This window comes from Cricetulus griseus, chromosome 5, assembly GCF_003668045.3.
Source record: "Cricetulus griseus strain 17A/GY chromosome 5, alternate assembly CriGri-PICRH-1.0, whole genome shotgun sequence".
Classification (NCBI taxonomy): Eukaryota; Metazoa; Chordata; class Mammalia; order Rodentia; family Cricetidae; genus Cricetulus; species Cricetulus griseus.
Window position 1 is genome coordinate 54,700,356 of NC_048598.1, and position 130,213 is coordinate 54,830,568.

General features: G+C 44.0%; 5 protein-coding genes and 1 non-coding gene across 11 annotated transcripts in view; 1 reads left to right on the forward strand and 5 right to left on the reverse strand.

Moving 5' to 3' along the window:
* LOC100761144 (alpha-1,3-mannosyl-glycoprotein 4-beta-N-acetylglucosaminyltransferase-like protein MGAT4E) overlaps positions 1-1,133 on the forward strand; it is a 5,413-nt gene extending 4,280 nt beyond the window's left edge. Inside the window, exon 2 of the mRNA XM_035445831.1 lies at positions 1-1,133. This exon is cut by the window's left edge and continues 87 nt beyond it. Coding sequence (XP_035301722.1) covers positions 1-987 — 987 coding nt within the window. The 3' untranslated portion in view covers positions 988-1,133.
* A 27,322-nt stretch (positions 1,134-28,455) lies between these two features.
* Rabif (RAB interacting factor) lies at positions 28,456-44,948 on the reverse strand. Its single transcript, XM_027417546.2, has 2 exons — positions 44,770-44,948; positions 28,456-31,395 (listed from the first exon to the last, which is right to left on the reverse strand). Exons 1-2 carry the CDS (start codon positions 44,917-44,919, stop codon positions 31,150-31,152), a joined length of 396 nt encoding a protein of 131 aa, XP_027273347.1. The 5' UTR covers positions 44,920-44,948; the 3' UTR covers positions 28,456-31,149.
* LOC113835963 lies at positions 42,517-42,593 on the reverse strand. Its single transcript, XR_003485863.1, has one exon. It is a non-coding gene; the product is annotated as a small nucleolar RNA SNORD19 (small nucleolar RNA).
* Positions 44,949-48,486: 3,538 nt separating the features above from the next.
* Klhl12 (kelch like family member 12) lies at positions 48,487-87,397 on the reverse strand. 5 transcript variants are annotated; one of them, XM_035445125.1, is made up of 13 exons: positions 87,261-87,378; positions 86,925-87,110; positions 83,579-83,779; positions 79,043-79,196; positions 75,563-75,780; positions 68,102-68,251; positions 63,764-63,878; positions 55,506-55,612; positions 54,191-54,386; positions 52,174-52,332; positions 51,779-51,877; positions 50,349-50,535; positions 48,487-50,072 (listed from the first exon to the last, which is right to left on the reverse strand). In XM_035445125.1, the coding sequence occupies exons 3-13, from the start codon at positions 83,771-83,773 to the stop codon at positions 49,946-49,948; spliced, it is 1,707 nt and encodes a 568-aa protein (XP_035301016.1). In that variant the 5' UTR covers positions 83,774-83,779; positions 86,925-87,110; positions 87,261-87,378; the 3' UTR covers positions 48,487-49,945. The 5 variants fall into 5 exon arrangements, with proteins under 5 accessions (XP_035301016.1, XP_027273351.1, XP_027273350.1 ...); XM_027417550.2 differs by lacking the exon at positions 86,925-87,110 and having other exon boundaries at positions 87,261-87,397; XM_027417549.2 differs by lacking the exon at positions 86,925-87,110 and having other exon boundaries at positions 83,579-83,817; positions 87,261-87,397.
* Positions 87,398-100,843: 13,446 nt separating this feature from the next.
* Adipor1 (adiponectin receptor 1) lies at positions 100,844-120,696 on the reverse strand. Of its 2 annotated transcripts, none has more exons than XM_027417552.2 (8): positions 120,557-120,696; positions 113,118-113,352; positions 110,709-110,825; positions 109,744-109,915; positions 107,908-108,094; positions 105,866-106,053; positions 101,980-102,173; positions 100,844-101,687 (listed from the first exon to the last, which is right to left on the reverse strand). In XM_027417552.2, the coding sequence occupies exons 2-8, from the start codon at positions 113,256-113,258 to the stop codon at positions 101,559-101,561; spliced, it is 1,128 nt and encodes a 375-aa protein (XP_027273353.1). In that variant the 5' UTR covers positions 113,259-113,352; positions 120,557-120,696; the 3' UTR covers positions 100,844-101,558. The 2 variants fall into 2 exon arrangements, with proteins under 2 accessions (XP_027273353.1, XP_027273354.1); XM_027417553.2 differs by lacking the exon at positions 120,557-120,696 and adding an exon at positions 120,166-120,305.
* Positions 120,697-123,216: 2,520 nt separating this feature from the next.
* Positions 123,217-129,213, reverse strand: LOC100752211 (NADH-cytochrome b5 reductase 1). The gene is made up of 9 exons (XM_027417554.2): positions 129,087-129,213; positions 128,673-128,822; positions 128,456-128,528; positions 127,848-127,954; positions 127,300-127,429; positions 126,569-126,652; positions 125,069-125,154; positions 124,318-124,417; positions 123,217-124,003 (listed from the first exon to the last, which is right to left on the reverse strand). Exons 1-9 carry the CDS (start codon positions 129,099-129,101, stop codon positions 123,831-123,833), a joined length of 918 nt encoding a protein of 305 aa, XP_027273355.1. The 5' UTR covers positions 129,102-129,213; the 3' UTR covers positions 123,217-123,830.
* Positions 129,214-130,213: the final 1,000 nt, after the last annotated feature.

Below are 130,213 nucleotides of genomic sequence, written 5' to 3' on the forward strand. Positions count from 1 at the left end.
CTGGCAGAGTCTGACTCCACCTGGCTCAGGAAAACTGTTCACCATATTGCAAGCCTCTACAGCTCCCAGATCTTGACAGGGCAATTGCTAGTGATCCATGCCCCATCTCATACCTACCCTACTGTGACAGACAACCAGAAGGAGCTCTCTCAGGGGCAGATCTACTCCAAGCAGAACATAGACCACGCCTTCCTCATGAGCTTTGCCACAAATCTCTCTAATTATTTCCTGTTGATAGAGGACAATGTCTTTTGTGCCCCCAATTTTGTCACCCACATTCGCTCAAAGGTAATCAACAGGATCCCCCACACATGGGTACTCCTCGAGTTCTCTAATATGGGCTTCCTTGGCAAACTTTTCCACAGCAGGGACCTTCCTCTTCTGGCCCATTTCCTCCTCCTCTTCCACAAGGAGCGACCCCTGGAATGGCTGATCCTTCATTTCCGTACCCTCCTGGACCAGCAAAATGTAATCTTCTGTAGACCTTTTCTCTTCTACCACAGGCTATCTCACCTCAGTTTTGAGAACAAGACCTTAACGGCCCAGGAAAATGGTCCTTGTGGTCCTGATGTCCTGCCTGGAGTTGTTTTCACGGACATGAGGTTCTCTGGTGTCCATTCCCCCCAGGAGGCCTACACTCTGGACGAGTCCTTCTTTTGGACTTACAACGTCAGTACAGGCAACTATGTGACAATGATTCTGAACCACCCAGCGAACCTGAACAGAGTGCAAGTACAAACAGGCTCCATCACGGATGGAAAATACATCCTAGAAAAAGGACAGGTGGAGCTAGGCTACCAGCCTGAAGGAATACCCCCAAATTGTACCAGCTTTACCTTGCTGGGACGTCTTGTACATGGGCAGATGGATCAGATCATTCTGGAAAGCTCGGGGTACCAAGTGAGCTGCGTGAAGCTGGCAGTGAATGCTAATCAGGCCGGTGGTCTCATGATCAGGCATGTCTACCTCTGGGGGGAAAATGCCTAGAACAGAAAGGCTGATCAGAGCTGATGGTATATCAGAGCAAACAATTAAAGGCTTGAAGCCATTTGACTCTAGCCACTATGAATGACATCAGAGAAATCCAAGGGAATAGCAGGCAGGAAAAGAAGGCCCTGCCATTTTTATTTATTTATTTTCAGTGCCACTGAAACGTTAGGAAACATTCTTTCCTTTTTCTACCCAAACAAGCCACTCAAGTAGGATTCTGTTGTTGTTCTTTTACTCTGACAAATGTAGCTTTGCCAAATTTGGGGAAAGGCCTTGGTCCCTTTGAGAGTCTTTACATTCCTGGGAGGCCTGGATCTCCCTGGGCAGGGTATGTGTGTGTGAGCATGCTTTCATGTTCTCAGAGGTGGGGTGACTGTAAGAGGGTCAGTGTAGAAAGCATACCAAATTTTGTTCTAATGCTGGAGATTGAACTCTGGGCCTGGAACATGATAAGCAAACACTCTGTCATTGAGCCGTCCCTAGCCCCTGAGGAGTCATTAGGACCTAACATAAGAAACAGCAAGATGGCTCAATGAAGAAAAGCTCTTGTACAAGTCTGGCGACCTGAGTTCTATCCTGGAAACAATGGACTCCAGAAAGTTGTTCTCTGACTCTGCACACTCTATCAAGTACATTAATAATAATAGTAATAATAACAAATAATAAATCAAGAAAAAAATTTTTTTGGTTTTTCGAGACGGTTTCTCTGTGTAGCTTTGGAGCCTATCCTGGCACTCACTCTGGAGACCAGGCTGGCCTTGAACTCACAAAGATCCGCCTGTCTCTGCCTCCCGAGTGCTGGGATTAAAGGCGTGCGCCACCAACGCCTGACTTGAAAAATTCTTCAAAAAGTTTTCTCTTTCTCTCTCTCTCTGTTTTGTTTTGTTTTGTTTTGTTGAGACAAGATTTCTCTGTGTAGCCTTGGCTGTCTTGAAACTCCATTTGTAGTCCAGGTTGGCCTCAAACTGAGAGATCCACCTGCCTCTGCCTCCCGAGTGCCGGCATTAAAGGAGTGTGCCACAGCCCAGCTTGCTTTCTTCCTTTTTTTTTTTTTTTTTTTTTTTTTTTTTTTTTTGACAAGGTCTCACTATGTAGCTCAGGAAGACCTCAAACTTGAAATCCTCTTGCTTCCACCTCCTGGATGCTGGGATTGCAGAAGTGTGCCACCATATCAACCCTGATATATACTGCCATATATTGATAGATGACAGACAGACAGACAGTTACATATGAGAGAAGTTACCTAAAATGTCAGTTGGCAACAGGATTGCTGTGACCTAGGTCCTCCTGAGGCTAGCAGCTCCTTGGTTTACTTACCTCTTGCAACCAAAGGCGGAGGAGAGTTCCAAGGAGACTCCTTCAGCTGATAGAGGTGGCTTTGGAGAAACCTTATCACTGTCGCCATCAAGCTACCTATAGTGCCTACGCCACCCTGTGATATGACGCCTAACCCTCTAGCTCTACCTCCAAGTAGCCTCAGTCCGGTGGACCTTGAGACACTCAAACACCCTGACTCTCTCACCCAACCAGTCCTCAGACATGTTCCGAAGCAGACATGATCCAACTTTTCCTCACTCAGGCTGAGATGCTATGTGGCTGATATGGGGGGGGGGGGTCAGGTATCTTTGGGGACCAGCAACTTGACCCTGGTCAATCTGAAAAAGTAGGGCATCCAGACTGCAAAATGGAAGTACAAGTCCCTCCTGCATTGTGTCTGGGGATCCCTTCAGGTCAGCTCAGCTCTTTCTCCTCCTGCTGCCTGCATCTTTATCAAAAGCAGGGGCCTCACATTTTCTGGAATTGCATTATAGAGGAATGGCATTCATGTTTCATAGTCACTTTCTGCTAAGAAAACCCATGGCCAGAAGTGACACAGGCTCTGGCTGCCATGTTGACAACTGATGGGTGCCACAACTAAAACGACTCTAGGAACATCCCACTGTGACCCAGCAGGAACTACCCCTTGTCCTCTTGCAGAGACAAGGTCTCACTCTGTACCACAGACAGACCTGGAAATATGTAGTCCAAGACAGCCTCATATTTACAGCAATCCTGCTTCAGCCTCCCAAGTGTGGGGATTGCAGGCATGCCTGTCCCCCTCTTTCGGATAGCATTATTTTAATTTTTTAAAAAAGATTTTGTTGTTGTTGTTTTTTTGAGACAGGGCTTCTCTGTGTAATAGCCCTGGATGTCCTGGAACCCGCTATGTAGTTCAGGCTGACTTCAAACTCAGAGGTCTGCCTCCTTCTGCCTCCCCAGCGCTAGGATAAGAGGTGTGCACCACCACTGCCTCACTAAAAAGATTTATTTTAAAGCGTTGACGTGTGTGTGTGTGTGTGTGTGTGTGTGTGTGTGTGTGTGTGTTGTGTAGGTACATATGAAAATGTAAACTGCATTTCTACCAAGTAAACCCAGGAGGGGGAATCTCGATATTACTGAGGTGGAGGTGCTGCTGGGTGGAACAAGTCGGCTCTTCTCTGGTTACTAGAGTTCAACAGACAGTACAAAAGCTTTAGCATCTCCCAAACCTGGGCTTTAATTCCAGCTAACTTACTAGCTGAAAGATCTCACTGGAGTTTGTTTCTCCATCTGTAAAACAGGAGTTCCATCTACCAAGCAAGCTTGGCATGTGAATGAAAGGAATTCCTGCACATAAGTGCTGGGGTTAAAGGTGGTGGTGCCACACACCTTTAACCCCAGCACTCAGGAGGCAGAGACAGGTGGATCTCTGTGAGTTGAGGCCGACCTGGTCTACAGAGTGAGTTCCAGGGCAGCCAAGGCTACACAGAGAAAAAAAAATACAAATAAAAATAAAAAAGGCAGGCAGTTTACCCTCAGGGCATGGGCTTCTTTACTTAGCCTTTAACATCAGTCAAGCTCTGTCCCACCTCCTGTATGCTTTTGTTCCCTGATGAAACATCCTCGGCCTAAGCCTTCGACCTGCTGCACGAACCCTGTTCACTGGGTTTGAAGAGGGAGTCTTAGACAGGCCCAGGCATGTAGGACATTTCTTTCATTGCTAGTGCTGCCCCAGGTGAAAAGGGAGGGGCAGGTTTTTCCAACTAAAAGGAGTCTCTCCCTTCTGGTTGGACTACTTCTAGAAACCTGAGATTCAAGAAGCAATATTGTCACCAAGAGGGCTAAGAGATAGGGCAGAGAAATCAGGTTCCTTGGATTTCCCACAAGTAACATCACCTTCCTTCCATCAGTGTGGGTGTAGATAGGCATCTGCCAGTTGGAGAAGGAAGGGTAGAGTGATATAGTCTAGTTGTTCAAGACCACTGGGTCTGGGTGTAAGACAGAGATATCATCTCTATACGGTTGCTATGGCAATCAAATGTGATTAATGTGTGAGAGCTTAGAATCCTAAAGCAAAAAATACTTCACATGGGATCATGACATTACCCAATTTAAAGTTCACCAGGGGGCTGGAGAGATGGCTCAGCCAGCAGTTAAGAGCACTGGTTGCTCTTCCAGGGGACCTGGTTATTTCCCAGAATTCACATGGTGGGTGGTTCAGAACTGTCTATTACTCCAGTTCCAGAGGATCCAGTGCCCTCTTTTGGCTTCTGCAGGTTATTACACACACACACACACACACACACACACACACACACACACACACACACACACACGGTGCACATAGGTAAATACAGGCAAAACAACTAAACACATAAAAATAAAGGTGAAAAATAAAGTTTTAAAGTTCTTCAGTGGCTTTCCCATAGCTTCCGAGTTACAGATTTTTTTTTTAACAACTTGCTAAGCTCATGGCTAACCACTGTCTGTCTCAAGGCTCTTGTAGTTCCTTCTGTGGGTCCGAGCTCCTTTGCATATGCTGTTTTCCAGCCTGAACCACCTCCACCTTGTTTACCACTTGTCCTCAACTTTTATATGCTACCACAAAGGCCACCAAGGTCAGGCCCTCTGTTATTTGTTCCCTTTGAACCTTCATCCTCTATTTTGCACAAGTCTACAGAGGTGTGGCTGTTTAGGGTTCATAATGCCCTCTTTAGAGCCCAAACACATGCTTCCTGAGCTTAGAAATTGCACGTCTGCTCTCATCATCATTATGTACCTGAGGCCTCGCAGAGGACTTGACACATAGCTGGTATTTCATCTGCTGGAAAAACAAAAAACAAAACAAAACAGCAATCAAATCAGTGGGAACACCACCTCCTCCAGTTTTCCAGTCCCCTTAGCCCCAAGTGTGAGGTAGCCACAGTCACTGGCTACCCCAAGCACTCAGCCAGCCAAGCGCCTGCCTTGTCTACCAGAAGAATTCAGAAAGGTGTCTTTTCCCATGCCCATCAAAACTCAAAATATTAACTGAAGAACCAGCCTGACTCCATCTTAGGCTTAAAAGATATCTTACAGTGAAGACAAACTAGGTTCAATCCTGTTTATAATTAAACCTGTTTCTCAAGGATTGGGCTATGCCCCACCTGTCACCTTAACTACACATGGTTCTGTACCACCTGTTCCAGGAATGGCAATCACATCATTTCAAAAGTTGTTTAAAACCATCTTGCAACCCTACCTTTATTTCAAAAGCTTATACGACCACCCATGAGTACCTTGTTATGACTCCCTAATTAAGTCCACCATGCAACCAGGTCTTTGTTTCAGGAGGAACTAATTGTTATGCTTATGTCCTTCCTGCAACCTGGCCTATTTTGCCAGCCAAGTCCCCCATTTGGAAACCCCCTACCCTGGAGCTATAAAAGCCTTGTCTACCTCACATCCAATGCTGATCTCCCGAACTTCACATTAGGGGGAAGCAGCCTGTGTACACAAATAACACATCTTGCTTTAATTTGGCCATGATGATTTGGGTCTGTGGTCTCTCTCCTCCCATTCTTGGGATTAGCATTAATCACTCGCGTCTTTCCTCTAGACTCCTCTCAGAGACCCTGGAACTTAGCCTATTTACACACCATCTTCAGGTTTGGGCTGTTCTGTGGACTGACTATTCACCAGTCAGCAAATGTGCAGATGCCACCTTCTCTCCATGTTAATCATACGGCAACTCCTGGCATTCCAGGTCTAGTTGTGTGCTGTCCTAGACATCAGACCACGGACACTTTACAAAACAGCTGGCATCGTGAGGTATCCAAATTACCATCTGTGTCAGACGCTGTGCTAAGCGCTTCCAGTGCCTCCCTCGGCAGGGCTCAGCTTAGCAGGCTCTGTTTACCTTATTTTACCTTTGAGGTTTGTAATTGAGGTATGAAGTGGATGAGACACACAACCTTCTCACACCACTATTAAGCTGTGTGGACTTGGATGGGCTTCTGTAAGAGCCCAGCCTCCTTCCTGCTCAGGAGCTACACTCAGAGGCAAGACAGGTACTAAGTAGGCTGAAGTTATCTAGACCCAAGTTCAGTCAGCAGCTGGGAAGGGTTGTCTCCCAGAGCTAATTTCGAGCTTTCACCTCTGGGATCATGTCTGAGATGCACAGACTCCCTTGTAAGAATGAACTCTCACCTCCTTGGTAACTATCACAGGATCTACAGGGATGATGATGAAACAAGAAACAAATACAGGTCTGGGGATCTACGTCCATGGCAGAATGCTTATCCAACATGTACAAGACCCTAGGTTCAATTCCCAGCCAGGGGGTTGGAGCAGAGAACAGGCAATCAAAATGTACTCAAAAGAAGTGTCAGGAATTCTAGTCAGTGAACTTGGCCTCAAGTTTGCTAACTTCAAGATGTTAGGGAACATTTTTTTTCTAAGCTATATTTTGTTTGGGCCTAGATGGAGTGTCAGGATGAGGAACAATTTTTAAAATATGCACCATCTGATCGTCCTGTTTCCTCAAATGTCTGGGGCCCTAGGGCTGTGGTTTTCAATTCTGGCTGTACATTTGCTTCATTCAGGAAGGTTATAAAAAACAAACTTCGGCCGACTCTGGGATCAACTCCACAGTGGTTCTAGGGTAAAGCCGGGGACATCAGCACTTTTTTTTAAATTAATTTTTATGTGCATTGGTGTTTTGCCTGCATGTATGCCTGCATGTGAGGCTGTCAGATCTTGGAGTTACAGACAGTTACAGACAGTTGTGAGCTGCCATGCGTGTGCTGGGAATTGAACCCAGGTCCTCTAGAAGAGCAGCCAGCACACTTTAATCACTGAGCCATCTCTCCAGACCCCCCATCTGTAGTTCTTAAAAGATATCCCTCTTGGGAGCTGGAGATCTGGCTCAGTGGTTAAAAGCACACACAGTTGTTTAAGAGGACCTGAGTTCATTCCAGCACCCATATTTATAACTCCAGCTTTGGGGGCTCTAATGTCTTTGGCCCCTGCAGGCAGCCCACACATGTGCCCATACACACCATTAAAAACAATAAAAATAAATCTTATTTTAAAAAAAAAAAGGCTGAGTGGTGGTGGTACACACCTTTAATCCCTTGGGAGGCAGAGGCAAGTTCGAGACGAGCCTGGTCTACAAAAGTTAGTTCCAGGACAGCCTCCAAAAGCCATAGAGAAACCCTGTCTTGAAAAACAAAAAAACAAAAGAAAACAAAAAAGCATTTGTTGCTTTTGAGGACCTGAATCCAATGCCTCCTTCTCATCTCTGAGGGTACCAGATACCAGACATGCATGTGGTTCATGGGTACAAACCCTCCCAGGGATTTTGATGTAAGCTGCAAAAGTCTTTTTGCTTGTTTGTTTTTTGTTTTGTTTTGTTTTTTGAGACAGGGTTTCTCTGTGTAGCCCTGGCTGTCTTGGAACTCACTCTGTAGACCAGGCTGGCCTCGAACTCAAAGGTCTGCCTGCCTCTGCCTCCTGAGTGCTGGATAAACCATGTGTGCCACCACTGCCCCGCCGGCTGCAAAACTTTTATGAAGCACAGAATTTCGAAGCTCAAGACAATCAAATCTTATCCTATCACTCTGTTCTTTGTACCCTGAAGAGGAGGGAGTTGAGTTCTTGGCAGGGCTTATCTGTCCATATCTAGTCCTCACATCCTGTTGTCCTGTTGGCTCTTTTTTGTTTTGTTTTGTTTTTGTTTTTTTTGTTCTTCGAGACAGGATTTCTCTGTGGCTTTGGAGGTCTGGAACTAGCTCTTGTAGACCAGGCTGGTCTCGAACTCACAGAGATCCACCTGCCTCTGCCTCCCGAGTGCTGGGATTAAAGGCGTGCACCACCAACGCCCGGCTGTCCTGTTGGCTCTTGATGGCCACAATGATATTGCTGTGTGTGCATGCCGTCAAGAGGAGGACTTGAGCCAGCTGTGCCTACAATCTCAGCACTTGAGAGGCATCTCAGACATGATCCCAGAGATGAAAGCTCGAAATTAGCTTTGGGAGACAACCCTTCCCAGCTGCTGTCATGTGCTGTACCTCAGCCATTTGTGCTTGCCTGGCTGATGAGGATCTGGCTAGGGAGCACTCCGGTGCTAGCATGGCACTAGTCTCAGTTGTCTCACTAGCCAGGAAGCAGGGGATTCCATGGAGGGAGAGCTGCTGCTGTTATTTCTGGTGCCTATTTCAAAGGCAGCTTGCATTTTGATGTTTCTGGGGTCCAAGAGCTACCGAAAGGCTTTATGGAAGACTCCTGTGCTTGATCTACAGCTCCTGGCTGTGTCGACTTGTAATGGTGGGACTATACCCAAAACAAAGGCATTTATACCGTAGCTTCCTCACAATAGCAACGCTGTGCCTTATGTGTTTCTGACTTATTTCACAATCTGTATTTTAAGCCTGCAAGCAGCAGATCTTTTGGTCTGCTCTAAGGTTAGGCCTAGGTTCTAAATACTACCAACCACCCAGGATTGTGGCCTGCTTTACCCTTGACACAATTCCCAATTACTGGTGTGTAATTGCTTTTTTTCGGGGGTGGGGGGTGGGGTGGTGTTCTTTGTTTGCTTGTTTGGTTTTGGTTTTTTGAGACAGGGTTTCTCTGTGTAACAGCCCTGGATGGCCTCAGAGATCCACCTGCCTCTGCCTTCTGGGTGCTAGGATTAAAGGCGTGCGACCCCATTGCTCGGCTTGGGACCGGGGTGTGTATTCTTGTTCCCAACCAGTCCATTAAGTGTTGGGATTCAGTTACTTTTGAGTTTCTTCCATACCTCACCCCTTCCCAGTTTCTAAGAACCAATGTGGTGTTAAGTGTGCTGCTTCATTCAGAGGACTAGCTAGCTCTTGCGTGAAAAAGATCTTAGGGGCAGACAGTAGGCTGTGATGTCTGATGTCTTTCCACCTAAAGCAGCTGGTGCTCTGAAATCATGGAAGCAGAGCAGAAGAAGAATCCTGTCTTTTCTATGCCCCTGCCTTTGACATATCCTATACTTGAACTCAGTAGTCCAGTAATGCTTAACAGACTGTTGTACTTAATGGAATTATCTTTCTACACTTAACATTAGAAAATGTAAAAATAAAAAGGCTTTGAAGAAGCTACACACTTACCTTCAAGGGCAACAGTTCTCAACCTGCTACCTACCACATGAAGTATTTACTACTTCTATTTATGTTAATTTCCTATGTCTAATGGAACAAATCACCATGTCTGTGCCTCAGAGCAGTAGAAATTGGTTCTTTCAGAGTTCCGAAAGCCAGAAACAGGAAATCATTGTTCTCAGGGTCAAAAATCCAAGTGTTGATGTTAAGTGAAAAAAGAAACCAGAGACAGACAAAAATGAGAGAGAGAGAGAAAGAGAGAGAGAGAGAATGGTTCTATGTAGGCCTTTAATCCCAACACTCAGAAAGCAGAAGCAGAGGCCAGCCAGGGCTAAATAGGAAGATCCTGTCTCTAAACAGATGACTTTGCCCTTGTCATTTTGCCAGGGCTGCTGTAACAAAGTACCAAATGCCAGGTGACTTAAGACAGACCTCCTGGCTGAAGACTGGGAGACCTAGGTGGGTGTCAGCAGGGCAGGCTCATGGGGCGGGGTGGGGGCTTATGGGATGGGGACTGATGCGGGGGCTCCTGGGTTTAAAGTGGGAGCTTATGGGGGTGGAATGAGGACTGGTGGGGGGTGGAGTGGGCTCATGGGGGTATGGTTCTGAGCCTCTCTCCCTGGCATTCTCCCTGTGTGCACATCAGATCTGGGTTCTTCTCCTCTTTAAAAGATGATCCTTTTTTTTTTCAATCTTTACAATTCTTTTATTACAGCTGGGCATAGTGGCTCATGCCTTCAAACCCAGCACTTGTTTCAGGACAGCCAGGGCAGTTACAGAGAAACCCTGTTTCAGAAAACAAAAGCAAAAACAAATAATTCTTTTATTACATTTATCAGTTTAGTTGAGGGGCCACACATGTCACGGCATATTGGTGGAAGTCAAATGACAACTTGCAGGAGTTGGTTCTCTCCTTCCAGTGTGCAGGTCTCTGGGATTGAATCAGCTTTGACAGCCAAGTGCTGTTACCTACTGAGCCTTCTTGCCAGCCTTTTTTTTTTTTTTTTTTTTTTTTTTTTTTTTGAGACAGCATCTCATTATGTAGTTTTGACTGTCCTGGAACTCACAAAAATTAGCCCGACTCTGCCTCCTGAATATGGGATTAAAGATGTGCACCATCACACACACCTGGCTGTAATGTAATGAAAAACCATTTTTCATTACATTTGTGTGTGTGTGTGTTCTCTCCCTCCTCCACATGAACCCCAGGAACCCAACCCAGGTCATCAGCCTTAGCAGCAAACACCTAACCCGAGGAGCCATCTTGTTGGACCCTCCTTTTTTTTTTTTTTTTTTTTTAAAGATAGGGTCTCGTGTAGCTAAGGCTGGCCTCAAATTCACTGTGTAGCCCAAGATAGCCTTGCTCCTGCCTCTGCCTCAAGAGTGCTGAGATTACAGGTGTGTGCCACCCTACCAACTGAGACACATCCCCAGCCCAGTTTCTCTCTCTGTAAGGACACTGATATTTTAGACTGGGGCCACCCTAATCCAATAGTTTCTCCTCTTTTTGCTCCTTTGTTTTTTGAGACAGGGTTTCTCTCTGTGGCTTTGGAGGCTGTGCTGGAACTAGCTCTTGTAGACCAGGCTGGTCTCGAACTCACAGTGATCCACCTGTCTCTGCCTCCTGAGTGCTGGGACTAAAGGCGTGCGCCATCACTGACCGGCTAGTTCCTCGTCTTTACTTTAGAAAACATCAAGATTTATGTTTAGTTGTGTGTGTGTGTGTGTGTGTGTGTGTGTGTGTGTGTGTGTGTGTTGCACATGCATGTATATCTGAGTGCCCATGGGGGCCAAAGGAGGTTGAGAGTCCCAGTGTGGATGCTGGCAACTAAACTCAGGTCCTCGAGAAGAGCAACAAGTGATTTTTGGCCTCTGAGCTATCTCTCCAGGTCCACCATCTTTAAAAGTAGCTGTAAGGACCTTATTTCCAATAAACACACATTCTGAGAGACTAGGGATTAAGACTTCAACAGGTGGTTTGGAAAGACTCAATTTAATCCATGATACTTCTCTCTTTCTCTCTCTTTTAAAGATTTCTTTTATGTACATTGGTGTCTTGCCTCCATGTATGACTGTGTGAAGGTGCCAGATCCTCCAGAACTGGAGTTACAGACAGTTGTGAACTGAGATATGGGAGCTGGGAATTGAACCCTGGTCCTCTGGAAGAATGGCCAGTGCTCTTAACTGCTGAGCCATCTCTCCAGCCCCAAGATACTTCTCAATGAGTCTGAGGTCTTTGTGTATGTGTGTGTTGATTTTATTTTTAAAACCTGAACTGTCAAGAGGCCTCACAATTTGTTTTTTCTCTGGAAGTGGCCATATAAAGTCTGATTATGCTAAGTGTAAGAGGGTGAATGTAGACAGAGTTTCTGTTCTGCCTGATCCTGCAGCCTTTTAGACCCAAAATAAATACACAGAGGCTTATATTAATTATAAACTGTTCGGTTGATGGATGACTCCGGTTTCTTATTGGTTAGTTCTCTCTAAATTATGAACCCACTTCTATTAGTCTATGTATTTCCTTGCGGTCTTAGCTTACTAAAGAATGCTCAGTGTCCTATCTTCTAGGTAGGTAGCTACATAGCATCTCTCTGCAGCTCCCTCTCTGTGTTTCTCTTCCCAGAATTCTCCCAGTCTGATATTTTCTGCCTGGCTACTGGCCAATCACCATTTATCCATCAACCAATAAGAGAAACATATATTCACAGCATACAGATGGACCTCTCCCTTCAGGTGAGAGACTGGAAAGGAAGGGCGTTCTCCCCAGCCTTCCCAACTAAGGCCTCAGACATAGGTGCAGCCACCTTGGTTTGCCCTAGCCAGTCCCACAAGGTAAACCACCACCACCTAGTCCTGCCCAAGTTACAGGATCACGAATGGAGAAAAGATGATGATGGTTATAAACTAGGGTAGTTCTAGGGTAGTTCTTTTTTGTTTTGTTTATGAGACAGGGTTTCCCTGTGTATCTCTGACTATCATGGAACTCAGTCTGGAGACCAGGCTGGCCTCAAATTCACAGAAATCCACCTGCCACTGCCTCCCAAGTGCAGGGATTAAAGGAAAGTTTATAACATAGCAAGAGATAAGTACAAGAAGGGCCTTCCATTTGCCGCTTGATCCCTTCTGCAACTGTCAGTGCCAAGTGTCTGCCTATCGCCCAGGGAAGTTCTTGGGTCTTACTGCTGGCTGAGTGTCTGGGAATGGGGACAAAGTTGAGACTGTATAAAATGGACAGCCCCCCTCTGACCTACCTAAGAACTTCTTCATGCCTGGGTGAAAAGCTGGGGCTCTGGGAGAGCAGGGGAGGGACAGAGGGGACTGAGGGGTGCTTTGTCCAGGTGGGCTTCCAGCCAGAGCTTGGACGCACAGAGCAGACTGTGTGAGCTCCAGAACACTCAAACCTCAGGGGGTAAGAGGAGAAACACAGTATTGAGAGGCCTTGGCCCTTAGGGAAATTGGAATAATTAACCATTAAGAATGAATGTCTTCAATTAAGAAAGTCTTCAAAAGAACATAATTGGGGAGAATGAAGAGTTGTAGAGACGCACAAAGAAGTGATTTTGTCGACTGGGAAAGGAGGGTTATTATACGGAAAATGGTGATGGCAGGGCAGGTGCTTGAGTGCGTAAGGCCCCTTTCCTCCATTGTGGAAGGTTACAATCACAGGGACTGACGATCGCCAAACTAGGCAGGGCTTACTGAGTTTCAGCACCGTGTGGCTGCCCCTCCCAGTCACTTCAAGGTAAGCATTATTGTCCTACTCTTGTTTTATAGAGCAGGAAACTGAGGTCCAGCAACATGGCCAAGAACATAGAGTTATAGGAATCAAATGTAGACATTCTGGCTTCAGAGTCTGCACTCTTATTCATGATGCAGCTGAAGTATAGCAGAATGGATATCCACACAGGTTCTTGTGCCTCCACAGAGCCTGAAACAAAGCAATTAGGCGTGGCTTGGGCTTGGGCTAGAAAGTGCATCCAAGGCGCACAGGCATGGCAGTGGGATTATTCCTTAGTGGGATACTCCTGGCTTTAAGGGCCAAACGGGCCAGGATTTTCTGCCTGCCCCTCCTTTAATTGTCACTGCATGAAATCCTTTAAGGGACTTGCCCACTGTCTTCCCAGCAACTTGGAAGTAGTCACTTTCAGGAGAGACAGTCTCACACCTCCTAGGGGCTTGTCTGAGACAGGCAGGGAGCCTGCTCAGACTTGATGGGGGACAAGGCAGACTCCAGATCAGCAAGGCGGGTGGGGTACATGGGTGGGAGAGCTATAGCTCACACACCCTCAGTGTTCAGGTTCTTTCTGTTTGTTTTGTTTGTTTGTTTTGGTTTTTTGAGACAGGGTTTCTCTGTATTGCTTTGGAGGTTGTCCTGGAACTAGCTCTGTAGACCAGGCTGGCCTCAAACTCACAGAGATCCACCTACCTCTGCCTCCCGAGTGCTAGGACTAAAGGCATGTGCCACCACCGCCTGCCCTGTCTGGACTCTGTAGATATCCCATAAGAACAGAAATGTGAGATCCTCAAATGAGGACCAAACCCAAGTTCAGACTCTCAATGGACAAAGAAGACATTACTTGCCCAGGTCCTAACCATTCTGTGTGAGGAGTGGGTCATTGTCCTTCCCACAGCTGCTGCAATGCACTATCTTTTCTAAGACCAAGGACCAGGAAAAGTTGAAGAGGGGAAAAGGAACAGCATGCTTCCTGCTGGCTCCCTAGAATCAAGGGAACCTCACACTATGACTTCCTTCAGTCAAGTCCGGCCAATCGAGAGGATGTGTTCAAATCGATCATTGAGCAAGCATCCCCAGACTTCCTCAGGGCAGTCAGAGTGCTCCAGGAAGTTGCATAGGGACATCTCAGCTTGAGGGTGAGGTCCGGAATTTTGTCAGTTATTTGGTTTCAAACATGCCCTCCCATCCCTGAACAATGAAGCTGAGTCATTGTGAAGCAAGGTGCCAAGAACATAGGGAATCACATACATTAGTTGCCATCAGGTTTCAGCGGTTCCCCCATCATTCTCTGTCCATAACTCAGCACTCCAGCACCTATCTTCCCGTACCAGGGCCCAGTCTGGGCATCTAACTAAAGCACCCATTCTTGAGCCCAGCAAGGTGGCTTGGCTGGGCAAGGGTACTTGCTGCCAAGAGTGATAACCTACCTGACTCTACAAGGTGGAAAGAGAAAAGTGACTGCATATTGTTCCGTGACACCCCTCCCCTCCCCCCGCTGCTCCTCCACACACATTTAAAAAAAAAGAAAAAGAAAAACAAAAATCAAACCCCATCACACTCTTCCCTCAAAGGCCCACATGCTTTGGGAACACTGTCTTTTCACCTCTCAGTCTGAGCCTTTGAGCAATGAGACAGAAATGTCTGCCTCTTACTGGGACACTCTGTCTATTTTTTTTTAAGATTTTATTTATTATGTATACAACGTTCTGCTTCCATGTATATCTGCACACCAGAAGAGGACAACAGATCTCATAACGGATGGTTGTGAGTCACCATGTGGTTGCTGGGAATTGAATTCAGGACCTCTGGAAGAGCAGTTGGTGCTCTTAACCTCTGAGCCATCTCTCCAGCCCCCACTCTGTCTATTTTTCACCAGCTTCCCTTGCACATTCAGCATGGGTGCTAGGGAGCTACTTTGTTGTAAGACGGTAAACTGCCCCCTCTGTCTTGATCCTTCCTGGCCTGCCAGCCAAGTATTCAACCCTCAAGATCCTGCCACGAGCCCACCGTCTACTCTGCTTCTGGAGGTCGTTCACCTGTCTACTCAGAGTGGTCACATTGCACCGAGATTTGCTTACACAGCTTCCTCTTCCAAGCTGTGTTCCCTATGTAGCCCAGACTCATGGCAAGTAGGTGTCATGTCCTTTGTGCTAGAGACCCCTTAGAAACGGCCATGTCAGAGGATTCTAGCTTCTTATCAAGTCTCAGGAGTGTATACGTGTGTGACAGAGGCTGCTTTTTTGAGACAAGAGTCTTTTTTATGTAGCTCAGGCTGAATAGGAACCTGAAATTCTTCTGCCTCTCCTTCCCAAGTTTGTATATGTTCTTGGAAGGGTGGGGTGAGTAAATGGAATGGTGGGAGGCAGTTTCACTGTGCTTCTTAGGCTGGCCTTGAACTCACTATGTATGCTAACACTCTTATCCGCTCTCCCTCCAATTCTTTGCTTTTTCTGTCTCCCTCCTCGTATTTCCCACCTCGCCTCTTCCCCCCTCCCTCAGTGCTCAGCTACATTCTCAGGCCAGAAGCCTGCTTGTTAATTTCTGACATAGGTCAGGAGCTTTGGACGGACCAAAGTTTAGGTCAATCCTCTGTTTTTTTTGTCCTCAGATTATCATTCCAAGTTTTCCACGGAGCCAGCTGGGGAATGTTAGAAATAGGTGATTCTGCCTGTAGAAAGTCATCCAAGGCCAGGTTCATCTGCTGCAGGTTTTGGTGAGTGAGAAGAATCATGATCATGATCACTTAGAGCCCCTTAGTAAGATTCACTAAGGGTCAATAGTGTCAAACTCAATTCTTTTTTTTTTTTTTTTAAGATTTATTTATTAAGTATACAGTGTTCTGTCTGCATGTATGCCTGCATGCCAGAAGAGGGCACATGATCTCATTACAGATGGTTGTGAGCCACCATGTGGTTGCTGGCAATTGAACTCAGGACCTCTGGAAGAGCAGTCAGTGTTCTTAACCGCTGAGCCATCTCTCCAGCCCTCAATTTTTTTTTTAGATTTATTTTTATTACTTTATGTGTATGAGTATTTCACCTGTATGTATGTCTGTTCACCATGTTCATGCCTGGTGCCCAAGGAGGTAGTGAATCTCCATGTGGGTTCTGGGAATTGAACCTGGGTCCTTTGCAAGAACAACAGTTGCTCTTAACCACTGAGCCAGTTCTCTAGCCCCTCATACTCAACTCTTCAGGCAAGAATTTCTCTTCTCCATCCTCACCCCCTCAAGGCTCCTAATATCAAAAGAGACTTGGCAAGACTGTCTCCCAGGGACTCTACCCTATCAAGAGTTTATAGAAGTAGGGTGTGGGGGTCAAGGCAAGGTGTAGATTTAACAGACTGTTTCTGATTTTTATTTTAATTTTCAAATTTCATTTCATTTGTTTGTTTACTTACTTTTTTTTTTGCTTTTGGTTTTTCAAGACAGGGCTTTTCTGTGTAGCTCTGGCTGTCCTGGAGCTTATTCTGTAGACCCAGGCTGGCCTTGAACTCTCTCCAGCGCTGGGATTAAAGGTGTGCACCACCACATCCAGTTTTGTTCCTGCTTATTTTAAACTGTGAGAAAAGAGAGCTGAGCCAGAGGCAGGAGGATCAGGAGTCAAGGTCATCTTCAGCTATACAAAGAGTTCAATTACAGTTTGGGGTACGTAAGGCCCTATCTCAGAACAGCCCATTCCCACTCTTCTCAAAAAGAAAATAAGGGTGTTAGGAGGTTGTGGGGAGTGTAGAAAGCCCCAATTCTGTGAGGTCCTAAGTGAATGTATATCGTTTGGCATGGGCATGGCCATGTCAAGGACCCTAGTAACTTCTAACCTAGAGAGAAACTGCAAAGCATTCCCTGTATTCCATGTGAGGATGCTGATAGTGTGTGCAGAAAATGTCCACCATGGCTTTCTCCACCCTGGATGTGATGTCTAAGGCCTGAAGACCACTCCCCTGCAGAGGCTGCTCCCATGGAGGTTAGTTAAACTGGTCTCCTAGGTCCAGCTGTATACCATAAATCCTCCCTTCTTGTCTATCTACATGTAATAACCCTGCCTCCTTGTTCAGCTGTGTGCCATGACCCCGAATCTCTGTTCAGCCAGGTGGCAGCTAGTTTATCAAGCATGGCCTAGCTTGTTCTCTGCACTTATCTAGCTTACACTATGGAAAATTCATCACAAAGCGTGCTGAGGTTAGGTGTCCAGCCTTCTGGATCCTTTCCTTCCTGTTGCCCAGGGGACCATGTAGGAGGCATGGTCTCTCTCAAGATATAAACTTATAGGCTATGGATGAATTCATGTACCCAGAGAGAGGGAATGTTGACAGAGATGTCTAATCCCAGGGTTTGGTGAGATGTCTCAGAGGTAAAGGCATTTGCTGCCACCAGGTCCAATGACCAGAGTTCAGTCCCCCGGATCCCTGTGGTAGAAGAAGAAACCAACTCCACAAATTGTACTTTGACCTCCACACATATGTTGTATTATGAGAACTGTAGCAAGCACACCCATGCACATATACACTCACAAACACACACTAAACAAACAAACAAATATAAGAAAGAAACCTCTAATTCCAGCACTCAGGAGGCTAGGGCAAGAGGATCCTACATTCCAGGACACCATGGCCTACAGAGAAAGATTTGTCCTCAAACAAATAAACAACATTTAAGGACAACTTGGTAAGTTTGAATATTTACTTGGTATTCTTTTTCAAAAAGTGTGTGTGTCTGTGTGTATATGTGTGTGTTCTCTGTGTGTGTGTGTGTCTGTCTGTGTATATATGTGTGTGTGTTCTGTGTGTGTGTCTGTCTCTGTGTGTATATGTGTGTGTGTTCTGTGTATGTGTGTGTCTTTGTGTATGTGTGTCTGTGTGTGTCTGTCTCTGTGTGTATATATGTGTGTGTTCTGTATATGTGTGTGTCTGTGTGTATGTGTGTCTGTCTCTGTGTGTATGTGTGTGTATATGTGTGTGTGTGTGTGTGTGTGTTCTCTGTGTGTGTGTGTGTGTGTGTGTGTGTGTGTGAGCACGTGTATATGCCACAGCATGCATGTGGCAGTCAGAGGACAACTTGCCAGAGTCAATTCTCATTTTCTACTCTGTGGGTTCAAGGGATGGAGCTCAGGTCATGAGACGTGGCAGTTGTTTCCTTTACCTGTTGAGCCACCTCATCTGTCCTTATTTGGGGGAAGCACCATTAATTTTTATTAGGAATAGAAATAGATGTGGAACTAGAGAGAGGGGGACTCAAGGGTAGAGAGCTTACTGCTCTTACAGAAGACCTAAGCAACTCCCAGCACCAACGTGACTCATAACATAACAGCCTGTAACTCCAGCTCCAGGGGATCTAAATCCTCTGGCCTCCTAAGGCACCTGTAGTCACATTCACATACAGCCCCCCACAGACACAGACACCAAGTTAAAAATAATAAAATCCTTTCAAAATTAAATAAAAATAAAATAATCCCTAAACATAAATTTATTTCATAATTAAGGTTGTTTTCCCTCCTTAAAAAAAAATGGTTGCTTCTAGCCAGTCCCACTGAGGGCATAAAGTTCACTGGTTCCCAAAAGCAGTGAGTCTTCCTCAGAGCAGCTAAATTGTTTTCTAATGTGGGAACAGCCACAGTGAGTCCCAAGACACACTCGCCAGCCTTTGCAATCTGAGCTACAGAACAACCCCTCATAACAAATGGCGATTATCTGTAAACCCAGGGGTCCTTGCCTCCTATCCAGCTGTGGTCACATCCATAGCAGTGTCACAGCCCAGGAAGACAGAGTATGCTTTCTAAGGCCACTGCTGCCTTGTTTACTCTTTCTACAGTCTGCCAGATAGCAGTGGCTCTCAATCTGTGGGTCACGACCCATCAGGGGTCCCATGCCAGATATCCTATTCATCAGATGTTTACATTATGATTCACCACAGTGGCAAAATTACAGTTATGAAGTAGCAACCAAATAATTTATGGTTGGGGGGTCACCACAACATGAGGAGTTGTATTAAAGGGTCACAGCATTAGGAAAGTTGAGAACCACGCTGCTCTAGAGCAAAGGCCATAAAACTTCAACTTAGTTCTATGCCAGCACCTTAGGAATGGGCTGGGTAACGAGGTGGGGATTAAATGAGTTTATTACTACAAGAGGAAATGACAGTATTCACAGGTGCAGAACACAAGAAGCCTTTTGACTCCTACATCCCCTAATCTGATGAGGGCCATTCTGTATTTCCCAAAATGTTCTCTCAGCCAGGTGCGTGTGATGCATACCTAGGAGGATCTCAAGTTCCTGGTTAGACCTATCTACAAAGCAAGATACCAAGGAGGTGGAAGAAATTCCCTTCAGATGGCGAGCCCAACCTGTGTGGCTATGCCCTTGGCATGTGTGAATGAGGAAGCCACTCCCTTGGCTTCTGGCCCAAAGGCCTCACTTCTCTGACAGTTCAAGGGTTACCTGCCCTATTCTTCTCATTCCTAGTGCATTTGTGTCTCCTGGGATTTCTCTTAGAGACCTCTCTGGTCACATTCTAATCCTTCTCTACACTCTCAGCTTGCTTTGAGTCCCGAGGGACACCAGATTACAAACTGGATGCTGGACTTGAACTTAAGGGCAGCAATAGCAGCATTCACACCTAAAGGCACTAAGTTTTCACAATGGAGCAGATGGCAGGCAATGTACTTGCCATTTTTGGCCATCTGATTAGGAAGCCTAATGCTCACTAACCTCTGACACAGAGCTGCTCACGGTTGGCCTTTTCAGCTGAGACAAAGGTCATCGGGAAATTGGCTGCAGGGTAGGGTACCAGAATGCTCTGGAACTCCATGAAGTCCACATTGAGGGCACCACCAAACACAGGGAGTTGGAAGACATGATCTGGCTGATGAACCTGTCGTAGGTTAAGTGCTCAGTATCCAAGCTGAAAGACAGATGTCATAGATGGTCTTGTTTTTTACCATGAAGGCTCAGCCTGAGAACTTCAGGGTGGTGTGAGAGTTAAGGATGGAACTGTAGGGCTCTACAAGTGCTTTGGCCATGTGGGACTGGGTAGACAACAAACTCCAACTTGAGCTTCTTTTTTTTTTTTTTTAATTTCAAGACAAGGTTTCTTTTTTTAACAGTCTTGGCTGTCCTGACACTCACTCTGTAGACCAGGCTGGCCTCAAACTCACAGAAATCCACCTGTCTCTGCTTCCCAAGTGCTGGGATCAAAGGTGTGAGCCACCATTGCTTGGCCAACTTGGACTTCTTACTCAAAAGAAAAGTGCTGTGTTAGCAGGGAGTTAAAGCCAAGGGCAGAACTGCCTCACAGCTCCAGAAGGACAGCAAATTCTTGGCACAGAAGGGACAACACTGTTAAGGATACAGGTGATATGTCCCTTGTCCCCCACCCCCCCACCCTCCCATCTTAGAGAACTCTTGAGTGTTCAAATAGTGATTATTACCTAAAAGTATAATTGTATTCCTTTCCACATAGTAAAGATTTTGAAGTATAGTTTATACTCTTATATCTTATATATAGAATGAATGGTTTGGCAAGCCTATATAGATACAGAAATTGTGAAATCAAACCAATCAAGATATAGAAGTTCCCATCACCACCCAAATGGCTCATGTCATTTGTTTTACCTCTGTAGAGGTAAGAAAAGAATATTTACAAGAGGCTTGGGGTTCTTGACAGACAGGTGACCTAGACAGGCACAGTGAGATGGCTGAATCTATACAAAGTCCCAGGCCCTACCCCTCCCTGGAACCTCAGAACCTACAGGTTTACCAGGTACCCTAGTAATTCTGATGTTGTTCTTTGGATCAGAAAAGCATCCATCTCCCAAATACATGACTAATGACAGCATAGGAAAGGTGTTTTGTTTCCCTTCTTTCTAAGGAGGGGCACACAGAATCCAGAGGCCCCCATTTTTACTGAAACAGCCAAGCATATCTACACCATCCTTGTAGAAGAGCAGACAGAGCCAAAGCATTGGCTCCCAGCGGGCCTCACTCTCAGACTGTTTTTGAGTAGTAAACTGGAAAAGTACTTAAGAGCTAAGGGAGGCTCTCGCAGCTGGACGGATCTACAGAGTCCAAGAACAACAAGCGGCTGTTAGAAATGGATCAAAGTTCAAAGATGGTTTGGACCAGATAGGCTAGCAGCAGAAGTGGGAGCCCAGGAATTCAGGGCAGAGCAGGTTATTCAAGCTTCCACACCTAAATCCAAGCAGGACACGTAGCGCCCCCTAGGGGAAGCAGGGTAGACAGAAAAAGACAGATGTCTGCGGTATCAGCCACAAACTGTGTGGTTTCCCTTTTTCCTGTACAAGGTAATCTTCTAAACCAGGGAGGGAGGGTAAGGATGTAGTGACCTCCTGCAGGTGACAGGGACACCTGGTTCCATGTACCAGTTTTCAGATTCATTCCATGACCAGATTGATTATCTCCTCCTCCATGGTACATGGCCATGGGCACAGTTGTTGGCAGCATCTTCCTTGCTGCTCAGGATGGAAGAGCTGCCAAAAGTTGCCTGCTCCTACTCCATCTTGAGAGCAAGGATAAAAAAGGGCTGTGTTTTAGCTACTTGTACATATTTAGATGCATGTAATACTGGACACGATGTTACATGGTTTGAAAGAATCTATTTTTAAAAGCTAGGATCGGGCTGGAGAGATGGCTCAGGGGTTAAGAGCATTAGCTGCTCTTCCAGAGAACCTGAGTTCAATTCCCAGCAACTCACAACCATCTGCAATGAGGTATGGTGCCTTCTTCCGGTGTGCAAGCATGCATGCAGATAACTGTATACATAATAAATAAAAAAATAAATAGAAGCTGGGATTATTTGTAACACTGTGTGTATCAATTTAATGTAATGTTGGTGCTTTTGAAAAGACTTTAAGTGGCAAATTGGACTGTTGCCAAGTTCCACAAAGATACCTTAAAGTTATCTGTTTGGTTCAAGTGAAAGGAGGAAACTCACTAACCAGCTATTTGGCTCAGTCTATTTGACAGGGCTGAGGACCTGGTTCAAGTGAAAGGAGGAAACTCACTAACCAGCTATTTGGCTCAGTCTATTTGACAGGGCTGAGGACCTCCCCACACACCGAAGAGATCTTCTACAATAGCAGGAGCAACAGTCTTGAGGTCTTAGGAACTTCCCTCTGGGACAGCCCTCAGAGCCTTTAAGAGGGTGGCTGGAACATACTTGGGGATCGGGAAATTCCTATGGACGACGGGTACCTGCTGTAGAGTTTTGGCAGAAAGACCCAAATCCTTCAGGACCAAAGAGTGGAGAGCAAAGAACACTATTCTCCAGGCCCCTGAGCTTTTCGGAAGCTCTGGGCAGTTCCGGGATCCAAGGGCGTGAACCTGCCAAGAAGGCGCTGGCTAGCCAAAGGCTCCACGTCGCAGCGGGTTCCGAACTGGGGAAACCTGTACCATCGCCCTTAGTGTGTGCGTCCAAGTTCCTGGGCGAGGAGAGAGGAGCAAAGGTGGTTTCAAGGCCCCCTGCAAACCTCCCAGGCCGAGCAGTGCCGGGTCCTGGGTTCGCGCCCCGAAGCCCTCCTTTCCACGCAGCTCACTCTTGGCAGACAGCACAATCACCGCGCCTGCTGGGCGAGGCCCGCGGGGGGACCGCGCCAGCCCACGGACGCGCCGCACCACCTTTGGGTCTGCAGCCAGGCGGGTCCTTCCCCAGGCTACTGGGTGGCCGCTTACTGTGTCACCGTAGCCCGTCATTGGGCAGTTTGTAAAGGCCAGCGACTGCCTTCCTCTCCAATCACATCTTCCGTGGGAGTGTGCACAGAGATCCAAACTTTGGGGGCAAACCCTCGTTCTGTCCTTACTTTGGGGCTTTACCCCACTAACACCGCGGAGGTCATTCGAAATGCGGGCAAACCTGAAAAGATGGCTGAGACTCTTTAGCAAACACTAGAGAATAAGATACTGGAAACGTGGTCCTGGGGAGCTAGGTGGGGCCAGATGGAGAGGGACAGGTTGTGGGGGTGGGGTGGACAGGTGTGGGAAGTAACACTGCAGGTGTTGGTGGTGGGAGTTTAACCTTCCTTTTGACTGAGGCAGCTGCTCCGGTTTGGTGACTCAGAGGAGCGTTTTAGGTAGTAATAGCTGTTATTTGTATGTTCTCCCCTCCCCCCCCAGGGGTGAGTCCATAATTGTTCCAGCTCAGGGGCCTCTCTCCAGGCTACTTATTAGCTGAGATGGGCTTTAACTTCAGAACACCTACGCTTTATAAAGTAGACCCTTTACTACCTTGGGAGGGTTAATTGGTATTTGTTTTATCAAATGATTATACATCTCACTGAGACAGTACTCTGGATGGCACCTGCCATCTCTTCCAACGTCAATTCTCATTGAAGTTATACAGTCAGGCTTGGACACTTGGGTTGCTAGAGGACAGTCTGCAGCTGTAATGACTTTTTCTTCTGCTGAGAGCACAGGAAGATCCAACATCACTGTGACATCAGACCAGCTGCTGCTTAGAGTCCTGCAACTGTCTTCCCACAAGACAAAGGAAGCTGTTCAAAATTGCCCACAAGTATTTCAACATCCGTGCTTGTTCATGCGACTCAGGGAGGTTAAAATCCAGGATGTATAGGTTAATTTCAAATTCTGGGAAAAAAAAAAATTCTTCGGGGCTGGAGAGGATGTATAGGTTAATTTCAAATTCTGGGAAAAAAAAAAATTCTTCGGGGCTCAGAGGTTAAGAGCTCTGACTGCTCTTCCAGAGGTCCTGAGTTCAATTCCCAGCAACCACATGGTGGCTCACAACCATCTATCATGAGATCTGGTGCCCTCTTCTGGCGTATAGGCAAAACATGCAGACAGAACACTGTATATGTAATAGAAATAAATAAATGTTTAAAAAAAAATTCTTCGACTTCAAAGAATTGGGCTGCATGAACTGCCAGTTCTAAAGTGGAGGCATATGGCTAGGGACTAAGGCAAGAACTCATGGATGAACAATCAGCTAAGAAGTGCTTCTGCTCCTGTCCTTGCCCCTAACAACAACAACAACAAAATCACATGCTGTATTCTGTGGAAGACAGGAATGCTAATGACAAAAGAAAGCACTGAGTGTGTGTGTTTGAGTGTCATCACAGCACTGAGACTGAAGCAGGAGGAGGAGCTACAAGGTGAGGCCTTATCTCAAAATGGTAACAGCCGGATGATGGTGGCGTATGCCTTTAATCCTAGCACTCGGGAGGCAGAGGCAGGTGGATCTCTGAGTTTGAGGCCAGCCTGGTCTACAGAGCAAGTCCCAGGACAGCCAGGAGCTACACAGAGAACCCTGCCTCGAAAAACAAAAATAAATAGGTAAATATATGAAAAAGGAGCCTCTGGCTGAGGAATGCAGCTCAGTACCAGCATTTAGGAGATGAAGGCAGAAGGATTGGAAATCCAAGGTCATACTTAGCCACAAAGTGAGTTTGAGGCCACCCTGGGGTGAGATCCTGTCTCAGGGGGAAAAAAAAAGGTTAAAGTCATAAATTTTTATTAAAAAAATAAATAAACTGGCTGGGTGTTGGTGGCACATGCCTTTAATCCCAGCACTCAGGAGGCAGAGGCAGGCGGATCTCTGTGAGTTCGAGGCCAGCCTGGTCTCCAGAGCCAGTGCCAGGATAGGCTCCAAAACTACACAGAGAAACCCTGTCTCGAAAAACCAATAATAAATAAATAAATAAATAAATAAATAAAATAAACTGAAGTCATCCACTCAATACTGTCATCTCTTCCTCAAACTCTGTACCTGCTAGTAGAGTTCAGCCAATTGAAGACGTCCTTCCCTTCCAGCTGAACAGTCAGCTGTAGCCCAAACTACAGAGTCAACTGTAGCCCACAGACTATTGGAAATGGGCATTCACCAGTGTCTTGTGGAAACTACACAACCTTTTCTCTTGTGATACACTTTACATCCAACTAGTGTAAACTAAGCCTTTTAGGGGCATATGATTTAGTAATGTTGTCGGAATTGCCTCCAAGCTTAAGTTTTATATCTCTCACCCCTTTCTATTTTGTATTATCAAGACAAGGCCTTGCTATGTTGTTGTAAGGTACCAGGCAGACAAGGCTGGCTCTAATTCAGAGATCCGCCTGCTTCTACCTCCAGAGCACTGTGATTAAAGTTATATGCCACTACACCCAGCTTCTCACCTCTTAAATAAATCTAATTTTATGATTATTATTGGTGTGTGTGTGTGTGTGTGTGTGTGTGTGTGTGTGTGTGTGTGTTTGGGGGAATGCATGCAAAGTCAGAGGACAACTGTCAGGAATTGGTTCCCTTCTAGATTCTCAGGATTGAGCTCAAGTTCTCAGGCTTTCCAGGCAAGGCCTTTACCCTCTGAGCCATGTTGTCTGTAGCATGAATAATGAAAACCCAGAGACAGGACTGGAGAGACAGCTCAGTGGTTAAGAGCACTGGCTGCTCTCCCAGAAGCCCTGAGTTCAAATCCCAGCACCCACATGGCAGCTCACACCTGTCTGTTAACTCCAGTTCCAGAGGATATGACACCTTCATAACAATGCACATAAAATAAAGTTAAATAAATAATTAAAAAAAAAGAAAACCCAGAGACAGCTATTGGGGTTAAAGCTGAAGGTCAAAGAAGCAAGGTGGCCAGCCACTAAAATTCTCACCTCTACCAATGCTCAGACCGAAGGGGTGATCATGTCCTCTGATTGCCTCTCCAAACAGCACTGCTCCTCAGACTGAGACTGCAATGCCAAAGACTGAACACTGAATACCAAAATGAGACCCTGAGCTTGTCTTATATAACTCTCTAGTGCCGGGATTAAAGGCAAACGCCACCACCACCCAGCTTCTGTGGATAACTAGTGTGGCTGCTGGGATTAAAGGTGTGTACCACCACTGCCTGGCCTCTATGCATTCTGATCTTCATAAGCAAAATATCACCACAGTTGTCAGCAGTCACCTGTATCTCAGCTCCTGTGCCATTGCAAACACACTGCTTCCACAAAATTCCCTAAGAATTTAAGATATTCCAAAATGTTTCCAACTCGCTGTAATTCGAAGGTCAGCTTGAATTTAAGACATTTAGGGTATCCTGATAAGCCTATTTGTACCCTACCACACAGTCATTAAAAAAAAAAAAACTATAAATTAAAATGATAGCCACTGTCAGTTTGATCTAGGGAAGGGCAAAAGAAGATGGACAGACTTTGTAGGAACAAGAATATCTTGTCCAGTGAGTAGTGAAGTGTCAACATACGGCCATCAAGATGGCTCAGGACAAAGGCATTTGCCAACAAGCCTGGTGACTCGAGTTTGATCCCTAAGACTTACTCAGTGGAAAGTGATAACTCCTACAAGTTATCCTATAGAAGATGAGTCTTGGGGTGGGGGGAGGCGGGAAGGGGAATTGGAGGTCAAAGTAAATAGTAAGCACTGTGCTTTACTGCTCGTTCTGAATCGGGGTCAAGACTGCACAGCTTTCCCAAGAGTGAATTACAAATGTAATTAAAGATGGTGCCTACATGAGCCCACTTCCTTTCCCTACCTCTTATCAAGACTGGATGAGAAAGACCTGATTTTCCAGTCTTTGAGAAGCACCTTTTTTTTTTTTTTTCTTTTTCCCCTCAGGATAAGCTTCCTAGGATAACACTTTTTTTTTTTTTTTTTTTTTTTTTTTCCTTTAAGACAGGGATTTACAGGAACTGGAGAGATGCCTCAGTGGTTAAGAGCACTGGCTGCTTTTCCAGAGGTCTCCAGTTCAATTCCCAGCAACCACATGGTGGCTCACAACCATTCGTAGTGAGATCTGGTACCCTCTTCTGGCCTTCGGTCATACATGCAGACAGAATACTGTACACATAATAAATCTTAAAAAAGAAAAAAAAGAAAAGGTGTGTTGGCCTAGCACCTGCTATGTGGACCAGGCGGGCCTCTGCTTCCCAGGTGCTGGGATTAAAGGCCATGTGCCACCATGCCCAGCTGATTCTGTGAGGTTGTTGTTTTTAATTTATAGCTATGAGTTTTTTGTCTGCATGTATGTCTGTGTAACACATTCATGCCTGGTCCTGGAAGAGGCCAGAAGAGGGTGTCAGTTCCTCTGCAACTGGAGTTACACAGTTGTGGGCTCCCACCGTATGGTTGCTGTGATTTGAACATGGGTCCTCTGTAACAGCAGCAAGCAACTCTTAATTGCTAAACCATCTTTCTAAACCAATTCTGTTTGCAAATAATAATTCTGTAGGACTTGGCAATGTCAGTTGCACTCGTAGCAACCGCTGGGATTTTCCTGTTGATTTGCTGGGTGTTATAGCCAGACTGGCACACGCTACACAGATGCCCCCTACCAAGGACCTGTATATCCAACCTGGAATGGCAGGATGTTTTAATAGGGCACCAGGCCTTACTTAGCAGGACCCCAGACCTTAGCACAACTGACTCCATGGTGGAAGTACCATTCAGACTGTAAAATCAACATGTAGACAGCACCACCTGCCAAAACTAAAGGAAAGACCTAATCCATCCAAGTCTATATATAGTTCTGGGAAAGTCTCTAATGTACTAACCTTGCTTTTTGACTTCTGTAGTTCCACTTCTGGCTGTTTTTATTTTGTATAATTTATTTCTTTTTGCCTGCATATATGTATAAGGATGCTGGATTACCTGGAACTGGAGTTATAGACAGTTGTGAGCAGTCAATTGGGCGCTGGGAATTGAACCTGGGTACTCTGGAAAAGCAGCCAGTGCTCCTAACCGCTGAGCCATCTTTCCAGCCCCCTGGCTGTTCTTTACTGAAGTGTGTCAACCCAGGATATGGTTTCTGTGTTTAAAAGCTCACCCTGGGGGGCTGGAGAGATGGCTCAGAGGTTAAGAGCACTGATTGCTCTTCCAGAGGTCCTGAGTTCAATTCCCAGCAACCACATGGTGGCTCACAACCATACGTTATGAGGTCTGGTGCCCTTTTCTGGTGGGCAGATATACATGGAAGCAGAATATTGTATACATAATAAATAAAATCTTAAAAAAAAAAAGCTCACCCTGAAGAAGGCTCAGTGCTGCACTGGGATGCTGAACAACTGCCAGCCAGCTAATAAAGACTTTCTATTGGCTTAAACCCATGTCTGAGCAGTCTTCACCATACCCCACAAGAGCAACCACTCGTTACCTCTATTCTCCTAAAGCAGGGTGCAGTTGAATTGCAAGTATTACCTGAGGACCTATAACAGGAGAGAACGAGGTGACACTGTTTTATAGAGCACCTTAAGGATGAGCCAGCCGGTGACAGACCGCAAGCTGACCACCGCTGCTCAGGGCGCAGCTCCCAGCTGCTCTTCACAAATTGTGTATTCTGCCATAGACAGACAGGACTTGGCTTCACTGCTTAAATGACTTTATTTTGGTCACTGGGTCAACATTTGGCAGTTCTAGAAAGAGGAAACAAGTTATGTTTGGGGCCAGCTTGGTCTATACAGTTCAAAACAAACAAAAATAAGAATATGGCCAAGTTTCTTTCGTTCATTCATTAATTTTTTTTTTAAATCAGAAATAAGTTCAAATAAGATGCTTTAAAAAATGCAAGTGGCAAGTGTTTCTTAATGATTAAAAAAAAAAAAATACCCAGTGTTAGTAAGGGAGCAGAAACCCGAGTTCCAGAAGGGAGAGTAGACTGACAGGCTGCTTCCAAGATTGTGTTCATTTGGCAAAGATCTGATGACAAGCCCACCCTACAACTGCACTTCTTCTAGTACAAGCCGAGGAAATGAGATGGGAAATACAGTTAATACCCTTTTGTGCTGTGTCAGTGTTACGAGCAACTGTAGGCAACACAACTGGATTACTAAAGTTACAGCCTAGCAATAAAAGGGAGCATTGGTATTGTTCATGGCTGTGTGTCTACTGACAAGGAAAATGTTCCTGTTTTGTTAAATGAAAAGCAACAAGATAAAAATGAGTGCAGTATGACCTCATATTTGTTTAGAAAACTACGTTTGCACATAGAAAGACATTGAGGACATACACATTACTACTGGCAAGCTCTGCCCAATGGAAGTATGAGTTAATTAGAACTTTATACTGATTTTTACATTGATATACAATAAACCTATTGTTTCTGTGGTTTAAAAAGGGGGCATGAGTTAAAAGCCTAGTTCAGTTTAGATCTCTGACTTGTGAAGTGAGGGGCCATGTGTCCCTAGACCCATCTGCTTGTTTTGTTCCTTCTGACCCGAGCTGGTCAGTCTCAACTGTTACCATATTCAGGTAGGTGTGCTTATTTGTTTGGAAAACATGGTCTCTCGTTTGCCATTAGAGCCTCTTCAGATTGTGAGCCAGTGCTGGCAAAACTGTGCCCAGGGCCTGTACTTTAAGAGGGAGCCCTTATAATACTTCAGTGAGGAAAGAATAGCCAGGAAACAGATGCAGAGGGAGTTTCTCTGTGTAACAACCCAAGCTGTCCTGGAACTTGCTCTGTAGACCAGGCTGGCCTTGAACTCACAGAGATCTGCCAGCTTCTGCCTCCCCAGTGCTGGGATTAAAGGCTCACACTACCACTACCCAGCCAGAACTTTTGTTTTTTAAGTTATAAAATTTTTATTTACTTATTTTTACTGTGTGCCTGCTTATCTACATGTACATCATACATGTGCAAGCAACTTTAGATCCCCTTTGACCTGGCCTTACAGGCATTGAACTCGGGTCCTTTGAAAGAGCAGCAAACACTCTTAACTGCTGAGCCATCTTTCCAACTTCTATTTGTTGTTTTTTGTTTGTTTGAGACAAGCTGGTGTAGTACAGGGTGGCCTTGAATTCGGTATGTAACTGAGGCTGACCTTGACCTGCCTTGACCTCCCAAGTTGCTGGTATTGTAAGGAATAACAAGGTCCCTACTTAGTCCATATTTCAATTTTAGGCATCCAGAGAAAAGGATGATGTATTTGCACTGTTTTATACAGAGTCCTTTTAAACTACTGAGTCACCTCAGAAGAGAAATGACAAAGTAACTGGAAATCACGTTGAAGGTTTAAGTTGGCTAATAAGAAAAGGTGATCCCAACCCCATAACAATGGAGGTCTTGGTAGAAAGCGTTTGCATCCTGTGTTGGTATACCTATATTTAATGAATGATGACAGCACCCATTAAGAAAATCTTTCCTAGTAAACCCAGGTGTGATTAGGCTAAGCTACCCTATGTAAATCCTATACCCTCCACTCTGACTCCAAGACAGCCTGGCAAACAGTTAGGGCTGAGTTTCCCTAGGGGTTAACAATGCAGACCGCAGCAGGGAGGCACTAATAAAAAGAGAAACCGAATCAAGATCTTCAGGAAGAAGGGCCACATTCATCTTCACTATAAAAAGTCACTATCAACCCGGAACCAAGGGTCTCAAAAGTAATGTGTTTCTAATTAGTGGTTTAAATACTGACATTAGTAAATGTTTTACTTTTAAAAAGAATACACTGCTGTAGACAAGTAGGTCACATACCATGAAGTCACTCCAAATACTTGTATGCTTTATGTTTTCTGAGACGTCTCACATAGCCCAGGCTGGCTTACAATTCATTATATAGCTGAGGCTGGCCTTGAATTCCTGATCTTCCTGCTTCCACCTCCCAAGAGGTAGGATTGCAGGTGTGTCCCTATTACACCTGGCTTCTTGAATGAGAAAAAGGTGGAGTTTCAACTATTAGCAAGTGAGCATGTTTTTACTGTTATCATGGCTAAAAAGTTGACTGCTGCTCTTGTCGAGCAGGGAGCAGGCCCTGGAAGGTGCCCAGGAAGAGTGCCAAGGACCAGACTACACTTTGTAGAGTACCCCCATGTTCTTCCATGTTCCAAAACGGGGAGGTGGGGGTTAGGACAGTTGTGATGCATAGAGGACTAAGTGGGAGGCATGCACTGAGGCTTGAAGGAAGCAGGACGGCCCTCTGCAAGTTCAAGGGCAAACATCGGTGCTTATCATTTGTATTAGTACCGAGAAGACTGCCAGCACAGCAGTCACCACAGGTTCACTGTCAGTTCTGGGGGGGAGGGGGGGAGAGCTGTATAGTTTTACAGCTGAGTCCCCTCAGTTACTCATGGGAAACTCTTTCCAAGGCCACATAGAAACTGTTCTTGTCGTCTAGGCAATGCCAGCCAATGGGTCCAATCTCACAGTCTGCACAGACCAGAAACTTGATGTTGCCCACATCCTTGGTGAAGCCCACATTCTCAAAGATGAACATGTCATTAACCAGCCAGTGTTCCTGGAGGAGATCACCGTCAGGATTGCCGCCATCAGCCAGAGCTGGCTTCTTCCTCATGGAGGGAAGGAAAAGCTGCAGTGAGAGAGAACATAAGGGATGTAAAAGCTGACCTGGAGTCACATCTTCACTCCCATTCTACTTACACTCAACCTGGATGCCTAGCAGCCATCACATTAGGCCACACACTAGGATGCTGGTCACACTTCTGCTTGGTGCCTGACTGCCTCTGCCTCCTGGGATTAAAGGTGTGCTGCCACCACACCTGGCTTGCCCTGGTTCTTTGTTTAAATTTCTACTTTCCAGTCTTTATTGTTTCAGTTACATGGGTATAAATCACACAGCACTAGTCAACAGCTTCTTCTTTCAGAGCTGTCCCTTTGCCTGCCCCTTCCTCCCCTTCCCGTGATGCTTTTCCAATTGTAGCCAAAGCATAACGAGGGCCTCTTCACTGGTTAATACTCTAACACCCTCCCTCCCTCCCCCCACCTCCATGCACAGAGGAAACAGAATTCCCACAATGGCCCAGAACTTCACATTCTCCTCTTTAACTCTCAGAGTGTTTGGGCTTGTATGAATCTGGCCCTATGATGATATCACGGTGAGGTCAGTCAGTGTACTCCTCTTCTTTTATGATCACCAAGCTCAGGATCAAGTTCTGAGGGGAAAGGGAACCAGGGGGTTTGCTCTGAGTCTTAAGAGATATGGGAGGAAAGGGGGTGGGGAGGAAGGGAGGGAGGGGCACTTGGGCAGCTGGCTTCTCTGATTCACTGTCCATGGAGTATAAGGCAATGCCTGAGCTAGCTTCCCACTATCTTCAATGTGTATCAGCCACACTGGCTGCCTTGTTTCCTCAACAAGCAACAAGATGGTTCTGCCTGAAGACTTGGCATGGATGGCCCCTTGTTGGTATTCAGTGCAAACATAATCCTAGAAAGTCTCTGACCACATTTTGAATGAATTCCATACTGCCTAGTATGTTTTAAAATATTGTTTTGGTTTTTTTCAAGAAAAGGTTTCTTTAATGTAGCCCTGGCTGTCTTGGAACTCACTTTGTACACCAGGCTGGCCTTGAACTCATTGAGATCCTCCGGACACTGCCTCCCAAGTGCTGGGATTAAAGGCAGGCGCCACCACTGCCTGGCTTATTTTATTTTTAAAAGAGAGCTTAGCCGGGCATTGGTGGCGCACACTTTTAATCCCAGCACTCCGGAGGCAGAGGCAGGTGGATCTCTGTAAGTTTGAGGCCAGCCTCGTCGTCCAGAGTGAGTGCCAGGATAGGCTCCAAAGCTACACAGAGAAACCCTGTCTCGAAAAAACCAAAAAAAAATAAAAAATAAAAAAATAAATAAAAAAATAAAAGAGAGCTTAACCGAAGAATCACTGATGCATAACCTTCACATATTCAAAGTACACAGTCTGCCACATAAGGGCACAAGTATATGCTGATGAAAATACCATAATTAAAATATGAACCTATTAAAAAAAACAAGATATGAACTTATCACAGTTTCCTTATACCATGATATTTTCTGAAAAATGTCATTAGATTTTGTGTATGAATGTTTCATCCACATGCCTGTATGTATGTGCTTCACATGTGTGCCTGTTGGATCCCCTAAAACTGGATTGATGGTTGAGAGCCACCATGTGGGTTCTGGGAATCGAACCAGGGTCCTTTCTAAGAGCAGCTAGTGCCCTTACCTGCTGACCCATCTCTCCAGTCCCTAAAAGTATCTTATTAATTTGTTGTTTGTCTTTCTCCATTAGAATATCTGTTCCTCACTGCTCCATTGTACAGTCGCTGTGGAAATCAGTATGGCAATTTCTCAGGAAATTAGCAATCAATCTACCTCAAGACCCTGCAATACCACTCTTGAGCATATACCCGAAGGAGGCACAAGGACATTTGCTCAACTATGTTCATAGCAACATTATTCATAATAGCCAGAACTTGGCAACAACCTAGATGCCCCTCAACGGAAGAATGGATAAAGAAAATGAGGTATATTTACACAATGGAGTACTACTCAGCAGTAGGAAGCGACAACATTAAAATTCACAGGCAAATGGGCAGAACTAGAAAAAAACATCCTGAGTGAGGTAACCCAGATGCAGAAAGACAAATATAGTATGTACTCATTCATAAGTGGATACCAGACATAAAGAAGCGAGAACCCTCTTCCAGAAACAGATGGAAGCAGATGCAGAAATCCACAACTAACCAATGGGCCAAGCTCCTGGAGTACAATCGAAGTGAGGGAGGAAAGATAATATGAACAAAGGAGTCAAGACCATGATGGGGAAACCCACAGAATCAGCTGACCCAACCTAGTGAGAGATCACTGACTCAGGTCTGACAAATGGGGAACCTGCATAAGACCAAACTAGACTCAATGGTGTGTCAGGGGCAATATAGGAGGCAACTGGCAGTGGGTCCAAGATCTAACTCTAAAGCACAAACTGACTTGGTGGAGCCCATTCTATATGGAGAGATACCTTGCTCAGCCTAGACATAGGGGTATGGGGGGTGGAGAGGTGCCTTGGTCCTGCCTCAATGAGATGATGGGACAGACTTAGTAGACTTCCTAGGGGAGGCCTTAGCCTCTCGGAGGAGCAGATGGAAGGTAGGGGGAAAAAGTGGGGGGAGCAGGAAGAGAGGAGGGAAGAGGAACTGGGATTAGAATGTAAAAAATAAATTAATAATAAAAAGGAGTATCTGTTCCTGGATTGGATTTATCGTATTAAAGTACACATGTGTGCATGTGTTAAGTGTATGCTGTGTTATGTTTGGGGAGCCTGTGGAGGCCATAAGAGGGCATACAATCACTGGAACTAGTTACAGGTGATTGTGAGCCACTGGGCATGGGTGCTGAGTACTTAACTTGGGCTTTCTAGAATAGCAGCAAGTGCTCTTAACAACTGAGCCGTCTTTCCAGCTCCTATCCCCAAGATCTTGCAAGCTGCATATCTTCTCAGTAGCTAGAAGAAGAAAGCCTTTGGTGCCTAGGCACATGACCCAAACGACTGTGTTCGTTTCCTGTGTGGGGAGTGTGCATGCTTTTTACTGCAAAATGCGGTGCCAGCAAAGCTTACTAATCCGTGCTGCTCCTCTGCACGGCTGCTGCCCCATCACGTGTTTCCCACCCACGATACTTTTATTTTGAGACGGCATCTTGCTATAGCCCCACCTGGTCAAGTCATGATCCTCCTGCCTCACCACTCCCTGAGTACTATGATTAAAAGGCAAAAACATACATACACTTTCTTTTTTTTCTTTCTTTGAGATGGCATCTCACTATGTAGCTCTGACTGACCTCACCATGTACATTAGGCTAACCTCAAACTCAGAGGTCTGCCTGCTTATGCCTCATGAATGCTGGAATTATTATGGCTTGACCACACTCAGTTTCTTCTCCTTTATCCTTCCTCCTCCTCCTATTTATTTACGTGTTGAGTGTTTTGACTGCACGTATGTATACGCACCATGTGTATGCCTCGTGCCTGCTGAGGTCAGAAAAGGGCAATGGATCACTTGAATTGCAGGTGACTGTGAGTGAACGCATGGGTGCTGGGAACCAGTCCTGAGTCCTCTGCGATACCAATAGGTCAAGGGATGTTTATAGTTTCAGTTCATCACCATGTGGACAGAGTGGCAGAGGAACTCACAGAGAAGGGCAGAGGAGGACAGTAACAAGAAGGGGTAGGGCAAGACAGAACCACATACCCCTCGAAGTGGCCATTCCAACACCTCCTAACAGTCTACACAAATTCCAAGGTCATCACTGGGTGAAACCATCATCAGAGCCTTCATTATCTTCACAGAACAGAGACTGAATATTTTTGACTAATTTCCTAGGTGCTTCTCTCTCTCTCCTGGTTTTCCGAGATAGGATTTCTCTGTGTGGTCCTGGCTGTCCTGGAACTCACTCTGTAGATTCACTCTGGGATTAAAGGCCCAGCTCCTAGCTCTCCCTCCCTCCCTCCCTCCCTCCCCCTCCTCTCTCTCTCTCTCTCTCTCTCTCTCTCTCGATATTTATTTATTTGTTATATATAGTGTTTGCCTGCACCAGATTGGGCAGCTCACCCAAGAGGGCACCAGATCTTATTTTAGATGGTTGTGAGCCACCATGTGGTTGCTGGGAACTGAACTCATGACCTCTGGAAGAGCAGCCAGTACTCTCAATCTCTGAGCCATCTTCTCCAGCCCCTTAGGTGTCTCTTAATTCAGTCAAGTTGACAAGATTAATCATCACAGCCAGATGTTGTGGGGCTTGCCTTTAATTCCAGCACTTTCAATGAAGAGGTGGGTGAATGTCTGTAAGTTTGAGGCCAACCTGGTCTAAAGAACTAGTTCCAGGACAGCCACTATGAATTACATAGTGAGACCCTGTTCAACAAACAAACAAAAAATTAAAATAAAGGTTTCCAAGAAGCTAAAATTAAAAAAGGGAAAAAAACATAAACTGCATCACATAAAATAAAACTGGCAGCAAATAAATAGTGCACAGCTCATAAAACAAGCATCTCCCTGTAAAATTCACATTCAGTTAGAAAAGCAAATTTTTCCTTAATCTCAAAGAGCACAAGAAGCCAGCCAACCCAATCTCTGGGAAACCTTGTCTTGGGGGGAGGGTGAAGAAGATTAACCATCACACTGATAATATTAAACAACACTATTTTACATAGCTGAGACTCATGTACCATTTGGTGTGTGTGTGTGCACTCGCGCATGTGTGAGTAGTAAAATTACAATTTACCACTTAACCACTTTAAAAAAGTTTATATTTTTGTGTACATGTGTGTATGTATGTCAATGAATACCACTTGTGTGCATGCCTGTGGAGGTCAGAAGCCCCTGGATCCCTGGGAGCTTCGCTTAGAGGGGTGTGAGCTGCCCAAAGTGGGTGCCGAAACCAGACTCAGGTCTTCTGCAAGAGCAGTAACTGCTCTTCCACGAAGCCATCGACAGTCCCCGCTTTACCCCGCTTAACCGCTTTTCTGTGTGCAGTCCAGTATATGAGAATGCTCATACGATTGTGCTGCCGCTGCCTACATAGCATCAGAGCCTGCTCACCTTCCTAAGCCTAGACTCTGGTCCCCCTGAAGTAGTGTCTCCTCCTTATTCTCCCTTCTCTGGCCTTGAGAACAGCCACCTACCATGCACAGACTTCTTCTAAAGAAGCCACTCTCGGTATTTTGTGTAGTGGATCATATTGCATATGTCCTTTTATGACTGGCTTGTTACTGTCCTGACAAGTTCACATCTGGTTCTAAGAAATAACATACAGGAGTTGGGCATGGTGGCATATGCTTTTAGTCTTAGCAGAGGCAGGTGGATAACCAAGTTCAAGATCAGCTAGGGCTACACACTGAGGCCTTGTTTCAAAAGCCAACAGCAGCAGCAACAACAAAACCCACACATACACAGAACAGACTCCACAAAAGGGTTGGAGAGAGAGCTTGGCAACAGCTAAGAATACCTGCCGTTCTTCTAACCACCCAAGTTTGGTTCCCAGGATCCACTTCAGGTGAGTCAAAACTCCCTGGAACTCCAGCTCCAAGTGATCTGATGCTTGCTTCTGGAATCTGCTGGAACTTGCACACATGTGCATACCACATGCAAGGATGCACAGACAGACAGACAGACAGACAGACAGACAGACAGACAGACAGACACACACACACACACACACACACACACACACACACACAGCAAAATCTTTTAAGAAATAATGCAGAGCCCTGTAATTTCAGCACTCTGGAGGCAGAAACAGGCAGTTCTCTGTGAGATGAGGCAGCCTGATCTATGCAGACAGTTCCAGGTCAGCCATGGCAACCTGGAGACCCTCTATCAAAAGACAAAACAACAAATGAAGTAACACAAATCCCTTGAGCCTTCACTCAAGTCTCCCCAAAGGCAACATCTTGCACAGCTGTGGTAGCTCTCACAGCCAGAGTACAAGAAATGATGCAATCTGAAGATCTTATCCAGATCTCCCCGGCTTCTGGAGTTTGTTTGTTGCTTTTTATTTAAGGTCCTGTTGCCCAGGGTGGCTTTGAACTCTGATCCTCTTGCCTCTGCCTCCTGGGTTCCCCATTTACTTGTGCTCATTTGCCTGTGCATTTAGTTCTATGCCATTTTCCACCATTACAGTCAGGAGACTTTACAGCTCCCTCACAAGAATCCTGCTGGCCTCTCATGACCATATTCATCAACACCTTGCCCCTCAATCCGATCTGCTGGCGACCACTAATTCCTTCTTCATTTCTTAAATTTTCTCATTTCAAAATGTTATACAGAGTCAACTATAGTGTTGTACACCTTTAATCCCAGCACTCAGGAGGTAGGGGCAGGTAGATCTCTGTGAGTTTGAGGGCAGCTTGGTCTACATAGAGTTACAGGATAATGAGGGCTACACAGAGAAACCCTATCTCAAAAGTAAAATAAGATGCCATACAGACTTGGGCACAGTGGTGCTTACTTATATTTCCAGCTACTGGGATGCTGAGGTGGGAGTATTATGAGTTCCAGGGTGGCCTGGGCAAACCATCAGCTTACAGAGTTGTTTGTTTAGCGTGCACAAACCCTGGGTTTGGTTCCTAGCACCATGAACTGGGCTTAGAGGTCCTTGCCTGTAATCCCACCACTTAGGTGATGACAAGAGGATTAAGAATTCAAGGTCATCCTCTCAACTACACAATAAGTTAAAGCCAATGTAGTTTACATGAGACCTGTCTCACATAAGAAAGGGGGGAGGGGAGCCTGGTGGTGGTGGTGGCCCTTGACTTTAATCACAGCACTTGGGAGGCTTAGGCAGGTGGATCTCTATGAGTTTGAGGTCAGCCTGGTCTACAAAGTGAGTTCTAGGACTACATGGAGAAACCCTGTATCAAAAAAAAAAAAAAAAAAGAGAAAGGGCCTGGTGCATTCAGCCCTGGAAAGGTCAAGGCAGGGAGGTCTTTCAAGAGCAGTCTGGGTAACAAACTGCTGACCAGCCTTCCAAACATTGTGAGACTCTGTGTCAAATAAGCAGAGATTGGGGGACTGAGAGAGTGTTATACAAGTAAATTCATAAAGCTTGATAATCTTTATAGGCTTTCTCACGAGCACAATTCTCTGTCGATTCATTCAAGTTGCCTGTATCAAGCTGGCTGTGGAGGTGTAATCCCAACACTTGGGAGGTTAAGGCGGGAGGATCACGAGTTGAAGATCATCCTCCACTACAAACAAGTTTGAGGCCAGCCTGGGTTACATGAGATGCTATCTCAAAACAAAAACAAACAGAACGAACTGTAGTTCACCTGTGTTGACTCCTGAATAGTACTCCATTCACCTATGTAAAGACATCTGTTCTGTCTCCACTTTGGTGCTGTACAATGTAGCTGCCACGCGTATTCATTACAGGTTTGACGTGAATGATAAGTTTTTATTTCTTTGGGAAAAATACCTCAGAGTACTGCTCATTTGTTAAGTACATGTTTAGTTTTATAAGAAACTGTTATTAGTTACTGTCCTCAGGCTCTCTGCTCCAATATGCTTAACCCAATACTATTTTCTTTCAAATATATTTTTTAGATTTATTCATTTTCTTTTCTTTCTTCTTTTCTTTTTCTTTCTTCTTCTTCTTTTTTTTTTTTTCGAGACAGGGTTTCTCTGTGGCTTTGGAGCCTATCCTGGAACTAGCTCTTGTAGACCAGGCTGGTCTCGAACTCACATAGATCCACCTGCCTCTGCCTCCAGAGTGCTGGGATTAAAGGCGTGCACCACCAACGCCCAGCTCATTTTATTTTCTGTGTGTTGGTGTCTTGCTTACATGTATGTGTATGCCTGGTGCCAGTGGATGCCAGAAGGCAGCACTGGAGACCCCATGTGAGTGCTGGGAACTGAACCTGTGTCCTCTGCAAGAGCAACAGATGTCATAAGTGCCCCGTCTTCTTTTCACTCCACACCTGACGGTTTATACTTTGCTTCTTACAAGACAATCTTCTGCTCTTGCCACAAAAGACCAAATGTCTCTCTTCCACAGCATTGTCTTTTTTCTAATTTCCAAACTCCATGGATGTTCCCTTTTTCTTTGCACAGGGGTGAGGCTCTCGACAAGGAGACCACCAGCCACACCCCAGCAGACCTGGGAGATGCTCCTCTTGCTCCCAGCTGGCCCCTCATCACCTCGGCAAGGTTTCTACCATTTGGTAATCCATCACGGTCACCTAAGGAAGCTCTGGCCACTCTGCTATTGCCACTGAAGACACAGGGGCACCTGGCTCAGTCTTCCTTTGGATCCCATGTCCTTACCTGACCATGAACTTCCACTCACATGGACAGGATTTATCTCCATGACTCCAGAACCTGTTTTAGTTAAAGGAAACTTTTAACAGTTCCTAAAACACACTACATTTTAAAATAGGAAATGTCACCTTGTCTCTACTTAGCTTAACCAACAACTCCAGATAAGATTATCAGAGATCTGGGTTGGAGACATAGATCATTGGCTAGAGCACACACTGCTCTTCCCGAGGATTCAAGTTTGGCTCCCAGCATCCTCATAGTGGTTCACAGCCTCCCCTAACTCCAGTTCCAGGGGATCTAAAACCATCTTCTGGCATCCAAGGACTCCTGCATACATATGGTGCATACACACAAAATAAATTAAGAACATTTAAAGGGTTATGAGAAATCTGAGTTTCTTAATCCTCAAATCCAACCTGAAATGCTCCAGTGTCTGAAACTGATAGAGCACTGTCGTGACACCAGTGGAAAATTCCACACCTGACATCATATGATGGGTCATAGGCAAAATGCAGGCTCACCAAAAATACATCAAAGTATCTTCAGCTTATGTGGAATGGTGGAAACAACAAAAAAAATTTCCATGTTTAGACTTGTCTCTCAAGCCCAAAATAAGTCATTGTGTAATTGAAAAACTTTCCTCCATCCCACCCCCAAAAATCACACCTCTGAAATCTGAAACAGTTCTGATCCAAAGTGTGCTGGATAGTTTTATGTGAACTTGCCATAAGCTAAAGGCATCTGGAAAGAGGGAACTTTAACTGAGATTGTCTCCACCACACTGGCCTGCAGTCAAGTCTGTGGGGGCATTTTCTTGATTGACGATTTACGTAGGAGGGCCTAGCCCATTGTAGGTAGTGTCAGTCTTAGGTCCTAGTTTCTGTAAGAAAAGCAGGCTGAGCAAAGCATGGAGAGCAAGTTAGAAGCAGCACTCCTCCATGGCCTCTGCATTCGTTCCTGCCATGACTTCCCTCCATGATGAACTGTAAACTATAAGATGAAATGAACTTTTTGATCCCACATTGCTTTTGGTTGTGTTTATCAAAGCCACAGAAATCAAATCAGGACAGAAGTCAGTACCAGGAAGTGGGCTATGGCTGTGATAAACAGGCTGCTTTGGGGAGGACTGTGGAAGTGTTTGAAACTTTGCCTTGCAAAAGCCATTGAGTGCTCGGAGCTTAAATGGGCTGCTCTGTGGGAGCAGAAAAAATGCTAAAGTCAGCTAGTAAGCCCTATTCCTTCACGATCTCGGCTTCAGTTCCCTGCTCAGCTTGAGGTTTTGCCTTGACATCTCTCAATAATGGACTGTGATCAGGACATATAACCCAAATAAACCCTTTCCTTTCCAAGAGCTTTGGGTCTGGCTTTCAGCAAATTGAAGGCAATAAAGTAGGGCAGCAATTGGTGAGTGAGGACTAGTCATCCCATATAAACTTCAAGGGTATGAATATTTATATGTGAAACCAATTCTATGGCACTTTAGTCATTCTTTTTTTTTTTTTTTTTGGTTTTTTGAGACAGGGTTTCTCTGTGACTTTGGAGGCTGCTCTGGAACTAGCTCTTGTAGATCAGGCTGGTCTCGAACTCATAGAGATCTGCCTGCCTCTGCCTCCCGAGTGCTGGGATTAAAGGCGTGCGCCACCACCGCCTGGCTGATTGTGTTCTTTTTTTTTTTAAGAACACAAATCACATGCTGAAAACCTGCCAATCAAAATACTGAACAGGATGTGGCTCAACTGGTAAGAGTTCTTGCCAAGCAGGCATGGAGTCTATCATATGTCCTATCCCCAGGAAAACAGAAACTGGGGTGGTGGTTCACGCCTGTAATCCAGAAGGACTGTAAATTCAAGGTCATCCCCAGTCACACATGGAGTTCAAGGCTATCATGGGCTACATAAGTCTGTCTTTAAAAAAAAAAAAAAAGACTAATTAAAACATAAAATATTGACCCAATGCGTCAATAATAACCCATTATTTATACTAGATTAATAGCTTTTATTCATTAAGTCCAAATATTTCCTAAGTTCTTAGTTATGTATACAGTCTAGGTATGAGATACACACATGGACAGGACACAGAACCTGAGTCTAGTGGAGTAAGTGGCAAAAAGTACTAAGAGGTGCTAGAGGTGCCAGAACTTTGCAATGTAAGGCCCAGAGTTTCTGGACCTTAGAACTTCTAAGCAGCAATCCTGCTGTTTGTCAGTAGAACCCCTTCCCAATTTTTACCATGAAAAATATATGTCTCTAGACTTTTCTCTTTGGGGACAAACTCACTCCCAGTTGATAAACATACTGCCTTAGACTATTAAACGGAAGGCAGAATCATCACTGGGCTCTACATCACACCAAAAGTGGGTACATGGTTTGGTTTTCATAGCTTTCCCCTCTAGAGACTGTACTAGGGCCCACTACAGGCTGGAATGAGAATGCTGTGGGTCACCTCCAAGCAGACCTTATGTCCTGCCTCCTCTCTCCAGGTTCACTTAAGAGATGAAAGGACTTGTTTTTTTTTTTTTTTTTTTAAATCGAGACAGGGTTTCTTAGTGTAGCCTTGGCTGCCCTGGAACTTGCTCTGAAGACTAGGCTAGCCTCAAACTCACAGAGATCCCCCTGATTCTGCCTCCCAAGTGCTGGGAGTAAAGGTGTAAGCTACCACCGTACAGCCAAAAGGATCTGATTTTTAATTTTAAAGATTTATTTTTACTTTATGAGTGTTTTGCCTGCATTTATGTGTATCACATGCTTGTCTGGTACCCAGAGAGGCAGAAAAAGGTGTTGGATCCCCTGGAACTAACTGGAGCTACAAAGAGTTGTGAGCTACTTGACGTGTACTTCAAGAGCAGCCAGTGCTCTTAACCTCTGAGCCATCTGGCCAGCTCTGGAAGGGTATCTTTTATTTGTTTCTATGTTGGGGTCAGACTTGGAACTTATCAGTCTGCAGTGAGAATCGGACTGCTGGGATGTTTTCCTCAGGCCTCCTGGAAGCACCTTCTTAAGAGAAATGACGTCACCCTTGCTAGACTGGCCTGAGAGTGGTTTCTCAACAATTCAGGGTAATGACCAAAGGGCTACGATGAAGCTTTGGGGCTTTCGGTTGAAGAGTGTGTTACAAACGTTATGTTCTTTGTAAAGGAACTCTGTTGAGAAACCAGATATGATAGGTAACATATAATTTAATTTGCTCCTAGTTTCCCTCCCATAAGACATCAATTTAAAACATATGAGGGGCTGGAGAGATGGCTCAGTGGTTAAGAGCACTGACTGCGCTTCCAGAGGTCCTGAGTTCAGGACCCCCCCCCCAACCACATGGTGGCTCACAACCATCTGTAGTGAGATCTGGTGCCCTCTGCTGGTATGCAGGCAGAAGACTGTATACATAATAAATAAATAAATAAATCTAAAAAAAAAAACAATATGAAACAAAAAATTTCAATATAAACTATAAAATTCCTTTAAGGACCTTCTTGATTTTTTTAAAGCAAGTTTTATTTAATAAATACACAGGCTCTCATTATGTATTCCTGTTGGCTTTGAACTCACTGTGTAGCCCTGGGTGATAGTATTATAAGCATGGACCACCACACACTGCTCAGGAACCTTTACATTTCTGTCAGTTCACAAAGGTAGCAAGCTGCCATAAAAGGGTACAAGAAGTGACCTGAAAACTAACCTCGGTTGTGTGGCATACTGGAGGCACAGTGCTCAGTTTTCACACAAACCCTTCCCTATTCGTCATCCTCACTTTTCCTGTGTTAATAAGTGGTCAGGTTGGATTCAATTCCACAGTTCAGTTCCGTCTCTCCACAAGGCCACTGACTTTACAAAACAAATGGAGAGATCTAACTCCTGGCCTCAGAATTCTTCTTATTAAAACAGGTACTACAGAAAATCATCAGAACACACAGAACAAGGAAGACAGTAACACTTCTTTGCTTCTTTAGGAGAAGGACTCTGCTTTTGTAGCACACACTACATAGAGTACATAACTCTTCACTACCAATCAGTCAACCTCAAAATAACAATGGCTCACCATCTTCTCACAGACCATTTATAGGAAGGGTCTGAGTAAGATTATAGTTTGTACTATCCTGTAAGTAGGTATCCTACACACACACACACACACACACACACACACACACACACACACAAGCTTAGAAAAAAAATTCTTTTCAGTTTTCTCATTGGGGTGATGGTGGTAAGATGGTTATTTAAAAGTAAGGCTAGGCATAAATGGTGCATGTCTTAATTCCAGCGCTGAGGCAGAACCAGGCAGTGGATCTGAATTGAAGCCAGCCTGGTCTACACAAGTTCCAGGCCAGTCAAGGTTATATAGTGAAACCCTAACCCCCCCCCCCCACAAAAACCCTACTTTAGGAATCCAATTCCGTATTACCTCTTCCCGTGAAGTGTCTGCTCTCTCTCTTTCGCTTTAAATAATATTTGGCTTTATAAACCTACACACACACAACTTGATTTTGGAGCTACACACACACACACACACACACACACACACACACACTCCTACTTGATTTTGGACACACACACACACACACTCCTACTTGATTTTGGACACACACACACACACACACACACACACACACACACACACACACACACACACTCACTCACTCCTACTTGATTTTGGACACACACACACACACACTACACTCCTACTTGATTTTGGAGCTCCTCTGCGGAGCAGCAAATGAGACAGGAAGTAGGGACTGAAAGATGGGTGAGGGCTGTGGTGGGACACGAATCTAGTCATTCTCAGGTGCCCTGGGGCGACACCGAGTGGCTGCTGGAAATACACTTGAGGGGCGCAGCAGGTTGGCCAGAGCTCCAGGGAGCTGGGGGCTGGGCTTCTTCCTTCCCTCAGCTCGCGCAGGGGGTACTTGAAGCTTGGGAGAGGCAGAGGCACCTGCTGAGGCAGGGCTTTGCAGGACAGAAAGGTGCGGGGCGGCCAGGCAACGGTGGCGGGCCACTCGGGTCCGACTGGCCAGCTGCACCCGCGGGGCGGGGCCTCGCGGAGGTGGGCGGGGTTAAGACGCGCGAAGAAGGGCGCGGTCTCCGGAAACCTGGGAGCCGGGACTAGCCTCGAGCCACCCGGTCACTCGGGACGGCCAATCTAATCCGCTCTACGAATTTCCATACCTGTCGGCGAGAGAAAAGAGCTGTCCCTGGCTGCAGCACCCGAGAGCCGCAACGCTGGCACAACACCGCCTTCCGGTTCCGGCCCTCGGCTGACACTAGCTGGTTCTGCAGCTCAGCCGGTTCCATCGCCGCGCCGCGCCGCCACAACATGGGCCACAACGGCGCACGCGCGATCTGGGTTCGCTCACCCGGAACTACGCTGGCGCGGCTCCGCAGGGGCGGGGCGCCCGGTGCCCCCTCGCCGTGCGTCTGCGCAGGCGTCTGGACTCTATTGCGCAGGCGCCTTTGTTTATTGACGGGCCGAAGTGTTACCATGACATTGTGACAGTCTTTTCTCTGTGTACTTACCTGATGCCGGAGCCTCCCTTAATATTGGCCTAGGCAAATCACTATGGCTGCCTTACCCCTTAGTTCTCGGACATTCCCACTGCCTCGGCAACCCGGCCAGACCACACCTCAGCAAGATATTCAATAGTACATTCGCTTCCTATGTAGGAAGCAGTGTAAAACGTTGAGTACATTTCGGGTTGGCAAAGTTGCGTGAAAAATCTTAAGCCTAGTGTCTAATAGTGCCCATTTATTAGGCACCAAAGCGTTTTTACAGTGCTTCTGAAAACGAAGTCATCTCCTTAAGAGGGTTTGCCCTCTGGCGCAGTGCACGAAGAAGGCAAAGATAAGGTTAAATTGCAATGCCTACAAACCAATAGGGAGTTCCAAAGTCACGGCTGTTTTCTTTTTTGGTTTTTCGAGACAGGGTTTCCTTGTGTAGGTTTGGAGCCTGTCCTGGCACTCGCTCTGGAGACCAGGCTGGCCTCGAACTCACAGAACTCACACTCTGCCTCCCGAGTGCTGGGATTAAAGGCGTGCGCCACCAATGCCCGCTGTCATGGCTCTTTTCTAACTGGTCTTTATATCCTAATAATTCTAGTTGTAGGTTTCCCAAGACCGGAAGGACATCAGAATGGGAAGCAATTAAATTATCTTGTTTAACATGGGCGGTCTTTGCCCTCTTCATTAGTTCCACATTGCACATGGGAATTGTGTACGTGAAAATATAGCCTTAGAGGGTCACAGACTCTAATCTCATGAACAACCTCGGGGACAAAGTACTGTCAATAAGAATGGATTAGGAAATAGCTTTGTCAATGGAGTTAGGTCTATTTCTGTGTGTGTTCTGTCTGAATGTAAGTGCACTCTGTGTGTTGGTGCCCCTGAATGCCAGAAGAGGCACCAGATGTCTGGAACTGAAGTTGACTCTTGTAAGCTCCCATATGGGTGCTGGGAACCCAGAGAACAGCCAGGACTCTTAACCACTGACCCATTTCTCCACTCCCTCCCCAGGTGGCATTCTGATTAGGAATTAGGATTGTCAGGAAAGCAAGACTTCAGAATGGGATCAAATTTAGGAATGATTGGCAAACCTGTGACTGAAGAAAAAGGTTGTAGTAGTTAAGAGCAGAATGGTAGAATATGCCTCTCAGCACCATGAATCCGATGTATGTTAAGGAATTTGAATTTTAAAGTACAGGAAATGTCAATCTACAAAACTTGAGGACAGAAACAACTTCAATATTGACCAATAATTGGCTGTATATTAAGTACTGCAATGGTCAGATCTGAATTTCAGATAGAACCTATAACAAAATAGGGGTGAAAAGTGTAGTGGTTAAGGAATCAGACTATTTACATCATAAAGGAATGGATTTGAACAAAGACAAAATTGTGTAGAACTCAGGATGAATTGGATGTCCGTATTGTAATGGTACAGATCAAAGCCTCCCCAGGCTATGAAACTGACTGATCCTAAGTTATGTGAACAGAAAAACAGGGCTAGGAACACACAGCAAAGAGCTTAATTTGTAACAAAAGTCTGAGTTTGAGCCACAGCCATGTGAACAAAGCCAAGCATAGTAGCTCATGCTCATGAGCCTAGTGCTGGGCAGTCAGAGTCGGGTGGATTTTGGAGAATCAGTGGCATACACAAGACTGACAACCGCAGCTGGATCCCTGGAATCCACATAAATCAGAAAATTGTCCCTATAGAACTGCCCTGATTACACACACACACACACACACACACACACACACACACACACACACACACCCTCATAACAAACTAAAACAAGAGCCAGGTGGTTGTTGTGCATGCTTTTAATCCCAGCACTCGGGAGTCTGAGGCAGCCTGGTCTATAGAGCTAGTTCCAGGACAGGCTCCAAAACTACACAGAGAAACAAAACAAAAACTAAAACAAGAACAAAAACCCAAGATGCATAGTAACTGAGGAACAATACCTAAGATTATCCTCTGCCTTGGACACAGAGAAAGAGGGGGTACCGGAAAGACAGTTAAGGGCACACACTACTCTTCCAAAAACACCTATGTTGTGCAGTTCACAAACTGTAAGCCTAGCCTCAGAGGATCTGGAGGCCTACTGGCCTGCAGAGGCCCAGCAATTGGGTGTACAACTCAAATAGACATACACATAGCACATAATTTTTTGTTTTGTTTTGTTTTGTTTGAGACGGTTTCTCTGTGCAACAGTTCTGGCTGTCCTGGAACTTGCTTTGTAAACCAAGATGGTCTGGAACTCACTGAGATCTGCCTGCCTATGCTTCCCGAGTGCTGGGGTTAAAGGTGTGTGCCACCACCACGCAGCACACCTTTTTTTTTTTTTTTTTTTTTTAGGAGAAAGCAACAAATCAATGGGATTATGAGTATGAGCATATGAAAGTATGTAAAACTGAGAAAATTTAGAAAGTATGATGAGCTTTATAAGCTGGCTTTCTGCAGACTGTTCAGTGGCGGCTTCAGAGCATGACTGTAAATGTGGCACAAAACTCAGAAATCAGCACCAATACCCGAAAACTACATATCAGTCCTTTCTCTTCACATTTCTTTCTACCCAGCACCTTCCCTAGCCCTCTTTCAAAGATAAATGAACATTTCACAGGCTGTGGTTTGATTAGCAGGCACAATCCTACTAAGACAGGCCGAAGGGCTTTATCCTCGTTTGCTTTCCTTTGGCTCTGGGACCAACATAGTCTTGTGGTTTTCCCTGGGTTTGGTGGAGTACAACTTTAATCCCAGCACTGGGGAGGCAGAGGCAGGTGGATCTCAGTAAGCACCAGGCCAGCCTGGTCTATATATCGAGTTCCCAGCTAAAGCTATATTGAGTCTCAAGAAGGAAAAAAAAAGTCTTGCAGTTGTGTGGCAGGTCTCTTACATATATTTTTGTATGATCATTTTTGTATGAAGCAAACAAAGATGACTACTAGGGTAACTGAAACCCTACAATTCAAGTGGGTGCAAAAATGTGCTCAGGGCTGTTTGCTTCTTCTTTTTTTTTTTTTTTTTTTTTTTTTGAGACAGGGTTTCTCTGTCTATCTCTGGCTGTTCTGGAACTCTGTAGATCAGGCTGGCCTCAAACTCAGAGATCTGCCTGCCTCTGCCTCCTGAGTGCTGCGACTACCACTACCAAGTGTGCCACCACCACCAGGTTCTTTAATTTATTTTTTTATCTTTTGTTTTCATGTAGATTCCAAGTGTGAAAGGGGCCAATAAATTGGGCAAATTCAGGCAAACATTTCAAACTGACCAAAGAAGCAGCAGAGTTCATTGGCAAGCACAAGGTAAACAGGTTGGAACCAGCAGCTAGCTCTTTATCTTGTCCTCCAACATGTGTGCTGAAGGCGGCACCAGCCACAGATTCTCTTAAAGCCATTTGAGATAGTCCATTTTTAATATTTTCTTAAAAAAATACAAAGGGAATTAACTCTGTAGGCCAACACAATTAGGGGAATGAGGGAAAAGTGGAATTCCAGAGCAAAGGGAAAATAAAATGTAGCCCAATTTAGGCTATCATATTCCCATACTTGCTATACTAATAATGCAAGAATTTCACCCTATGACACAGAGGAGCCTTGAATGGCAGGTCAGAAATGTTGGCAGAGGTATGGGAACCAACAAAAGATTTTCAGTTGTCCTTGATTATTTTGTTCCAGGATGAATAGAATACACGCTAAAGACAGGCACAGAAAATGTAGCAGGAAGAGAGCTGAATGTACCATACACAGCAGTATTAAGCACTTCTTAGCAAAGTGTGCCCTTAAAACAACAGGGCAGTAATCAGGTACCTGAACTACTAGGCTGCAGCCACCCCCACCCCATCCCCAAATAAATAGTGTGGAAGTGTAGTAATGTAGTAGAACTTGATTCACCAGAAAGTTGGTCTTCACCCACTCAAAGATGAACACTGCCATGGCTACATGAGCCCGGCAGGGACCAAGACGATTGTAAAGTCACAGGTACTTCTGTTTACCACAGGTAGGTTGAACTCTGCACATTTACACCATCTCTTATTCTAATTTTTCCCCCACTGTTAATCTCCCAGTCTCCAGTGCCAAGATGGTACAACATTCCGCATTAGAAAGACCTGGGGTCAAATAATATGTTTTCTCCAGCCTTCCAGTTTACACTTCAGGGATTCCATCCAGTTTACACCACTTACTCAAATCTCTACACCAACCATGTCTCCCTAAGTAAGAATAGCATGAGTCTCTCTCCTCTTGGCCTCTCAAATTTTAACAGTGATCTCTTGGTTTCCTCCAGAAAGGAACTGTGGTGGCTGGAGATACCTTTGTATTAAAAGAAGGTATTTTTTGCTTCTGAGGGTGGAAAATGACTCATTTTACCAAGCTTATGTAAGTTAATATTCTTCTAATAACCTAGGATGGACACTGCCCACACCTAGTAGGCCATATTCACCTTAATTCTCTGCAATATATGAAGCACCACACACACACACATACACACACACACACAGAGAGAGAGAGAGAGAGAGAGAGAGAGAGAGAGAGAGAGAGAGACATACGTTCTCTCCCAAGAACATGGTAAGTTAGAAATAGTAAGAAAGTGCTCCTCAGACCACAGAGAGATGATCTGGTTTCTCACATCCAAATGTGCATCCTCTTCTCATGAGTACCTGTTGCCACCCTCTGAGCAACATTACCAGTATGAAGGAGCGTGTGTATCAAATAAGTACAATCATCACAGCACTGGTGCCTGTAATCACCCTGTGCACACAGTGAGAAATAGACATTCTGGAAAGGATCCTTGATTCTCCCACAAACTCTGCCTTAGAGTAGTCATTAGCTCCAGCTGGTGCTCAAATAACAGTTACTTTTCTCGGAGAACACATACACCAGCATCACAACGCTGGGTTCCCATGGAGGCCACTACTTCCCAGCTGTCGATGATAGGGTCATAGCATTCAATGCTACTCAGCAGAGAATTCCCATCATATCTAAGTGGGGAAAAACAAAAGAAAGAGGTGAGGTTGTCACTCCTTACAAATCCCACATTTAAAGTAGTCCCTGGTGCTGGTAGTACAGCTCAACAAGGGGGTACTTGCCTACCATATGCATGCAAGGGTCAATTCCCTGTACCTGGGGTGGGAGTGAAATCAGTCACAGCAGTTGTTCCCCCATAAGACACATTATGCCTCTTTCCAAAATGGTGATTGGATCAAATGGATTCTTGCCTTCGATACATGACTCTACCCCACTTTCAAACTCCTCACCCTGCAATTGCATAGAGTCTCCCCCGAAGCACTGTGGCCCCTACGTAGCATCGTGGAGTGGTCATACTCGTGACAGTTGTCCAGGAATCAGTGCGAATGTTGTAAGCTTCAACAGAAGAAAGGTGGGCTGTGCCATCAAATCCCCCCACCACATAAATATGGTCATTCAGTAGGGCTACTCCAGCACCTGGGGAAAAAGAGAAGAGGAGCAAATGAATGGTACTAAGGCTAACATATGAACCCAGGAACAAAACATGGTCACTAGTGCTTGAATTGTAGAGAAGATGAGGGATGCAGATATAAGTAAAACAGGCCTAGAAGGCTGTAGTACAGCAAACATTACTCCACGCACTAGTTAACCCTTTGGCTAGGACTTGACATTATAACAGAAGGACTGACATGGCTGCTTTTATTAACTCACAATTGGCTAAACAAAAAAGTGGTGAGAAAGGTGCTAGCAATGGTGAAAGAAGCAGAGGACCATGGCTGTGGCTCCACTGTGACTTCTGTCCAGAGGCAGTTAACTGGAACAACACAGGTTTGCTATTACATCACAGCCTTTTCCACATCAGGAATTCTCAGTTGCTGTTGGGATGTACGTCTATGGTAGCATACTTGTAGGTTATACAAGTACAAATACATGCAAGGTTCTGTGTGCAATACTCAGAATTAAAAAGAAAAGATTTTTATTCTTAGGTATTAGGGATTTTATGTAATTTATTGTCATTTATCAAGTGTATGGCACAAATCAGCAATCCCAGTACTTGGGAGGCAGAAGTGTGAGCTATATACTACATACAGTGAGATCTTAGCTAAAGAAAGAAAGAAAAAAAATCACCAATGTGGTCGTGTAACTACAAGCCAGAGCAGTTGCACACCAACCAGGACTACATAGTAAGACCTTCAAAACAAAGTTCAGGAAGGCATGATGGTGCATGCTTTTAATGCCAGTACTCAAGAGGCAGAGGTAGGCAGATCTCTGAATTCAAGGCCAGCTGGTCTATAAAGTGAGTTCCAGGACAGCCAAGGTTACACAGAGAAATCCTATCTGGGGGAGGGGGTTGGTGGGTGGGGACCAGCAAAACAAAACCAACAAACAAGTCCAAAGAGTTAAAAAAGCCAAGACACAAAACAACACAACAAAAACATTTTTAAATATGTACTATACATAAAATTATGCTAGACAAGAAAAAAGTGCTAAAGAATACGTAAAAAATTTGTCTTCAAATTTATAATCTAGTTCAAAGTTTAAACTATCTTCATCCTAACATTTAGAAAAAGCAGAGGTGAAGGAGACGGGAATGTGCCTATTATCTAAGGTGAAGTGAGGACTACAGTTCTACCCTACCGACACCACAGCCTGTAACCACACCAACACTGTACATGCCAGGACTGTCAGCACTTTCATCCTGTCGGAGGTCTGGTCTTACCAGAACGTTTGGTGGCCATGGGTGTAACGTTAGTCCAGTGTCCTGTATGGGGATCATATTTCTCAACTGAATTTAATATATTCAAGCCATCATATCCTCCTGAAAGACAAAGCAGAGAATATTCCAGGAAGAAAGGCAGATACTCCGGCTTGCTTTAGTTGTACTTCTGTGAGTAATTCAACTGAGTCAGTTTTAGTTCTTCCAGAGTTCCAGCTCAAATAGGCAATGTCCTACATTTTGCTTACAAGAGAACTATAATCCTATTCATGAACGACATACTGGGATAGACCAGAGTTCTTGTTGGTGCAAGTACAAGCACTTAATTCTGGTAAAAGTGATACCCTCCAGATTCTGCTAAGCACGGCCTCTCTCCAGCCCACATCACAGACTCGTACCTAGACAGTAGATTATTCCGCTGGCCACTACTAGTCCTGCACCCTCTCGAGCTGTCTGCATATCTCCCAGCATGCTCCACTGATCAATGTTTGGGTCATACCGCTCCATACTTGTATGACGCCTGCTGCCATCAAAGCCTCCAGAGACGTAAATCATATCTGCTCAGAATGAACAAATTAGACTATTAAGAATGAGAAACTTCTAAGAACCACTTTCTCTACAAATTACCCATTGTTAAGATGGCGGAGGGGACACATACACACATGAATGTAATTACAGCACGTGGGAGGTTCTTGAAGGAGGATAAGGAGTGCAAAGCCATTCTCACCCCCAACATAATATTTTTTATTGATTATTTGGGAATATCACACAGTGCACCCTGATCATGCTCAATTCTCATTCCTCTCAGGTCTATCATCCCACCCTTGTCCATGCCACCTCCCCCCCTGCAAAAAAACATTTTAAGAAAAAAAAATATACCAGGTACGATTTGTGTTGCCCATAAACTCAGTGGTAAATGGTCAAACTCCCAGTCCCTTATGGAAAACTAAGTCCTTTCCCATCCCCTTGATAGAAACCATCAACTGTGAAGAGCCACACTTCAGCATCTTTATTAAAAGTTTTTCAAAAATCTATTTATTCATTTCATTCTATTTCTATTTCAAGACAGGGTTACTCTGTGTAGCCCTGGCTGTCTTAGTAGAACTTACTCTGTAGACCAGGCTGGTCTCAAACTGACAGAGATTCACCTGCCTCTGTCTCCTAAGTGCTGGGATTAAAGGTGTGCTCCTAGACCACCCAGCCAAATTTATTTTTATTTAATGTGCATTTGTGTTTTGCCTGCATGTATGTTTGTATGAGGTGTTGGATCCTGGAGTTACAGAAGACAGTTGTGATCTGCCATGTGGGTTCTGGGAATTAAACCAAGTCCTCTAGAAGATCAGCCAGTGCTCTTAGCTGCTGAGCCATCTTTCCAGCCCCTTTATCACAATTTTAAAGGACTCTCTTCAATATCTTCCTGTCTAGACTGTTCCAGATTTTTTTTTTTTTTTGGTGAGAGGGTAGGGGGAGCAAGGCCATTTTTGACTACAGACTAAGTTCAAGGCCAGCCTGAGGTACACGAGATCTTATCCTAAGCAAACAAGTTTCTTCAAGTTGATTTTTATTATTTCTTAAATTTCCCATTATGTATATGAATTGTATATGGTACTGTATGACATTACATAAGTACATTGTTGTAAAAGTATATTTTGCACTCTGAGCATTTTCCCCTCACGTGGTAGGTCAGTTAAATCTCAGAAGCAAGAAAGATAGTACAACCAAGACATTTAAAACCTGGCATGGTGGCTCATGCTGTTAAGCCCTAGAGCTCAGGCGTGGTAGGTAGCACAGAGAGCTGAAATCCCAGCACTAAGTAAGCTGAGGCAGAGGTTAGGTGGATTATGAGTTTAAGATCAATCTGAGCTTTATTATATAGTGAAACTGTTTCAAGAGAAAAAAAAAATAAAACCAAAAGCAAAAGTAACCAGAAAAGAATGGTGTACAATGACATACTTAAGAAATAGTTAAAAGTGGCGGGTGTTGGTGGTGCATGCCTTTGATCCCAGCACTCAGGAGGCAGAGGTAGGTAGATCTCTGTGAGTTGGAGGCCAGCCTGGTCTACAGAGTGAGTTCCAGGAGAGTCTACAGAGAAAAGCTACAGAGAAACCCTGTCTTGAAAAAAAGGAAAGAAAAAAAGAAGAAAAACATAGTTAAAAGCATTTGAAGACTGCCCAAATGGAGTTTATATAAATATAACCATTGCCTATTACCATACAGCACACTAGAACTTGAATGGTCAATTTTGTACTCAGTGTTGAAATGTCCACAAATAATGAGTAGCTTCAGTTAACACTGAATGAGCATTTGAACTTAAACACTTATCCTCACATGTCATGCTCCTGCCAGACAGCGGAAGAGGTAAGAATAATAATCCAGCTAAAAGAAGATGGAAACACCATTTGTCATCAAACCTACCTCCCAGTGTGGTAGCTCCAGCAAGGCCTCGTCGCACATTCATAGGGGCCACAGAATACCAGACTCCATCTTCATCTGCTGTGTAATCTAGACATTCCACTGAACTGAGGCGGGAACGGCCATCATACCCACCAATTACATAGATCCGATCATGTAAGGAAACTGAAGCCACATATCGTCTTTTCCGAGTGATACTCTATTGATTTTGGAGAGAAGAGAAATAATAGAATTTCAGATGGGCAAGTTCCAGCCCCTACCTTTTCTTTCAATACCCTGCCTATTTTTTTTTTATCTTCTTTGCTTGTTCCTTGCCACTGGAAACCTCCTTGCAGCTAAGGCTCATCCCAAAGAGGCTGGACTGCCTACAGAGTGAAATCCTTCTGCTTCCTTCCAAGGTTTACAAAAGACTTCATGGTTTTCTACTGTCTTCTTTCTTAAGGCACTGGCTAAGAGACTGAACAGTACTGGCATATTGCTAATCCAAGAGCCAGGACTGAAATACTGTAAAGGGTAAGAGTGGCCAAAAGATTTTCCATGTCTGCTCAGAGATGGTTCTTGTTTATGTGATACTGAAACCGTGAAGGGAAATACAAACTTACCATTTCAGTTAGGCTTTACATAACCTTGAGTTCCATCTATTATGGCATGACCAATGGCACAAGCTGTTGAGTCTAAACTAAACTGGGTGTGGTGGTGGTATACATGCCTATAATGCCAGCATTTATCAGCCAGAAGCAGGATTGCCACAAGTTCAAGGTCAGCGTGGGACACAGACTGAATATCAGGACAGCCAGAGATATACAAGCAAGACCCTATCTCAAAAAAACAAGCCAAGTGTGGTGGCTCACATGTGTAACCCTGGCACTAAGGAGGCTGAGGAAGGAAGAAAGCCTGCAAGTGAGAGCTACATAGTGAGACTTTGTTTAAAAACAAAACAAAACAAAACAAAACAAAAAAACCCCACCAAGATGGTTTGGTGAGTAAAGGTATTTTCTGCCAAGGCTGATGACTTAAATTTGATCCCTGAAAGATCTCTGACCTCTACACGCATGCTATGGCATAGGCATGTTCACATGTATGGATACATATTTAAAAAGAAAGAAAGAAAGAAACAGGAAAAAATCCAAGAAACAACCACTACCATCCAAAGAAAAGAAAATCAACCATCTATTAGATACCTAACTATACATACAACACGGCCATAAGGGACACTATGCCCTCTGAAGCTTTTCTACTCTCAAAGCTGATCATTTGTGATCTACTATCAGGAACCAATGACATTTACTCTGCTGAAAACGGTTCCATCATGACTTACTGGCAAAAAGCTCCACTCCTGTGTTTTGGGGTCATATTTCTCCACCACATCAATAGGAGACTGCTGGCTTCCGAAGCCCCCAACCACCAGAAGCACTTCATTGGCTCCTAAGGACAAAGGCAGGAAAAAGCAGGTTACTTCGTCCTGGGGAAATGTAAGTAGAAAGGTTCAAATAGGTTAAGGACGTCTTTTTTGGTGGCACTAAATATTGTATCTAAGGTCTTAATGTTCTACCACTAACCTGTAACCAATCTTACCCCACAATTAATATTATAAGGCAGACAGCAGTATAGAACACACACACACACACACACACACACACACACACACACACACACACACACACACACACACACACACGTTCTCGCCATGGTTCCACCTTGTGCTTTCTGTGTTTCCCTCTATACTGCTCTCTGCCTTATCTTTGGAGACATTTGGAGACAGTCTTACTGAAGCCTGGAGCTCTGTGATTACGCTGACCAGGCTCACCAGCAGCCTCAGGGCCTCCCTCTGCACCTCTGCAGCACCTGGCTCACAGATGCAGGCTGCCATGCCATGCCTGTCGTTTTTATGGAGAGTTGAGAACCACACTCAGGTTCTCATGCTTGAGCAACATTTGCCAGCTGAGCCACCTCCAGGTACTTCTTTCTGAGGCTGTAACTCTCCAGAATCTACATCTTTGCAATGCACTTACCCAGCATAAAATAAAGTCCTGGGTCCCCAAGATGGCTCCATGGGAAAAGACATTTGTTGCTAACCCTGGTGACCTGAGTTCAAGCCCCAGAAACTATGTGGTAAAAAGAGATAGCTGACTCCCACAAGTTGTCCACATGTGCACCCCCAACACACAAAATGTTAAAAAGAACAAAGGAAGAAAGCCCCTTTATTTTCTTATAGGAAGTAACAGCCAATATATCAAACTCTTCTTCCCTTACAGTCTTATTTCTGGCCATGGCTCTCTTTAAAGAGTTGTCTTCACAGAGTTCTCCTGGGCATCTACTCTGTTAGCTTATAAGGTGAACAATTTGGTGCCCCGGACAATGCAGTAACTAGGTGGGCTTATAAACATCGTGTCAGGTCAGGGGTGGTGGCACACTCTTTTAATCCCAGCACTCAGGAAACAGAGGCAGATGGATATCTGAGTTCAAGGCCACTCTGGTCTACAGAACTAGTTCCAGCACAGCCTGAGCTACACAAAGAAACTCTGTATTGGAAAAAAAGCAAACAACAAGCAGTATGTCAATGTTATAGGTAACCAGGGATGGATGGAAAGTATTAGCCACCCCCTCTTCAATTCTTTGGGACCAGGTTCCACTGTGTTCCACAGGCTGGTCTCTAACTCCTCAACTCAAGTGATTCTCCTACCTCAGCATGTACCACATCACATCTGGCTAAAACATATTAAGTGACACTATAAGGACATGATCAGAAAAATATGGCAAGTTTTTCATTGATTTTTTTTTCAGTTATATTATTTATGTTACACTATCTAGTTCCCACATGTAAAAGCAACAAAAACCAAACCACATCAGAAGCAGGCAGACCTCTATGAGTTTGAGGCTAGCCTGGCCTGCCTGTCTCCTGCTTCTGCCTTTCAAGGACTGAGACTGTAGGCATGTGTCACCATGCCTACCTACTTAGGTATTTCATAGGTTTACATGCTAGGAATATGGATCACTGGACCCCAAACTTTGCTATAAAGAACTTCTGTAATTTTCCTCAGACATACAGTTTTAAAATACTGCTATCCAGGCTTTAGAGATGACTTAGCTGTTAAAGGCTATGCTAGGCTCGAATCCAAAAAGATAAGACCGCTAATAAAGCAAGCTTTAGTGAATTCCAGTAAGAGCCAGCCAGCAAAACCTTTTTCTTTGGAGTTGGGGCAAATGGATAGGATCTAGGTATATATAGCTCAGGATGGTCCCAAGCTTGTGATTTTTCCTGCTTCAACATCTCAAGTACTGGTGACACAGGTGTGTACTACTATGCCAGGTGGTTTTGTTGTTTTTGAGAACAGGTCTCTTTATGTAGTTCCAGCTGGCCTGGAACTCACTATGCTGACCAGGCTGGTCCTAAACTCTGAGAGATCCACCTGCCAACACACCCAGTCAGATGTGTCAGATGATTTTTATCTTTTATTTTTTGGTATGTGGGATTGAACTCAGGGACTCACATATGCTAGGTAAGTGCTCTCTCTCACTGAGCTATATCTCCAGTCCGTCGTCATTGTCTGCCCCCCCCCCCCCATTTCCTTTTTTGTTTTTTGAGACAGGGTTTCTTTTTGCTGTAGCCCTGCCTATCCTAGAACTCTCTCTATAGAGAGGCTGGCCTCAAACTCAGAGATTTGTTGCCCTTTGCCTCCAGAGTGCTGGAGCTAAAGGTGTGCACTGCCATCACCAGGCCATCTCCAGCTATTTTTGAACTTACATCTTGAGACACAAAATGTCTGAATTTACTTGGTGCAGTCTCGAATGTAAAATCCTTCCTGCCCAGCCTCTGGAACAGCTGTGATTTTATAGGCCTATACCACTAGGATTGGACAGTTATTTTTATCTTCTTGATGAAAAAAGCATGTCTAGGACACCTGGCAAGATTTATGTGTAAGCTGGTGCATGCCTTTAAGAAAATCAAAAGCAATCTAATCAAAAATACCTTCTGCATTGTCCTCAAAGCTATGAATTACATAAAACTGAATCTAATTCCTCAAGGCCAGGGCAACAGGCAGTTTCCTGAAAGCTTTGATCTGCAAAGTATTTAAAGAAATTTAGAAAATGAACCTGGGGGAACCTTTTGTGCTTTCTGGCTCATAAAATCTTCATTGGCTTTAGTTCAATTTAGTAAGAAATTAATGAATGTTATTTGTAGGAGACACTGTAACCATGCCTGCTAGCCAGCCCCTCCCCCCCTTTTTTAAATATAAGGGTATTTATTAGGGAGAAGCCTTACTTACAGAGCAAACTAGCCAGCCAGCAGGGCATGAGTAGGTACAGCAAGCCGAAGATGAAACAGAAGGAGGGGCTTTTACTCTTGAACCTTCCCTAGGTCACCCTGACCATGCCTGGGCGTGGTCAGGCACACCTGTAGCCAGCCCCTAGCAGGCGTGGTTATGGTGTCCCTTACAGTTATTATATAAAAAGCCATACCTTCTATACTCGAAAGCACTCTAGCAAGTGAACTTAACTCACTTTATGTGAACAAAAACTGGTGGCTTTGAGAAAGAACAGCCCACATAGCTTCCTAGGACTTTACAGAACTAGGAAGGGGGGTGGGATACAGCTCAGCACCACAAAAGATAAAAATGAAAATAAACCATACTATAAATGTAATTTAGGAATAATGGTCAAATGGCACAAAATGCTTTTTAGTGCCAGTTCTTCCTGCTCAATCACTGGCTCACATACTTCCTAGAAATATTATTTTTGGGCTAGAGAGATGGCTCCACAGTTAAGAGCACTGGCTGCTCTTCAAGAGGTCCTGAGTTCAATTCCCAGTAACCACATGGTGGCTCACAACCATCTATAATGGGATCTGATGCCCTGTTCTGGCATGCAGGCATACATGCAGACAGAGCACTCATATATAAAAAATACATAAATCTTTATTATTATTTTGAGTTATAGACTCTAGACATTATTTTTAAAACAACAAAGGTAACCACATGTTGACTGGAATAATGCTGAGGTATGCAAATTAAATGTGAATTGCTACCCTGCCCTTGCCATCCCACCTGTGGCATGATCCTGCTAAAGGCTGTTTGGTGGGTCTTTGCTTCTACAAATAAGTATTCAAGAGCTTCTGCCTTTAAGTACTGGGGATGAAACCCCAGGCCTCCCACTCGAGGCAAGCACTCCATCACTGAGCTATATGCCCATTTAAAAATGACAGTGTTGTTTTTCCTTAGATATGCAGTCAGCACAGCTTGGTGCTGGTGGCACAGGCTTGTGGTCCAGCTACTTAAGAGGTGCAAGCAAGAGAACTAAGAACTGTAGGTCAAACGGGGCTACAGAGCAAGATTCTATTTCAAAACAGAAAAAAAAAAAAAAAAAAAAGGAAAAAAGAAAAAAAACTGGGGCCAATGCATTTACCATCAAGCCTGAGAACCTGGAGTTGGACCCCTGGACCCATCTGGAGGAAAGAACTGACTCTTGCAAGCTGTCCTCTGTCCTCCACACATGCCAAGGTGTATGCACAACAGATAATAAAGTAATGAAAAAAAGTCCCAGCTATGCATACATGACTCAATGTTTTACATAGCTCCACAATATCCCACTGTACAGCTGTATTATAATCCACTCAACCATTCTCTCTCTACAGACAGAACTTGGGTTACATATACCCCCTTTTTTTGGAAATATCAACAATCTGTGATAAACATATCCATCCTTACATAATTGAACACTGCTTACTATCCCCCTCCCCCATTCCACCAAGAACACTTAGGATAAGGGCAGTAAGTATATGGTTGGTATAATTTCCTCTTGGCTCAGTAATATGAATATATTTAATACCATTTATATGGTTAGAAAAGTTACTAATAATTAGAAAAGGAAAATGGATGTGGTGACTTATACCTGTAATCCTGGAATTTAGAAGGTGGAGGCAGGATTGCTCATGTTCAAGGTCAGTCTATGGAGGGCTACAAGTATGAGAGCCTATCTAAAAACAGCAAAACAAGACAAATCCTGCAAACCACATCAAACAAAAAAGGGACAGAGGTATACCAACATTTTCCTGTAACTTGTGTTTTCAGACTTTTTTTTATATTTATTTCTTTTTCTTTTTTTTTGGGGGGGGCGTTTATTTGAGACAGGGTTTCTCTGTATTGTTTTGGAGCCTCTCCTGGAACTTGCTCAGTAGACCAGCCTGGCCTCAAACTCACAGAGATTTGCTTGACTCTGCCTCCCGAGTGCTGGGATTAAAGGCATGTGCCACCACCAACCAGTTTTTTGGTTTTTTTTTTGTTTGTTTGTTTGTTTGTTTTCGAGACAGGGTTTCTCTGTGTAGCTTTGGAGCCTATCCTGGCACTCAGTCTGGAGACCAGGCTGGCCTCGAACTCACAGAGATCCGCTTGCCTCTGCCTCCAGAGTGCTGGGATTAAAGGCGTGCGCCACCAATGCCCGCTACCAACATATATATATAATATATATAATATATATATTATATGTATATATATAATATATATTATATATATAATTTTTAAAAATTTCATTTATTTTTTATTTTATGTGCATTGAGTTTTGCTTGCATGTATTTCTATGTGAGGGTGTCCAATCCCTTGTAACTGGAATAAACAGATAGGTGTGAGCTGCCACGTAGGTGCTGGGAATTGAACCCAGGTCCTCTGGAAGAGCAGTCAGTGCTCTTAACTGCTGAGCCATCTCTCCAGCCCCATGTGTCTTTGTGTGTGTGTGTGTGTGTGTGTGTGTGTGTGTGTGTGTGTGTGTGTGTTCCTGCATGAGCTGATGAGTAGCACGGGTGTGCAGGTGTCTGTGAGACCAGAAAAGGGTGTCAGATCCCCTGAACTGGAGTGGTAGGTGGTAGTGAGCTAGCTGCCTGATGTGGGTCTTCTGCAAGTGCAGTAAGTGCACTTAACCCTAAGTGGTCTCTCAAGCCCCAGTTCTTTTTCTTCCTCTCTCCTTCTCTTTCTTTATATATGTATCTCTGTGTGGTAGGATTTGAGTTTTGTTTTTTTTTTTTTTTTTGCTTCTATGTATTTTTTTCCATTTTTTAAATTTCATTTTACATTCCAACCACAGATTTCCCTCCTACCTCTACTTCTATGTATTTTAACATTAAACAAATAGCATTTGTGACATTAAAAAACACTGGAGGTGGGGCTGGAGTGATGGCTCAGTGATGGCAGTGATTCAGAGCAACTTTGGCTGCTCTTCCAGAGGACAGAAATTTGATTCCCAGAAGTCACATGGTAGCTAACAATTGTCGAACTCCAGTTCTAGGGCCACCTTTCACCCTCTTATGACCTTCACGGTATACAGATGTTCTCCATCCAGGCAAAATACCCACATACATAAAATAAAACAATTTTTTTTTTTACTGGGAAGAATTCCATTAAAAACAACAAAGAGGGGTTTACAGAGATGGCTCAGTGGTTAAAAGTTCACACTATTAATTTGGAGGAATTGGTTTCTAGCACCCACATCAGGTGGCTCATAACTGCCTGTAACTCCAGCTCCAGGGGATCTGACTCTATCTTCTGTTTCCCTGAGAAACAGAACACAGGTGGCAGATGTTCATATAGACACAGACAAATATACACGGAAAAAACAAATCTTGAAAACAAAATAAAAAAACATGAGAAATAAACACACACACAAAAATCACAAGAAATAAAATAAACACTTCTGTAGGGAGAAACCCTGATTGAGATACCACTGAACACACCTGCTGGGGTGGTCAAGGGGTTTGAGAACCAGGGAAGTGAGCACGAGGCTCTCTCTTTCGCCTGGCTGAGCTGACTGGGAAGCATTTCTGGGTCTGTCCTGCTCAAGTGCAAACCTGGTCACTGGCTCCCTTTCGTGAGTACTTTCCTCAATAAACTACTGGTTATCAACCTATCTCTGACTCCACTTTGTAATCAACTATATACTTCTATAAATAGACAGCTTGATTATCAATATCCTACCTAACATACATGAATTCTAAAATCAAAAGTAAGAAAAGGAAATAATGTAAAACTTTAGGTGCTGATAAGATGGCTCAGTGCTAAAGAGTACTTAACTCCTCTTACAGAGGACCGGTTCTGTTCCCTGCACCCAATGGTGGCTCACAACAGTAATAACTCTAGTTCCGGGGGATCTAATGCCATCTTCTGGCCTCTGTGGGCACTGAGCACATATGGTACACATACATGCATATAGGCAAACACTCAAATATATAAAATAAAATAAATCCTTAATAAATAAAGGTAAAACCAGGTATGTTGATGCACACCTTTAATCCCAGCACTGAAGGCAGAGGCAGGAGGATCTCTGAGTTTGAGGCCAGCCTGGTCTACAGAGGTAGTTATGGCTAGCCAGGGCTACACAAAGAAACCCTGTTTCAAAAAACAAAATACATAAATAAAAGTAAATGAAACAGCACCTCCTATTTACAGAATAATTGATAATCTTTTACAAACACTTTTACATAGTGGCAGCAAGGCTCTGTTACAGAGAAGTGAGAACAGTGAATGAGAAAAGAATAGCTGAGCACTTGCTCTGCACCAGCCACAATACTAGGTATCTTATCTATGGTCTCATGCAATCCTCCCAGCGCCCCAGGGAGAAGAAACTAACCCTCATTTTAGAGGTAAAAAGCAAAGGATCAAGTAAGTTTTGTTTTACTTAGTTTGAGACAGAGTCTACTATGTAGTCCTGGATGTCCTGCACTGTGTGGACCAAGCTGGTCTTGAACTTAGAGATCAACCTGACTCAGCCTCCTGAGTGCTGGGATTAATGGTGAGTGCCACCATATCCAGTTAAGATCAGATAAATTGATATCACCAATTAGCCACTGGTGGGGCTTAAAATTTGAACATATGTCTGTTTGCTAAAATTATAGCTAACATAGGAAGTACTTATGTGACAGTTACTATCCTAGCCTTTATCTAGATTTCTTCATTTAATCACTGTAACTTTCTGAGAGCTATGTTGATTCCCAGTTGGCAGATAAGGCAACTGACGCACAGACAGATTAAACTTCTCGTCTAAGGTAAGTAGTAAACTGCCTCAAAGGTCAGGACTTTTATCTATTATATGTGCCTGCAGAAGCATTGTACTTTTAGGATTTTTTGTTTGTTTGAGACAGTGTCTTATGCTGGCTTTTAACTTTGTTTGTACCCAAGGATGACCTTAATCTTCTGCCAGCCTCTACATCCCAATTATAGGCATTTACCACCACATCCAGTTTATATTGTGCTGGGGTCGAACCCAGGGCTAAGGAAAGCATTCTACCAACTGAGCTACAACCCCAGCTCTAAGCCCTTTGTTTAAATGTGAAGCAAAAATTTAATGCTACATAATATATGATAATTTATAAAAATTTTTCTCTCTAATCTCCAACGGTATGTGACATAACGATACTCTCAGATTTTAGGAAATAAAAGCTTACAATGGCAGCGACTTATCTAAAAAGTTTAAAAGATGATCTGAAACAAGTCCATTGTATTCATTACAGATGTTATTTCCAACTATATCAAACCACCTGAAAAGAGTTAGTTGAAAAAGTGTCCCTTCATTCCGCCAGGAGCACCAGCTTACCTAGACGGGCTCTTGTCCTAGGTCCTTGCATTTGACTTCGAAGTTCAGGCCTCAGGTGAAATTTCTTTGCTTCATCAACTAGATCTCTGCACTGTAAACTACAGCGGATGAAAGGCTAAAATACAAAAGACAGGAGTGAACTACACAGGCTACTTCTAATATTGTAAAAACAAAATGACACATATAAAGAAGTATTTTCTGATGTAGACAAGTACGGAAGGATTAGTAAGAATTTTTTTTGAAGTTTTTTTTTTTTTTTTTTAAATTATATACACCGTGTTCTGCCTGCATGTACATCTGAATGACGGAAGAGGGCACCAAATCTCATTACAGATGGCTAAAACTACCATGTGGGTGCTGGGAATTGAACTCAGGACCTCTGGAAGAGCAGCCAGTGCTCCTAACTCCGAGCCATCTCTCCAGCCCAGTTAGTAAGAATTTTAAGGGAAGCTGAGCATGGTTGGCTCACATCTGTAATCCCAGCTCTTAGCAGGCTAAGACAAAAGGATTTCTGAGATTTCAAGGCCAATTTAGAGTGGCATACTAAGTTCTAAGTCAGCCTGATCTAGGTAAGAGTGAGACACTGTCTCAAAAAGACATGCTTTCTCTTTTAGATAAATATGTCTTCTCTGAAATAATTCCCCTAAGGGTCTCTCTCCTTCCCTGCCTTCTTCTTCCCCACCCTTCCCCTTCTTCACCCTTTCTTTCTGACAGTGTCCCTGTAGGTCAGAGTGGTCTCAAACTTACAACACAGCCTAGGAAACTTAAATACCCGCTGCTCCTGCCTTCCCCTCCTGAGTGCTGTGATTACAGGCATGCATTCATTATTAGACCAGCTCCTACATCTATATCCAACAGTGCTCTCTCTATATGAATGGGAAGGATGGCTCACTTTGGTAAATTGCTCACCATGAAAGCATAATGGCATGAGTTCCATCACCAGAACCCACATAAAAAGCCAGACATGTTACCTACCCTACACTAGCAGAAAGACAGGCAGATCTCTGGGCTTGTTGCCAGCCCAATCATAAACTCCAGGTCAACCAATAAGAGATCATATCTTAAAAAACAAGGCAGATGGCCTGAGGACCAGCACCCAAGAGTGACCTCTGGCCCCCATGTACATACACATATACTCACATAGAAAAGAGAACTCTTATTAGCATCTGCTTCCACAGATTCTCTGTTTGCTCTCTGGCATCCATACAAACTGTCAGTAACATCTCCACACTGGGTTCTAGCTGGGATGAGTCCCACTGAAGGTCAAGGCTCCTCTTAAAGCAGTGATTCTACCTACTCTATCCCTTCAGGTTCTGAAAACCACTTCTCCAGCCAGGCTGTTCAGACTGAGAGCTGTTAGCAGCTTAGCTGTTCTGGATCTATCGTCTTCCACTGTCTTCTACTATTTCTCCAAATTTATACCTTTTAGACAGCTCCTTTATACAATACATCTTCCTCAGAACCGTACCATCTGGAGCACACCATGTTTCCAGTTAGGGTCGCTAACTCATAGAAGTTCTTGTTTATTAGCTTAACTCCAACATATTTTTGGTAATGCATTGGAAGAGAAAATAAATAATAGCAATGAATACTGTCACACAAGACATGACTCTAAAAGTTTTTGCATATGAATACTGGCAACAATGTATGAGGGGGTGAAGTCAGTTCTGCTTCACAGAGAGAAAAACCTTTGATCATCTCCCTGAAGGCCACACAGAACACTTGATTTAGGACCGCAGCCTCCTGATTCTGGTTCCAGAATCTATGTACCAAATCACAATGTAAAGACCTAGACAGGAACGTGTAAAGGTTACCTTACCATCAACCTGACTGGTTTAGGAAACACTCAAATGGGTGTGTCCATGAGGGTGTTCCCACCGAGGTTGAACTGAAGAGGTAGGACCTGCCCTTGATGTGGGCCACACTGTCTCATGGGCTGGGAGAAGTTCAGCTGAGTGCCAGCATCCCTTTCTCTACTCCCTGACTGTGGTGCATGTGACCCACTGCTTCATGCTCTCCCTGCTGCCTTCTTCAGGGTGAGCTCTGACTTACAATGGGACTCACTGCACCTTCCCTTATTCCTTAAGTTGCTTGGTCAGGTACTCTGTCACAGCAAGAGGAAGACTAACCAATAGATGTTTTAAAAAAGAAACCACAAATAGCAGAAAATGAATTGAAGATGTGACACTAACTAGCCTGAATTTTTTTTTTTTTAATTTAGGGGAGGTCCTTATTTTTTGATTATTTGTTTAAGATAGGGTCTCATTTAGTCTAGGCTGGCCTTGAACTATTGATCCTACTGCCTCCCTCTACCAACAGTTGAGATTATAGGCCTTCACCACAACAGACCTAGCAAAAAATACTTCTTTCAGTTTATCTGTGTAGCTTTGGAGCCTATCTTGGCACTCACTCTGTAGACCAGGCTTGGCCTTGACCTCACAGAGATCCTCCTGCCTCCCGAGTGCTGGGATTAAAGGCGTGAGCCACCACTGACTGCCCTGCTTCCTATGGATTATTAAGATGATTTCCTCTTCAGCGCCCCACCCCGACCCTGATAAAACAAGGGCTGCAACGGATAGAAAAATAGAACAAGGATATGTCACACAGCTGATGTCTCTTGAGGAGCCATGCAGACTGTGGCTTAGGTTAATGATTAAGAGAAACAATGAATCCCAGAAGCCTATCTAGCTCAAGTTCTTTTAATCTTAATGTTGGGAGATGTGCTCACAGGTTTCAGTGTGCATCATAGCTAAAACAAAGCCTTAAATAATGACTTAAGGTTAGATTAAGACGATTTTGTTAATGGCTTTGGGTTAAAAAATCTTGGAAAACAACTTAAAAGTTTAGAAAGGCACACTTTGAGTAGCTGAGTGAGGGACTCATTGAGGTCAAGAAACAAGAACAATGGCAGGCAGCCTGGCTATTGCTGGCTGACGTACTTTTCTTGTATGATGGGTTGGTGATCAAGGGTGATGATTAATTCCTTGTATCCATTTCTGCCCTTAGCTTCCTGATATATAAGTCTGTTGATGAGTGGGGATGGATACACTCTAAGATTTTACAATAGAGCTGACTAATTCTTTTTCATTTATAAAAGTTTAGATTTTTGATTCTTTTTTTTTAGGATTTATTTATTTATTTATCTATTTATTTATTTATTTATTTATTATGTACACAGTGTTCAGCCTGCATCCCAGAAGAGGGCACCAGATCTCATTATAGATGGTTGTGAGCCCCCATGTGGTTGCTGGGAATTGAACTAAGGATGGAAGAGGTTCTTAACCTCTAAGCTATCTCTCCAGCCCGATTTCTGATTCTTTTAAGATTCCTCATAAAATTACCTTTTGAGATAAGTAATAAAATGATCGATCCTTTCTTTGTTTTTTTGTTTTTTGGTTTTTTTTGGTTTTTCGAGACAGGGTTTCTCTGTGTCTCTTTGGAGCCTATCCTGGCACGCCCTCTGGAGACCAGGCTGGCCTCGAACTCACAGAGATCTGCCTGCCTCTGCCTCCCGAGTGCTGTGATTAAAGGTATGCACCACCAACGCCTGGCTCAATCCTTTCTTTGTAACCACAAAATGCAGCCTGCCAATAAAAGAACTGGCTGAGCAAAAATACCTTGGTTGCTTACACTCTGTTAATCTGTAACAAGTTGCTGAAGTATTGAATGTACTGGCATGCTCTGGCTTGCGTTTGGCTGGTGTTTTTCTAATAAAAGATATCCTTATCCCAGGATCCTTTTATTTCTTAGTATTTGGCGCCCAAGGCCAGGGGCAACAAGGCAGGGAGGCCAGAGAGAAGGGGCTCCCATGTGCCTTGCAGCCCCGTAAAACCCTATCACTCGTCTCCTGACCTCACCTTGACCACGCCCTAACAGGCGTGGTCAGGCACACCTGTAGCCAGCTTCTAGCAGGTGTGGTTTACACTGCCCCCTACACACAAAATTAAATTGTGGATTTACATTTGTGACAGAAGCCTGACATGCTAAGCAATTAACATTTCTTTTTTTCATGTACATTTGTATTTTGTTTACATACAGGTCTGTGTGAGGGTGTCAGATTCCCTGAAACTGGAGTTACAGACAGTTATAAGCTGCCATGTGGGTGCTAGAAATTGAACCCAGGTCCTCTGAAGAGCAGCCAGTGCTCTTAACTGCTGAGCCATGTTCCCAGCCTGCAATTACCTTTTCTTATACCTAAGAAGTTCCCAGCTTTATCTCTCCAGCATTCCTGCTGAAGGGAACCAGGTGACCCTATGTTAAAAATATTGGTTTTCAATTATACAAACTAAGCTGTGGAGTTAATGAAGGTTCTGGATACCCATAGCCTTACATACTTACCTCAGCATCTATCACATCTGTAATGTACCTGGGGGTCAGCAGGGGCATCCGAACATACTGTAAGAGGTCAGGCAAGGATTCTTCTCGCTCCTTCTTGGAATGTTTCACCCAGTTGATAACAGCCTCAAAGACTGGCTCTTCAGAATCCACCTGCAAATGTACACTTGTACATCATGGATTTTTGCTTTCCAAGTTAGAAAGTTTCCCACAAACTGAAAAACAACCATGCTTACTTTCTCCTTTCTGCTCCCTGTTCTCCATTACTGTTATTTCCCATCTTCCAGAAATGTGGAGATTCTGGGAAAACAATCTTTTCAGATACAGGAAGAGAATTATATGCAATTTAAAAAGAACTAAGACAGATAGTATTTAATAAACCATCGGTCACATGTTGGCCTTCCATTGTATCCATTCTTGAATTTTTATATGGTCTTTTCTGGAACTTCAGTTAACTTTGTATTCACAAAGTGAAGCAGGAATTTCACTTTATCATCATAAATAATGCTGCAGCTTTCAAAGCATGGCCAGCATTTCATCAACTATTATATGCTAGATTCTGTGCTGTTTGTGACATATAATTTCAGATATATATATATATATATATAATATATATATATATATGTGTGTGTGTGTGTGTGTGTGTGTGTGTGTGTGTGTGTGTGTGTGTGTGTGAATACTATGGAACTTATATTATATATGCAAGTAGATAAAGTAAGATACACCCTCTAAGTCTATATTATGCCACCAGAAAAGCAATAGGTACAATAAGAGTTAGGATTTTCCAAAGACAGACAGACACCTATATGTAGGCCCAATGTTCTCTCAGTAGTCTCTGGGAGTGTGTAAGCTGAGGTATCTTTCAGTTTGACTGACTAGATGAAAGCAAACAGAAACACCACCTGGACATGGCTCCCCACAGCCTATGGTATTTTGGAAAGCAGACATGTTTTGGCATGTCCTTTCATTTCATGGAATTACAGAACTTCTGCTAAGTGCTAAACACTGACCTTAGTGACACTGATTACATAATGGTAAACAAATCAAGTACAGTCCTTGTAGGCCAGGCTTGACCTTCATCTTATCTGCCCATCTCACCCTTCCTAAGTGCTGGGACTATAGGTGAGGGCTACCAACTATAAAGTTGTATGCTCTTGGCTGTGATTAAAATTATATAGGAAAACAGCAGTTATAAGACAAAAGTAACAGAAAATTTCGTCATTTAGATAGATAGAAGGAATAGTATAAAAGCTTAGATTATTGAATTTACTTTAAACTAAAAAGCAGCTATTAATCTCAAATATTTCACACTGATAAAGATTTTTGTATACTGATACAAATTTAAGGTTATTTTTGTTATAATGTATATGTTTCTGCTCTTGTTTAAGGTGTTTTACTTATGTACCTCATTTAAAAATGTAATGCATAATTAAGAAATACAGTAGTTAGTCATCTATAATAAATTTGTAGTTATGTTTTAAGGTTAAACATAGATATAATTTAGATAGGTGGTCTTCAAACACTTCAGAGACCTATAGAATATAGCATTTAAGATGTCTTAATATCGTGAGGCTTTTCACGACAGTGAGGCACATCTGCTCATGACAGCATCAATTTACTTCAAAAACGGATAATGGGACTCAAAGAACCTCCAAATGGAGTTTGCTTTTGTTGTGGCAAAGCTAGTTACTGGGCAAGAAACTGCCCTTGCATCGAATGCTGATGGTTTGCTGTCTAAACTGGATGAGCAGGACACAAAAGAACTTTGAACTTTTTCAGCACAACTGCTGAACTCTGCCAAGACAAGGTAGGACTGTCCTTCAAAAATCCTGCTTCACAGAAAAGTCTGTCAGATATTCTAGGCCTGTAGACTAAAGATGGATGCCACAACATTGAAGAGGAATTTCAGTGACTGTCCAGGCAGCCAGCTGCTTCTGTCATGTCTATAATTTTGGAAGTTGTTTGCCCTGCAATTCCTGTTTACTCAGGTAACATTATATCCTTCTTCCGTCTCTGACGGAGCTGAAGATGAAATGGTTATAGTTACAGTTTTCCTTGTTACCAAATTCAGAAAAGAAACTCACAAAAGAGGTAAAAAGGGTGTAAGATTGAGAGACATAAAAGCTTAAATTATTTACCTAGAAAATGTTTGGAGGTCTAAAAAGATAGTTTGGGGTTGATAATACAAGTTAGGATAGAAAGTGAATTAGGGACAGGCGGTGGTGGCGCACACCTTTAATCCCGGCACTTGGGAGGCAGAGGTAGGCCGGATCTCTGAGAGTTCGAGACCAGCCTGGTCTACAAGAGCCAGTTCCAGGACAGCCTCCAAAGCCACAGAGAAACCAAAACCCTGTCTCGAAAAACCAAAAATAAATAAATAAATAAATAAATAAAGTGAATTGGGTACCAAACTTTGGACTCACCAAGATATGACAGATTAGTTTTTCTGAATTTGCCAAATGCAAAATGGTATTTTACTGTGTTAAGAGTTTAAACCAGTCCTTTTTATTTAGACAAAAAGAAGAAAATATTGGGGGATATTCAATCACACTATGAACCTAGAATTTGCATTTGCATTAATTAAATAAAATTAACCTTGAGTCAGGAGGCTGAGTTAGCGTCTAGTTGACAGAAAGTAATCACAGAGCATCAGAAAGAGACAAAGACACACCATAAGTAGTAGGGAAGGATTTGGAGTGGCACATTTCTCTTTGTTTTTGTGGAACACAAGGACACTCTCTTTTGGGGAGACTCCAGCAAAGTTGAAAGTTAGCTGTTGCTACTCAGCCTCTCTGAGATAGCAGGTTTTCACCCAGCCTTTGAATCTCTATAGTCTTATTTATAAATAGACAGAGATTCAGTTAAAGCTACATTTAGTGGCAGCAACTGAGTAAGTGCCTGAGGGAACAGAATTCCCACCAAGGTATGGCTGGAGCAGCCAGGCCACTGCCAGAGAAGCAGGCTGGTAACTGTGGAGTTGCAAATATTGGCTGAAATAGCATTAGATTAAGGCACAGCCAACTATGCCAAAGTTAAAAAACAGACTGATAAGACAGAAAAAGTCTCCTTCAAGTAGTAAGCTGAAATCTGATGGTCAAGTAGCCAATAGCCAGGATGCGTGCGTGCTCGGTACTTGAAGGGCCAGAAGTAGTAGCAGCATACACTGATAATCCCAGCACTTGGAAGGTTGAGGCAGGAGGGGGTGCTACATAGTGAGTTCAGGGTCAGCTAGGGATGTAGAATAGGATCTTATCTCAAAATCCCCAAGTGTAGCCTTAAAAAAAAAAAAAAAAAAAAAAAAAGAGTGCACCCAGAAGTTCTGGACCAGCTGTCCTGTCTGACACAGGAGTGACATTTAACTAAAATCAACAGAGTCAGCTTCTTAGCAGTACTAGCTACATCCCTAAGCGCAACAACAACACTTCCAGTGGCTATCAGAGGAATTTATCAAGGGAATTTAATCCGTCTCGAAAGAATTTTCTACCAGATAGCACTGACCTAGAGCAAAAAGCACTGGCACTTGGGGACATCTCAGTTGTTTAGTCTAAGGAAGGAAGAAGGGTGGTGACAGAGTTGCAGTTAAGCACCAGTCTGCTGAGGGCAACAGAAAGAGGAACTAGATATCATTTCATATTGCTGCCCTGTTTCAAGCAGGGCAGTAACAAACAGATGTTTGTTAAAAATGCTGTGGTGATCATGGGGAGAACACTCAGAAGGGCTAGGAGCTAGAAGATGGGTTCAAGTTTCCTCTGGTACAACAGGCTAGACCGCAGCTGTGGCAGCCCTGGAGAAGTATGTGGAAGATCAAGTCAATCCATCTTACTAATAGATGCTGGGAGGATGAAGATAGTCATTATTAAAAGGTCTTTTTGTTTAAAAACAAGTAAATTAAAATTGCAGAGAAACTGCTGTATGTGCAGAAAGGTTAATGATTCATAATGGGGAAAATAAATATTCTTCATAAAGGTTTTTTCTTAGGTGTCAGACAAGGAACTGACATTTAATGCTCTGAACAGTCTTATGTAGTAAGAGCTAATATATTTATATTTTATAGAAGAGGAAAACAAAGGCTAACCATGAAGTAACACATCACAAATGTTATAACTAAGTCTGACTGTAAACCCCATTCTGTTTTAGTCAGTATGATACACTGCTTCCTTATGTTGGTTTTTTGCATATTGTTTTTTGAGAAGAAGTCTCAAAAACCCAGACTGGCCTCAAACCAAGAACAACCTTGAACCCCTGAACCTCAGGATACCACCTTCCCATTGTCAGTTATGGAATTATAGACCAGTACCACCATGCCTGGGTCCTATTGTTTTATTTAATAAGAGGAAGTGCTATTTGGCAAATGGAAGTCAAGACATCTGGTTCCAGTTTGGGGCTGGATTACAGAACAGGAAAAAAAAAGTCTTTTGTTGTCATTCCAGATAAAAAAGCAAAGGGCATTCTTAATACATGTGGAAGGAAAGCTACATAAGAGAATGAACAAGTTGTTTTTCATCTTGGACTGATTATGGTTAACTATTTGCTCTTTCTGTTCCATCTCATTTTATCCAGATTCTACAAGAGGTCCAAAATCACTGATATTTGTGCTAATCTCCTGAGGAGAACAATTAGAAACAAACTGGACACTTGGTGGTGAGCTCACAGCTTAGTGGAGGAAAAGCCTCGGGAATACACGGCCTGATTTAGGCGGTGTTGTTAAGAAATGGTCTCTTGTAACCCAGGCTAGCCTGGTACTCACTATGTAGCAAAGGAAGGTTTTAAACTGAACCTTGCCAGGCATTGATGGCGCATGCCTTTAATCCCAGCACTCGGGAGGCAGAGGCAGGCGGATCTCTGTGAGTTCGAGGCCAGCCTGGTCTCTAGAGTCAGTGCCAGGACAGACTCCAAAGCGACACAGAGAAACCCAGTCTCAAAAAAAAAAACAAAAACCAAAAAAAAAAAAAAAAAAACTGATCCTCTGCCTCCACTCCTAAGTGCTGGAAATACAGGTCCAACATACCACACGGAACTTTTTTTTTTTTTTTTAGTTTTTCCCAGTCAGGGTTTCTCTGTGGCTTTGGAGGCTGTCCTGGAACTAGCTCTTGTAGACCAGGCTGGTCTCGAACTCACAGAGATCCACCTGCCTCTGCCTCCCGAGTGCTGGGATTAAAGGCGTGTGCCACCAACACCTGGCTCCACACGGAGCTTTTAAATTTTTTCTTTTTCTTTTCTTTTGTTGGTTTCTTGAGACAGAGTTTCTTCTGTAGTTCAGGATAGTTTTAAATTTCCCAGCTCTGCGTCCCAGGGGACACTAGAGTTATAGGTGTGGGGCACCACATCTGGAATCCTGACTCTACAACTTACGACGGTACAGTGGTTCACCTCTAAGTCAACTGGATGATAACTGAAGACAGCTGTGAGGGTTAAGTCAGGTGGAAGCACCAAGAATAATACCATCCAAAAGAGCTGGGTCTAGGTCGGTTCCATGATAAGAGTACTGGCTAGCCTACCATGTCCAAGACTTACTAATTCTAAACTCCAACAGAAACACACAAAAAATAAAAGATGAGGTGGGTATTGTGGAATATTAACTGTGTAAAGATGTATTACATTTGTTTATGCTGCATTTGTTTAATTGTGAAAAGATGTGCTGCTATTTCATCTTGTACCTGATTGGTCTAATAATGAGCTGAACGGCCAGTAGCTAGGCAGTAGAGGGATAGGCAGGGCTGGTGGGCAGAGAGAATAAACAAGAGAAGAAATCTAGGCTTGAGAAAGGAGAGAGGAAAAGGGGAGCAAAGAGAGAGATGCCTTGGGCCAGCCAGAGGACATACAGAAAGAAAGGTAAAAAGCCCCGAGGCAAAAGGTAGATAAAGAGAGACACTAAAATAAGGGCTCAGATAAGGCTAAGCACTCAAAACTAATGGTAAGTCTCCATGTCATGATCTGGGAGCTGGTTGGTGGCCCCCCAAAAGAAAGACTGGTACAGGTATGAAGGAGGGAGAAAGAGATGTACAAAGTGACGGGGATTTTCCACTGTAAGTACTCAATAAGCCTCTGACAAAATAACTAATAGTAGATGCTAAGTACTATTTTATTATAAACAGTAGCACCTACTACGTCACTGTATTTTCTAATACAGAGACAAAGAGTCATGCTGGGTGTGGGGGGGGGTACACTTTTAATCCCAGTACCTGGGAGACAGAGGTAGGCAGATCTCTGAGTTCAAAGCCAGCCAGGTCAATTCCAGACCAGCTAGGGTTACACAGAGAAACCCTATCTCAAAAAAATCAAGATACATAAATATTAAAAATGTAAAAAGGAGAGTCATAATTTTCTAGCTAACTACTGGCTCCTAAATGTAAAGAATACACTTTGTGGCCATGCCTCTCCCCATCTGCACAAGGATACAAGTTCAGCAGCAGCATCAGGATGAAAAGACCAGCACATGTTTGACTCAGCAGCATCTCTAACAGTGTCTCTCTAGGCTAATATGAAAGTCAAGTGGGGAATAATTCCCCTCTAGATGAATACAATTTACCAAGATGTTCTTCCCAGGTTTGCCTTACAACTGTAGTCAAAGAAAGGTGTATACTAAAAGTTGGCTAAAATTCAATAAAAGTATACTTAAAATTTTAATTTGTAACATAAAAATCCATTTCTAGCCAGTCAGGACAGTGACCATTTGATTTACACAAAGTATAACACAGAATTTCTTTTCTCCTATGGTTCTTTCTTTCTTTCTTTCTTTCTTTTCTTTCCTTTTTTTTTTTTTTTTTTTTTTTTGAGAAAAAGTCTCACTGTGTTGCCAAGGCAAGCTCATGACCCTCCTACCTCTGCAGCCTTTTGAGTGCTGGGATTACAGATATTCAATGGCATTCCTGGATTGGTCATAGAATCTCTTTAAGTAGCAAACTTTCCTACAGCATATAAAAGTATTAAATCAATCCTGATGCTTTCTAATGCATTTCAGATCTAAACTGAGGAACAGAAGTTTGGTAATATATTCTAGTAGAGAAACCAACTCAACAGGTACACATGACACAGGACTTGGCTCTCTCTGAGTATCTTTCTAGAAGCTACTAACTAAAGATCTAGTCCATTGGAGATTAATGCTACAGGCTTCAAAGACATCTATTAGACCTCTTTGGATTCTTCATTCCATTTTCAGCCTAACTATGCCTATAGGCAACAAAAAACACTACTACACAGCCAGTGGGTAATAGTATTGCATAGAAATATACCTAATTTCCAATTTCTGCTGATTTAATTGTTTACTCCTGGAATGAATATATTTGATAAAGAAAAGGGGCAGATCTTTTTCCTCCAAAAATGTGCAAATAAATTAAAACCTTTGGCCCCAATCTGGGTATTTGATTATGAAGCTGTAATATGGACCCAGTCACTCCATCCTGCCCTGTAATTTTTATAAAGGCCCAGTTTTAACGAAACCATAACACCAAGCCAGAGCTGTACCTGAATTTCATCGCACTTGATTAGCTTTTCCACCTCTCCTTGACTCAGAAGAATGAACTCTTCATGTTGTACCACTTCAGGAAAATGCTTCTGGCTAAAAACCTCAGCTGCTTGCATCAGGTCAACGCAATTGTGAGTTTCAGCAAAATCTCTGATACCCAGGCAATTAGAAGGGTCCAGCTGACTTTCTAAGAACTCACAGCAGGCTTGTTTCACACCTAGGATAAACACAGGCAGTGAGCAGACTTCAGGATACAAGGCCAAGGGTGAAGTCTTCTCTACATGTTATCAGAACACTGGCTCCACACCTTAACACACAAATTAGAAAATGTATGGTCAAGGCATTTAAATATTATCTCTGTCTTATGTATTATGTCACTTTCTTTTTAACGATTTATTTATTTATTTATTTATTGTGTATAGTACTCTGTCTGCATGTATGCTTGCCGGCAAGAAGAGGGTGCCAGATTTCTTCACATATAGTTGTGAGCCACCATGTGGTTGCTGGGAATTGAACTCAGGACCTCTGGAAGAGCAGCCAGTGCTCTTAACCTCTGAGACATCTCTCCAACCCCACTATGTCACTTTTAAAAGCCCTTTATATCTGCTTCTGCTTCATCTTTAAAATGAATACAGCAAGTCCGACCTAGTTTCAAGGACATTCACACCATCAAATGCTGTACACTCTTAGCTACTGAAACCAATCTAAAAACAAGAACCAATGTTCTTATTTTCTACTCCCTACATAAAGATTTTGTTTTGTTTTGTTTTAAGATTTACTGATTTTTATTTTATGTGTCTAAGTATTAGGTCTGCATGTATGTAAATGCATCATGGCATACAGTGCCCAAGGAGGTCATACCTGTCAGATCCCTTGGAACTGGACCTAAAGGCAGTTGTGAGTCATCGACCATGTCAGTGCAGGGAATTGGACCCAGGTTCTCTGGGACACACGTGTTCTTAACTACTGAACCATATGTCAAATTATTTTAAAACTCCAGTGAGGCTGGGTATGGTGGCACAAACTTTAATCCCAGCACTTGGGAGGCAGAGGCAGAGGCAGAGGCAGAGGCAGAGGCAGAGGCAGAGGCAGACAGCTTTCTTGTGAGTTTGAAGCCAGCCTGGTCTACAAAGCAAGTTCCAAGACAGCCAACAGTGTTACACAGAGAAACCCAAAAAACAAGCAACCCCTCCAGTGAAGGAAAATAATGCCGTAATTCTCTAACTGGGAAATTCAGAAGAGAAGCTTGGGATGTATGTAGCTTTACAGAAAAGCAGTTCTGCTAGTATAGCATCTCAGAATGCACAAGGCCCCAGTTCAATCCTTGGCACTGGAAAAAAAAAAAAAAAAAGTACAGTGCATGAACTCAATTCTTGCCTAGTGGTGGTAGCAAATGCCTTCAATCCCAGCAACTGGGAGGCAGAGGCAGGCAGACCTCTGTGAGTTCGAGACCAGCCTGGTCTACAAGAACTAGTTCCAGGACAGCCTCCAAAGCCACAGAGAAACCCTGTCTTGGAAAAAAAACCCAAAACCCCAAAACCAAAAAACTAACAAACAAATGAACTCAATTCTTTAAGGCTGTTTTTTGAGGCAGGGTCTTACTCTGTAACCCTGGCTGGCCTGGAGCTCATGATGCAGATCAGACTGGACTCAAATTTACAAATATCTGTCTGCATCTCTCTCCTGAGTGCTGAGATTAAAGGTGTGTGCCACAACATCTTGCATAAACTTAATTCTTAATTTTATAACTCTGTTTATAAAATATAAATTGTGTTTCATTTTACTTAAATCTATATTACAAGTGGAGAATGTAGACTGGATATAATGGTTTGTTCCTGTAATCCCAGCACTCAGAAGAATACAAAGGATCAGTAACTCAAGGACAGCGTGGACTACACAGTGAGACTCATCTAAAACAAAACAAAACAACAGCAAGAATGTTTCATTTATGTGGATATACATAAATGGCGGTTAAAAGAAACAGACTGGCTAGTCCTTGACCACAATTGCAATCCTAGTACTCAAGAGGCTGAGGCAAGAAGATAGAATTAGGAACACCTGGGATACAGCTCAGGGCCAGTTTTTTTCTATACAGTGTAAACCAAAACAAAGAAAAAGTACACACACACACACACACACACACACACACACACACACACACACACATAAAAATAGACTAGAAACTGGAAGGGAGGCCATCTCTAATGCAGTGAAAATTATATTTTAACTATTATACATCGATTTAAATTTTATTTTATTTACTTTTTTTGAGACATGGTCTACCTATATAGCCCATGTTGCCTCTCTTTCACAAGTGCTAGGTAAATTTTATTTCTAATAAGTATTTTAAGTCAGGCATGGTGGCACATGCCTTTAATTATAGTATTGGGAAGCAGAGGCAGGTGGCTATGCTAGAATTTGAGGCAGTCAGAGTTACATAATGAGACCCTGTCTCAAAAAAACCCAAAAACAAACAAGGGGACTGGAGAGACGGTTCAGCCATTAAAAGCATTTGTCACTCTTGAAGATAATCTATGTTCGGTTCCCAGCATCCAGAAAGCAGCTCACAACTGCCTATAACTCCAGTTCCAGGGGCTCTGACATTTGACCTCTGTGGCCACCAAAGGTCCTACTTTCCAGCATAACACTTATACGCATAAAAAATAAAAATAAACTAAATAAAATTTAAAAAAGATATTTCACATGATTCAAAGACTTAAAGATATAAAATGGTTTATATGAAGAGTCCTCTTAGCCTCTCCATGCCCATAGCCACCTAATGACAAGGTAAATAAGTGGACAGTATCTCTGCAGGAAATGAACACTATCAGTTTCTTGGCAATTCTTACATGAGTACTATGCAAGTATGCTTGCATGTATGTATTAAGGACATCCCTGTATTTTCCATTCTTCTGTTTTGCTTAATTATCTTATGTGTGGGTGCTTTGCATACATGTGTGTCTGTACACCATTTTCTTACCTGGTGCCCAGAAGAGGGCATCAGGTTCCCTGGAAACGAAGTTACCAATAGTTGTAAGCCACCAAGTGGGTGCTGGGACTCAAACACAGGTCCTCCTGAAGAGCAAGCAGTCCATGCCCTTAACCATAGAGGCATCTCTTCAGCCCTTTGGCTTGGTTTTGAGACATAAATCTCATTTTGTAGACTAAGTTGGCTTGAAACTCACACAATCCTCCTGTCTCAGCTTCCTAAGTGCTGGGATAACTAGTGTTAGTCATCACACCTGGTCCTTCCATATTCTCAAAAATAGAAAAAGTTTAAACATTTTCTTTTCCAAGAGCCAAATACTCATATTTGGAGAGTCTTTTGCATTGCTCTTAAATACACCTGACTTCCATGCTCAGAGATTCAAAAGTCATGCTTCTAGATGGGCCTCTGAAAGTCTTGATTAATTTTACATCATGAAAACCACTTCCAGGGCTGATGTGTCAGGAACAAGGATACCTTTTCTCAACTGTACCTTTCAGCTGAAGTAGACAGGCTGCTGGGAGCAGTTCTTGAACATTCTCCACTGTCACGTGTACTGTTTCTGTGTACACAAAGTCCAACAGGATTTCCATGGTAGAAGCAGTTAAACCTTGAATGTCAACATATGGCTTCCCCTTCTCTGAAAGCTGAAAATTCATAAGGCAGAAAAGAATGGTACTTTTAATTCCACAATGTAAAGACAGAATCTAAGCCTAAGAACTCAAATGGACACTGGTACTAATTAAATATACATCGTTTAAAAACAATAGTCTGGGGCTGGACAAATAGCTCAGTGGTGAAGAGTATTACTAGCTGCTCTTCCAGAGGACCTGGGTTCAATTCCCAGCACCCAAGGAAGTTCACAATCATCCATAACACCAGTTCCAGGGGACTGATGCCATTTCCTGACCTCCATAGGCAACAGGCACACACACATAAGGCATAGTCATACATGCATGCAAAACACTCATAAACGTAAAATAATTTTATAAAAAATGTTTAAATTACCATCTATTTTATTTGATTTGTATATACCAAGTATGTCATGTATTTGTAAATCTGCAAATAGAGTGGGCAGTTGGTTGTATCCCTAGTAGTGAACAGTAGAATATCAAAATTTTCTAGAGAATAATTACCAACCTGATTTCATATTAAAACCAACATAGATGTTTTAGAGAACAGAATATAAAAGTATTTCATAAACTTACCACTAGTGTCTATGTGCCTTTATGATAAAACATTATCTCTTCTCTGTCCTCTCCGCCCACCACCCATATGCTGTAGTGTGGCTGGCCTGGTTTTCAGTTTGTAGCCCAAGCTGTCCCTGAAGTTATTGCTACCCTCTTGCCCCAGACTTCTGAGGGCTGAGATTACATGCATTTGCCACCATGTGTGGCTAAAATAGAAATAGTCAATTTCATGATAATAGGACTCTGAGGTTTATAGTTACAGCCTCCTCCAAGATTACCACATTCCACTCATCTACCCTCAGAGTACATCTGGATGGAAAAAGAACATGCAGATCATTGTAAAAGGCTCTTCTGTTAACTGTCTGAGCTAGAGCTGCTCTAGGCTGTGTTATGACATCCTACACATCAAAAACAAAACCAAAAGCAAACACAAAAGTGGGGGGGAAAAGTCTATCAGGATACAACTCAGCTGTTTGATGGTTCTTCAAAATATTGATATGTACCTGTGATTCCAGGCCTTAAGGCAGAGACAGGCAGATTCTGAGTCTCAGTGAGAGATCCTGTCTCAAAAGTAAGATGGAGGGGCTGGAGCGATGGCTCAGTGCACTGCCTGCTCTTCCAAAAGTTCTGAGTTCAATTCCCAGCAACCACATGGTAGCTCACAACCATTTGTAATGATACCTTGTGCCCTCTTCTGGCCTGCACACATACATGCAGGCAGAACACTATACCTAATAAATAAATCTTAAAAAACAAAAAACAACCCACAACCCCAAAGAAGCTAGGAAACAAGGAGGACCCTAAAAGAGACATACGTGGATTGATCCCCGGAGAAGGGGAAAGGGACAAGATCTCCCGAGCAAATTGGGAGCACTGGGGGGAGGGGAAGGGAGGTAAAAGGAAGAAGAGGGGAGAAGGAGAAGAGGGAGGAGAACATGAGGAATCAGGAAGGTTGAGTTGTGGGAAGAATAGAGAAGCAGGGCAAGAAAAGGACAGAGCCATTATGGGTTTAGCAAGAAATCTGGTGCTCGGGAAATCTCTAGGGATCCACAAGGATGACCCCAACTAAGAATCTAAGCAGTAGTGGAGAGGCTGCCTTAAATGCCCTTCCCCTATAATGAGATTGACGACTACCTTAAATGCTATCATAGAGCCTTTACCCAGTAGCTGATAGAAGCAGAAGCAGAGACCCACAGCTAAGCACTGAACTGAACCAGCTGCAGAGAGGGAGGAGTGATGAAAAAGGGGTCAAGACCATGCCAGAAAACCCATAGAAATAGCTGACCCGAACAAGGGGGAGCTCATGGTCCCCTGTCTGACAGCTGGGGAACCAGCATAGGATGGAACCAGGTCCCCTGAATGTGGGTGTCAGTTGGGAGGCCAGGGCAGTCTATGGGGCCTCTGGCAGTGGAACCAGTATGTATCCCTAGTGCACCAATGGGCTGTGGAAGCCCATTCCCTATAGAAGGACACTAACTCAGCCTAGACACATGGGGGAGGGCCTAGGTCCTGCCCCAAATGATGTGACAGATTTTTGATGATCCCCATGTGAGGCTTCACCCTCCCTTAGGGGAATGGGAGGACAGGAGGGAGAGGGAACTGGGATTGGTATGTAAAATAAGATTGTTTTTAACTTAAATAAAAATTAGTTAAAAGATAAAAAAAATTGGCAGGCAATGTCTTTACCAAAAGATGCTGTCTCAAAAATAAAATAAAAATGAAGCTAGAACATTAAAAACTATTTTTTTTTTAAAGGAAAAAGTAGGGTGGAGAGTGACTAATGAGGGCTTCTGACAATGGCCTCACAAAGGTGAGCACACTCAGGTCCACATGCGCTCACACACATAAACTCCTATTACAACACTCTGATGTACTTCCATTACAAACTAAATGGCTTTATCAACTTTGATTTCTCCAACAGCCCAGAGAATGACAAAAAACATTGATTACAAAACCAATCCCATACATAAAAAAGATTCATTAGTGGTACATGTTGTCTTTAATCCCAGGTAGAGGCAGGTAAATATCTGAGTTCAAGGCCAACCTGGTCTACAGGAGTTCTAGGACAGGCACAGAAAAGCCCTGTCTAAAAAAGATGAAAAGAAGAAAACAAAAGAAAAAAGAAGAAGAATCATGTATGAGAAGAAATTAGTTATTTTTCAAGACTCCACAAATTTCTCAATGTTGAATAAACAGTGCAGACAGACTTTCTCCAAGACAACAGCAAACAGGGTATTAATGTACAATCAGTAGCTGGCAGTCTTCTTAGTCCATTCCATGCTCAGCACTTCTGGTTAACACCCCTTACCCAGCTAAATGCCAGTGCTCTGGGGACAGCCATAATGGAGAGATCTGTGCTGTTGTATTATTCAAGACGGTTTTTAAATTAGCCTGGATGAGCCAGAATGACCTGGCAGCTTTCTGTTTCTTCTATCAGACTGAGCAAGGGAGTTAAGAAGTAGGCTTTATAGTCACAAGCTGTAGAGGCAAAGCCCACCTGTGTGTAACATTCTCAAGCTCCATGACCATGGACACGGCATTTATTGAGACCCTTTTTCATTTGTAAAATGAAATGTTAATATATACCTTTAGGATGAATGACAAACACAGCATTGTAACAGGGCCCATAAATATAGCTACTATTATACTTCTCTCCTATCCGGTTCCAGCAACTACCTCTTCATTATGGTGACGGGTACTAACTAAAGAAAAACTGGTAGGTAGAGATACCTTTTAAAGAGTCTTATCATAGCCACGCATGGGTGGCACATGCCTGTAATCTCTGTACTTGAGGAGACTGAGGCAGAAAGATGGAGTAGTTCAGATCAACTTGGGCTATGTAGTAAGATTCTGTCTCAAAAACAGATGTACACGCCAGGCATTTTCTTTTTTTCTTTTTTTTAAATTTTATTTATTATGTATACAGTGTTCTACCTGCATGTACACCTGCAGGCCATAAGAGGTACCAGATCTCATTACAGATGGTTGTGAGTCACCATGTGGTTGCTGGGATTTGAACTCAGGACCTCTGGAAGAGCAGTCAGTGGTCTTAACCTCTGAGCCATCTCTCCAGTCCAGGAACACTCATTTTCTATGACTATTGGTAATTTAAAAGGGGAAGCCATCATATGTCTTATTCAGAGCTTACCTATTTAACAAATACACTATACAAATTCATGGGTTTACCAAGCTACAATTTTTTTTTCATTGCTGGGTGTTTTTTTTTTTTTTTTTTTTTAATACACAAACCTTTTATTTGTATTTTTTATGTACATTGGTGTTTTGCCTGCATGTATGTCTATGTGAGGGTCTCAGATTCCCAGAACAGGGTTACAGACAGCTGTGAGCTGCCATGTGGGTGCTGGGAATTAAACCTGGGTCCTCTGGAAGGACAGCCAGTGCTCTTAACCCCTGAGCCATCTCTCCAGCCCCTGCTGAGTGTGTTTGAGATGGGTATTATTCTGTAGCCTAGACTAGCCTCAAATTTATGGTGATCCTCCTGCTTCTGCTTCCCGAGTGTTGGGATTATAAGTGTGACACACGATACCTGGTTTCAAATTTATATTTTATTGGTAGCTTGTTTCGAAGTTTTAACAGGGCAGGGATCCTACATTTTTGACCAAAGAATGGTCTTTTGTTGGGATACAACATCTGTGACTGAGCATCCCCCACAGAAGACACAAACAAACAGTGAAGAAAGAAAGGGACACTCACCTAGCTGGCCAGAGAATTCAGACAAATCACCAATACATGCTATTCTGCTCTTTGAAATAAGAGCAGAATGTATGAAACAAGTTACATACGTGAATTTCACTTATGGAGCAATGACTTGCACTTACCTCACTAGTGAACATGGCACAGAAATAATCACTGCAGGCAGCCAGCACAATCCGGTGGGCAGGGAAGTCTTTCTGCTCTACTCTCAAGGTCACATCACAGAGGGTGTTGCTCTTCCTGAGGGAGTTCATGGAGTTGAGGATGGACTTGGCATGAGTATTTGTCATTATGTCTTTGGGGGCCATAATGCCGCCCATCAAGCACTATGGAGAAAGAACAAAGTAATCCTTGGATGATGCAGCTACAAGAGAAAAGAGACCATATTTGAAGAAGTGGGAAGCTGAATACACAATTAGCTTTACAAATTAAGGAACTAAAAAGGGGCTTCCTTAAACACAAACTTCCACAAGTCCAGAGCATGCCCGACCCTGGCACCACTACCATAATCTAGCTAACACCAACTTAAGTTATCTCTTCTGCCTCCAAATTCTACTAGTTCTACATCTTTGTATTCAACCAAGTAAGGATCAAAATATTCAAAAGGTAAAGTATTGACTTTGAACATGTACAGACTTTTATTATTTTCCCTAAATAACACTATCTTAGTCAGGGTTACTAATGTTGTGATAAAACACCACGATCAAAAAGCAACTTGGGAGTCAGGTGTAATGGCTCACACCTTTAAATCCCTGCACTTGGGAGGCAGAGGCAGGCAGATGTCTTGAGATTGAGGCCAACCTGGTTTAAAGAGTGAGTTACAGGACAGCCAAGGTTACACAGAGAAACACTGTCTCCAAAAACAAGCAAAATCAACAAAAAAGCAACTTGGGGAGGAAAGGGTTTATTTGGCTTACAGATCCCAAGTCACAGTCCACTGTAGGAACTCAAACCAAGTGGAACTGATACTCCAGGAAATGATGCAGAAGCCATGGAGGGGAGGCTCATTGACTTGTTCCTTATGACTTGCTCAATTTACTTACTTTTCTTTCTTTTTTCTTTTCTTTTCTTTCTCTTGTTTTTTGAGACAGGGTTTCTCTGTTGTAGTCCTGGCTGTCCTGGCACTTGATCGGTAGACCAGGCTGGCCTCAGCTCACAGACATTTGCTCGCCTCTCCCTCCCAAGTGCCAGGATTAAAGGAGTGCAGTACTACCACCTGTGTTCTTAAAGAACACAGGACCAAGAGACCAGGGGCAGCACAGTGAGCTAAGCATTCCACCATCAATCACTAGTTAAGAAAATGCCCTACCAAATTCACTGCACCCTGATCTTCTATAGGCCTTTTCTTAAATAAGGTTCCCTCCTCTCAGATGACCATAGCTTGTGTCATACTGACATAAAATCAGCCAGTACAAAAACAACAATTTTATTGTTTTAGGTATGAGTAATCCAGAGTGTGTGCATGGAGTATATGCAAATACTATGCATATCATTCTATATGACTTCAGAGCCAGGTGTAGTGGAGTATCCCCCATAATTCAAGCACTTGGGATACAGAGGTAGATTGCTTCAAGCTGAAGGTCACCGTAGTCTACATAATGAGTTCCAGGACAGCCTGGGCTCCATCTCAAAAAACCAAACCAAAGACTAGCACACTCAGATTTTGCTATCTGTGGATTCCTGTAACTAATTCCCTATGAGTATCAGAGAATGACCAGAACCCCGAAGTTCACGTATATGCATCAGTTGAATAATTATGTATTTGAAAAGCAATGTGAGGAATACTTTCCTGAGTGGGAAGATTTTAGTAGTGCTATTTTCCTCCTCAGAACCCTTATTGGGGAATGCGATGGAGGTGGTTATGAGAACAATCTTTTACTTTCTGAAATGAACCAAGAAAAGAAACTCAAGACCTGGCCATGATGGTGCACACCTTAATCCCAGCACTCGGGAGGCAGAGGCAGGCAGGAGCTCTGTGAGTTCGAGACTAGGTTGGTCTACAACAGCTAGTTCCAGGACAGCATCCAAAGTCACAGAGAAACCCTGTCTCAAAAAACCAAAAAACAAAACAAAAACAAAGCTAGTAGTAGTCAGGGAACTTCACCCCCTCTGGAGGCTGCTGCATCAGCTTGCTAGACAGGGTCTCTCCCTCAGTAGGGTAAACAATTTAATAAACCTTGTGCATTTGCATTGGTGGTCTGTCTCCCTGGTATCTTTGGGGATCCTTGTTACTCAGGAACAACATTTATAAGCCGGGCATTGGTGGCGCACGCCTTTAATCCCAGCACTTAGGAGGCAGAGGCAGGCGGATCTCTGTGAGTTGGCCAGCCTGGTCTCCAGAGCGAGTGCCAGGATAGGCTCCAAAGCTACACAGAGAAACCCTGTCTCGAAAAACAAACAAACAAACAAACAAACAAAGAAACTCTTCTTCCAAAGTTCACAATCATAATTTCTGAAAAGTTGAGGTTCTAAGTTCTCATCTCTTGTTTAGTTACATTAAAAGCACCTCCAACAACTCCACAACCTCTATTTTACAAAAAAGGGGATGATTCTCTAAAGCAAATTGTTTTCGTTTTTAAAAGCTTTCCTAAAGTTAACATAGTTTCAATTGTGAGCCACAAGAAACTCTAGGGATTTGTTGAATTCTCAGTAAGGGTCTGAAGATTATGAAATTTTCCTGGTGTCTTACTACAGGCAGGGCTCAGCCTGTGATTGGAACTTTTAAGGTTGGTGTCAAAACTGACAGTAACCCCAGTCTAGCAACCCTCCTCCCAGCACAAAGCTCCTGAGCACATCCTTTACCTTTTAGAAACGCCATATTCTAGAACTTGTGCTAATATCTGAATAGAGGGGTTCCATTTTGAATGGGGGGGAGGGGCATCAAATTCTAGAAGACTAAAATGAAAAGGAAAAAAATAACGTCGTTCTCCCCTGCCAACGCCAAGCTTACCATCATCAAGTATTAGAAAGACCTGGATAGGTAGGGCAAGGAGTTAGATATGCGGTAGTCATGGAAAACTGCATCTGTATCTTGGTAGCTGTGTCTCCTGGTTAGGTGGGGACTTAACGCACGCCAGAACGCAGGAAACCAACCAAATTGCACTAAGCCTTCCCATGGTCAGCATGCACCTCTCTGGCGAAGCATCCGTGAAGCTAAATTTGGGATATTCCCACTGTATCAGAAACCAAGGCATCAGAGTGCTTAACGAATTGCCAACATGCACGTTATTCAAGAAGGGATTGCAAAAAGACTCTGGCTTCATTACAATGTGTTGCGGTTTCGACACCAGCACCTTGATTTTTTTTTTTTCAAGATCACATTGTGGGGGGGTGCCCTACAACGGAACATGAGGTTCACTATAATTTGCGAGGGCAAGGGTGTTGCATGAATATACCATGCACCTCATCAGTTCTCTTTAAAAACTCCTTTAAAATGCCCAACGCAGACCCCAATGCGCTGCTCCCACCTACCTTCCGAGAAAGCCCACTCCAATCTTTGGAGTATGTAGCTTTGCTTTGTTAAATAAACTTCGCCTTAACTGTTTCTCGGCCGAATTCTTTCCTTTCAGGTGAAACCTTCTCCCGGGGCAGGCAGGCAGGCAGGCAGGCAGGCGGGCAGGCAGGCGGGCGGCAGGCAGGCAGGCAGGCAGGCAGGCGCTGCTCCGGGGAAGCAGAGAAGCCACCGCTAACCCCGGGGCGCCCCACCGAGTCTCCGCCCGATCCGGGGGTCACCAGGGCTGGGGGAAGGCCGCACCCCAGAATGAGGGCAGAAGTGGAAGGCCGGGTGTCACCGCCGCATCCACTCACCTGGGCTCCGTGGACGCCCAAGCGGAGGGGCTGGGCGCGGGGCTCTCAGGCGGCTGAGCAGCCGGAGCGCCGCCGCCGCCGCCGCCCGGACCAGCCGCTGCGGAGCAGTCTCTGTGGTACTCCAGTCTCTAGGCTCGTCAGCCGCGCGGCGTGATGACGTCGCGCAACGGGAGGGGCGACCCTCTCCTAGGTCACGTCACGTTAGGGAGGCCAAGCGGAGGGGCCCTGCGTACCTGGGGGTTCAGAAAACGGGAAAGAGAAAGTGGAAGGGTGGACGGAGTGGGACGTGCGGCGCGGGAGCGTGGGCCGGAGGCGAAGGGTTCGAGGCTGCCGGTCCCCACACACGGTACGGCAGGCGGCTGCGTCCCCCTCACACTCAGCAGTCCCCCGCAACTTCAAAATTGCCCAGGTCAGTTGTGAACAATCAGGCTGCCTGTCGCCGTGGGACCTTCTTAGGCCCTGTGACCGCAGGCCTCTGGGCCCTGAATGGGCCTGTCAACCATGAGGCGATGACTTCCTTCACTCCCAGCCAAGGGGAAGGAACTTGTGGATTGACTAAACTGTCAGAAATTGGACACAGTGAGGGAAACTGCAAAGGACCTTCTCAAAGAGGACACTAGTCATCTCTATTGCATTGACCCATCACCATGTCATTCATTAGTGCTGAAGTTGTTAGGAATTTTGCTTCTCGTTGATTTCAAGTTTACCTTGTGGCTGAGAAGGGAAAGGTATTTCTTGGTTTAGCGTATATGAATGAATAAATTGGATTATCCTGCTTTTCTCTGTACAACATTTGGTTCTGTTTGTTTTGTTTTTCGAGATAGGGTTTCTATGTGTAGCCCCGGACTGTCTTGGAACTCGCTCTGTACATCAGGTTGGCCTCGAACTCACAGAGATCCTCCTACCTATGCCTCCCGAGTGCTGGGATTAAAACCTTGTGCCACCACGCTTGGCAAACATTTGGTTTTTTAAAGATCATAAAGTGTAGTCAAGTGGGCAGCTTTAGTGTTTCCTTCGTGTCATATCTTCCTGATCCCAAAATGTTCCTGAATTTTAAATATGGTGGATGGAGTACAATGCAGAACTGATAGAAATTCTATTGAGGGCTCTTTGGATTTATTTGTTGAAATGATTAATATAGATATATTTTGATTGTTTTTTGTATCCTAGACATTGGACTGTTTGTCGTGTCCCCAGGCAGGAGTGCCTCCCCAAAACTTCTAGAGTAGATAAATGTAAGGTAGCTAGAACAGGAACCAATGCCCTCTTCTGACCTCCTTGGTCACCAGGCACATACATGGTGCACATACATACATACAGGCAAAACATTTATACACATAAAACATTATTTACTAGCTTTCTTGGCCTTCTCTGACTGTTTCTGCTTTTACATGTAAACATTTTCTTAATAGACTTTTTGCCCTTTTTCTTTCATCTAGGCAAATGCTTTCCTGACAAACAGAAAACACAAGTTATTCAAGAATTTTCTTGAGAGCTGGGCATTACACATGTAAACCCATACTTGGGAGATGACAGCAGGAGAGAGGGAATTCAAGAGTAGCTCAGCCTTCGTGGGAAATTCTATCCTAAAAACAGTAGCAACAAAAGCTGGAAGTGTAGCTAGCATATGAGAAGCCCAAAATGGATGGAGGTAGCAGGATAGAGAGTTTCTTTGGGATTTTTTTTAATTTTTGGTTTTTCGAGACAGGGTTCCTCTGGCTGTTCTGGAACTCACTCTGTAGACAGGCTGGCCTTGAACTCACAGAGATACACTTGCTTCTGCCTCCCAAGTGCTGGGACTAAAGTTGTTCGACAACCTATTCTTTGGGTCTTTACCATTTATAATAATTGAGTTGCTAAGGCTCCAATGTAATGCAGGACCTCGTTCTCTATAGGTAGTAAGGGAAAAGGGCCCGTGGTGAAAACTGCAAATCACTCATATTGCAATGAAAACCGAGTCCGGGGTTTAAAGTACTAAGAGTTAAGATGGCAGAGTCTAGAGCACTCAGGGAAATGAGTAAGAGGGCTTGTAGCTGGGATGACACAGCCAAGCTAAACATATAACAGGAAGGACAAAGCTCTGGGCCGGTGAAGAGAAGTCATCCAGTCCTCCTGAAGCCCTTGAGGCATGGTTGTGAGACATGATTGTCCTTTCATATACTCTTGCTGCTAATGTTGCTAATTTTAATAGATTAAGATGTAAGTAAAGATGGCTGCTAACAATAGTTTCTACCTAGGAGACTTCTCAGATCACCCCACAGATAAGGAATTCAATATGAGCTAAACAAGAAAGAGTGCAGCTACTTCTTTGGAGCTGTGATAGAACTAACTTTCTGCCATGGAAAAGCTACCAATTGGTTGTGTAAATGTGGGATCAAGGAGAATATAGTCTAATGAGCAGCCACCAAGACACCTGCAAGGTTGGATACCACCAGCCAATAGCACAAGTCAGAAATAGAGAGAGGCTTCAATCACCCTTAAAAGGGTGGGCTACTAGTGAATAGATTCATCTCTCTGGTTGGGTCTGGGGTGAAGGGGGAGGCAATACCTAGAGTATGTGGGCCCTCTACTGGCTTGGCCCATAATAGTCCAGAGAATATCTAAGCTTTGTTTTTTGTTATTGTTGTTTTGTTTGTTGCTTTGTTTTTGTTTTTAAATTTTATTTTATGGATGAATGTTTTTCTTGCATATGTGCCTGTGAACCAAGTACAAATGTGCATACTTGGTGCCCAAGGAGATCCAAAGAGGGCATATTACCTGGAACTAGAGTTATGGATGGTTGTGAGCCACCATGTGGTTACTGGGAATTGAACTCAGGACCTCTGGAAGAGCAGTCAGTGCTCTTAAACACTGAGCCAACTCTCCAGCCCAGAAAAAGAGGCTCTTAACTGCTGAGCCATTTCTCCAGTCAGAATTAACTAATCTTGATAGAAATGTCCTCAGCTTACCCAACTTCTGCCATCACCCAAAGGGGTGAAAAAACTCTAGACAATGGAGTTGGGCAGCTTTTCCCTCTCTTGGAAACCCCTTTCAGTCTTGGGAGTTTCTCTCACTTTTTCTTAGTTTCTCATTTTTCCACTTTTATGCAGTAATTCTTTTTTGTTGTTGTTGTTATTGTTTTTTGAGACAGGGTTTTTCTGTGGAACCCTGGCAATCCTGGAACTTGCTCTGTAGACCAGGCTGGCCTTGAACTCACAGAGATTTATGCAATATTTCTTTCTTTTTTTTTTTTTTTTTGGTTTTTCGAGACAGGGTTTCTCTGTGGCTTTGGAGGCTGTCCTGGAACTCGCTCTTGTAGACCAGGCTGGTCTCGAAATCACAGTGATCCGCCTGCCTCTGCCTCCCGAGTGCTGGGATTAAAGGCGTGCGCCACCAACGCCTGGCTGAGATTTATGCAGTAATTCTTAATAAAGCATGCTTCTGCTTTGCATACTCCCACATGAGTCTACACCATTAATCTCCATTGGCATTAGACAACAAGCTTAGAGCTCCATCCCAGGTTGATCTCTGGTGACCGTAAATGTCCAGCATCTTAGTCACTGGGTCATGAAATTGGTCAGTGAAAGGTCCCATCATCCTCAAAAACCTGCATCATTTCAGAGGTTCTGGTTTGTTTGTTTGTTTGTTTTGGGGGGGGTTCCCTCCTGTGGAACAATCCCTTTCTACATTATGAATATGTATTACTCTCATTGGTAATAAAAAGTTGACAGGCAGCTCACAATTGACTGTAACTCCAGTTCAAGGGGATCTGACACTCTCACTCAGACATACATGCAGACAAAACACCAATGAACATAAAGTGAAATTTTTAAAAAGTCATTAAAGAAATACGGTACTCCTGAACTAAAGCACCAAGAGTCTTTCTGAGGCTTTAACTTACTCTTGGTCACTGGCCAAAAATAATGAACTAATTTTGACTTTATATGCATGGTGATCTGTAACTTTCTCACCTATACTTTAACAGTTATTACTGTGTTGAGCCCCTTACAGAGCTATCCATGTGTGGGACAAACCCACGATCCTGTGGAAGGAACCACCTCTGGGTGAGACGTGAGAGAACTAGTTCTGAAATAGCACTTAGATCCTATCCCACACAGGAGTCTCTCTGGCTGATACAGAAGGTTGCAATTTTCTGGAAAGAAAAGAGATAATAATGGGAAACAAATTGGAAGTAGCAAGAGTTCCAGAGAGGGCAGGAACTACCCTTTGCCACTTTAGTTACATTTGCCTTCGGTAATTAGGGCAACTCAACCTGCAAATATTTGAAGGAATGCCCGGCTTATGTTTTTCTCAAGGGGAATATTTGCTCTTCATGAGATAGTTTTTTTGTTTTGTGTGTGCTAAGTGACAAGTCCCAGGCAATGAAGCAAACTATAATGAAGGTACAACCTACTTTAGCTGGAATTGGAAAGGAAATAAGAAATTATGAAATATATGTATGAATCCCTGTCCAAAAAAAAAAAAGTTTTATAGACTGACTGTAAAAAGAGATGTTGGAGCTGAGGAGATTCATCAATGGGGAAGAGCTGAATTTGGTGTGGCCATACTTAGCAGTAACCCCAGAGCTGCAGGTGGAAGGAGAAAGGAATGTTGGGGCTTGCCAACCAGCCAGCATAGCTAGAACAATGGTGAGCTCCTTGTTCAGTGAGAAACTTTGTTTCCAGGAAATAGGGCAGAGGATGATAGACTAGGACACTGATTGTCATAACTTAAAAGATGTTACAGGTTTGTGGGTAGTAATCCAGATAAATTGTCCTTCTGGTAAGTTTTATTAGAATTATTAGCATCATGGCCATAGGCAGTCATGCTAAGGCCTTCAAAGAGAGCAGAACTTCAGGTCACAGAAAGAGCTTCATTAACAGAAACAGTCATCATGAACAGCATGCCTAGGATCTTAAGGAGAAATAAATAGCCTTCTATTCTCTTCTGCTTTGGGATATTAGGAGAGTTACAGCACCACACCATAGGCGGCACAATGTGCCCTTGAAGGGGAAGACAGACCCTTCCGTTCCAGGGAACAAAGGGGTTTCTTTCTCTCACAAGTTTCTTGAAGTAGGCAGGGGTGAGGATGTGGGGGCGTTGATAGCAAGACACCTAGCCTACATCACAAGATACAGATAAAAGTAAAGTTGCAATTCAAGGTTGTCTTGGGCCGGGCTGTAGTAGGGTCGGCAGCTGCAGTAGGGTGAGAGTGGGAAGTGGGGGTAGGGATGTTGGAAACTGTGAAGCTGCAAGGTCACAGCCAACTTATCAACTCTCTGGAGAGGGAGAGACAAGGGTGGGAGGTGGTAAGTATGGCATAATTTTGGGAAGAGAGCAGCAGCTATGTTCTGTCCTCCTCCGGCCTCCACACATGCGCAACTAGTCTCCTGTCATCATGCCTGCCATCATGTTATCATGTTGATAATGGACTAAGCCTCTGAAACTGTAAGCAAGCTCCCACTTACATAATTTCCTTTAAAGAATTCCCTTGTTCCATCCAAACAGGGGTGGCACATGCCTTTAATCCCAGCAGTCAGGAAGCAGAGGCAGATAGAACTCTGAGTTCAAGGCCAGCCTGCTGTACAGAGCAAGTTCCTGGATAGCCAAGGCTACAAAGAGAAACCTTGTCTCTGAAAAAGAAAAGAAAAGAAAAGAGAAGAAAAGAAAAATTGCCTTGGTCATGGTGTCTCTTCATAGCAATAGAACAGTGACCAAGACATACCCCACTAGATAAATATTTTTAAAAATTATAAGTTGTGTCAGGCAGTGGTAGCACACTCCAAGCACTTGGGAGGCAGAGGCAGGGGCAGGCGGATCTCTGTGAGTTCGAGGCCAGCCATCCTGGTCTACAGAGTGAGTTCCAGGACAGACTCCAAAGCTACAGAGAAACCCTGCTTTGAAAAACTAAAAAAAAGTTGTGTCAAACTAAAGACGAATTCTGAGGAATCTAACTTTTCTACTGTTATCTGTCCTTTGCCTTTCAGCTGTTTTATTCCCTCACTTGTTTCACTAGTAATCCATAGAGAACAAAATTCGTCAGTGGAAAAGGTTCTTGTGGCCTCTTTGAAGAGGAGAAAATGCCTCTGCTATTACCTAAATTCCCTGGGCAAAAACTGGGCTAACAATTTGATTATGAGGTTTCTTGAGCCTTATCAGCACGCTGGCTTTGCTGATGGATTTCTGATCACTCTATAGACCTATAAAATTGTATTCCCTGGGGCTGGAGAGATGGCCTGGTGGTTAAGTACACTTACTGCTCTTGCAAAAGACCCAGTTTGGGTTCCCAGCATCTACATGGTAGCCTGTAACTCCAGTTCCAAGAAATCTGATGCCCTCATCTGACCTCCACAGGCTCCTGCACACAGGTGGTGCACATATATACATACAGTAAGGCACTCATAACTTACCACAACAAATAAGTAAACCTAAAAATATGTTCAATAGGATATCACAACTTGTATTAAAATTTTCCATTTGTGGGGTCTGGAGAAATGGCTCTTAACTCAGAGGTTAAGAGCACTGGCTGCTCTTCCAGAGGTCCTGAGTGCAATTCCCAGCACCCACATGGTGGCTCACAACCATCCGTTATGAGGTCTGGTGCCCTCTTCTGGCACACAGATGTATATGCAGGCAGAACCCTATATATGTCATAAAAAATTTAAAAATTCATTTGTAAAGGGCTCATCCTGCCATGGCTGCTTCATTGGTGTGTGTGTGTGTGCGCGCAGGCACCTGTATCAGGGAATGCATGTGAAGGTCAGAGGTGGGAAAGAACTGACTCCCACAAGTTGTCTTGTGACCACCACACCTGTGCCTTGGCACCCCACCCATAATAATAAATAATTTAGAAGTTAGAAATGTCAAACTCAAGATAAATTTCAAGGAACCTAACTCCTTAACTCCACTCTTATCTGTCCTCCTTGCCTTTCAGCTTTATCATCTTTCCATTGCTGTTTTCTCTGTAATCCATAAACTGTCTTGAAGTCACTTTTCTCCTGACACCTGGTTGGATCATGGGATTGAACTCAGGTTATCAGGCCTGTGTACAAACATCAACACCTACTGAGCCACTCTTCTGGCCTTGATTAGCTCTTAAAATAGAGAGATATAGCGGGTGCAGAGGGTAGGGGGTGGGGAGTCACGCCTTTAATAACAGCACTCAGAAGGCAGAGGCAGGGAGATTTCTGTGAGTTCAAGGCCAGCCTGGTCTACAGAGTGAATTCCAGGACAGCCAGAGCTGTTACACAGAGAACCCCTGTCTTGAAAAAAAAAAAGCAAAAAAACAAACAAACAAACAAACAAAACAAAAAACGGAGAGATAGTAGCCTATGTTTACAAAACAAGCATCTGCTTTTGGTCTGTATGCATTTCACTGGGACCTTCACGTTTCAAAAAAATGTTTCAACTTTGTTTATACTGAATGCTCTGTAATTTGATGTAATTGTACCATGAGATCCTTTAGTTGGTATTTATAGTAATTGTTGATTTTATGTAATCTAGAGTTTGACTCAATAAACTGATCTTAATGTTTCAGTCTGTTATAAATTTAGATTTGTACTCCTTTTCAAATAGCTTAACTTCATCTGTGTGTAGGGCAGAGGTCATTCCTCAGGAGATATTTACCTCATTTTCTGAGACAGGGTCTTACTAGGACCTAGGGCTCCCCAGTTGGGCTAAGATGACTGGCTAGTGAGCCTGTCTCCACCTCCCCTGCACTGGGATTACTTCTGTGCCTCCTAATTTTTATGTGGATATTGGGGCTCAAGCTCAGATCCTCCTGGACTTACCTACTAAGTTACTTTCCCAGCCCTTACTTCATCTTACAAGTTTTAACATAAAGGTTGGCTCATCTTGGTGTTTCTGTATACTATACTATATTGTAACAAATACTCTTGTTATTTGTTATATGGTATGTTCACATGATAAAGTACCCTCACCCCCAAAAAGGTTTGACTCATATTGACTTATAAGTAATTAAGGACTCATGTAAACTTAGTCCAAATCCTTTTGGTTTGTAATGTGACATGAATTTTAGGGTAATATCTCTAACTGACTGCCCTATGGGGCTTGGCTACCTGTCTCAATGTGCCAATTAGAGTTGGGTAACATTGAGGTTCAAAGAGGAAATTTCATCAACATAGCAATGTTGTGAGGGACAAATGGAGGGACCCAGTGGTCCCCAAGTCCATCTTTGAGGTACTTATGTGAGTTTTAAATTTGAGTAGAGAAAAAGAAAATGGGACAAGGGTCAAGAGGTGTACATAATGAGACAGTCTTAGTGGAGGTGTGGTCTGGATCATTGTCTGAGTTCTCCTTCGAGACCCTAGGAAGTCCTTTGCTTAAGGAGACTAGCTGCTTCTCAATGATGTCCTCTGTCCCAGGATGCAACTGCACCTTCATAGATAACTGCCCTCATCTGAGGGATGCTCTTGTCCTGGGAAGCTTTGCTGTCCCTGGAATCCAAGGTGACTGCAGGCTTAAGATAATTATTTGCCTTCATGTTTTCATTAAAATTAGCCACTCGGTGAGATAATGTACTAATATATTAACTGCATCACATCTAAACAGGATTAGATTTTATCCGAACACCACCTTCAGAAGGGTAGAAACACATCTTCCTGCTAAGGAAATGTCCCATGAGAAAAGAGAAAAAATACAGGAGGCAGATGCCAGATTTGAGTGCTGCTTCTTTCTGTTTTGTGAACCCAAATGAGAAGTCATTGCTTTTTAGCAAGGTCAGTTTTTGAGTGTCTGTTATATAATATTTAAATCTTCAACAAATTCATTCAAATTTGCTGATTTTTTTATTTGTTCACTTATTTTTATTACATATACAGACTTTGTCTGCATATTTGCCTGCACACCACAAGAGGGCACCAGATCTCATGATAGATGGTTGTAAGCCATCATGTGGTTGCTGGGAATTGAACTCAGGACTTCTGGAAGAGCAGTCCAGTGCTCTTAATCTCTGAGCCATCTCTCCAGCCCCAAATTTGCTGATTTCTGACCCACCTACCTGTAACCTCCCCAATGCTGATATTACAGACAGCATGCCTATAGGAAACCATGCCCAGTTTATGTGGTACTAGAGACTGACCCTAGGACTTTATCCATGCAAGGGCAGGCACTCTCCCAACCAAACATATCCCATCCTTATTAATGCAGATAGATTTTCATGAAAATATAGTAACTTTGTTAAGAAAACAACAACAAAAAACAACTTATAAACTGAGTGTAGTAGCATGTACCTGTAATCCCACCATTGGGCAATTTTCAATACATAGCAAGTTTGAAGTCAGCCTGGGTTACAAGAGACCCTCTCAAAAACAAAACAAAAAGAAGTGCTTTTGAATAAGAAATGGCTTTTTGTAAGGAGACACTGTAGCCCCGCCTCCTGCCTCCTAGGAGCTAGGTACCGGTGTGCTTGATTATGCCTGTCAGGGCGTGGTCAGGGGAGGTTCAGGATGACTCGTGGGGAGTTCTTTAGGGGGCGGCAGACACGTGGGAGCCCCTCTCTCTGGCCTCCCTAGCCTGCTGCCTCTGGGCATGCTCTGGCTTATGCTTAGCCAGTGTTTATCTGAATAATGATATCTTAACCTCATGGACCATGGATTGTCTTCACTCATGCTATAGCTTTTAAACTGTAAACTACTTCTATCCTAAGGGAAGGGACTTTCTTTTCCCAAAATGCAAAAGGTGAGGGCAAAACTAGTCAAAGTAGGCTATAAAAACGTTTTTGAAAGATAAAACTTATGACCCCAGCACTCAGGAGGCAGAGACAAGTGAATCTCTGTGAGTTAGTTCAAAGCCAGCCTGGTCCTCATAGGGTTTTAGGCCTGAGTTACACAGTGAGACCAACTTAAAAAAAAAAAAAAAAAATCCCTGGTGATGCACACCTGTAATCCCAGCTGCTACTGGACTCTGATGCAGTGTTAGCCTGGGCAACAGAGTGAGTTCAAGGTCAGCTGATCAATTTAGTGACACCTCTCAAAATAAAAAGTAAAAAACAATTTCTTAGGTCAAAATTAAAAACACTGATAAAGGAACTCAAAGTTCTACAACTAGAAAGAGACACTGGGCCTGGCTTGAGCTTCTGAAACCTCAAAGCCCACCCCAGTGCCACACTTCCCTGTCAAGTAGCACATTCCCTAAGGACCAAGCATCTGAATATTTGACCCTATGGGGGGCTTTCCTATTCAAATCACCACAAAAGTAAAGCCCAACTTCCCACCTACACTAAGGTTTTATCTTCCCATTTTTAAAAACTGAATTGAAGAACAAGACTTCTGTTTTACCCCTTTCCTGTATGGGACATTTGATATCTGATTAGATTTTATCCAAATACTTCCTAGGTAAGCATAAAAAGAGATCAACACTAAATTCACATTTGCTGATTGAAATCTTCCTTTGTCAGAAAAGCTACCATCGAAGCAGTAGGAAAAATTGTATTACAAAGAATTATTCAATTATTCATGGTGATGGAGCGACGGTTGAGTGTTTAAAAGTTGCTGTTCTTCAAGAGGACTTGAGTTTGGTTCCCAGCACCGTGTCTGGCAGCTCCCCACCACATGCATCTTCAGCTTTAAGGAATCCAACCACCTTCTCTCTGGCAAGTCCTCCCTAGGACTTTCACCTACCAGAGTAACCTTCTCTACTGACTCTTATTATAAATACACCAAAATTCCAGGTTCTCTTTTTATCTAGATCATTCAAAACAACCACTTTCCAATCATAACACTGACTGTGGTTCTTGTTTCGTTAATTCAAATTGACTCAAAGCTAGATCCAAAAGACACCTCTTTGGAGGCATAATAGACTGAGAACAAACTAATTTTGCTAAAAATGATAAACGGTATATCTTTGAAAACGTGTTAAAAATAATACACATGGATAAAGTGTTAGTTCAAAAAGAGAAAAGCTATCAGGTGTGGTGGTGCACACTTTTGATCCCAGCACTCAGGGGGCAGAGGCAGATGGATCTCTGTGAATTTGAAGCTAGTCTGACGGTCTATCTAGTGAGTTTCAGGCCAGCCAGGGCTGCATGGTGAGACCCTGTCTCCAAAAACAAAACACATACCAAAAAAGCCAAACCACCCCCCCCACACAAACAAACAAACAATAAAAAACAAAAAGGAAAAAAAGTAATTTTTAAAAATTGAGACTTATAGCTGGGTGGTGGTGGTGCACCCCTTTAGTCCCAACACTCAGGAGGCAGAGGCAGGCGGATCTTTGAGTTCGAGGCCAGCCTGGGATACGCAGAGTAACCATGTCTCAAAAAACAATAAAATAAAAAACTGGGACTTAAAATTGGAGAGTAATTCACAGCACTTTCTGTTCTTGTTAGGTTCACAGTACCGACATGCTAGTTTTCAACCATAGTAGCTCCAGCTCCAGACTCTGTGCATGGTCACACACATACACACATACACTCTCATACAATAAAAATCATAAAAAAGATATGTTTCCTAATGAAATGTATTTAAGGTGTCCCATAGTATAGTTATCAGGAGTTGAAAAATACCAAACAATACTTGTATTGGAAAGTAGATGAATAAAGGAGATTAGCACCCCATTTTCTTTTCTGATTGTAAAATGTTATATTCACAAATCTATACAATCTGATTCCTCACAACTTTGGCTTCCTAATATTTGTATCTCTGTCACTAATATTTAGTACATGATGAGGAAAGGGCAATTTTGTTGGGGAAAAATTAGGAATACTAAATAAAACTAAACTAAAAACTATATTGTTTGATTTCTGTAATGCTTATTTGCCTCCCCCAACCAGAATCTGTTCATAGCAAAGTAGTAAGACAAATTAAGTCATTAGTCATAATCATCTGTACATTAAAAACTACTGTTTCCTAAAATTAGAACTGGCTACTTCCCATGAAGCTCTGGTTATAGAATCCAACTGGCCATAAGAAAAACTAAAACAAATTATTTCAAATACTACAAATAGCAAATAAAGTATTTCATAGAACACAAATGACAGATGGATGGGGACATATACTCTGGGTAGAATATTATTTTTACAGGGTGTGGTGCATGCCTGCTATTATAGAACTCAGGAGGTAGAGGCAAGAGACTCAAAAGTTCAAGACGATCCATGGCTATACATCCAGCTTGAGGCCAGACTAGGCTATATGAGCATGCCCATATTGTTGGAGTGAAATGGTTTCTCCTTTTCTTTTTTCATCACATTGTATAGCCTTGGCTGACCTGAACCTCACTATGGAGACCAAGCTAGTCTCAAATTTATTTATTTTTTTTATAATTTATTTTTATTTTAAATGCATTGATATTTTGCAGACATGTTTATCTTTATGAGGATGTGTCAGACTTGTAGTTGTACAAGTTGTTAGCTGCCATGTGGGTGCTGGGAATTGAACCCAGGTCCTCTGGAAGAGCAGCCAGTGCTCTTAACCACTGTGCCATCTCTCCAGCCCCTAGTCTCAAATGTATAGCAACCCACCTTTTTCTGCCTCCTGGTTGTGGGAATGAAAGGCATAAATCACCATGTCCACCTTTGGTTTTAATTCCTATTTCCTGGATTACCATTTGAGACTAAGAAACATTTTGTTTCTTGGTCTACCTGAATTGTTTCTTTTCTATTTTTTTCTGTTTGTTTGTTTTGTTTTGGGGACAGGATCTATGTAGTCTTAGCTGTCTCAGAACTCACAGAGATCCTCCTGTCTCTGCCTCTGGTGTGTTAGGACTAAAGGCATGCATGACCACACCTGGCTAAACTGTTTGTTCAAAAGATCATTTGTCCTCAGTTGTGAAAACTTTAAAGTGAACACACTGTACCTCATGGCTCTGTTTACTGCTCATTTGCTGGGAATTACTACAGCTTACATTACCCAATGAATAGAACCTTTTAATCAGGTGCAGTATAATTCACAAAGATACCAAAGAACATAAATCACCCTTTGGTGAGACATCACAGCCAACTAGGTGAGCTTTTGTGGGTGGGGTTTGTGTGAGGGAGTATAGACATGCAGGCCAAACAACTACCTCTAGAGTTTATTATTCAAGCACTGTCCATTTTTTTCTTTTTTGGATAGGTTCTCTAGCCTGGAACTAGCCCAGAAGGCTAGGTTGGCTGGCTAGGGAGGCCCAGTGATCCACTTGTCCATCTTCCCAGCTCTGGGATTACAAGAGCATGCTATCCTTCCCTGGTTTTATATGTCAACATTGAACTGACTGATCTATTCTCCAGCAGCCAAGCTCTAGGGTGTATCTCAACACTTCTGAGACTTATAATAATTAACACTACTATAACACCATCATCTTTTTGTTTTGTTTTGTTTTAGACAGAGTCTCAAGAATACTAGTCTCATGCTAGGTAAACACTCTACCTTCTGAGGGACATCGCCAGCCTGCACAGTAATTTTCCTAACCAGATGTCTGTGTGAGGCTACGCTGTATTAGAGATCAGAAACTGGGAACTGAATTATGCTTATTCACTGACCACATACATATGTCTGACTGTCAGTATGATTCAGATTTGTGTCTCAGTAGAGGCTGGAGTCATCACAAGCCTCAATTCTTTGGAGTTGTGAGCAAGCAGTGGAGACAATACACGTTAACTCTTTGAATGCCAAGCGTTGTCTGTACTTTCTTTTATTATAATAGTCTTTGCGTCAAGGTACATAGCAATGATAGCAGGTTTCTTTTTAAAGCTTAGTATTAAATATTAAATATCTTCCCCATTTTAATTTTACATTACTCTGCCAAGGAAAAAAAAAAGATTTTAAACTCAAGTTACTTGAAGCCTGGACATACTTCCATGATTAGCCGGGCTACATCAAGGCGTAGCTTTGTTTGTCCTGCCATATAAGCAGATCTAGGCCCTAGAAAGACGGGACTAGGTTATAATTGTTTCTGAAAAGTGTGCTACAAAAATGGATGGCCTGTTGTCAGCCAGGTTACAAAGTAAGGATGGGGGTAAGGGAGGAATATTTTCTTCAAGAAAAAACAAACATTATTTCTGAAGAATCCCAGTTCATATTTTTTTTTCCCCAAAATGGCTGGAGGAATGGGTGAAATCTCAACATGAGCTTCAAAGGCTATCCTTGAAGGACCAGGAGTCCTCGCTGAGGTGACTGCTGAGGAGGTGGCACCCAGCCAGGGAATGGAAAGGGGAGGTTTATTGCCCAGTGGCTGTGACCGTGAGCTGAAGCTGACTGGTACTCAATTCTCTAAGAGATTTCTTCTAGAAACAGATAACTCAGACTCTCCCTCTTACTTCAGCAAAGAAGTTATTTTTAAAAGCACTTGGGAAGTTCCTCCTCCACCCTTGGGTGGGAAGGCTCAGAGAAGGGAGTCGTCGGTACAGCCACCTTCTAGACCGTAGCGGAATTCCTGAAGGTTGGAGACCCCATAGAAGTGGACAAAAGCTGCTGCCACCACCAGGACGTGGAAAATCTGATGAGACTGGAACTGCAGGAATAGACAGAGACAACTTTAGGAGGGTGGAGAGGAGTGGAAGGACATTTGTCTCTTCTGGTCTCTCCTTAAAAACTGCCTGACATCACAAAAGTGATGCTTGCTATACAACATTGTAAGAAAAACTATCAGAGAGACATTAGTATTGATTTTGGTTATCCTCCTCCTTCAGACAAAATGCACAGTCAAATACTTCATGACCCAAATCTCTTAAACCTTCTACTCAGAGCTTTGACTTTGGGCCACTCACTCGCCGTCACAGGCTCTGCTAAGAGTCATTTCTTACCCATATGTCAAATTTTCCGGGAAAGAAGCGCTCAGGAATGCGAGCAGCATACAGGCCAGCTCCAGTGATGTACATCACAGCCATGAGGAAGAACCAGCCCATCTGGCCCACGGTGGTGGCCTTGACAAAGCCCTCAGCGATTGTAAAGTGCATGGTGGGTACAACACCACTCAAGCCAAGTCCCAGGAACACTCCTGAACAGAACAGACATGACTGTCAAGCAGGAAATAACTGCTTCCAATCTGGAATTTATGTGTTCATGAAAAGCAACTATTCCTGATGAATAGTACATGTTTAGGGAATGCAGACAAAGATGACTAACAGCCAACAGGTAAGTTTTTGTGGGCTGAGGTGATCTTGTGCCCTCTTTTGGCCTCTGTGGACACCTGCACACACATGGCAGACACAGACTCACACATATATACAAATAAAATAATATAAGCAGGGGCAAGCGGGTAGCTGGTGGTAAACACCTTTAGTCCCAGAACTTGGGAGGCAGAGGAAGGTGGACCTCTTTTTTAGTTCCAGGCCAGCCTGGTCTACATATTGAGTTCTGGGGCAGCCAGGGCTACCTAGTGAGATCTTTTCTCAAAACAAACAATTTGAAAACACACACACACACAAGGTTCTATCAAAAATCATCTGATGGCTGACTTGGTACAGATCATAGATGGCTAGGATTCAGTGGTTCCAACCAGAAGAGTAGGCTTTCCACTAAGACCAGAGAAAGGGATGAAGAGATGGCTCAGTGTGTAACAGTGTTTCCTACTCTTCCAGAGACTTCCCAGTTTAGTTCCCAGCACCCAGGTTTGGTGATTCACAACTGTCTAGAAATCCAAGCTTCAGATTTGGCACTATCTTCTGGCTTCCATGGCACAAGCACAGATATACAATAAGATACACTCATAATCATAAATAAACAATAAAATTTTTTGAAGGGATCATTAAAACACCTGCACAAGATCAAGTCAGTCAAAATTCCAGTATGGCTAGACAGGAGAGAGGCTCACAAGGTCCCACCACTAAGGAGCTGTGACAGTTGACAGATACTGGTAAAAGCAGTCAGTTTTCTTTGAGGGGTATCGTCACTGGGAGGTTGTCTAGGTTTCAGTGGATGGCCCTACACCCATGTACATATGGGCAGAACTAACTGGACTCAACAGGTCATTTGAAGAAAAAAACAAAACAAAACAGAGGGCGTGAAGTTGGGAGGGGAACAGGATGGAGGAGGTTTGGAAGGAAGCTGGAGAGGGGAACAGATAGAATCAAAATACTCTGTATGAAATTCTTAATAAAACTTACAATATTTTTTTCCTTGTTTTATCTTTGTTTTTTGAGACTGGATTTCTCTGTGTAGCCCTGGCTGGCCTGGAACTTGCTCTGTAAACCAGGCTGGCCTCAAATTCAGATTTGCCTGCCTCTCCCTCCCAAGTGCTGGAATTAAAGATGTATACTACCATGGCCAAGCTACAATTTTCATTATTTAAAATCAAAAAATGACTTAAGTGATATGGGATGTCTTTCTGTACACTATGAATAAATATTGCTCTTATTGGTTGATAAATAAAGCTGCTTTGGCCTATGGCAAGGCAGCATAGAGCCAGGTGGGAAATCCAAACAGAGATACAGGAGAAGAAGGGCAGAGTCTGAGAAATGCCAGCAGCCATCCAAGGAACAACATGCCAGAGCACCATTGGTAAGCCACGGGCCATGTGGCCATACACAGAAAATGGGTTAATCTAAATGTAAGAGCTACCTAGTAATAAGCTCGGGCCATCGGTCAAATCTTTATAGTTAATATTAAGTCTCTGAGTGATTATTTAAAAATGGTTGTTGAGGCTGGGAGGGACAGAAAAGCCTCCAATTACACTGAGGTAATCAGATCATCTTAGTAGAGAGATATACCCAGATGAGCGGTTGCCTGAAGCTGCAGAGACACACAGGTAACTAACAATGGAAGAATGAGTACTATTCCCATACTGCACAGAACTGGGGCAAGAATTGTCCTCTCTATTTTGCAGACGCCCTTGTTTAAACAGTGACTGACAAATACTTCCTGTTCAATTAATATTTCTTTTAGCTAAAGATTTTTTTTTAAAGCATATATAATTAAGAAAGGGCAGAAGCCGGGCAGTGGTGGTGCACACCTTTAATTCCAGCACTTGGGAGGCAGATGCAGGTGGATCTCTCAGTTCAAGGCCAGCCTGGTCTATAGAGTGAGTTCCAGGACAGCCAGGTCTACACAGAAAAACCCTGTCTTGAAAAACAAAAACTGGGGCTGGAGAGATGGCTCAGAGGTTAAGCGCATTGGCTATTCTTCCAGAGGTCCTGATTTCAATTCCCAGCAACCACATGGTGGCTCACAAGCATCTGTAATAAGATCTGGTGCCCTCTTCTGGCCTGCAGGCATATAGATGGCCACTGTATACATAATAAATAAATCTAAAAATGTAAAAAAAACAAAAACAAAAACAAAATGAAGGTGGTGGTGGTGGTAGAGAGGGCTCAAAAACTAAGAGTACTTTGTAAGGATGTAGGTTCAAGTCCCAGGACCCACATGGCACACAAGTGGTGCAGACACAAATGTGACAGAAAAACCATGCACATAAACTAGAAAAAAAGAGTTAGAGGTACGGAAAACTAATGGTAACTGGTGGTTTTGCTTCAAGTAATAAAAACTTAAAAGAATCTAGATGAGTCGACATGAACATATCTAAATGCTTGCTGCTATTATATTAGTTGCTACCAATCTTTATGCTCAAGGTATTTTATTCACCAAACCAGGTATTCCATTCCTGGTAAAATGCTCCAGGGTGTGTAAATTTTGTTTGTTTTGAGACGGTCTTGATCTGCCTAGGAACATATGCAATCTTTCTGCTTCACTCTTCCAAATACTGGGATTGTAGGCATAAATCACCACACCTGGCTTGGGTATGTTAATTTTCATCCCTTGTCTGAGTACTTAGGATTCAGTCAGTAAAATGACTGTGCTTGCTACATATATAAACACACAATCTATTTGTTTGTTTGTTTTGGATTTTTGAGACAGGGTTTCTCTGTGTAGCCCTGGCTGTCTTGATTTGCTTTGTAGACCAGGCTAGCCTTGAACGCAGAGATTCACCTGCCTCTGCCTCCCAAGTGCTAGCATTCAGAGCATGAGCACCACACCTGGCTTATGCTTGCTGTATTTTCAAAACACCAAATAAATCATAGATATGCACAAAGCTAACTAACCAGTTGTATGATGACCTGTCCTACTAGCAATAAATATCAAGGGAAAACAAAGCTTTGAAAATTCATACAATTTTTCAAGTTTTAAACATAAATCAGTTTGGAGTGAATTTCATAAATTAAAACTTAGGGTTGAGCTGATTCAGCCAGTGGTCCAACACCTCTGAGCTTTACAACATATCTTTCTACCTGCTCAGCCCTTTTCTTTCTTTCCTCCTGTCTCTCTGGTACTAGGGATTGAGCCCTAGGCCTAGTACATACTAGGCAAGAAGCAAATGCTCACCCTTAGAGAATGATCATCTCCAACCCTTTTATCTTTTACTTTGAGACAGGGTGCCCTTGAACTTCTGATCCAGCCACATCAACCTTTTTAGTAACTGGGTTTAGAGCAGTGGTTGTCAACCTGTGGGTTGAGACCCCTTTGAGGGATGTTCAACAGCCCTTTCACAGGGGTTGCATAAGACCACTGGAAAACACAGATATTTACATTATGATTTATAACAGTAGCAAAATTACAGTTATGAAGTAGCAACAAAAATCTTATTGGGGGAGGGGGTGTCATCACACATGAGGAACTGCATTAACGGGTCGCAGCACCAGAAGGTTGAGAACCACTGGATTAGAGACATGCAGCTCCAAGCCCAGTTCTACTCACCTGCTCTTGTTTGCCGGTGCTTAGGAGTGGCAAATCGATCCCACTGAGCCACAATGATGGCAGAAATACCCAGGACACAGACGATGGAGAGGTAGATGAGCCGTGGCTGTGGGGAGCAGTAGAAGGAGTAATAGAGCCAGGGGACAAAGCTCCCCATAATCAGTAGAGCAATCCCTGAATAGTCCAGTCTAAAAATAAGCCACAAAAATCAAGTGCATGAATGGGAGAAATGAAGAATCCTTTGGCTCATTACATAGTCAACTGTTTTTCACCTGCACCTAGATTTGATCCTCTTCAGTCTCAACCTTCCCCACAACCTATCCTGGGAACTAAACTGGACTCAACAGGACATTTGAAAAAAAGAAAAAGGAGGGCATGAAGTTGGGAGGGGGACATGATAGGGAAGGCCTGGAAGGAAGCTGGAGTGGGGAATCAAAGTGGAGATGGAATCAAAACACAGAAGTATAAAATTTACATTTTGTTTGTTTTGCCTTTGTTTTTTGAGACCAGGTTTCTCTCTATAGCCCTGGCTGGCTCTGAACTCACTCTGTAGTTTCAGGCTCCACAAAATTAAGTATATTTTACTTTCCAGTAAAAATTCTGTGAGACAGCCAGGTGTGGTGCATACCTGTAATCCTAGCACTTGGAAGGTAGAGGCATGAGGAGGGGGAGTTCAAGGCCACACAGGGAACTTAAGGCCACCCCGGGCTGCATAAGACACTTTTAGAAATTCTGCCACAATCAGCTGGTTCCCAGCTTCACACTCCGGAAGGGCTCTGGGCTATTTCCCCAATCTGATGTAATTCTGAAAACCCTTTGACTAGGAGGTTAGGGGAGTTTTGTTGTGTCTATGAGACAAGGTCCTGCTAAAAGACCTTAAACTCATTAGGTAGCCTACACTGGTATCCAATTTGTAGTTCATTCTCTCACCTCTGCCTCCTGAGTGCTGGGATTACAGTTATGTGCCACCATGCCATGGTCGGTGTAAGATACTTTTTCTTCTCCTATTCTTACTGACTTTTCCCTTTAAATTATTTATTTGTGTGTATGTATGTTTTTCACCATCACCTGAGTATGGAGGTCAGAGTTGGTTCTTGCCTTCTACATGTGGGTCCCAGGATTGAACTTGGGTCATCAGGCATGGTGGCAAGCGCTTTATCCACTGAGCCACCTGACCAACTGTTCTTTTGTGGAGAAAGTCTTGCTCTCTATCCCAGGCTGGCCTGAAATTCACCATGTAGTAACCTGGGCTAGCTTGAAACTCAGCAATTTTCCTGCCTTAGCCTCCTAAGGCTGAGATTATAAATGTTAGCTACCAGATCTGTTTTGTTCCTTTATTTTTAGACAGGGTCTTGCTATATTTTCAGGCTTATTTCAAATTTCTGTTCTCACATGGTCCTCCTATCTCAGCCCACTGAGTAGCTGAGAACACAGGTGCATCCCCCCTGCTGGGCATGGACCTGCTAAATAATAAAGATGAACTCTAGTCATTGGTGTTACTGGGAGAAACAAGACAATCTACCACCATTACTAAGAAAGCAGAAGAACCACTAGCAATCAAGTAAACAGACCCTCATGCTGAGCCAGGGACACTGACTGTGCCTGACAGACAGCTAATCTGATGCTTCTAGTACTGCCTGGTCAACAAAGATAAGCTTTGGGGGTGGGGGGTAGGGGTGGGGGTAGAGCACTAGCAGTATGAAGCACAGACTGACTGACTGCCACACACTACTTTGGTTAAGCCAATACAAGGATAAACTAGTATTATGCACACAGTCTTGAAAGCAACCCCCTGACACCTCAAGTTTCACAAAAGACAGTACTGTTTCAGTAGGAAACATATCCCAGGATTGGTTTCTATCTGCTGAGGGAAGAGCTCAAGGGAAGTTTATCATGAAGTTTTTACATAACAACAGAAGAGAAAACCTCGTTTCCTTGGGCACAACAGGGATTCATTAATAGTTACAGTGGCTCCAAGCATGTGCTCAGCACTGGGACAAGATGTGACAATGGTCTTTGCTTCTGCTCTTCTTTCAACTTACTTGGAAAAAGTCCGAGAGACTTTCTCTGAATGACAATAGACGGTGTGGAAGAGCCAGGAGAAGCTGAGGCAGAGCACTGCACCCAGAAAGAACATCCCAAACACCACCTTCTCCTGCAGGGGAGCCATGAAGTACATATTTGGTCTGAGCATGGTCAAGATTCCCAGAAAGAGAAACAGCACAAAACCTGCACAAGGGAAGAAAAAGAGAAAACAAAAAACCCCTGAGGAAAAGTGGAATGCACATATGTACTGTGACAACTGACGTTTCTATCAGTAAACTAGGAGAATTAGCCAGGAGAACTGCTGTCAGCAAGAGAAACAAACCTGGACAAAGACACTTTCTTTTTCTTATTCTTTTTTCTTTTTTTGGTTTTTCGAGACAAGGTTTCTCTGTGTAGCACTGGATGTTCTCAAACTCAATCCACCTGCCTCTGCCTCCCGAGTGCTGGAGTGTCCAGCAAGACATTTTATTTCTGAGGCAGGGTCTTTCTTTTGCTTTTTCGAGATTGGGGGGGGGAGTTTCTCTGTGGATTTGGAGACTGTCCTGGAACTAGCTCTTGTAGACCAGTGAAGCTGGTGAAGTCAGGCAAATATACTATCAGTTAATGTATATTCTCAGGCCACAAAAATACCATTCTGTGAAATGTTGGCATTTTGTTTTTGTAGTGGCAAGCTAGGAACTAGGAATTCCCACCACATGAATGTTCTACTAGGAATCCAAGTACAACATATAGTACCATTTTCTGTTTTGGTCTTTCTACCCTGTCGTAAAGATCAGCAATAAAATGCCAATTAAGGTCAATGGTAATTTAAAGGCAAAACTCCTAATATCAATTATTCATAGAAATTTTATCCTTTCCCCAAGGACAAACACTATAAAATTCCTTGGCAAGTAAGATTGGAATTCCTTTTTTGTTGTTTATTTCTTTGTTTTTGAGACAGGGTGTAGTGGTTTGGAAGAAAATGGCCCCACTGGCTCACAAGGGAGTGACACTATTGGGAGGTGTGGCCTTGTTGGAGGAAGTGTGTTACTGGGGGTGGACTTGGAAGTCTCAGATGCTCAAGCCAGGTCTACCTAGTGATCTGGGTGTGGAACTCTCAGCTTCTTTTCTGGTACCATGTCTGTCTGCATGCTGCCATGCTTCCCACCTTGATGACAGTGGACTAAATCTCTGAGCTGTAAGCAAGTCCCAATTAAACATTTTCCTTTATAAGAGTTGTCATGGTCATGGTGCCTCTTCACAGCAAAAGAAACCCCAACTAAGACACAAGGTCTCACTATGTAGCTCTGGTCAGCCTGAAACTCATATGTAAAGCAGGCTGAACTCAAAATCATAGAGATCCAAGTGCCAGAATTAAAGGTATATGTCTTAGTTGGGGTTTCTATCGCTGTGAAGAGACACCATGACCATGGCAACTCCTTTTTTTATGGCAACTTTTTTTTTTTTTTATGGCAACTCTTATAAAAGAAAACATTTCATTGGGGCTGGCTTGTAGTTTCAGAGGTTTAGTCCACTGTCATCACAGTGGGAAGCATGGCACATGCAGAGCTCTACATCCAGCAGCAGGCAGAGAACTGGCTTGAGCATCTGAGACCTCGAAGCCCACCCCTAGTGACACCCTTCCTCCAACAAGATCATACCTACTCCAACAAGGCCATAATAGTGCCTAATAGTGCCACTCCCTGTGAGCCTATGGGGGCCATTTCCTTCCAAACCACCACAGTGTGCATCACCACCACCAATCTAAGACTAGAATTCTTCCTGCGAATGTTGCTCAGTGGTACAGTGCTTATCAATAAAAACTGGACTCTTTCCTCATCTAAATCACTCACCAAGCAGATGGGTCCAGATGTTGCCAGTTTCTGTGTGGATGCGGAAGATGCTCTTGAAGCAAGCCCGAAAGGAGGGCATAGGTGGTCTATGGCCATGCAACAGGTAGTCATTGTCTTTCAGCCAGTCAGGAAGTACGTCATATGGGATGACTCTCCAACGTCCTTCCCAGACCTACAATACACATGGCACCTTTAAATGGGCCATTGTGAAGACCTGGTTTCCCGGGAATCCTGCACTGAAGAAGAACCTGTGTAGGAGGCTGTCACAGCTTCAGATGTTCCCAAGTCACAGGAAAATAAGCCTGGACTTGGAGATACCAAAGACAGAAAAAGAATGGGACTAGCAGGGTACTGATTCATATTTTGATCAGTTTATGGTGAACCTCCTATAGGCTCCTTGAATTTTCAAAATGAATATGAGATTATAGACATGGTTTTCATAAACACAAGTCCTTCCTGTGATGTTCTCCTAGAGAGTCCTTTGTCTCCTGCTCCTCTGTCCCCATTTACATTCTAACTGGGCTAATACTACATCTTGTAAAGCAGGGAATTCTTCCTTCTTTCTTCTAAAAATGTATTTCTTGGTTGGGTGGTAGTAGCTCAAGCCTTTAATGCCAGCACTCGGGAGGCAGAGGCAGTTGGATCTCTGTGAGTTCAAGGCCAGCCTGGTTTACACAGCAAGTTCCAGGATAGCCTCCAAAGCTACACAGAGAAACCCTGTCTTAAAAAACAACAACAACAAAAAGTATTTACTTTGTATGTATGTATGTGGGTATACATGTTAAGAGTGTACATGTGAAGAGCAGAGGACAACTTGTGGGAATCACTCTTTATCAGGAGGATCAAAGGATTGAACTCAGGTCACCAAGCAAATATGTTTCAACCCCAGGTAAGCTTGCCAGTTAGAGACATCCCAGGCAAACCTGCTTCCCCACACCCTTTCCCTTTCCATCTCTAGGCTGCACCTTGTATACGAACTCCTCCATCTTCTCCATGGCATGGTGGGCTTGCAGAGGAAGCGTCAGTACCCGCACCTCCTCCTCCTCTTCCTGAGGCACTGGGCATGTCTGTTCTTCTTCAGCCTAAGGACAACAAACACAAAGATGGAGACATTGTCTCCTTACCTGTACCATTTCTGGGGACATCCAAAGCAGCTCAAACTCACAGCATTCTACCTAGCCTCTTCGGAAAGCTGGTGCCTCCTTCTCTTCCAAACATGGGACTGACTCCCAAACATGGGACTGACTGAGTTCACAACACCTCTGTCTGACAGTCATACTTTGTCAATAAGGAGTGAAGGTTCTATTTGGCTTAGAGGAGGCAGGATGACAGAGACTAGCCTTGGAAAGTCACAGGCTTAGTGCACCAGCCCTAGATTTTTTTTTTTAATTTTAATTTCATTTACTTAAATATTATTACAAGTACATGTTGCCTTTGATGTTATATACCTGTTCTCTTAAAACATTTATTTGTGTGTGTGCGTGCGTGTGTGTGTGTGTGTGTGTGTGTGTGTGTGTGTGTGTGTGTGTTTGCACGTCAAGGCATACAGAACTCAAGACAGCTTGAGGGAGTTGGTTACCAAATAGGTTCCAGGGATCACACTCAGCTCATCAGGCTTGGCAGCAAGCACCCTTATTCTTTGAACCATCTTGCCAGCCCCATTCTCTTTTGGAGGACAAGTGGTTCACGACTTCCCCAATTTCCCAGTCTTGTCTTCCAGTCTACTGATAATTATCTGTCTCCCCTGCCCCAGACTATGCAGTCCTGGGGTCTTGAAACCTATTATATAGACCAGGGTGGCCCCTCAACCCAGGAAGATCCACCTGCCTCTGCCTCTGCCTCCTGAGAGCAGGGATTGAAAGTATATACCATCACTTAGCTCCAACCTACTGATTTTCAAAACAAAACAAAAAGACTGTCTTAGTGATTACTTTGATAATCTTATTTGTTGTTCTCCTATCACTTACCCTTGGATTGCTATCATGACAACTGTGGCCAATGGTGCTAATGCATACTTTTAATCCCAGCACTGGGAGGCAGACAAGTGGACCACTGCAATTCTGAGGCCAGTCTAGTCTACATGGTAAATTACTAAGTTCCAGGCCAGACAGAGCTACATAAAACAAAAAACAAAATAAAATAGGGAAAATGGCTTGGTGGTTAAGAAAACTTAATTGCTCTTACAGAGGACTGGGGTTCAGTTCCCAGCACTGGCATGGCAACTCACAACTGCCTGTAACTCCAGTTCTAGGGGATCTGACATCCTCTAACCTCCATAGAATATTACATGCGTGTGCGCACAACAGACACAGAGACACAGACCCAGACACACACACACACACACACACACACTCCCACCTCATAAAATACATATTTTCTTCAAAAACACTATCTCCCAGGCATATGGGGTCTGGTAGCTCACACTTTGCCCTATGTGAAGACTCTAATCCCTCTGATTTTATTAGGTAGATTTTAGCTTGTTCACCCCATATCCATTCTTTTTTTTCTTCTCCTAAGGAACAAAAGGTTATTACAGTTTTACACCCAGGCCCCCTAAAAAAGATGAAGAATATGATTAAGTTCTGCCTGGGATGCTACAAGGTCTTTCCCCTTACTCTTTTTTTTTTTTTTTGGGGGGGGGTTTCCAGACAGGGTTTCTTTGTGTAGCCCTGGCTGTCCTGGAACAAACTCTGTAGACCAGGTTGGCCACAAACTCACACAGATCCACTTGCTTCTGCCTCCATAGTGTTGGCAGTTCACCACCACCATTAAACTCCTTACTCATTTAAAGAGGAAGAGTAGAGCCATTCTTCTCACTCCCCTTTCCTCTTTCTTGGTGCAGGAATGTGGGTGTGAGAAGAGACACACAAAGGATTAGGTGGCGGCAGCGGTGCATGCCTTGAATCCCAGAGGTCGGGAGGCAGAGGCAGGCAGATCTCTGTGAGTTCGAGGCCAGCCTGGTCTACAGAGCTAGTTCTAGGACTAGGAACAAGAGAGGTGTGTGACAGGGAAGCCTCCACATCAGCTCTGGATTGGATACTTCCAGGATCCTTTTACCTGAAAGATTTCCACTTGTCGAAGTTGAAGGAATTTTCTTCTATTACATTAATTCATGTCCTCTTAGTGATTATTTTACTTTAGTTCTTCTGCTGGACACTGGGTTTATAAAAGCACTGGGTGCTCTTTTGGGAAATTAACTCCCCAAAGCTCACAGTGAGAAAAATAATGGTCCTTACAAGTCAGCTTGATAAAGACGTGCACAGAGCTATTCCCAGCACTGTGGTTATTGTGGAAGTGAGATAAGATCTTAAAACAAGAGGCTGACGAGGCTCAGGAAGGCGTGGTCAAGGGAGCAACTCTGGAAGACAGCTTACCTTGGCTGGGCTGGTGGCTGCCCGCTTGCCCTTCTCCTCCAGCAGGGGTCCCAGTTCAGCCAGTTCCACTGTGTCAGTTTCTCTGTTACTAGAAGGAGCCCCATTGCCCTGTGCCACCACAGGCCCTTTGTGGGAAGACATCTGGCTGGTACCTCAATACCCTGCAGCTTCAGCTTGAGGAAAGGTTGGGGTCTCTCAGCCCCAGGGGGCAGAGATCTTCCTGTGATGGTAGACACTGCAAACACAAGTATGAGGGGTGTTGACAACATGGAATTCATCTCTGTAACTCTACACTGAATATGACATGGCTATCCTAATTGTAAGGGCTAGCTCACTGTTTAAATGAAATCTACCGTCTTCTTTAGAATGTTACACTTCACCAGAAACTCGAATCTCACAAGTATGCATATATAAAATCTCATTATATACACATATGATCTCATCCCTTTTCCCAGGAAAGGCCTGGACGTTAAACTGACATCAAAAATCCGAAGCCTTGCTGTAGAGTGTGCTCTTGTTACTGTCTAACTGCATTGTACTCAATAAATCTATTTCCTCTTTTTTGGGTGAGGGAGGCTGATTTGAGGCCAGCCTTACTATGCAACTCCAGTTAGCCTGCAACTCGATATGTAAACCACGATGGTTTCAAACTCAGAGATCCACCTGCCCCTCGTGAATGCTGAGATTAAAGGCACGTGCCACCGTGCCTAGCTTTTTTCTTTTTTAAGTGAAGCACACGTCTGGCCACAATGATTAAAAGATCACACAGGCTTGGCAATGGATTAAATGCGTCTGAACTCATTTGGCCTTTATATATATTTGGACAAATGTGCCTTGCATGAGTATACTTAGGATATACTCACTGGTTAATTCCTCTACAAAATCTGCTAAAGTTTGTAAGATTACAGTCTGGGTTCAGGGGCTCCAATAACAAACTTTCATCACACTTCTCTTATAGCCAGCAAAGACTTACCTGGAAGCAGGAAGCTGAAGACAAGGAGGCACCCCAAGTTTGCCCTTTGCCACACACATACCTAATCACCGGCTCTGCAAGAGTGTGTCCCAACCACCATAGCCCATAAACTTAAGCCCCACTCAAATTACTTTTTTATAAACTAGAGACAGGCATGCAAGATCATTTATTTAAGAAAATCAGAATTCAGTCCTCTCAGAAAACTCTCAAACATTCTAGGATTTTCTGCATTGGACTTGACATAGAATTTTCAAAATAGGCTTCAGGGAGATATAAATAATATAAAAAAGGAAAGGAATGTTTCCAAAGATTTCTACTATGTTGTAAATTAACAAGTCTTCCTTCTTCCAGAAACAAGGGCCTTTGTTACTCATAGCAACAGCCCTAGCCAGAATATTAATGCAGGACAATACAGGAAAAAACAGTGGGTTGTATGATGAGAGAGGAATTTAAACTTAAGAGCCAGACTCTTTTTCATGTTGAGAAGTAAACATGACTATTCCTCAGAGACACAATGCTTCCCCCATGGCACCTCACTATATAAACAAACATCTTTGGCATCTGTACTAGTCTTTACCCAAGAGTAATCTCTATTCCCTCCCAGAGATTATAATTAGGTGGATGTAGGTTATAGCTAATCTTAGGTATCAATGACCGGATTAAGGAACATCCAGATAGTTGGCAAAGCATCCTTTGGGATGCTGGGTTCCAGGGAGACACTGGCACTTGATTTAGTGACCCAAGTAAGGAAGATGTGCTCTCACCCACTAGAGTGAGCATCATCTCACTGGCTGCCCTCTAGAACAAAATAGAGGAAAAGTGAACTTTGAGGGGGTGTGGTAGCACACGACTTTAATCCAGCACTGGGGAGGCAGAGGCAGGTGGATCTGGGTGAATTCAAGACAAACCTGGTCTACATGGAGTTCCAGGCCAGCCAGAGCTACAGTTTATACCCTGTCTCAAAAAATACATACATACATACATAAATTTATTTAAGATGTATTCTCTCTTGGTGATGTAAGTTTCTCCTTGCAGAGATTTACAACTCCAGGTTCTCTGGCCTTTGGACTCTAGGACACGCACCAACAACCTCAAGCATTCAGCCTTCATTTGGTAATCACACCACTGGATTCCCCAGTTCTCCAGCTTGCAGATGGAGAGCTAACCTCCACCCTTGTGTAGGCTAATTCCCCCTCTCAAATGCCTGCACCTACCTACCTGCCTCCCATTGGTTCTGGAGATGCCTGACTAATATTTGAATCTGCCCTCAGGTGAAGGCAATCCTCAGAGCTCATGCATCATCCTATGCTTCACACACAGGCAAAGCTCAGAGAGTCAAATCTCGTCCCGGTGAGACGCAAATAATACACACCAAATAGCACACCTTTATGTCAACACAGCTAGTTCCTCCTCCTTTGAGTGTGCAAGGCTGTGACAAGACATTTGCCAACATACACACAGTCACAGTCAACACTTGAGCTCAAGAAGAACAGGAAACTGGAGGCCCCTGGAAACCTCAGAGGATAAGCAACTCATATGAAAAGAAATATTGGGAAATCTTAACTGCTAACCTCAAAACATACTTCCTCAATGGGAAATCCTACCGAATAAACAGAGATCAATTTGTAACACTGAGCAACAAATCAACCAACAAATAGCTTTGGTCATCTTTGAGCAGTCTGAAAAGAAGGGCACACTAAACTACCAGGTTCAGGGGGAAACCAGGAGAGAAACTTAACATTCTGGAACACAATAACAATACATGGGTCCTAAAATGATGCAGATCCATAGTTTTAGTCTGAATGTGTACTTCACAATGAATAAAGGAGGTACAATCCAGCCAACAAACATGATTTATCATCAAGGTTTGTGCCTTTTTTCTCTACTGGGGGCTTTCCCTTATCCTTTCTCCCAGAGTAAACTAACTCATTCACTGATTTTTAACAAACACATTTAGTAGAATAAGGTCTTGTGCAAAACAGAAGTTGAACAACTTATATCACTGTCTTTGGTATTATCAGATAGCTTAAGTTAATTTATGACATGTCCACATTAAGTGACACGATCTCACTGCTCCAGGAGAACCATGCAGGAAAAGAACTCTTTAAACAGAATGGTCACACACTTAGTTCAGTTGAGTTCAGTTGAGGCAGGAGGATAATATGGACTTAAGTTGTACAGTAAGAGTCCAAAGTTCAGAAACAGAATCCAACTTGGTATTTTTTACTAGTTTCTTTAATTGACCAGAAAAGTTTTGTGACTTCAAATCCTTTGGACAAAGTTTTATTCTCTTTTCATTCCAAATCACTTGCTTCTACGGATTCTATCCAGTCCCCCTCTCAATAGCTCTGAGCTCCTCCCATCTTCTTAGACCTAGAGTCTCTAAACCTGACAGCCATCCCAGCTAACTCAAAACACAGCCATCAGCTACAATTCATCATACAAAATATATCACGTATTAATGTACATACAATGGAGGTTAATGGAGATCATGTCAGCATAGTGAGAAAAGTCCACTGTCCAGTTTGGTCTTCTAAACTGTAGCAACACAGAGACAGGAAAGGAAGAAAGAGGGAACTGAGGTCTGGCAAGAAAAAAAGAGCAGTAGCACTTTGCGGTATGGTGGACCACTCACCAGCAACAGGAACTTACAAGCATCTTAGTCTATTAACTTAAATTCTACACAAACCCCTAAGGTGTTAGACCAATTCCAAGAGACTGCAAAAGTTGATGCAGTTCAACTTTCTGGCGCACTCTATGTCCTTATGAATTTTAGAGGAAACACCTTTCCTTTCAAACGGACCACACCCTACACAGAAAATTATAATTGAGCCAAACTCAAGAGTGCATTTTTGTTGGGATTTCTTCTACTCAAGCTAATAAATTTTACCACTAAGCTTCCCAACTGGACAAACATAAGCTATTATAGAGCAAAGCTGTGGGGAAGGAGAGGGATTTGTGTTCCTACAAGGAAGATAATCCTGCACCAAATATGGAGAAAAATCACCAGCCAATTAGCTGAAGAGTGTCCCTTAGAGATTTTGACGATAATTTACCCACTGAAGCAATATCCAAGTTTTCCAAACTATGACACAGACTTTCCCTGGAGTCAAAGGCTCGGAGGGTCCAGGAGATTTGACCTAAACTTCTAGACTCTTAGAGAGTGTGACGGTGAGTTGGGTCCTGTCTAAGCAGCTTGATTATCATCCCGCTAAAGAAAGACCAGTCTAGCAGTCCAAACAAAGACCCCTTTTCTCCTCTAACAAGTCTTTGTTAGGGAGGTTAATTTCATAGCTCTACTGGGGAAAAGTGAGTCAAGGCAAAGGTCAATGTTTGACATTACCAACTACAGAAATGGGGCCTTAGCTCTTCTATTTGATGCCAAGTGTTACTGACTCAGAATCTGAAGGAGAAGCAAGTCAAAATCTAACTTCCTCTGTAGCTCACAGACAGCTAAAGCTACCACAACTGGAGAAAAGAGGTCTTTTTAATCTCAGAGATGGGTAAACTTTCCTAAAGCCAGACCCACCAAAAGAAGGGGGAGCAGGAGATGAGTAAGGGAAACTTTTATGTCACCACCCCAACTCTTTGAGACAGAGTCCTGCTAGGCCATTGTGGCTGGCTTGGGGCATCTTATATCATCTAGATTGGTCTAGAAACTCTGGCAATCCTCCTGCCTCAGCCTCCCAAATGCTGGGATTACTTACAGGTGTGTACCATGCCCTGCCACCTTCTTTTTAAAAATCAAGCTCATTACAAATACTTGGTCAATACAGTTGCACAATTTAGCACTCACTCTAAATTGTGCACCCCAAATTCACTTGAAACCATATATATATATATATATATATATATATATATATATATGTACACACACACACACACATATATATGTAATATATATATAACATCCCTAAACTCACAAGGGAACTGGTAGGTACTTGTTTAAAAGCCAGTCAATTGGAACTGGTTTGGCTAGAGAGTATCTTCAAGATCTCTGCAATTCAAGACTGCTACAAACTTTATAAACATTAGTCATACCCCAACGTTTCTGAGGAGCAAAATGGGACCAAGTTCAGCCCAGTGAGAACTGTCTGAGGAGCAGATTAGGGACAAAAGCACATTAAGGACAAAAAGTAGCAAGTTTGAGGAATACCAGCACCAGGCAAGAAAAACACCATGTGACTTAATAAAGCCCGGAGATGTGAAGATGACACAGCTCCTCAGAGTGACAAGCAGATGGGCAGATAACATAGCGGGGTGTGTCGTCAGAGTTTCAACTTGGTTTTACACTACATCCCACAGAAGCAGAGAACTCCTTACTAGCCTCCAAGAAAGGATAAATTCTATCCTTTAGTAGGAGATTGCCTATTTAGTACTATAGAATGCACAGTTCTGGCTACAGAGAGAAGGGGAAGCAGTGAAAGAAGCTTGGAATGGTTGCTGAACCATTTAATCCCAGAGGCAGGTGGACCTCAGTGAGTTCAAGGCCAGCCTGGTCTACAAAGGGAGTTCCAGGACGGCCAGGAATGTTACACAGAGAAACCCTGTCTCGGAACAAAACAAAAACAAAAACAAAAAAAAAAAGGGTTCCTGAGGGCTGTAAGGCAATTGAGAGTTGGCTTAGTGGTTAACAGCACCTGATGCTTTTGCAGAGGACCCTGGTTTAAAACCCAGCACTCACACGCTGGCTCACAGTTCCAAGGGATCTGACCCATCTTCTGTGGGCACCAGGCAAGCACATGGTACACATACATACACATGCAGACCAAACAGTTGTACACATAACATTTTAAAAAATTTTAAAAATTAGCTGGGTATGGAGGTAGCACACGCCTTTGATCCCAGCACTCAGGAGGCAAAGGCAGGTGGATCTCTAAGTTTGAGGCCAGCCTGGTCTACAAAGAGAGTTCTAAGACAGCTAGGGTTGTTACACAGAGAAACCCTGTCTTGGGAAAAAAAAAAGGGGGGGGGGGCTTATTGAATAATTTGTTTTCCTAATTAGCATCACTATAAAGCTAAGCGCTAACAAGTGATGGAGGAGCTGAGAAGAAAAGTGCCACTTTAGTTGAAATGATCAAGAAAGCCTTGAAGAAGTACTTTTAAGATTTGATAGGTATATGCAGTAGCAGGGCATTCCAGGAAGGCACAGTCATCGAAACGGGTGTGAAGAAACATGGCAGCCAGAGCAGTGAATAGTCCATTTTTTCCACCAGGGAGTTTTAGAAAAACAAAATGAGGTCACCCTGAAGAGACAGAAGTTACCCTAGCATCCTATTTAGGGGAGTTCACACTGTCCACCGGCAGCAAGGGCCCATGAAATTAAGGATGCTTCCAAGGATTCTCTCTTACATGCAGGCAGTAGTCACCTGTTTACTTTTTCAGAAACCGTGTAATTTCTGTGAACACCGCTTGAGATTCTACTCTGCAAGTGAAGGTCCACAACAAAGTCCAATACTTCACAGGTAACACCAGCTTTTTAAGACTGATTTCTCAAGGACCTATCACAAAACAGGGACACAGAAACTACTTCTAAGATAAAGAAAGGCAGTGGCTGCAAGCCGGGAACCCTGACATGGCAATCTATTTAGCGCCATCCCATCTGAGTTCCCAGCAGTGGATTGCTGCTCTAAACACCCAGGAACAGCGGCTGCACCATCACCGTCTGCCCTGCACTATCAAAAGGCAAAGGTAGTAAACAAATCCCAACATTACTTTGGTTTGGAAAAGAACCACCCATTCCCATCTTCGTTTGATTTACCACGGCACAACAATTGCTGGGCTCTCTGGCCCGTCTGCTAAATACTCGAGGGAAATAATCTGATTAATGTAGCAGATCCCATGGCCTCTTAGTGTTCCGCTGACATCTGAAACTGTGTAAACTGAAATACGGCCAGCTTCTTCATCCACGAAGCACAAGAGACTGAGGGACAGCCACTTTTATTTTCTTAAAACCTAGTGCCAGACGACCCAAATTGTCAAACAAAACAGCATCTATCAACCCTAGGTTTCGAAGATGAAATCTGGTTCCTTCCCAACACTTCAGCATCTGTTTACATCCTGGCTGAGTATTACCTTAGACCTGTCGACTGTCCATCAACCTCCCCTCCAACCCTATCCAGGATAGGATCCCGTCGCGTTTGACCGGCGAATGGCGGTGGGGCCTTAGGGTTCCCGGCCACCCGGAGCCGGTGCTCCCGCAGGCTCAACTCCGGGGGTCGCCAGCAGGGCTGGAACGCGGCCGTCTCCCGCGCGGCTGCGAAGGCAGCACTCAGGGACTGCTGGGCTCCGACCGCTGCGGGCAGACCCCCGAACGGAGGCGGCGCGCGGTGGGAGGGGCCGGAAATGTTTACCGCTGACTTTTCGGAGGGCCGGGCGGTGAGCCGCGATCCAGGGGCGGGCCACTCCCGGGCAGTCCCTCTGGAGCCTGCAGGACTCGCGCCCCGCCCACCCGCGGGACACTTACGGCCTGGCTGGCTGGCTGCCTCTGCTGGGGGGCCGCGGGCCGGGGCGCTACATCCCGCGGCGCTAGAGGTGGCCTGCGGCCGAGGGGCGCCCGATCCTCAGCGCCCTGCCCGCGCCGGAAGGGCCGCGCGACCGCACGGCGTCACCTCCGCAGCCGCGTCACCTTCCCGGCGCTACCTCGCCCCCTCCGATCCAGGCATTCCTGCGCGTGCCAATCACCCGTGCGCTACCGCGCACGCCCCGCCTCGCCTCTCTTCTAACCAATAGCTCGCTCCGGCTGTCGCAGCTTGCCCTCTCACTGGCCAACTGCAAAAGCTTCTTCTCCGGGCACACACTGGGCGCGTGATGGAAAAGGGAGCCGGGAGAAGTAGATCGGACCCTGGGAGGAATGCTGAATTTCCCACCCTACTTCCTGGCTTTTCAGTTCCGAAACACTTTTTTTCCCCCCTTTCCCTCGGTGTTGGGAATTGAACCTCTAAGCAAGCCCTGTACCATTGAACTACATCTCTAGCACCGAAACACTTTTATTTCTGTTTTAGGAAAAGGTTTAATTCTGCAACCCAGGTTGGCCTCATGCTAGCGGTAATCTTCCTGTCTCAGCTTCCCTCCCGAATGCTGGGGTTATAAACGTGCGCCGCCATACGCAGCCCCGAAACTCTTCATTTCTCTATCCAGTTTCCTAATCCCCCCTCCTTTCTTCCTTCTGTATGTTATTTATGGAATGACTTGGTTCCTGTTATTTCTCAGAAAGGGAGAAGTTGTTTCAAACAGGCCAATTTTGACAATTTTCTGCTCCAGCCCATGTTCCCATGTGAACCAGAGGGCACACCTGGAAAACAAGTTAGGGTGTTTCTCTGCCGCAGATGAACCACCCAATATAGAATTTGGGGACTGTCCAAAATTTCTTACACTCCAAAGAATGATGCACCTCTAATACGGTTCTAGACGCTGAGAAAGGTGTCCAGATGCTAGATGGATGCCCCAGGAGAGTGAAGTCAATTTTGTTCTGGTTAAAAGTCTGGGCTCTGGGTTCATGTAGACCTGTGTCTTTTCCTAACCAGCCTCATCTTCCACTCCTCCAGCTTTTGCGCCCGGATCCTTTGGTGGACTGCCCTTCCCTCACCATCTTCCAAAAGACCCAGTTTGGCTTAGGCTGCAGATAAGCGTAAATTCAGTTACAGGCTCTGCCAGCTACTGACCGGCTGTATTTCCTTTGGCAAATCCTTAATCTTCAATTCACAGGATTAGCATCGGATTATATTGTGCAATGTAGGCAAATTCTTCTTCCTCTGACTTTCTCAACCCCTATACCTGAGAACCCTATACCTCTTCAGTAGTGTTGATCACCCCTGCTGAAATGATTTGCTACTAGTCTGTCTTAGACTTGGAGGAGTTTGGGGGAGAAAAACTACCACCAGCTGTTCTTGGTCACAGCTGTAACCTCAGGATACATTGCTTGCTCACATGATTGGTTCTTAATTTCTGTGGGAAAAAAAAAAAAAAGGACCAGCAAGCTGGGTTCAACAATCCTAAGCAAGAATTTCCTTTCTGATAAAGTATTCTAAAAAAAAAAAAAAAAAAAAAAAAAAATTCCTTTCTGAAGGTGAGGTGGCTCACAGAGCAGCGGCATATACATACTAGATAATCAAGATATATTAGATGGAAACAGAATTTACTGAATTATCTGTTCTATTGGGCGTGTGTGTGTGTGTGTGTGTGTGTGTGTGTGTGTGTGTGTGTGTGTGTGAATTCTAATGGTCTCATAAATCTTCCATCAGGAGCGCAGAGACAGACATACCCAGTTCCATGCAGAAAAACAATGTTGAGGAGCTGGAGAGATGGCTCAGCAGTTAAGATAGCTGGCTGCTCTTCAAGAGGACCAGGGTTCAATTCCAAGCACCCATATGCACAGCTCTCAAAAGACTGTAACTCCAGTTCCTTGGAATCTGATGCCCTCTTCTGGCATTCTTGGGTACTGCATGCATGTGGTGCAGACACATGCATACAGGCGGAAACACCCTCACGTACACAACATAATGGAAACAAAACCAAGATTGACCTTCCAACTTAATCCAAAGCATTGTTTTCTCCCAATGAAACTAACAACGGAGCTACGCTGCTGTCTTAGTCCTATCCCAGGACAAGTGAGGAGATTGAATCTTGAGCTCTCAAGCATAGCAGGCTATTTAGGACTGGTGGGCCTGGGACAGGCCAACTCTGCCCAGTCACCAAATCTGTCCAGAGTTGGTGATGTCAGGTTACTTTTTAAAGGGGCAGATGTCCCTTCCAAATGGAAAGGCAATACTTTGTTTTGTATGCTGGGTACTCTGAAGGATAAATAACATGAAGGCAGGCCCACAGAAAGAGGGAAGACTAACCAAATTAAGGGGCCACTGGAAGGGCTACCCATACTCTCAAGAGCCCCCTCTAACTGTATTTTCTTCCTTCCATCTCTGAAGCCTCCAGGGAGGACTTGGGCTCTGGCTCTGCAGAACAGCTGCAGGAATGAGCCCTGGGTCTGGTGGCAGCAGCTCACATTTCAGCATATGGCACAACTCCTCAAAAGCTCTTTCTTTATAACACCCAGGAGATTCTGTGCTGAGAGCCCTTCCCTTCCCCTGTCCTCAGCCATCAGGAGACAAAGACCCCAGACACAATGACTCCTTGAGATCATCAGGGCCTCAGCTCCATTTTATTTGAACAGCCAGAGCTCTACTCCTTGTACAAACAGCCATCGTAAATTGTGGGTAACCATGTCTCTCTAGCCTGGGCAAATATGTGGTCAGACTCCTTTCTCTGGGGTTTAGAGATGTGGAAAACAATTCCTTTCCTTCACTTTCTGTAGGACTATGTCTATAAATCCACTCAACCTGTACTCACGTAAGTAGTAGAGTTGCTGAATATTGAGCAAAATGTATTGTACATTTTCCACTCTCTCCTCAGAAACTAGCCAGACTTATGACAAATGTACATGCTCTCTTCTTCCTGGCCCTACAGAAGAGACTGTCTTGTGAGCTTCATCTGGATCTTTTACCACATAGGATAGGGGAGGCTTCCAGGAAGTGACTCAGTCTGGCCTGCCTCTACCATAGCTAGAGGAGTGTCATTTCTTCAAGCATCCAGGTTCCAGGCTGAGACACAAAAGGCTGATGCTCTTAGTAAAGGCTCTAGGCCTCAAGGCGGTCAAGAACTGATTAGGGACAACTGCACGCGTGGGATCAGGTTGAGATGCTCAGGAGGTGAATAGCATCTTTTGTGAGGTCAGGTTGAGACGCTCAGTAGGTGAATCGCATCTTTTGTGAATAGCACAGCTTGTCCAAGTTAGGATGGCAGGCCAGCTGTACCATAGGCGGCGGCCCACAGAGCAGCACCAGCACATCGTCTGCTGGGGGGGGCAGGTGCTGCTGGATCATGTCAGCAGTCACGAAGCCCCGGCTGTAGGTCCAACCTGTAAGATAGGGAGAGGAGGACACATGCTTCAGAGCCACATCAGCAACAAAATGCACATCATTGGCAAGACCCTGAAGGAATCCTGAGAAGGTCTCAGATGACAGGAGCAACTATAAGCCACATCCCTGCCACCCACCTGAAAGACAGGAGCCGGAAGGAAAGGGATCAAGACATCATTTGGTCTGTGCACACAGATTTAGGATTCTGGCAGTGTCGGGAGGGTCTGTTTTACTGGAACCAGAACTCAAAGAGGGGCAAGGTCTTGATTTAGATAATAAGGAACTATCCAGATGTTCAGAAATGACAAGATACCTTCTGGAGGATGGTCCAGAGTGAACCAGAGCTTAAAGCGGTTGGGATACTGGGCCTGTAGTTCCTCTAGGTCCTCCCGTAGGATTATGTCCTTTTCAGTCTGAAATGCAAATGGGGAAGCCGAGTCTTAGAAACCATGGGCCCTGGGCCCACATCAGAAGAGTGTTTTGCTCTGATAACCTCCCAACCAGGAAGGAAAGGGGATGCTAAAGGCATGCTCAAATTCCAGGAAGAGTCTAGACTTGGCAGTACTTTTAGGCACTAAGGATCAGGAAGTGGCCTCATTTACCCATTACAAAGGGGTATTTGACCAAGAAGGCCCAAGTCCCTCTCCTCAGCATAAGACATCTCCATCTTCTCTTATTTCCCTGGGGCCAGGGGAAAATTTTGGTTTAGTACCAGGCCCCCTTTCCTTCTTTTCTTTCCTTTTCCAGTATTTATTTTTATTTTATGAGTGTTTTTCCTGCATGGATGTAAGTGCATTGCATGGGTGCCCATTGCCCCTGGGTCCCAGATGCCCTAGAACTGGCCATAGAGAAGGTTGTAAGATGCCATGTGGGGATGGGAAACCAAATCTACACCCTCTTCTTGCTGGTCCCCATCTTTCCTTCTTATTGTGATGGAGGACCCTGCGTTCACATAGGGGTTTCTGGACCGAGACTAGAACAAGGACTGAGCCAGTCCTCTGTCTCAGCCCTATCTATCCACACAGCCAACTTTAAAATCCTGGGACTGAGAAAAGCAAACGAACCTGGTTGGCAAAAAGTAGAAAGCACTGGGTTGGATCTTCAGGGACTTTCAAGATGGCCCGGATCAGCTGCAGCATTGGGGTGATTCCTGCAGGAGGATCCGCCATAGTGAGATGTGTCAGCTAGAGAGATGTGTTCTCTCTGGTCTGTCCCAGCTCCTGTGCTGACTAACTCTGTCATCTCAGAGCTTATCATCCACATGCCATGTGTTTTCTTGTTGTATTTTCACCAGTACCTACAATTCTGGAGCTTACTATTCACATAAGAACACAGTGTAGAAACCCTTCTAAGGAGCCAATCTGAGACACTTGCTCTGAAAGTTCTTTGGAGGCAGGAACACAAGCATTATCAATTAGGCCAGATCTGGCAGCACGTGGCCTTAATTCCCAGAGCTCTGTTATATCTCTGTGAGGACACAGTGGGGTTCTGGGCCAACCAAAGCTATATAACAAGATCTTGCCTTGGGGCTGGAGAGATGGTTCAGAGGTTAAGAGCACTGACTGCTCTTCCAGAGGTCCTGAGTTCAATTCCCAGCAACCACATGGTGGCTCACAACCATCTGTTATGAGATCTGGTGCCCTCTTCTGGTGTGCAGATATACATGGGAGGAGAATGTTGTATACATAATAAAAAAATAAAATCTTAAAAAAAAAAAAAGATCTTGCCTCAGTGATAAGGGTTCTGGAACACTGCTTATAGAACATGTTCTTTGGAATTAGGCAGAGTCAGATTCAAATCCTGGCTTGGCCATTACTAACTAAATAACCCTGTGGTAGGTAGCTGGACAGCAGTGGTGCACGTCTTTAATCCCAGCACTTGAGGCAGAGGCCAGCCTGGTCTACAGAATGAGTTCCAGGACAGCCAGGGCTACATAGTGAAATCCTGTCTCTAAAAACCAAGAAACCAAAACCAACAAAAGAAACCTGTGGAAACCTAAGCTCTAGGACTCTCCATTTCCTCATTTGCAGACGAGAAAAGCACAGTTAAGTACTTACAGAGTAGTAGGTGTCTAAGAGTGGTACTATAGTACTCTTTTTCCCCCCTTTTGTGACAGAGGATTGAATCTAGGACATCAAACATGCTAGGTAAGTGCTCTTCTAACCCTGTGTTCACTAAATTGTTCAGGCGTGGCTAGAACTCTGTATCTATGTATGCAGCCTAACCTGGCTCTAAACTCTGTGAACCTCTTGATTCAAACTAACTGGACTACAGGCCTGAACCACCAGGCCAGGCTTTTTCCTCCTCAACTATTCATACTTACTGTTTCTCTTAGTCATTAAATCCACTCAGTTTGTGGAGAACTCTCCTGATTTATTGCTCTCGTTCTGTGAATTTTTTTTGTTTCTAGTTGCTTATGACTTTAGCTACTGGGAAAGTCTAGGCAGTGATGGGGGTCCTTTGATGAATGGCTTGTCCTCTATTATAAAACCTGAGATCATATAGAAATCTGCATAGCAAAACCCAACAATGCTAAGCAAAAATGTCCCTCAAGTAATACAGACCTGTCCCACCAGCAATCATTCCCAATTTCTTTGCCACTCGCAGTTCAGATGGAGAATTTTTGTTGGTCTGAATGTAAAAATTCCCTGAGAAGTCAAGCAAAGAGTTAGAGTCAGCTCAAAACAGCAACTAAGTAAACAAATGCAGAACTGAAAACATGCCCTAGGCTGTTTTAGCAGCTGCTATGAAATCTGATCCTGGGACTTGGACAGAGGTTTGAGTTAAACTGGCCCTGACAATTACACAGGAAGGACAATGAGGCTGGGCTGTCATCTCTGCCTACCAGTCAGTTCACATTGTGGGGGCACAGAAGCCACACCCCCAAAGAAACCTAGTGGTCCCACACAACCTGGATGATTCAACGACAAGTGAGGGGCAAGGGAAGGTGTGTGGAGCAAAGATCCTCTGGCAGAGAATTGCTTCCTGGTGAAGGTGTTAGGCACAGGGTCAGGGTGAATTTAGTTTCCCTAGTGGTCCAAGTGTCAGTAGGGGTATGGTACAGCAGCCAACTGTTCCCTTGGGAAGGGCTTTCTCTTTTGGTTCTTAGGCAGAGGGAAGAATCTTCAAGGGAGGGAAGGAGAGGAACAGGTTTACTTTGGTAATCTCCACAGCTGTCTGTAGCATAGGTGCTTTAGGAGACCTTACACAGTTACAAACATGCACACATTCAGAGTGCGTGGGGGCACTGTAGGGACAGAGGTGAGACAGTAGGAAGGAAAAGACAAATAATCACCTTTTCCAGCATAATTGAGCAACCCACTTGGCCCCCGAAACTCCACCACATCCCCAATTTTCAGGCTATCCAGGTACTGAGACATCTTCCCTCCTTCAGGAAATTTGGGGTGCACACCTTTTAGATAAACCTGATAAGGCAGAGAGGAAGAAAATACGTGTGTGTATGTATACACGTTTGTAGTGTGTGTGTGTGTGTGTGTGTGTGTGTGTAGGCGTGTGTGTGTAGGTGAGCATGTGTGCATGCCTACCATGGCAAGTGTGGGAAGGTCAGAGAACCTCAGATATTAGTCTATGTCTCTTTCATCTTGTTTGCGACAGAATCTTTCTTGTTTTTGAAAGGTTAGCTGGCCCCTAAACTCTGAGTTTTTGGTAATTCTCAGGTATCCATCTCCCAGTAGGGGCATGCTGGGATTTCAGATGCCTGGGCTACTGTGTCCAGCTTTTGCATGGGTGCTGGGGAATACAAACTCAGGCTTGTATGGCAAGAGCTTTACCCAGAGACCAGGACATCTCTCCAGTCCCAAGATCTCCTTTCTCTACTCTTACCTTGATGACAAGATCCACATAGCCTCGGTCTTCATCACTGGTGACAGGAGTGTAAGGCCTGATGACCAGATTGCCATCAATTCGGGCAGAGAGGTAGACATGCTTGCCTGGGAACCATGAGAAGAGTTACACAAGCTGCTGTGGATGTGCTATGGCCCTGTTACCTTTCAAAAAGACTCAGATTTGAGAGAAAAGGATACTTTGCTTCTTGGTGCAGGTCCAAGGAACTGTCCCCCAGGGAGGAACTGTCCCCTCAGGCAGGATCACTGGGCAGTCGTTCTTGCCTCCTCCCACCTGAGAAACGTCCTCAGCTACTGCTAGGACCTTAGCAGCAGCAGGTGAGCAGAGGGTTTGCACAATGGAAAGAAATTAGTGTTTGCTAGGGTGGGAGGGAGGGATATGATAAGTCCTACAGGAAATAGGAAGGACTACTGGAGGTTAGAGATGTCTAGGGGCACAGAAGCCACACCCTAAGGGAGTTATCCTTCACAGGCTGAACGATTCGAAGTCAAGTGAGGAAAGAGGAATGGTGTGTACAAGGGAAATAGCTAAGCAGTGACTCGTTCTCGTGGGATGCCAACGAGAGAAGCCCACTCCCTTTTCCTTACCCACAGGCAGTCCCAGAATGTGGTTGGCGGTGGGCAGGGCAAAGCGGAACCTCTTGGTGTTTTGGCTCACAGTCTAGAGGATGGATGACAAGATGTTTCATCAAGCAGGTCTGGTCTGCCAAGTCCCCTCGAGTAATCCAACCACCGTGGATACTATCCCTCAAAACAGGAGAACTTCGGTCCCCTCTCTACCCTAGGCCCCTTCTTCACAACTTACCGTCTTGTCGAGCAATCGTAGCAGGTACTTCTCATCCGGGTCCCGGAGTGTGACCTGCGACCGGCGGGATCTTCGAACCAGATAGGTAGCCACAGCCAGTCCGAGCAGAGTAAGCAGCCCCACCCCCAGAGAGGCTAGCAGGACCGGGCTCTATGGGTAGAGGAAGAACCGTGATCACCACGCTGAAGAAGAGCCAAGGGGTGGGTGGGGGGCCAGGGGCGGCGATCCCGAGCTCCAGGGAGAAAGAATGCCAAAGCCGCAGGAGTGAGCGGAGCAGCGTCCCCAACCCGCAACTGATGTAGCGAGCGAGACCCTGGGCATCCAAAGCTGGCACAGCCCAGCCCCTCGGAGCCAACTGCCCAGAACCAGCTGGGTCGGGGACCCCGGACTCAGGGCGTCGAACGAGGGTCTTACCGGTTGAATCCCCATGACCTAGCGCGGCGTCAGGTCCAGTGGGGCTGACAGATCCCACAATGCGCCGCGGGGCGGGCCCGGGGGCGGAGCTCTCCGGGGCGTGGCCTATGGAGAAGCCTCCTCTTCCCTATGGATACGGTGATCCAAGTATGCGGGTAGCTAGGCAGTCCCAGCCCACTCCTTTCTAGCTTTCTGGATTCTACCACTTACATGTACTCCAAAGGGAAGGGATGACAGTTCTCTCTAACACGGAGCCAGGCTAATTCGCGTGATAAGAAATCTGCCAGCCGGTTTGAAAGCCTCATGGAAAGTGCAGTGTTGAGCCAGAGACAGGCTTAAAGTAGAACAAGAAGTCAGTCATCAGATGGTAGTTCTTGGTTTGTTTGTTTGTTTTTTTTCCCAACAGGTTGCCTTGCCAGACAATTGTACTACCCGACTAATGTCTGTTTCAGGAAGAGTGCCAAGGCAACTTCATTTCCTAGTCCTTCAAACAAAACAACTGATTTTGCTCACAACGTCAATTCATCAGAATCAGTCAGGAGGGGCTGGAGAGATGGCTTCGTAGTTAAGAGCTCACCACTCTTCTGGAAGGCCCTGGCTGGGTTCCCAGCACCCACATACTAGGCTTGAGTCTTTCAGTCTAATTCTAGAGGTTCTGGTGCTCTCTTGTGGCATCCTTAGGCACTACACATACAGTGTACATACATACATACATACATACATACATGCATACATACATGCATACATACGTACGTACATGGAGGCAAAACACTCATACACAAAATAAAAATAAATATCTTTAAAAAAATCAAGGGTTTCCTTTTGGTTCAAGTCAAGCTTCCCATCAAGTATGGGTCCTTGTCAAGGCAGGTAATACTATGCAAGAGTAATGCCTTAGTGGCCCTGTGACCTTGGACAACTTACTCTGCCTTTCTTCATCAATAGGTGAAAATACTTCATAATCTCCGCCTGTTTGGTTCATAGGGTTATTCTGAAGCTCAGTGAGATGTGCTCGTCTTTAGTGTAATGTCTGTCAGGGGGCAAAATGCTAATTGGATAGCAGCTACTACTATAACTCAGAAGACAGCCCCAAGGCTCCCTTAGGGGTTAGGACTCAGCTCTGCTGA

What these genes read in the sequence shown, in the direction of transcription:
- Klhl12 (XM_027417550.2), bottom strand. Translation starts at nt 83,773, where the DNA reads ATGGGCGGCATTATGGCCCCCAAAGACATAATGACAAATACTCATGCC. An exon ending in TAGGACAAGAGCCCGTCTAG is followed by an intron (nt 55,613 to 63,763) that starts GTAAGCTGGTGC and finishes CTTTGTCCTTAG; the next exon opens with GAGCCAATGAAGTGCTTCTG. An exon ending in CGGAATAATCTACTGTCTAG is followed by an intron (nt 51,878 to 52,173) that starts GTACGAGTCTGT and finishes TTTGTCTTTCAG; the next exon opens with GAGGATATGATGGCTTGAAT.
- LOC100752211 (XM_027417554.2), bottom strand. An exon ending in ATGTGGATCTTGTCATCAAG is followed by an intron (nt 127,430 to 127,847) that starts GTAAGAGTAGAG and finishes CTGCCTTATCAG; the next exon opens with GTTTATCTAAAAGGTGTGCA. An exon ending in AATGATTGCTGGTGGGACAG is followed by an intron (nt 125,155 to 126,568) that starts GTCTGTATTACT and finishes ATCCTCCTGCAG; the next exon opens with GAATCACCCCAATGCTGCAG.
- Rabif (XM_027417546.2), bottom strand. Translation starts at nt 44,919, where the DNA reads ATGTTGTGGCGGCGCGGCGCGGCGATGGAACCGGCTGAGCTGCAGAAC. An exon ending in CTCTTTTCTCTCGCCGACAG is followed by an intron (nt 31,396 to 44,769) that starts GTATGGAAATTC and finishes CTCTCACTGCAG; the next exon opens with CTTTTCCTTCCCTCCATGAG.
- Adipor1 (XM_027417552.2), bottom strand. Translation starts at nt 113,258, where the DNA reads ATGTCTTCCCACAAAGGGCCTGTGGTGGCACAGGGCAATGGGGCTCCT. An exon ending in CAGCCACCAGCCCAGCCAAG is followed by an intron (nt 110,826 to 113,117) that starts GTAAGCTGTCTT and finishes TGTTGTCCTTAG; the next exon opens with GCTGAAGAAGAACAGACATG. An exon ending in TGGAGGAGTTCGTATACAAG is followed by an intron (nt 109,916 to 110,708) that starts GTGCAGCCTAGA and finishes TGTGTATTGTAG; the next exon opens with GTCTGGGAAGGACGTTGGAG.